General features: G+C 52.4%; 6 protein-coding genes across 24 annotated transcripts; 3 read left to right on the top strand and 3 right to left on the bottom strand.

The window, feature by feature from the left end:
* The first annotated feature begins 2,047 nt into the window (after positions 1 to 2,047).
* On the top strand, positions 2,048 to 21,941 carry UNC13D (unc-13 homolog D). Of its 9 annotated transcripts, none has more exons than XM_069032873.1 (32): positions 2,048 to 2,195; positions 9,115 to 9,147; positions 9,397 to 9,504; positions 10,193 to 10,252; positions 10,487 to 10,553; positions 10,637 to 10,814; positions 10,944 to 10,988; positions 11,404 to 11,472; positions 11,674 to 11,743; positions 12,055 to 12,159; positions 12,449 to 12,541; positions 12,777 to 12,883; positions 13,104 to 13,221; positions 13,780 to 13,904; positions 14,174 to 14,264; positions 14,545 to 14,601; positions 14,701 to 14,798; positions 15,032 to 15,083; positions 15,375 to 15,505; positions 15,782 to 15,902; positions 16,484 to 16,624; positions 16,783 to 16,881; positions 17,251 to 17,457; positions 17,630 to 17,698; positions 18,001 to 18,080; positions 18,299 to 18,404; positions 18,479 to 18,550; positions 18,673 to 18,756; positions 19,028 to 19,148; positions 19,746 to 19,869; positions 20,176 to 20,375; positions 20,468 to 21,940. In XM_069032873.1, the coding sequence occupies exons 1-32, from the start codon at positions 2,181 to 2,183 to the stop codon at positions 20,569 to 20,571; spliced, it is 3,150 nt and encodes a 1,049-aa protein (XP_068888974.1). In that variant the 5' UTR covers positions 2,048 to 2,180; the 3' UTR covers positions 20,572 to 21,940. The 9 variants fall into 9 exon arrangements, with proteins under 9 accessions (XP_068888974.1, XP_068888975.1, XP_068888976.1 ...); XM_069032874.1 differs by lacking the exon at positions 2,048 to 2,195 and adding an exon at positions 3,579 to 3,637; XM_069032875.1 differs by lacking the exon at positions 2,048 to 2,195 and adding an exon at positions 4,546 to 4,966.
* A 3,404-nt stretch (positions 21,942 to 25,345) lies between these two features.
* On the bottom strand, positions 25,346 to 68,161 carry UNK (unk zinc finger). Of its 5 annotated transcripts, none has more exons than XM_069032879.1 (17): positions 67,981 to 68,161; positions 49,568 to 49,777; positions 47,923 to 48,099; positions 47,363 to 47,493; positions 47,098 to 47,233; positions 44,894 to 45,011; positions 43,870 to 43,954; positions 41,945 to 42,087; positions 40,633 to 40,680; positions 39,593 to 39,757; positions 35,281 to 35,349; positions 34,429 to 34,603; positions 33,184 to 33,285; positions 31,492 to 31,680; positions 28,509 to 28,690; positions 27,742 to 27,999; positions 25,346 to 27,361 (listed from the first exon to the last, which is right to left on the bottom strand). In XM_069032879.1, the coding sequence occupies exons 1-17, from the start codon at positions 68,076 to 68,078 to the stop codon at positions 27,206 to 27,208; spliced, it is 2,442 nt and encodes an 813-aa protein (XP_068888980.1). In that variant the 5' UTR covers positions 68,079 to 68,161; the 3' UTR covers positions 25,346 to 27,205. The 5 variants fall into 5 exon arrangements, with proteins under 5 accessions (XP_068888980.1, XP_068888979.1, XP_068888982.1 ...); XM_069032878.1 differs by having other exon boundaries at positions 39,557 to 39,757; positions 67,981 to 68,160; XM_069032881.1 differs by having other exon boundaries at positions 28,509 to 28,606; positions 39,557 to 39,757; positions 67,981 to 68,160.
* Positions 68,162 to 71,702: 3,541 nt separating this feature from the next.
* H3-3B (H3.3 histone B) lies at positions 71,703 to 73,402 on the top strand. The gene is made up of 4 exons (XM_069032670.1): positions 71,703 to 71,822; positions 72,242 to 72,383; positions 72,460 to 72,613; positions 72,701 to 73,402. The coding sequence occupies exons 2-4, from the start codon at positions 72,256 to 72,258 to the stop codon at positions 72,827 to 72,829; spliced, it is 411 nt and encodes a 136-aa protein (XP_068888771.1). The 5' UTR covers positions 71,703 to 71,822; positions 72,242 to 72,255; the 3' UTR covers positions 72,830 to 73,402.
* Positions 73,403 to 74,096: 694 nt separating this feature from the next.
* LOC138120379 (uncharacterized) lies at positions 74,097 to 80,766 on the bottom strand. Of its 4 annotated transcripts, none has more exons than XM_069033007.1 (16): positions 80,364 to 80,762; positions 79,947 to 80,054; positions 79,791 to 79,863; positions 79,496 to 79,652; positions 79,368 to 79,413; positions 78,471 to 78,529; positions 78,329 to 78,364; positions 77,282 to 77,334; positions 76,886 to 77,018; positions 76,611 to 76,807; positions 76,342 to 76,387; positions 76,176 to 76,241; positions 75,603 to 75,662; positions 75,366 to 75,448; positions 75,114 to 75,208; positions 74,097 to 74,364 (listed from the first exon to the last, which is right to left on the bottom strand). In XM_069033007.1, the coding sequence occupies exons 1-16, from the start codon at positions 80,398 to 80,400 to the stop codon at positions 74,330 to 74,332; spliced, it is 1,284 nt and encodes a 427-aa protein (XP_068889108.1). In that variant the 5' UTR covers positions 80,401 to 80,762; the 3' UTR covers positions 74,097 to 74,329. The 4 variants fall into 4 exon arrangements, with proteins under 4 accessions (XP_068889108.1, XP_068889107.1, XP_068889109.1 ...); XM_069033006.1 differs by lacking the exon at positions 74,097 to 74,364 and adding an exon at positions 74,374 to 74,480 and having other exon boundaries at positions 80,364 to 80,766; XM_069033008.1 differs by lacking the exon at positions 74,097 to 74,364 and adding an exon at positions 74,374 to 74,480 and having other exon boundaries at positions 76,611 to 76,699; positions 80,364 to 80,766.
* A 591-nt stretch (positions 80,767 to 81,357) lies between these two features.
* Positions 81,358 to 85,833, top strand: GALK1 (galactokinase 1). Its single transcript, XM_069033010.1, has 8 exons — positions 81,358 to 81,552; positions 82,389 to 82,578; positions 82,890 to 83,009; positions 83,485 to 83,620; positions 84,024 to 84,205; positions 84,423 to 84,573; positions 84,768 to 84,930; positions 85,639 to 85,833. Exons 1-8 carry the CDS (start codon positions 81,388 to 81,390, stop codon positions 85,708 to 85,710), a joined length of 1,179 nt encoding a protein of 392 aa, XP_068889111.1. The 5' UTR covers positions 81,358 to 81,387; the 3' UTR covers positions 85,711 to 85,833.
* Positions 85,834 to 86,102: 269 nt separating this feature from the next.
* ITGB4 (integrin subunit beta 4) lies at positions 86,103 to 115,272 on the bottom strand. Of its 4 annotated transcripts, XM_069033005.1 has the most exons (41): positions 114,506 to 115,089; positions 110,148 to 110,239; positions 109,789 to 109,871; positions 109,211 to 109,312; positions 108,590 to 108,794; positions 107,972 to 108,068; positions 107,393 to 107,564; positions 106,492 to 106,755; positions 106,002 to 106,091; positions 105,718 to 105,840; positions 105,434 to 105,601; positions 105,089 to 105,165; positions 104,721 to 104,932; positions 104,330 to 104,433; positions 104,079 to 104,177; positions 103,195 to 103,321; positions 102,940 to 103,059; positions 102,348 to 102,454; positions 101,991 to 102,024; positions 101,366 to 101,554; positions 100,758 to 100,861; positions 100,356 to 100,414; positions 99,729 to 99,752; positions 99,421 to 99,569; positions 99,160 to 99,339; positions 98,465 to 98,613; positions 97,785 to 97,989; positions 97,150 to 97,310; positions 96,614 to 96,794; positions 96,306 to 96,443; positions 95,612 to 95,794; positions 95,271 to 95,402; positions 94,063 to 94,263; positions 92,999 to 93,172; positions 92,344 to 92,517; positions 91,297 to 91,446; positions 90,458 to 90,646; positions 90,043 to 90,198; positions 89,438 to 89,602; positions 88,898 to 89,014; positions 86,103 to 88,342 (listed from the first exon to the last, which is right to left on the bottom strand). In XM_069033005.1, exons 1-41 carry the CDS (start codon positions 114,508 to 114,510, stop codon positions 88,212 to 88,214), a joined length of 5,592 nt encoding a protein of 1,863 aa, XP_068889106.1. In that variant the 5' UTR covers positions 114,511 to 115,089; the 3' UTR covers positions 86,103 to 88,211. The 4 variants fall into 4 exon arrangements, with proteins under 4 accessions (XP_068889106.1, XP_068889104.1, XP_068889103.1 ...); XM_069033003.1 differs by lacking the exons at positions 94,063 to 94,263; positions 114,506 to 115,089 and adding an exon at positions 115,230 to 115,272; XM_069033002.1 differs by lacking the exon at positions 94,063 to 94,263 and having other exon boundaries at positions 114,506 to 115,070.
* Between the last annotated feature and the right edge of the window lie 317 nt (positions 115,273 to 115,589).

Here is a 115,589-nt window from a genome sequence, read left to right as displayed (position 1 = left end):
ATGAGGGTTTTTTAAAAGCCTTTCCTCAACTAAGTATGCTTGAGAGAGAATATTTCGATATCTGCTCCCATGGGAACTTGGCTCCATGGTTCGAGCTGAGTCACTTCCCTTAGAGTGGAGAAGTGGCAAGACCTGCAGAGACACCATGAGGTTTCTGTCTGGCAAAAGGGAAATACATTCAAAGGATGAGTCAGGCTGGAATAAATGAAATACTCCTTAGCACGGGTGTCAGAGGGCTAAATCTGGATTTGGAGCTGTGGGCTCTCCGCAGTGGTTTGAGGTTGAATGTTCCCATTCCCCCAGGCTGGAGCTGGGCATGGTCTGTGGGGAGGGGAGGAGGACGAAGCCAAAAAAAGAGATTGGGCGTGGTCTCGAGGTGTTTGGAGTGTGCTGATGGGGAGTGAAGCGCGTTTTGGGAATGCTGAAGCTGTGGGGCCAAAAGGCTGGGCAAGTCACACAGCCAGCAAGGGTCAGGCAGGTATTAGGCTGAGTGGAGCAGCACGAGTTGGGAATCCAGATTTTAGTGTGCTGGTGAGAATCCCTGCCAAAACTCCCAAATTTAGCCTTGGTACTCAGCACTCCCTGCCATCTTCCTGATGGAAACTGGGAGCTGTTCTTTGCTTGGGAAAGGGCTCAGGGAGGGTGGAAGGGTCACCAGTTCTGCAGCCCATGCAGAAGGTTTTAAATATTAAAGCAGGGAAGTGCAATTTGGAGTCTGCTGCTGCTCTGGAAGTGCGGTGGGAGTAGGGCAGGAGGAGACGTTGTGCATTAATAGGTTCCAGGTCTGGTCCCTGCTTCAATGATTAACTGGCTGTGCAGCAGGAGGCTGCCATGTGACAGCTGGATTGGTACCATTAAATTCCAGTATTTGGATGGTGTTCTACTACTGAAGGAAAAGAGGAGGCACAGGGAACAATTGGTGTTGGATCCTTCAGCAGAGGCAGATTTTTCCACCACCATCTGCAGTTCTGTCTCTTTGATGTGACTTGGGCTCTTCACTTGAGAAGTCTCTCCCTGCCCCTGCTGCTGGGAAACGTGGCTGTTTCCCTCCTTTGGGGAGTGTGGGGTAACTGGGTATTTCCAAAGTGCTTTGAGATCTTGTGCAAAGAGGTGTTGCTGCAGGAACCGCAGGTGCTGCTGACAGATTTCCTACTGTCAGCCCTGAAATCTTGGTGCTGTCCCTGGGGGCTGGGGAAGGTCTTTACCTTGGAAGGATTACCCCATCCTTAGGGATTAAGGATCCTTACCCTGGAAGGGTTGCCCCATCCTGTGTGTGCTTGCCCGGGGTTGCTTCCAGACAAAGGAAGAAACAGAGCCCTCCTCTTCCTCCACATCATTCTGCCCAGGTTTTACCTCAAGTGCTCCAGCTTCATGCGACCTATTCTCTAAAAACCATTATTTCTTTCTGGTTGGGGGGGATGCACTGAGCAGCCATAGGGACCAGGGTTAAGCCCACCTGGCCAGCACCTCCCTGTCCTCTGTGTGCCTTCTGCTGGAGATCATGAGGACTTCCCACCACTCTCAGAGCTGTAGATGGTCAAACTGTGCCTCTGCCACATGATGGACACTGTGATTTATCAGCTCTGCCTCACAGCACTGTCTCCCTTCGCAAGCACGGCTGGAGGTGGCAGGAGGCGTGGGGTGAAGTTTGGATCCAGCTGCTCCTGGAGCATCCAGGAGCAGAGCCAGCCCTCACTAGTGAGCAGCTCCTATCACATCACAGGCACCTCCAGCTGTAAAGAACTGCCAGGGGTGTGTTGGAGGTGAGTTTTGCCAAGGCAGGCTGTGATCAGGAGGAGTTTCAGGTTAGAGCTGCACAGAAAAGCCCAAGTGACAAATGTGAGGTTTGTGGGTGGGGAGGAAACCCTGGGATGTGCAGGGTGGGGATCTTTATTTCAGTCAAGGCTCTCTCAGCAGCCGTAGCAGCTGTTACTCACCTGGTCTGCTCTCTGGAGTGAGTCAGCTCCAAGAGACTGGAACCAGTATTTCAGTCCCCTCCTTGCTCAAGGGCTGGCAGGACATGAAGTGGCCCACGTCACGGGGAGCAGGAGCACGGACTTGTACCTGCTGCTGCTGGCTGCTGGATCTCCTACCTCAGGTCTGCAAACGGACCAGGATCCCTCCCTGCTGGCTCCTCCCAACCCACCTGCCATTTCCTACACAACTCCTATGGTTTCCAGATGCTGGAGCAAAAGGTATCAGCTTGGCTCCATTTAGGAGCTCAGCTCAGCAAATCCCATCTTTCTAAACTTTTCCTTTCCCTTGTTCAACTTGTGTCTCCTCCTCCTCCTCTTCCTCCTCCTCCTTTTCCATGTACTTTGCTCTGTGAGGGCTGGGCTCTGGCTAGGACACACTGGCTCTCCCCGTGGCCCAGCCTGACTGCAATAATATTCCATGTTTTGGCGTGTCCCTCTGGAATGTGGGGGCGGTGGGAGGGGTTGTCCTTCAGCCTCCTCCCATCATCCAAGCTTGTGGCTCTGTGGGCTCCTCAGGGGCTTTGGCAAGTGTGTGGGGAGAATTGTTGGTGGAAAAGCCATGGGGAGAATGCTTTGTGCTGAAGCTGGTCAGTAATTCGGTGTCTGCTCCGGAATAACCTGGTTCATGGGCACCATGGGGGCATGGAGGTACCTGGGTGTCAGCCCCAAGTTCTTCCACCTTCACAAGCATCCCCCTGGCCCCTCCTCAGCTCAGGCACATGCTGTAGGTCCTGCTTCTCTCAACTCAGCCCCCAAACAAGCAAATAAATTGGCTTTGAAATCTGTGTCCCCCATTCGCTGTCCTTGCAGTGAGGGGTTGATAAATCCAGTGTCTGAAATGGAATTATCTCACTGGGAGAGGGAAGTGGAAGAAATACTTGCTGCATACACAGCACATGACAGTGATGGTGGAAACATTTTAAAGTGGTCACAAGGTGCTGTGAGGCAAATGAGGGACATCCAGGTCTACACATGAAGTCTGTGACCTCCTCAGATTCATCCTTGCACATCCCTGCCATGGAGCTGGCAGCTCTTGTGCCAAACCCCTGCTCCTGCACAAGGCTCCCACGGGGAACAGAGCTTTCACAACTGCCCTGTCCTGTGTGGGTGGCTGGGAGTCCCCTTTGCTCTTCCCAGAAGGATGGAGTTTGCCTTGACATCCTTCTAAGGTGCCCCAAATGAGGTGGGAGGTGCTGTGTGTTCCCCACTTCCTTCCCAGGTACCACCATCTTTTGGGAGGTGCCCCCAAAGTGCTCGGGAGAGCCTGTGGCAGGAGAGATGTGGGGTCAGGGCAGGAGTAACTAGAAGGACCCACAGGAAACAGGGAGGAGGGATGACTGACATCCCTCCCAGGTAGGAATTGTTGGCCCCACAGCACCCAGTGGGTCTCAGGGGGATTCCCCACCTGGGCAGCCCCAAAGAGGATGAACAGGGATGTCCTTCTCATTTTGAAACCACCTTCCTCCCCCCTGCCTGGTGACTGCACTGTCCACTTTGCCAAAGCCTGGAAGGCACCACTGGGTTTTGCAGAGTCATTGGACCCGTGGTTAAAAGGAGAAGTGAGGGAGGGACATGTTGAAATCAGTTTTTTGACTATTTGCCCATTTCCATCCGAGAGATAAGGGTGAGGCCAGGCTGCGGCTTCAGGATCGAGACAAGAGGTAGGAGATAAACTGCTATTAATGCTTGGTGTAGAGTCCTTTCCTAACAGGTTTTCCTTTAAGGGGAAGATGATTCCCTATAAAGAAGGTGATGATGCTTGTTCTTTGGAGATCTGTTTTCTCAGCAGCCCCTACAACCCCACTCAGCAGCGACCTGTGGACTTTAGTTATACTGGGGACAGGGATAAAGGGTTTTCCTTTAGGATGACTTATTTTTAAAAGGAACATAAGGCTTCGGTCCATATTGTGCATAAATATGGTGGCTATTTTGAGAGGCAGACTGACAGTGTGGGAAGGGGGGGCTGTTGTGGGGAATGCCGACCCCCTCCCTCTGGAAAGTCCTGCCTTGGATGTCTGGGATGTTTTGCTAGTTGTCTGCCAGCGTGGGGAATGGAGTTTGTCAGGATTGTCTCTACTAACTAGAAATCCTTGCTCATTCTGGAGCTGCCTTTAGGGCTTCTCTTATTGTTTCCTGGACAAGGAGTAATTCGAGGTGCAAATACAGGAGCTTGGTGATTTTTGTCACCGGTATTTTGTGCAAGAGGTGGCTGCTGGTAAAACCCAGGGGGGAAAAAGGACCAAACAGCTCTCCCTTGGCACGAACAGAGGCTCAAATCCATGTGATCCCTGCACTGAGTCCTGCCTAAGGACCGTGCTGGCCTCTGATGGGAGCTGAGTGCTGCCCACCCTGCCGGGCTGTGCCTGGGCATTTCGGTGGGCATTGCAAACCAGGCAGTGGCCACCTGGGGAACTGCTGGGGAAAGAGCTTTTAAACGGACTCTCCCACAGTGCAGCTGAACTTTTCCTTTGTAAAGCCTGCACAACCCCAGCCCAGCCACCAGCTCCTGGCTGGAGAATCACTGTCTGATGTTTAGCAATAGTTATGACTGGATTTTATTTCTCCAGTGTTACAAGGAGGAAAGAAGTGGATTTGAGGACTGACTAAACTCATTCAGCTGTTCTCTGTGCTGGTTGAGGCAAGAGACATCCTGACTGCTGTTATCTTTTTGTTGGCAAGAAGCAGTGAAAAGTGTGAGCAGCTCAAGGATGCTGTGTCCATGTCCTGCCTTCACCTCTGGGGTTGCTCTTTGCTGGGCCAGATTTTGCTTTTGCAATCAAAGCTAAAAGCAGAGATGACAGCAATGGTTTCCAAAGGCCATTGTGCACTTTTCTCTACTTCCCACTGACAACATTTTGCAGGGGAGCAGAGCACTGATGTCCCAGATCAATAAACTGCATTTGTGTGTGTCATGGGGCAGGAATCGGCTTCTCCACCACGTCTCCCTCCATCAGCAAGGGAGGAGATGCTTTTAAAGCTGTTTGCCCAAGGTGAGCCAATGGGAAAAGGCTGGATAAAGCAAAGGCTGAGGCTGGCAGGGCTGGGTAAGCACCTCTGAGCATCTCTGACACCAAAGGGAACGGGTGTTCTCACCACGTGTGGGGTGAGGAGGGGACTCCAGTGCCAAACTGGGGAGTGCACAAGAAAGGGTTCTGAAGCCCAGTTCCTTGGGGCACCCAGTTCCTGGGGACAGTTACCAGAGCCCTCCTATCAGGGGAGACAGCAGAAGTGTAACAAGCAGCTTTTTTCAGACCTCAGGGGACAAGGTTGACAAATCACAGGAGTGGATTTCAGCTTTTTGGTGTCTCACTATATCTCTGGATTATTTTTCTGTAGATTATCTTGGCATCCCCCTGCCCTGGCAATTCACTGTGTTTATGTTGTGCAGCCCCTCTTGGCCCCAGTCCTGTACTGGCTGACCTGGATAAAGAAAATCTGCCCCCCACATCAACGCCCTGCCTGTGCTCTCAGCCCTTTGTCCATCTCCTGGTCCTGCAACCTCAGGGAACCCTTTTGCCATTATCACCTGCTCTTACAGGGTTCCAGGGCAAAGGGAAGGTGTGTCTCTCCTAAACTAACCTCCCTCAACTGAAGGACTGGATGAGTGCAAGGCTGGAAGGGCCTGGCTGCCTGCCCTCCTCCTCTCACTCTCACAGGGATGCTGCTGCCAGCATCCTCCTGCAGCCCTGCTTGGAGCCAGCGTGCTGTGGGTCTCTGTGCTGATGGACTCTGACTCCTTCCCTGCTAAGGAGACAAACTTTCCAGTGCAGTTTCCATGGTCATGGTTTCCTGTTTGGATTCAGCACAAATCCCTGAGTGCCTGCACAGTACCACTGATCCCAGTGTGGAGCCATTGCTGCCTGTGTTACATCTGAAGCGTCTTTTTAATGGCTTTTGGACCTTCCAGGGGACAGAAAGAGGCTGGGAACACAGCACAGAGCCTGTGGCTCCTCAGCAGCCCCGGCAGGGACACCAAACCCCAGCAGTGACACTGAGCATGGGCTGTCATCCTCGTCCTTCCCCGGGCTGTGGGTCCGGCTGCTGAGCAGCAAATGCTTGTGCAGCTCAAGAGCTCCTCCAAAGCCCAGGCTGCTCTCAGCTGTGTCTGTAGGCACAGCAGACAGCCAGGAGCAAGCTGGCTCTTCCCCTGGCCATCTCCTGATGCCCAGCCAGGCCTTCCCCCACCCAGTTTGTTATCAGTGAGAGCATCCTGATAGGGATCTGCGAGGGGAGGGCACGGCTGCCGGTCTGGGACAGGCAACTGCCTGGCAGGTTCCAATCAGATAAAGTGTTTACAAGAACGAAAGCTGACAGTAAAGAACAAATTTTCAACTTCATTTCTTGCTGCTTTTTTTTCTCAGTAGCTCTTTCTGGACAGCCCGTTTGGGGAAAAGGTCACAGGCCCTTTCTCAGTGCTGTTTTTGGCTCTTTACTGCATCTGTTCTCAGCCCAACCTTGTGCAACGCTCCTGGGTGTTGCAAGGACTTCTCACCCTGCAGCTTTTGCATGGGGTTTCAAATCCCCTCCATTCCCCGGGGCTGAAGACACCCCCTGCTTTCTGCAAGGTCCCTGTCTGTGCTCTCAAGGCGCTCTCAAGGCACGATGGATCTGAAAAACACCTCAGAGCCCAGATCCTTCTTGTTGCCTCCACCAATGCTCTCCATCTCCCCTTCCCCTGCTGGGCTTAGCCTTCTCAGGACTATTTCTCTCTGCTTACTCCCAATTCCAGGCTCATAGGCGATAGCAGGGACTGGATGTGACACCTTCCTTTTGCCCCCAGCCCATGTGTGCCACGCAGTCCCCATGCTGGGAAGCAGGGCCGGGGCGCCTGCGTCCCTGGGGTGCTCTGGAAGGAGCCCTGAGCACGTTTCCGCTTTGCTAAAATGGCCACGCTGTGATAAGGTCTGTGGTTTCCTCCTCTGAGCAAGCGAGGGAGGCCACAGTTTCAGGCAGAGCTGCAGCCCTGCCCCACGCTCAGCCTCCCCCCGAGATGGATCGTGCTGGTGGGAGCCCCCAGGGGACCCTCCCCAGGGAGGAGAACCCCGAGGTAGGTGGCTCTGAGCCCGGGGGGCTGGGGAGGGTGTTTGGGGTGCGATGGCACCAGGCAGGGTCAGGGTGGCTGTGCCCAGGGGACCTGGGGGGCAGCGCTGGGTGCTGAGGCTGTAAAAGGGGAATGAGAGAAAAGGGGCCAAGTCCTGGGTGTGATGCTTTGCCAGGGTCACCAAGGGATGGGGGTACCATACCCATGTAAATGTGCACCCCAAGATGAATACGGGGTCAGCTGCAGCTCTGTGCCCCCATTGAGGGTCCCCTCTTAGCTTGGCTTTGGCTTCCCAGCCCCCTCCCAGCCCCTCTGGGCTCTCTGCTGCTAGCAGCTCCCCCAAACCCTGCTCTGGGCCATCCCAACCTGACGCACTTCCTCTGTGTCCCTGTGTCTGTTCCCATGAGATGGGACCCACAGCTCTGCTGGGAGCACAAGGGCGCAGTCCCCCGTGCTGGGCTCCTGGGATGATCTGTCCTGGTGGACTTGTCCTCCCTCTCAAGCACCCCTGTCCCTGCAGCCCTCGCTGCTGCAGCTGCTGGGGTGGGCTGATGCCGGTGGCTGTATCCAGACCCGGATTTAAGCAACACTCCTGGATTTGAGCTGGGTTCTTGGCATGGGGATTAGCAGCAGTAAACATGTCCTGGTGGCTCAGCTCAGCTTTAGCTTAACCAGTCCCATGTGCACATGGGAGCATGGAGCAGATCCCGCAGCGTGTCTGGGGGCAGAAGGGAACAGCAGGGAGCTGCTCCCAAAACCAGCAGGGATTCCTCCCCCTGCCCTCCTGTGCTGCCCCATTGCTGGGCAAGGAGCAGATGCTCGTGTCTTGCTGATAAATAACAGCAGCAGAGAAATAAAGTCCTTTTTCTGTCCCCTCTGCACTTGCAACCTTGCCATGGGGCGGTGCTGACTGTGGGGATGCTGAAGGATTTGGGATGGGGCCATGTCCCCCGTGCCTTGGCACAGGCAGGACAGTGCCAGCAGCAGTAGAAGGTGGATGGTCCCTGGGCAGGGGCAGGCTGGGACCCTCCTGAGTGCAACAGGTTCCCCTTTCACAGGGGTGCTGCCTCCAGCACCCACCAGTGGGTACAAGAAGGGATGTAGAGGCAGGTGGGAGAGAAGCAGCTCAAGGGTTAAACTTGCCAGGGCCAGAAGGGTTGAATTCAGTCCAGATGGCCGGGGGATTATGCCAGCCCTAGATTTGCCATAAGCAAATGTTAATGTTCAAGCTCAGGGTTGGTTTATTTTTTTCTGTTAGGGGTATCCTAAGGTCACTTTGGGGCCTGGGCTGACCCACAGGTAGGACTTGTCCATCCATCCATCCATCCATCCATCCATCCATCCATCCATCCATCCATCCATCCATCCATCCATCCCCACCAGCCCTGGATGAGCAGGTGCTGGGACCATGCTCTGCAAATGCTCCTCAGCCCAGAAAAGCCCAAACTCATTTTAAAAATTTCTGTTACATTTTTTGGTGTCACCCCTTGTATTCCCAGTGGCTCCAGTGCCAGGACCAGTAGCAGATGGCACAGGGACACTGGTCCCCTTCCTCTGGTGGTGTCACCGCTTGGATTTAATTCTTATTTGGAAAGTCAGTGTTGTTGCTGGTTGTCCTTCACGTGGGGAATGAGCAGTGCACCTTTGCAGCTTTCAGAGATTTGCAGCAGTGCACCAAATCCTGTTGGCTTTTGGCATCTCCCTGCCCAGCCTGGAGCTCCTCACTGTGCTCTGGCCCCCTGACCTGTGCCTCAGTTGCTTTGCTCTCCAGCCTGGTGCTGCTGGAATGAGCAGCTCTAGGGGGTGAAAGGTGGGTGGTTGGCTTTTAAAGCCTCCTGGGGGTAACCCCAAGCTGCTGATGCCACCCTTGCAGCCCCCTCCTCAATTAATGGGGCTGGGGGGGAAGCCCCCCATGCTGCCCTGCTGGTGGGTGATTCCCCTCGGCTGTGGGGTGTCAGAGCATCCTTTGGGACATCCCACCCTCATGTGCTGTGGGTGAAGCCACCCCGTCCTGGCTGCCCTGCCTTGTCCGGCCACGATTTCCTCCTCAAACCACGCTCGTGATGGGAAACCTCTCTGCTTCCCTTCTCTCCCCAGATGGATCTGTCCCACCGGTTCTCCAAGGACGAGGTACGAGCGTGGCCCCACTGCGGTCTCAGTGGTGCTGGAGGGGGTGGCAGCGCTGCAGGGGCCTGGGGACATGGCTCAGCTCCTGGAGATGCTCCCCAGGGACAGCCGGTGTGGGCGGGCAGGGCTGGATGCAGGGGGTGCCAGGAGCTCAGGGAGCTGTGAGGAGGAAGTCTGCTGATCCTGGGGGATGCACGGAGCACGTCCCCGCCGGCTGTCCCCACACGAGGTGCCAGCACTGTCCCCCCACAGCTGGCCCTGCTCTACGAGGAGGTTCTCTACACCGTCCGGCACCGCCTGGGCAAGCCCGAGCAGCAGCACATCGGGGACTCCCAGGAGCTCTACTCCTACGTGCAGAAGGTGTGTCCCTCCTGACAGGGTCCTCAAAACCTGTCCCCTGACACATCCATCCTCCCAGCTACAGGGGATGGTGGGGGTCTGTTGTGCCCCAAGCTCACTCAGCGGGTTTTTAAATGGGCTTTGATTTACTCTGGTGGTTCACAAGAGACCACAAAATTCTCAGGAGGCTGAATAACAAACTTTCACTTGCAAACTTGAGAATATTAAAGTTGAATAAGGTTGTGCTTTCCATGTGCCAGGGGCTTGGGCTTGACCAGAGGCTCCAGGAGCCAGGATGTGGAAGTGCCCCATCCCACCTGCTCAGAACTTGCCCTAACTCCACACACACACTTTCTGGTTGCTTGGAGCCAATAATCATTCCTCTGGGCCCTACAGGGTCGCTCAGAGGGAGCTCTTAACAAGCACCATAAAAGATGCAGCAGCAGCATCCAGCTGGAGGGCTGGGAACAGCCTGTGGCTGGGAAATGTTAGCCCTGGGGAGAAGTGTTTATCTTAGGCTGGGGATGGTGGGAAGAAGGCTCTCCCTCAAGGGCTTTCAGCTGGTCCCCAGCCTTCCTGCTGGGCTCTTTGCTGCTCTCCTCTCCCCTCGGGCTGCAGCTGGCTCCCAGGGAGCAGCAGGAAGCCCCTGGCTGCTCTCCAGCCCCTGTTAATAGGGCAGCATCCATCAGCAGCCCCGATATCCTCACAGGCTTTTGGCATGGACGCAGAGGAGCACAGTGTCATCATGCAGAAGGTCATGGAGCTGGAGGTACAGTGTCCCCAGTATGCAGCTGGGGTGGTGCTGGGGGGCTGCAGTGCCTCTGAGCCCCTGTGATTGTGATTTGGGGTGCCCTGGGGTTGTCACTGCTTGGGTGGGGGCTGATGGTGTGGTCCTGCTCGAGCCCCATCCTTCCTTGCAGGGTTGTTCCTTCCTGGCAGGGTTGATCCTTCCTCACAGGGTTGGTGACCCCACACATTAACAGCTATTTCTTCATTTTTCCAGAGCCCCATTTACTGCCTGAAAGCCACTGTGAAGGAAGCCAAGGGGATTTTGGGTAAAGACGTCAGCGGTAAGTGGAGACGGGTGGGTGTCCCGTGGGAAGAGGGGCAGCTGCTGCTCCCGAGTGGAATTCCCACACCTCCGCCCTCGCAGGGCTCAGTGACCCCTACTGCCTGCTGGGCATCGAGGCCAGGAGCCAGGAACCAGCCCACCCTGACCACAAGAAGAGGATGAAGGCTGTGGTCAAAGACCTCATCCCCGAAGACCAAATCCATCGCACCCAAGTCATAAACCAGACCCTCAGCCCGGTGTGGAACGAGACGTTCATCCTGTAATCCAGCCCCACCCCTTGGCTCTGCTCTCCGGGGGGATGCAGGGGGAGGCTGGGGCTCTTGGGTGTGGATGGAGGGTTCACCACTGGTGTGTTACTCGAGTAACAGCATCCCCTGGTGCCTTGCAGGGAGTTTAAAGATGCAGAGACATCCAGCTTCCACCTGGACATGTGGTGAGTGACAGCATCCCAGTGACCCCGGGACCCTGCCCCGAGGGTGTTCTGCCTCCTGGGAGAATCCCTGGGGTGTTCCTTCAACCTGCACCCTTTTAAAGGCCCAGAAGGCAGCTAGGGACCCCTTTCCCCATCACTTGTGGAGCAGTGCTCAGTGCAGGATGTGACCTGTGCCAGCAGAGAAAGCCCAGGCTGGCTGTGCCCAGGCAGGGCTGGTCCTAAGCCCTGGTTTAATTTATGGAGAGAAGCCACGTGCTCGCAGATTTGGGCTGGGTTTTTGGGGTGGCCTCAATCCTGTCACTTCCCTGCTCCTGTACTTTCCCCTCTCCACTGTCATTGCAACTGCCTGCTCTGTTTTTCCAACATCTGGGTCTCCCCCTTTCCCCGCGGTGGGTTTTGCCTCCCGTCCTCGCAGGGATTCGGACGTGGTGGAGTCGATGCGGCACAAGCTGGGGGAGCTGACGGACCTCCACGGCCTCAAAAGGTTGGTGCCGGTGTGGCCCCAAGGCTGCTGAGGAAAGAGGGGGTGGGAAATGCTCATTTGCCTGCTGGATTTTAAAAATCGCCTTTGGAAGGAGGGAGGGGGGTGGGGTGGCAGGTCTGTGTCACCCTTCTCCATCCCGACCGCGGCCGGGTCACAGCTGCAGGGCACCTTCCCACCCCCTCCTTTGTCTGTGCCTTTCAGGATCTTCAAAGACGCTCGCAAAGACAAAGGGCAGGACGATTTCCTGGGGAACGTGGTGGTTCGCCTGAAGGTGAGCGCCCAGTGCATCCCCTCCTCCAAGGGGCTCCCCAGGCACCAGTTCAACCTCCCGGGATCCCAGGATCCCAGCCCTGTGGCAGCACCCAGCACAGCCCGGATCCCATCTCAGAGCCACGAAGTGATGTCAGGTCCCTCACTGTGCCACAGTCATTCCAACACGCTCAGTCACTGTCTATCCTGTATTTTTAATCCAATCTTCCTGTTCCATGAACGCAGTGGGATGAAGATCCCCCGGTCTTTGAATGAGATCCTTCTCCTGGGAAGGCTGCCCACGGCTTCCCCCTTGTCCCTCTGTGCCTGCAGGACCTGCACTGCTGGAATGACCATTGGTACCAGCTGGAGCCACGGACAGAGACTTATCCCGACCGGGGACACTGTCACCTGCAGTTCCTACTGACTCACAAGAAGGTGGGATGGAATGGGAAGAGGGGTTCTTTCCCATTGCCTGGGCAGGATGGGACAGCTGCCTGTCCCTTGGGGCTTGTCTGGGGCCTGCCCCAGGAGCAGAGGTGCCAGCACCAGGGTCTGCATGAGCTGGACCCTCCCCAGAGCTCTGTGCCAGCACGGGGACCCTGCTCCTGGGGCACCTGCAGCCCTTGGCTCTCCAGGCTCACTTTTTGGGTGCTGTGTCCCCACTGTGACAGCGTCCCTGTGTGTCCAGGCAGGTGATGGTTCTCTCTGCCTTGTCTCTTCCCAGAGGGCCACCACGAGCAGCCGGACACAGCCAAGCTACACCGTCCACCGCCACCTCCTGCAGCAGCTGGTGTCCTACGAGATCCTCCAGCACCAGGTACCACCAGTGCTGGTACCAGCACCAGAAGCAGCCCTCCAGCAGCTGGGCTGGGGGAGGGCTTCCTTTGCAGCCCACACCCCGACACTTGTGTGATGGGAATGAGGGTCAGGATGGTGCCAGGCATCCTTCTGGGGCTCCCACTCCTGCAAATACACCCCACTATGGTGCCTGTCCCCCTCCTCGCTCATCCTGTCTTGCTCCAGGACACATTCCCCTCCCCCTTTCCCCCCAGCAGGCCGGCAGCACCTCCTGGGACGGGGAGCTGAGCAGCCACGCCAGCACCGTGCTGTACCTGCACGCCACACAGAAGGACCTCTCCGACTTCCACCAGGACATGGCGTGAGTACCCCACGCCCAGGGACCCCCAGTACAGCACCTGGAGGGTCAAGGGCCCCAAAGCCTTCCCTGGGACCATCTGGCCATAGCTGGTGTGTCCCATGAGCTCAGGTGTTGCCCCCAGGACACCTGGGTGCTGTCCCTGTGATCCCAGCTGTGACTGTGGCTGGCCCCTGGTGCCCTCCAGCCCCAGGGGCTCAGCCAAGCCCTCCTTCCTCCCCAGGCAGTGGCTGGCCTACAGCAAACTCTACCAGAGCCTGGAGTTCAACAGCAGCTGCCTCCTCCACCAGATCACCAGCATCGAGTACCAGTGGGTGCGGGAGCGCCTGAGGCCAGAGCAGGTGAGGGGCCTCCAGCTCCACGTGCGGGGTCAGAGATCAGGGGAAGGTGCCCCAGGCACCCAACCCTGAGCCTCTCCTCCCAGGAGCTCCTGGGGCTGTCTCACTCCCAGCGTTCCAGGAAGGGCAGGAGATTGTGGGGTACCGGGGTGCCAGGGTGTCTGCAGGGCATTTCCCAGGGCTTTGTCCCCCCTCTCTGTGGAGAACCCCTTACCCTTTGCACTGACATCCCCTTCCTCCATCCCTGCCACCAGGTGAATCCCAACCCCCTGCAAAACTCAAATATGACCCAATTTCTGCTTCTCCCAGCCTGTTTTCCCAGAGCATCCCTGCACCCTGCTGAGACACTGAATTTTCCATGCATAGCAATGAGGTTTAAGCACAAAGCTCAGTTCAGCCCCTCCTGGGAGAAGCTACCAGAGACATCAGGGGTTTTCTCCCATTCCTGGAGCAGGCTGGAAAGGAACAGGAGCACCAGCTCCCTCCTCTGTGGTGCCGTGGTCCTGCCAGCATCTCCCTGTCACTGAAGAGGACAGTGCATGTTTCCTTTCTTCTCCTCAGAAAGCAGAGCTGGCCGAGTCCTTCCAGTCCTTGCTGACCTACGGGGTCTCCCTCATCCGTAGGTTCCGCATCATTTTCCCCCTCTCCGTGCCGAGGTCCACGGAGAGGCTCCAGTCCCTGCTGCGGTGAGTTGGGCACTGGTGCCAGCTGTGTGTGGGGTCCTGTGGCTTGGCCACAGTAATGGCCAAGCCCCTGAGCTTGAGCAAAACTCAGTGTGAGCCCTTCCTCCCCTGTCTAGGCTGCTGTGGCATTTGTCCTGTCCCATCCCTCAGCCTGGGCTCCCTGTGGGGAATGTCACTGGGAGGGGAAGTCTGTTTGGGCTGTCTCTCCAGGAGGAGAGGTGTTTGTTTCTGATGGCAGGTGCTGGGTTTCACTCGAGGTTCTCGCTTTGTAGGGTCCTGGTTCAGATGTGCAAAACAAAAGCTTTCCGTGAGCTCTGCACACCCAGCCCTGACCTTCCCCAGATGGTCTCCACAGCTCTGAAGGTACTGGGGGTCCCACCCACCCCAGCCCCAGCAGGGTGGGACCCTGTGGGTCTCTCTTCCCTTCCCTTCCATCCCCTGCCCAATGCCCACAGCTCAGCAAATCCACACAGATCACCATGGTGTGGGAAATACCAGCCCCTCTTCAACCTGGTGGCCCCAGCCTGTGGTTCCCACCACAGGTCCTCACCCCACCCAGGGGACAGGGAGAGTGAAGGGGGTGACAGAGCTGGCTTTGCTCCTCCTGCTTCCCTGCCATCCCACCAGGACTCCTCTCTTGCAGTCAGGCACCATGGAGTGGTTTCACATGCAGAAGCAGCACCTCAAGCCCATGGTGAAGGTCAGTTCCCACCTCTGTCTCTCCGACACGATAAAGTCACCTCAAAATGTCTGAGCATCCAGAAGCTGTTGCAACCTGAAGCTGTTCCTTCCTTTGCAGAGCATAGAGGAGAATAGCAAAGCCTTGTCCAAGCTCCTTCTGGAGGTGATAGAAGATCTCAAGCAGTGCCAAAAGATCTGGAATAAATTGTTCAGCACGTAGGTTTCAGTGCTTGATCTCGCCCCCATCCACCTTCCCTGGGGTCAAGAGTGACAGGGCACTTTAATGCCTCCTTCCTTGGCCTTTGGGCTCCACAGGTGGGATCTTTGGTCCCATCTCTGCCCCTTAGAGCTGTACTGTCCTCACCCAGGACGTGGCCCGGCAGGGTTTGCTGGGCTGCCTTTGCTGGGCTGGGGTTGGCAGGCTCCTGACTCCACGTTTCTCTCTGCAGCAACCTGAAGCTGAATATCTTCTCCATTGCCTACCTGGAGCTGGAGAGCCTGGTGAGCAAGCCTGGGCTGCTCTGCCCTCGGGGGACTAAGGTCTAAAGACAGGCTGAGGTTTTTGGCCACCCTTCAGGAGGCAACTGCTTGTTGCAAGCCTGGAAAGGGAGCAAGGGAAACTCCCTGTCTCTCCCTGTGCACCCACAGAGTGATGATGGTGACTATTTGACCCGACAGATCTTCTGAAATGCCACCCAAAAGGAATAGAAGTCCCCTGAGCTGACCCTCACTCCAGAAGGAGCCTTCCTGGCTGGACCTCACTGTGTCCCCCCTGCCCTTGCTCCCATTCAGGTTGCGGAGCATGTCCAGGAGCAGCTGCACAAGGTGGACAGCAGCATGTCCAGACCCACAGCTGAGAGCCTCTTTGATCTCTACAGGAAACTGCAGGAGCTCTATGAGATGAAGGACTCCCTCTCAAGGAGGTATCCAAGCCCGAGAGAGGAGAGGTGCCAAAGGGAGGGATCGAGCAGTTAACTGAGAGGATCTCCAGATCCTTCCCACTCACCTACCTCACTAATTGCACCCCAGGCAGAGCAGGCTGTTGGTGTCTGGTGTCAATGGGAGCATCACCAGGAGAGTTTTGGGCTCATCTCTGAGGGGGGTTGGTGTGAGAGCAGGAGGAGGGATGTGAGAGCAGGAGGGGTGACGGCCCCGTGCCGCTGCTGTGTGGTTGGAAAAGCCGGTGCCTTCATCCCTAGGGATGGACCTCTGGCTCTGAGCAATTTCCACCAGTGGTTCGAGGAAGCTTTGCCCCTGTGGCTGCAGAAGGCCTACACCACCACGCTGGAGAGGGCTCAGAAAGCCATCCAGATGGACCAGGTAACGTGGGGAGGAGAAGTCTCCCTCCTCCCTTTGGGGACACTCCAGCTGTCCTCCATGCCTCACTGCTGTGCCTGGCTCACAGCACTGAGACCACCACATAGGTGCCTCTGGCAGCCCAGGAGCTCCTGGTTCCTCTCCCAAATGACATGACAAAGTATGTGGTCCCCTGGGCCAGATGATCCCACTCACCCTGGCCCCACACAGTGTCCCTGTGTCCCTTCCTTTGCTGCTCCCTGGCAGCCCGTGTGGGCTGAGGACCCTGCATTTGGGCCGTGCTGTGAGAATCCCCTTTGCTTCCAACCTCTGGGAAGAGAGAAGAGAAGGCAGCCATGAGGCCACAGGCTCCTCTCCCTGCTCTTCAGTGGGGTCCAGCAAAGCTGGGTTGGTTATGGAGGGAAGCAGGGAGCTCATGCTGCTCCGTCCATCCTCATCTCCTCCACTCTCCAAAGTGGTTGTGTGGTGATGTTGGGATATAAGGAGCTGATGATGGGCCAGGGAGCCCCAAAGTAAAGAAGCAGCTCTGCTCCCTGGGATGGCATCTCTCCGTATGAGCTGTGTTTGCCTTCTCTGCCCCTCAGCTGAAGCCTTGCGGGTATCAAAAGCACAGCACATCCACTGTTGACCTGTCCACCTGCTACGCCCAGATCGTGACAACCTGGCAGCAGCTCAACTGGCCAGACCCTGACAAAGCCTTCATGATCATGGTCAATCTCCTGGAGGTTTGTACACCTGGGCACCAGCACCTGCAGTTTCCTCCTCCTCTTGGAGATGTGTCTCCTTGAAGGAGCCAGTCCCCCCCAGTGATGTGGTTCCCTGAGCCCACGGTGGTTCCTGTGTTGCCTGATTCAGTCCTGTTGGTTTCCTCTCTGTCCTGCAGGACATGTGCAAGATCTCCCTGATGTACTGCAAGCTCATCAAGGAGAGGGCTGAGGCTCTGTCGCTGAGCGAGCGGAATGAGGGCGAGTCGGCCAACAAGGTTGGTACTGCAACCTGTCCTGCTTTCTCCAGGAAAGGCAGGATTTGGCCCTGGTTCTGGGCAGAGAGGGAGCTGAGCTGCTGAGAACCCAGCTGACATCCCCAGTTTGGGTTCCACAGGGACCAGTTGGCCATCAAAAGCCATAATCCTGGAAAATCAGGAGGGAAACGGTGTGAGCAGGGGGAGCGGAATGGGGATGGGGACACAGGTGAGGATGAAAATGAGTATGGAGATAGTGATGGAGATGGACTGGGGATAAGGATGGGGATGGAGATAGGAATGGCAATAGTGGTGGCGATTGCACTGGGGATGGGGATGTGGGATGCTTCAGGGAGTGTGGACACCCTGAAACAGACTCACCTCCCCCAGCTCTGCATCGTGGTGAACAACATCGAGCAGCTCCGGCTGCTGATGCTGAAGCTGCCGTCACAGCTGGACTGGGCCCAGCTGGAGCAGCGCATGAGGGGCGTCATCGACCCGCAGCAGATCCAGAACGCTCTGCACAACCAGCTCAACAGCACCGTGGCCTGCCTGGACCATGAGGTCCGGGACGTGGTGCAAGCCCTGGCCACCAAGGTGACCACCTGCCACTGACCCCCCCCTTGGCTTTCACCTGGCGCAGAGCAGTTTCACCCAAGGTGTCCTGAAGCCCATAATGCTCCTGGGATGGGGACAAGGTGGAGCTGGGCATGGGGAGGCTGATGCAGAGGGCAAGGTCCAAGTCTCTTCCTGTGTTTCTCCCTGGCAGCTGGAAAAGGGCATCGCCAGGCACATCCAGGAGCTCTCATCTTCCAGTGACACCCAGAAGCCTGAGGATGTAAGTATCTGGTCCAGCCCCTCCTGGACCATCTTTTTTGGGCAGTCTTTTCTTGCTTGGTGGAGGCCTCTGTCACCCTCCATCGCTGCTCCCTGCCCACACCTGGGGCACAGGACACACCAGTGATGGGGCCCAGACCTCCACATGCTTCGCTTGATGCCTGTGTCAGCAGCAGGACCAGACCAGGCACAGCCTGCCCATGTTCTGTGGGAAGGAGCTCCTCTGGGATCCTCCCTAGCCTGCTGTGCCCTGCTGGACACAGCCCCCCTGCCCTCCCCAATGCCCCTCTCCTCTCGCTGCAGTCCATCATCCCACTCATGAAGTTCCTGGAGTCGGAGCTGCAGTACCTCAATGAGCATCTGGTCCAGGAGAACTTCAAAAGGTGACCAGGGCACTTGGGATGCACTGTGGCAGAGGCCACCAGTGTCACCATCCCTTGGGCAGGAGCATCCCCTCAGCTCCGTGCGGCTTGGGGCCATCCCACTTCGGGGCTGGCAGGATGAGGCACTTTCTGCTGGGGCTTTGCAAAGCCCTTCAGCTGAAGACCATCTCCCCAGCCCACCCCCTGGATCCTGCTCACAGCCTCCCTCTCCCCTGCAGCCTCCTCACTCTCCTGTGGCACCACACCCTGTCCGTGCTCTCAGCAGCAGGGGGGCTGCAGGTGCCCTCGGTCCAGCACTACCAGAGGCTGTTCTGTGCCCTGAAGGTACCAGGGGGAAGCAGGGGGTCCCTGGCAGGGACAGGGGTTTGGTTGGTGGCTGACAGCATCCTTGTCCCCAGAGCCTGGAGCTGTGCTTCCACGCCGAGGGCTGTGGGCTGCCGCTGGAGACCCTCCACACTGCAACCTTCCAGGTATGGAGATGGGGGTGGGGAGTCCCCATGGGTTCCTTTGGGAGGGAGGGTTGCCAGGGAGGACATCCCCAGGCTGTGGACTTGTCTGTGTGCTTGACCATCACCTCTCACCCTCCCCACAGACGCTGGAGACTCACCTGGCCCTCTGCTCCGCCAGCAGCCGCAAACTCATCCAGAAATATTTCAGCAACAGGATCCAGCAGCAGGTAGGAGTCCGGATGGTGCTCCCAACCTCTTCCCACATCCCACCCTTGCTCACAGGCTCTGCCTTGGAAATGTGGAATTTCCTCCCAGTCCTGGGGCTGTTGGGGCAGGTTTTGCCACAGTGTTGAGAGGAGTGAGCTCAGTTGCATCCCAGAGGATTCCAGCAAACCCTGGGTACTCCAAAATTCCTGCTCAGCCTCTGCCAGACTCTGTGTCTCCCCTCCACGATGAGGATGAAGGACAGCACCCTTATCCTTGTACCCCACTTTGCAGCTGGACACCAGCTCAGAGAAGTACGGGGCCGTGACCATCAAAGCTCTGTACCGGCCTTTGGAGCAGAAACTCCATGTGGAAGTGCTCAACGCCACCAACCTCATCCCGCTGGACTCCAACGGTGGGTGTGGGTGGGCAGGGGAGCCCCACTGTCCCAGGACCCCCCTGGGTGGGCAGGGGAGCCCCACTGCCCCGGGACCCCCTGTCCTTGGTCCCTGGTATGCCCCAGTCAGGAGAGGTGCTGGCAGTGCTTGGAGTCTCTCTCGATTTCTTTCTTTACCCAAGGAGGTGGATTTGGGGAAAATGGGGGGTTATTGCACTGGTCCGGGGTGGTCCAGTGGGATGTGGCAGGAAGGACCAGGCAGGACACAGTACCCACATCCCACAGGCCAGCAGCCAGGGCAGGCGGCTTTTCTTCATCGTGCAAAGCAGTCTCGGGTAAAAACCCCCATGAGCAGGGACCTGCTCGCGGTCCGGCTGTCGTTCGGGGAGATCTCCAGGAGAGGTCACTCCTCCTGCAGCCACCCGCGGCCCATCGCTGTGCGGGCAGGGTTAGCGGGGTTCCCGCACCCTCCAGGAGCCCGGGCCGGGCTGGGGGTCGTGGTGACAGTGCCCTGACCCCCTCCTGCAGCCACCCCAGTGTGTCCAAGCCTCCCCGGCTGGGTTCATCCCGGGGCAGAGGGGCATGGGGAAGGGGCTGATGTCTGCACCCCACCAGGCTCCAGCGACCCCTTCGTCCAGCTCACCCTGGAGCCCCGGCACGAGTTCCCCGAGGTGGTGGCCCGGACCACCCAGTGCAAGAAGAACGAGCTGCACCCCCTCTTCGATGAAGCCTTCGATTTGTATGTAGGGGCTGACACCCACCAGGGGCCCCCCAGTCCCCACAGCCCCCCAGGCATCAACAGAGCCTCTGCCATGGGGCTGCTGCTCCAGGAACTGCGCCCTGTCCAGGGATTTAACCCCCTGCACCCCAGTGGGGTCCCCCCAACACCGGGGAGGGTGCGGGGCTGTGCTGGGGCCCAGAGTTTGAGGGGTTTGGGTCAGTGGGGGGGGGGAGGGGAGGGTGGCTTCCCGTGGAGCATGGAAGGTTGAATTTTGGGAGCGAGGGGGTGGGATGTGATGATCCCCAGCCTGCCGTGCCCCTGCAGCTTGATCCCCCCCGAGAAGTGTCGGCAGGAGGGGGCCTGTCTGCTGCTGACCGTGTTTGACTACGACGTGCTGGGGGCCAACGACCTGGAGGGCGAAGCCTTCTTCCCCCTGTGCCACCTGCCCGGCCTCGACACCGAGGAGGCTGACATGGCACGGGTGCCCCAGACCCGGCTCCCCCTCACGCACCCCAAGCCCACGGGTACGTGGTGCCACAGCCGGGCTGAGGCCCTGCAGCGTGGGGAGGGGGCTGTGGGGAGCATCTCCCACCATCACTCCCCTCTTCTCCGGCAGATGAGATCCTGCAGCTGCTGGAGTCCAGGAAAAGGGACAAAGAGGCTCAGGCCTTCGCTAAGCTCCGCAAGCAGCGAGCCAAGCAGTCCAAGGAGAGGGAGTGAGGGAGGGGCAGGAAGATGGCCCTGAAAGGAGGGGTCCGGCCAGCGGGACCACGGGACTGCTGTGGTGTTGGAGCCAGAACTTCTGCAGGGAGTGTGGGGACAGAGGGGTCCCTGTGCCCGCCCCACCGCCCCCGTCTCACCCCCACCTTCGGGCAGCAACGCTCCCGTGAGCCGTGGAGGGGGGACAGCTGGATTTGAGGGGATTTCTTTGCCTGCCTGGATTAGTAACACTACACGAGGGATGTGGAAGTGTGGCTGTCCCTGTCCATCCCGCTGGAGCTTGTCACTGCCAGTGCCGCATCTCCTGGCCGTGTCCCCACCCTTCCTGTCTGCAACACGACTGATGCAGGCTGGGGACAGCCATTGGCCAAACCAGCCTTCATTTTTTTTTTTTTTTTCATTTTTAAATTTCTTTTTCCCCTCATTTACTTGTGGATAAGCCTCTTATTTTAAATGAAAAGCCACAAAGCTGATGCGTGGGCTTGAGTCTGTGCTTTGGGGCAGTGGCCCTGTGCTGGGAGCAGCAGCACAGTGGGGTGGGATACAGCATTTGAGGTGCTGAATTTCTCCTTTTTTAAAAATGTGGATCGCTTTTGTGTCTGTTTGGTTTGTTTATTTTTTTATTTTACCACCAATTTTATCGACCTGCTGGAAGCCTGGGATCCTGCTGGAGCCTGGGCAGTAATAAAGAGCATCACAGCCCTAGCAGCCAAAGCAGGAGATATTTTGGGCAGCTGACAGCCCAGACATGGGATGCAGATCCCTGGCATCACCCCCAGCCTGTGCCAGGGACCTGGGTCCCTCTGGAAGTGGTGAGAAGCTCTGCAGGGTGCATCCATGTGGGGTGACCCAGTGTGACAGCAAAAATGCCTGGCAGGGCAGGTGGTTTTAACAATTTGTTGTTTTTTTTGGAGCTTGTTTTCGCTGCAATTAGTACTAATTATACACCTGGAGCTCCCTCTACCCCCACCCTGCACGGGGGTGGCTGTGTTCGAGCTGCAGCAGGTCCCTGTGAGCTGCCAGGGACCAGGGAATTAAAAGCATCCCCCTCCCGGGTGCCTGAGCACCAGCTGTGCCCTCGGAGGGCAGAGCAGCCGCCGGGTCAGCTCAGGTCAAATCCTGGATGTGGGGGTGGGAAAAGAAAAAAGCTCCTTTGGTATCTGTGTGACAGAGCCCACAGCAGGAGGGATTAAGGCGCTGCTGGCTCCCAAGGAAGCCATTTGCTGGCTTAGGTTTCAGTGCAGAGAAATAATATCCTAAATCTGGGTCTGGGATTGTGGAGATGCTGTCCCAGGGTGTCATTTCAGCCAGGTCCAGCACCCTGTGCCTGCACCTTGCAGCTCATCTGGAGTTGGCCCCTGCTGGCAGCCCCCCCATTTTATTACAAGGTTTACTACACGAGGCTGGAGGTTTGAAGATGGTCTCAGCTCATTTTTAGCTGTTTGTTTAAAAACCACTGTGCTCTACCTTGCCCTGGGCTGCCAGCAGCCAGGTGTGTCCCAGGGAGGAGGTGGCACGGGCTGACCTCTCTTTTGAGGTTGTTTGCACTGTATTATTCAGGGTGTTTTAGCTTCATTTTTGCTCAGCTCCAGGCAGTTGCGTGGCTCTTTTCCCACCCTAAAAGAAATCCCACCCTTTACAGAGATGGACTAATAAACCTTAATCAATCAGAGCACAACTAACCCCACGGAGCAGAACAGCCCAAGCATTAAAAAATAAGGCCTGAAGCACACAGAACCAGCTGCTAGTAAATGCAAGACCAAGGAAGAGGAAGAAATCCCCATCATCCTCCTCATGCTGGTGAAGAACCCGACACAGGCAGATGGCTGGAACACAAGAGGGAAGGGGCTGGCACTTACACCTACTGATTTTATTGTGTTACCAATACTCTGCAATACAAATGGGCCCATTTAGATTATTGTTGTGATTGGACTAATGGGAAGTGGTTGATGCACCTTTGAAGCGTTAATTAGACCAAAATTAACAGGTAATTCTTGCATCCACAGGCCAGGTGTGCTCTTTTGGGTGCCAACACACAGACACTGTACCCACTGAGCTGGCACAGCTCACCTCTGCCCAACCTGGCTCTGCCAGGACATAAATCCACGTCCAGACCAAGAATTTGGGTGAGAAAGTTTTGGATTTGCCACTTCCAAAGGGGTCTCTGCCCCACCTTAACCACATTGCATCGATGTTCCCCCTCTTCCACCACACCTCCATCAGAAAAGTGAATTGCAACCTCCCAAAAAGGAAGGGGAGCTCAGAGAGAAATCATTTTTGGTTGTGTGAAAGGCAAAATTTGCCACAGATCTGTTGTTTCGAGGGCTCCACAGGCCAGATTTCTCCACCCTCCCCAAGCCCCAGAGCAGAGCCCGGGGCTGCACATCCACCCGGGCACGCATGCGCACACACACACGCACACACCGCTTCAGGTTGTATTTTTTTTTTTTCTTAGCAAAAAAATAAAAATTTATTGTCCTCTAAAAAAAAAAAAAAAAAAAAGAAAAAAAAATCCATCCTGCCCTTGGAAACTGTGACACAGATTGAGTTCTTTCTTTCCAGCCCCACATGCAAATTCACTCTGCCAAGAAAAGAGTCTAAACCAGGTTTCTGACAGCCAAAACACATATTTACAGAGTACGAGAGAACGACAGCTGAAATCACAGTTCTATACATGGAATCAACAACACGTTTTACACCACTGATCACCATTCTGCCAACTTCTACACGGACTAGGGGCGCCTCTGCCCAGTGCCCTTCCTCCTGGGGAAAGCAGGGAAGGGACTGGGCAAGAATTGCCACCAGAAATACTGCAGTGTGTATTATTATTATTTTTTTAAAACGTATACTGTATTTATTTTGTTTTAACATTGGAAGCTACGGAGTGGGGAAGCCCCAGAAATCTCTCCGATGCAGTCACTACTTTGCAGGAATACTTCACCTTTAAAATACTAGGTTTTACATCAGTAACATCTATTTTGCTGTTGGCCATCACTCCAAGGATTATAATAATTCTGGAGGAAAACACTGGTAATATTCTTCCTTCTCAGATAGGGGAAAAGGAGGAAGAGAGGAGGTTCGGAGGCTGGTGGAACAGCAAGGGATGACTGAGTCCATTCAGTGTTACGGGCTTCCTCCCAGGGTAAGGAATTCTCTTCATTGTCTCAGCTGCACAAGCCTTGCAAGTGGCTCAGGTTCAGCTTCAGAGATGTACAAAAGTGTAAAACCCTTCGGCAGGGGATCGGCTGCAGTGACCCCCAGGGGTGGGATCTGCTTAAGGAAATGCGCTCCAGCTCCGGCCCTTTCCCGGGTCCCTCCCGTGCCACAGCGAGCACATGGCTACGGCACCTCAAGCTGGAGAGGAGCTCAAAGTGGTCCTGTTAGCCCAAAATGCTAAAATCCTTCAGCTCCTGGCTCTCACCTACAGCTCTGGGCCTGCTTGTTGCTCTGGATCTACCCAGGGTAGTGCTGTCCCAAGCCATCTGCTTCTAGGCTGGTTTTCCGTAATAATGTAGAAGTTTATTGACCTTTAGGATGCTGTGGTTTCACAACACAACCACAACTCCCTTCCCCCAGCTCTCAGCTCCGAAGGGTCTGACCTGCCCAATTCGTCACTGAGGCCAGCGCTTCTGAAGCTCCCAAAAATCTGGGGAGGAAAATGTCATTATCCACTAAGGAGTCTGTGTGAGGAGGCAGGACCCAGACGTGGTCAGGGCTGTTCAGCTGGGCTGCTCCCCAAGGAACCTCGTGGACCCCACTTTTGTTTTGAAGCCCCCTCAGCTCTGCTGTGTTACTGTGTGTCCTGTAAAGGGAGTTCCTGCTTCAGAAGGAAGCCTGACAGTACATGACAGGGGCTGCACTTATTAGCACCAGGTTTATTTCAGCTCTTTTTACACCACACAAAAGCTGATCACAGACTCTTAAGCCTCAACTGCAGTGCTGTGATTATGGTTTGTCCTTCCTGCCCGGAGCAGGCAGCAACAACTGCTGGAGAGGGTCAGGAATGCTGCTCCTTCCCCCTGCTCCTACCTCATTTGGTTTGGAAATTGTCTTTAAGTGGCCCCCCAGAACATTCACGAAATATGCAAAGATGAAGTTCTCTTTTCCATCTGATGCTTAAGAAAATAAATTCACATTTCAATATTCCTCTCCTTTTTTTAAAAGCAGCAAACAAATTGATAGAAACCTAAATTTAGGAAGTGTTTCTTCAAGAACCAGAGGAAAGTGAGAAAGTCTATGTGCTTGTGCAAAGAGAGTGCTGAGAGAGGTTGGGTGGGGGCAAGGGACGGGTCTAGTGCTAATTCCTTCAGGCTGCTCTGCCATGAGTGCAGTGTGGCAATGGAAAGTTAAAATGTAAGGGCCACAAACAGGTGAAATTCTGAATTCTTTGGTCCTTCAGTATAAGTTTTAAAACAGAGAAACTGTTTTACTCAAAAGGGGAAAACACATTTTCTCTGGCCTGGAATTTTTCCTTGTACCCCATGGAAACTGGGGGCAAACAGCTCTTTCCCCTTAACCCCCCCAAGTCCTGCATCACCCCGTGACTGAAGTCCCATGGAGACAGCCCAGGCTGCCCTCAGGGGACAAGTTCCACGTGGAGGGATTCCCTGTTGGAATCACAGAGCCAGTGCTGGACAGATCTGGAAAAAGAGGGTTGGCAAAAGGCAGCATCACCCCTGAGCAGCCCCTGGGGAGGCAGAGGAGCAGAGAAACCCCCACGCTCATAAAAAGTGTTACAAACCATAGCCAAAAACGGGCTGATCAGCTCTGCTGCTTATAAATATTAAAGACCTGATTTAAGAGTTTATTTCCTATGATTTAAGTTAGTTACAAAAAAACTTTTTAGTAAATTTTTTTTATCTTAATTGGGCTTTTCCTCCTCCTCCCCCCCCCTTTTAATTTTTTTTTTATTTTTTATTTTTCCTAAAAAAAAAAAAAAGAGAAATGTTCACGTATTTTAATAAAAGGTCTTTCCTTAAGATCAGACCAAGGCAGATGTGCTGCCCCATGGCACAGACATTCAAAGGCTATAACCAAACAACATAGCCACAATAGTCACTCAACAGTGTCTCTCCATTAAAAAAAAAATAAAAAACCTGATGCTAGTTACAATAAAATACACATGGAAAAAAAGCATTTTTACCAAAAAACCCAAAAACAAGTTAATGGGAAAACATAAAAAAGAACTACACAGAGCTGCACTTAAGAGATCATCTGGGAATGCATATTAACCCCTTCCATGGAGAGGAAAGGTGGAATTATGGAAGCAAACCTAATTGTGTTTGTATTAAATATGAAGCTTTCTGAGAGGCTCTGGTAAAAATTCAGTTTTCCTACAATAGTGGGCTGCTGGAAGTTCCAGTGCTTTTCCAGGTCATGGAGGGGCAGCACAGGAGCATCCCTGTGCAAAATAAAAATGTTTAGTCAACCGAGTGGCCTTTTGGTTGAGATCCCAGCAGGTTACTGCAATCCACCTGATGTAAAAATCCAATGGACACGCTGGTAAGGAAAGTCACAGGAAAGCTCAGCTGCTGGACAGATCTGAGCTGGTGGCATTTCTCTGTCCTGCTGGACTATTTCTGTCACCACACATCTCCAGCATGAGGGTTTCTGGAGCCAGCAATCCACAAACCACCCTTGAGCTGCTGACACAGGCAACAAAAATGTCCTCAGCCTACCTGGAATTGTTTCATGCACTTCAGCAGTGACTACGAATCAGGTCCCTGTGGCTAAAACAAAACTAATCTCATCTGAAACAGTAAAATGTCTCTAGACAGACACCAGACAAAGGGGTGCCTGGAGAGAACTAACCTCTGCATCCAAATTTCCTTCATAAAGGGCTTTGGCTCACCCAAGGGCAATACTTCTAAGGCTGCTCAGACCTGGAACATGTTGGCTGCATCAGCAGTGAACATTGGTCACTGAATTTTGGGGCTTGGCTTGCTCTAGGTCCAATATAAATTTTTTTTTTTCCCTCTTTTCTTCTTTTCATACAAATATACAAAGAGTGTAAAAAAATTTAAAAAGTGAACTTTGCTGATTAAATGACAGACAAAGTTCCTGCACATTCAGAGATGGGCAGTGTGAGGCCCTCCAGGCAGGAGCCTGGCAGAGCTCCCATCAGGGGGGACGGCTTTAACCAAGCTGGGTCAGTGAAAGAGCAGGGGGACCGAAGGCATGAGCAAGTCATTTCAATCCACCTCGATCCTCCCTGTGATCTCAACTCTTCCTCTGGAAAGCACGTGGAAGCCCCTCTTGCCCACTCTAAGTCCTTCTGGAAATAGTCAAAAATTTGTTATCACCTAAATAGAAAAGAGGAGAAACACAGACTCTTTGCAAATGGCCCTTTGATCTGTATTAAAAACAGCTCTCAAAGTTCATCAAGAGTTAGAATTAGTGGGGCACGGGTGAGGGGCAGTTTAGATACGGGATGTAAAATATTAAAAAGTGCTCTGCAACTAATTTTCTGTTTTCATGTGTGCATGTGCGTGTGTGTGCACGTCCCTACACGTGCACAGCCACGCCCATCCACACACATATATACATATATATATATACACATACATATATATGTACGTATGTATAAAGTTAAAAAGTTCTCTAGGATATGATCAGAACGAGTGTCCTCGGAAGGTCACGACTGCAGAGAGTGGGGCCTGTTGGGGTGGCAGATGGGGCACTCGCCCTCCTCGGCGCACGTCTCGCACAGCACCGCGTGTTGGCACGGTAACACCACCCGGTTCTCCTCCTGACACTTAAGGCATTTCACTGACTGCATCTGAAATACCGCCTGCAAGAGAGGGGGGACAGGGCACAGCGTCAGCGGCACACGCACGGCAAAGGGCTGAGCGGTTTGGGGAAGGGCAGCGAGGACTTGCAGCTGTCCACCCTGTTCATGTCCTGAAGCAAAAGTGCAGCAGCACAGCGTGATGCCTTTCGGGACCTTTAGGATCAACAGAGCAGCTTTGATTTGATTTAAACTCTGTACTTTAGGCACAAAGAAGATGAAGTTATCTTCCTGTGAGCCAGCTAGAGCTCACTTTGGTTACATCTACCTGGAAGTGCTCTGTTAGCCTTCTGATTTCTGGCTCTATTGAGGAGAAGGGAAAAAGCTGTGACCTGTAGGAGCAGAGAGGGCAGAGCTCTGCCCTGCCAGGCCCTGGCACTCACCTTGTCCACTTTCTCCAGGTTTGCCCGCAGCTGTTTCTGCAGGGTGTAGAGCGACGAGAGCGAGAGCGTCTCCAGGTCAGAGAAGGAGCGCAGGAACTGCGGGTCCTGGCCGGTGTGGATCCTCTCCAGCTCCTCCTGCAGTTTCTTCACTTGCAGCTCCAAGGCTTCCCTCTGCTCCCGGGCCAGTTCACATTCCATGTTAGCTGTGTTGGCGCGATCATTTGCTTCCTCTGCCTCCTTTTTCCAAGCATCACAAGCCTGCAAGTTCCGACAAAGAGGGTAAAAGAAGCAGTCTGAAAACTTGGTCTGTCTCCAAAGAGAAACCCAGAAAAATTATCAATTTCCATACACTCCTCACGCCAGTTCTGGCCAATCTGGCCAAATTCTGTTCCCAAATTCTGAAACACGTTTGGAGCCTTGCTTCAAGGCACTGCTCATTCCAGATATCCCATCTGCTTGGGCTGTGGTTCTACACTTCTGGCTCACACTGTTCAGGGGATGAACTTTGCATACTGACAAATTATCATGGATCAAAGTCAGCTGGCAGCTCTGAGAGACTGTCAAACACTTCACAACACCTGGCCTTGAACTACCAGCACCTGAACACACCAGGCCCACTGATTTGGTGATTTCCAAGGGGGAGGAAAGAATGCTGAGAATCTGTAAAACCTACAGTTCTGTCCAGCACCTCCATGTCCAGGAGCCTGTTGAAAGGCTGACACCCCCTACTCCTTTACACTCCCTAATCCCAGGATTTGCCCAAGTACCTGCTTGGCTTGTTTCCAAGACTCTTCCCACTGCTTTATTGTGCCGTTGGCTTCATCCAGTTCTTGTCGTAGCCGTGCCAGCTCTGCAGCACCTGGACCTGACAGAAATGCAGGTGAGGTACTGGGCGAAAAACTCCCCGAAGCAAAGTGTTCCCATATGCTGCTGTTCATCCCATTTAAACCTGTTTCACAGGGAAATAGAGAGGGTTATGTCACAGGTGCTGGTAATTTCCCCATTTCCTCCCTAACCCTGTGAAATCCAGGATTCAAAAACGTGTAAACAGGATAAAAAGTTCCTCTCAAGAATCAGTTTCATCCCCATGACCCTGAAGTCCATCATAGAGGGACTTTATAGGGAAATTTCACACCATTAGGCCTCATCTTTAGTGATGCAGGGAGGACCCAGGAACTCCTGAATCAGACTGTTTTTAGAAGCATCACTTTTACAGCAGAGCTGACCATCAGCTTGAATCCCCCTTCTTTCAGGAGAACCCCTGACCTGCTTCTACCTCCCCACTTTTCCGTGCAGCACAGCCACCAGAGTTGGTTCACAGAGCCCAGGTGGTGCTTCGTCCCACAGTACACCCTGAGAAACTTCTGCTTTTGTCTCCTCAACGTGGGGCTTAGAAAAGGAGCCTCACTTCCAAACAGTGGCACAAAAAACGCTCCAAGTCATTACTGTTTCCATACACAAGGAACAGAACTGGAAAATCCTGTTTATAAACAAGTAGAGACAATAGTATCTGTATCTGCTTCACCCTCTGCAGAGTTCTAGCACTGAGCTAGTGAGCAGCACTAATTAGCCACTTCCCTATTTTAGCTTGTTCAAATAAACTCTCTTTCCAGGAAGAAATTCAAGGCTTAGGAGACAAAGGAGTAGAGTATCACTTGTAGACAAAACTGGCTATTTTTCCACAGAGTCCAGTGTTTGTACTCTTTCAATAACAAAAATGCTTTCACTTAAAATTCACTTTGCATTCCGGGGAAAACTAGTAGGAAAAGGTAATATTGAGACAGAGTGTGGACTCTTACCCAAACAGTTTGCTCCAGTTTGATATGGGAGTCATTTCCATGCCCACTGGCTGGGAACATTCCTAAATTGAGTTGCAACTGATAATTCTGATCTCACAAGCAGCTAAACTGTGCCTGCAAGTAAGCCCTGCAGTCAACAGCCTCTCACTGAGGTCTATCCCAGCACCACTGAGCTCCCAGTATTTGTCTTGTAGCCAAGACACAAATAGTTACAAAATATACAGCTGAAAAATAGTAACTTGTCTTCACCAGGGGCTTAGGCACATTAACAACTCACTCAGCAGAGCAGCAAGGGATCTTTGCTGGCTCGGGCCACTTACCACAGATCCATCTCAGCTGCTCTGAAGGGTGCTCAGTTGAAAGCAAGAAGTTTTAATGGAATCCCAACTCACATTTTGTTTTTTAAACTTCAGTTTTCTTGAATGGGAATCCAGCATTAAGCAGGACGCTGGCAAGCCACAAATTCTGCCACAAAGCTGACCAAGCTCTTCCTGTAATTTGTTTTAACCCCCTCTTTCCACCTGCTGCTCTCATTTCACATTGGAAGTATCAAGCCCCTTTGGTCAGGAATGCCTTCTCTGCACATTTTGCACCTAGCACAGTGGAAACCAGCCCAGAACTAGGCATTTTTAACTCAATTTCAATACAAATCAGTGATAACTACATACTTGACATGTTACGTGCATTCACCAAGTTACATGGAGCAGATGATTGCCAACTGCTAAGAAACTATTCAAATATCTTCTCAAAACCCCAGAAAAGGATTTGTTGTATTTACAGAAAATATCTTTTTTTTTTCTTATAAATAAATTATTTAAATGCATTTATGAATTTCCTGCAATTTTTGGCTTTTTATTTGTATAAATACACAGTCAAGATAAATAAAACTCATTTCTTCTGAAACAGCAATTTTTCTTTTTCTTACAAAAACTGGGGCAAACAGCCAGCCTCAACCTAATTAAGAGCAGAGATGGCCTCTGATGTCTCTTATTACAGTAATTGTAAAAGCTGTTAAAGCCAAACAAGCAGCAATGGCAAGCATGGAATCATGGGCTTGGGCTGTGCAAACAAGGGATGCAGTTACACAGATAAGTGCATGCAGAAACAGCTTACACAAGCATGTAATCATTTTATTAGGTTAAGCTGAATTTTAAAGATTAAAGTGTATCTCAGATTTGAAGAGGCATTTATGTCTAGCATCAATAGAGAGAATGAATATTTACTGTTACTAACAGAAATAAGCAGAACTGGTGTCACTGTAGCCTGGAGGCCAAACAGCTTTATTTCTCAAGGTAATCCTGTGTCTTGATAATAAAATAGATTTGTCTGCTAAATCTCCTGTTCTTCCTGATACAGCTGAAACTCCAAAGTAATTTCTCTTCCTTCACTCCCTCATACATGAAAGAGACCCTCAAGGAGGGGAAGGAGTGAGGGAGACAAAACTGAAACACTGACTTTTTACAAAGTCCACACTGCAAAACAGGCAGAGTGTCAAACAGGAGAAAAAGTTCTGATGGCCCAGGCCTGCTCTAGAGGTCCCAGAAGCTAATCTGACCCACAAGCAGTCCCAAGAGCAAACTGCAATCCCTACCTAAACTCAGCCAAGATGAGGACCCAGCTCTGAGTTTCATATGAAGTCTCAGCAAAGCACTGCTGGCTGGAAAAGGCAGAGCTCTTTTTCCTGAAAGGCATCATCAGAGCAAGGCAATTAACCTATCTGCCCCTTTTCCCTAGCCTAGAAACAATGGGAAGTAGAGGGAATTGCTCCCTTGTTCATGAGGTATTAGCTGACTTTGGTAAAGCAGCTTCTAGTCCCGTTGCTGTTCTCATGGGAAGAAGAGATCCATGGCAGCAGTGAAACAACACATTGAAATTAAAGCCAACTTAAAAGAAAATACTTACATGGCACAGACAGGCATGTACATGGGACACACACACACCATGCATTTACCTAATGATCCATGAGAAGCTGATGTCCCCAGGAATGTGTTTTCTGACTGGCTTAAGTGTCCCTGGGGCTGATGGAGGAAATGCGATGAGAGGCTGACCGGTGGAGAAGGAGAGGCGGAGTGAAAGGAGGCAGAGCTTCCAAGGGACCCGGGGATATTTACAGGAGCAGAACTTTGCAGCAAACTCCCACCTGGACAAAGAACACACAGAGAGGATGGCTATGTATGACCACGAGGCGTGGGCACAGGCAGGAGTTCAGAGCAGGAGGTGTTAGGTTCCCTTTCTCCTCCCTGAGCCCCTCGGGATTCCCTCCACTTCTCCTGAGGTTTCACTCCCCTCTCAGCCTTTAAGAGGAGCACTGAAGCTGCCATCCCATGACCCACATAGGTTAAGGCTCTCCACAACTCAGTGGATTGCTCTTTGAGTGGCCAAAGGAACAAAAGGTTTTCTGAGCAGAGCTCGGTCCCTGTCAGCCTAGAGAAGATGAATTTGGTATCTGGTGAAATACTTTGTCATGAAAAATTCACTTCTAAAACATGTGCCTCTGCCTTTAATACTTCCAAACAACCTGTAGTGAGAAGACTGTCATGCTGGGTGAGCTCATGATCTCAACCACTAAAAACCAGTGACTAGTTACAGATACCTAAGTGCCTGGATCTACCAGTAATAAAAAACCCCAAATAAACAAAAGCCTAACCACAAAAGACATCAACTTCCCTTACACCAGAGGTTGTTCTGCCTGCCACTCACAGATTTAGGGAGATCTCAGCCCCGCTCTCTCCTCATCTATCTCCCCCCTTAGAAAGTCACCAGGTAACACCCAGGCCTGATGTGAAGAGAGGGAGAGGGGCAGGATCCCTAAGGCACTGCAGGTGGGGAGCAGCAGCAGCAGGGCTGGCAGCAGACAGGGACAGTAAACCTCCAGCAGGCTCTAATCTTTGGCAGGGAAGTGGAAGTGATATTCTTTCCACAGGTCCCTTCCTACCTCGATACAGCTCCAGGCAGTGCAGTTCCCTTGGAAACCTTCAGACAACCAGAGTTAGCTCCTGTTCAAACACCTGCTTACACAGCAAGGGTAGCCAGAAACTACAACCACTTCCAAAAAAGTTACGAGACATTTCTTTTTTTCCCTGGACACCCATCAGAGACAGGTAGAAGAGGCCTTAGCCTACCTCCATGTATCAAAATGAGACAGACATTACAGGAACCAAATCAGCAGACCATGATGACACTCTGACAGATGGATGGCATTACCAGGTCAGTGAGTTTCCTGTTACAGCTAGGGAGAGTTTTCTGCTTAAGATGCGAATTGTTATACTTTGGCCTGATTTGAAATGCATCAGATGCCTTCTGGAGTCTACTTACACACTCAAAAAAAAAAAAAAAAAAAGGAAAAAAAAAGAAAAAAAAGAGAAAAAAAAAAAAAAAAGAAAAAAAATCAGGCAAGACCCATTCAGTCTCAAGAAACATCCCCAAGACACCTGGGCCCAATGGCAATAACTCAGCTCTGCTAGTCAGTAAGGGCAAGCTCTCACTTCAAAGATGCTCAGGGGTTGCCAGAGTTCGTTGTAATTGCTGTTTTAACCAATGTTTTTTGGGACTGGTTTTAGAGCTCGGTTGGGCTGGCTCCACTGAGGTGACTGGGCAACACTGCTTGGCAGAAGATAAAGAAAGCTCTGTTGCTTTCATGTACCTATCATGATGCCACTCGTGTGGGGCACTGTGCTGCTGTCAAATGTCTTCTCCAGGGCAGCCACTCCGAATTCATTCAGGTCCAGGTCATCCAAGGCAGACTCTGCCAGACACAGAGGTACCAATTATGTTATAAAGGACCAACAACTTCAAGAGATAGGATGGCCCAAAGAGCCTACATGCAGAGGAGCCTGTGCTCTCTACCTCTCAGGGCCCTACTCTCTCTCCATCCTGTTCTCAGATGGTTTGGCAGAAGTGTCATGGGCAGCTTTTCAGTTCAGGTTCTTTAACCTGACCTGTTTCCTTTTGTCTCAAAGTATTCCCAAATGGTTCATGGAAACAAAAATCCGAAGAATTAACAGCAGATCCCACAAGTCTTCCCCAAACTGCTCTTTTAAGTCTGTCCCTTAGACACAGGAACACTGGCTTGGCTTACGGCATATCTGGGTCTGGTTTGTGCTTTGTCCCTGCTTTCCTGAAGAGCCACTTGGAAAAGAAATACAAGGAGAAGGGAACACTTGAAAAACATCTCTGAGGTTCACATATAGGGTAAAATAAAGCTTATTAATGCCTGAATCTGTTCCATCTATTTGAACATGCCTCATCACTAATGATGATCAATATAATTCCATCCCACACATGCCCACTCATTTCTATTATTATTTTTAACAAATTAGTGAGATCACCTCAGAAACATTACATTTAATTAAAAAAAGGAAAAAAAGAAAAAAAAGGAAGAAGAAAAACAGGTGACCAAAAAGCCTGTGCCTATCTAAGAGTGACTCCACTCTCTGGACTCTCCTGTTTTCCTTTCTCTTACAGCCTCTGTCCTACACTCTACAAAGGGCAAAGTCCTTACAATCTACCTGGTGGTAGCTCTGGTTATAAAATTGTCATTTAGAACTAAGGGGTAGTAACTGTGGAAAATGCCCCTGTGATTTCCTGCCTAGTCCAAGACCTCTTTGTCAGTTTGACAAAGCTAAAACTAAGGCCCTTTTACGCCATGTGACATTCTGAGTGAATGGCTCAGAGGCCTTCAGTTGGTCCCGTGGGTGAATTTCATCCAAAATGACCTGCAGGAAACATCAGATGTGCCACAGTCACAGAACAAGCTTCAGGAATCTGCCAGCACTGACAGACACGGAAAACTGGAGGTCACTGGAACACCCATGTTATTCCAAGTCTCACATCTGGTGATCCATGGCTGAGGAAGCCCTATTTTCATAAGTGAAAAAGGCAAAGTTACCTATGACAGACTCAACGGTGTCACTGGTTGGGTAGAAGGGAAGGGCATTGGCATTCATGCCTGGAATGCTGCTGGTGCCGGCGGGGCTCGGGGGGGTTGCAGCCAGACTGGAGGTGATACTAGAGGAGATGCTGGATGTCAGTGGGCTCCCCACGGGGAGAATGCCCAGGATGTCCTGAAACAAGAGTGTGAAAAGGGAAAGAGGTAGGAAACAAAACATCTTTATAGAACAACCCCGTCAGAAACGTGCAGGAACGAGCCAAATGCCAGCAGCAAACCTGTTCCTGCCTGCTTCCAACCTGACAGATGGCTACTGCTTCCACTGGGCTGGGGGTGGGGAGAGATTAACAGCTTTTCTTTAATTTCTGTCAACTGTTCTCCATTCCATGTCCCCCCCCTCCCCTTCCCCAGTATTCTAAACATCTTTCAGGCTGCCCCAGAATTAACTCCTGTGACCCACAGGTTGCATGCAATCACAGCCATGGGCCACACAATCACTCACTCAGACTTAGTTCAGCACACGACTTAGAAACTGATATTAAATTCCTTTTGCCAAATCCTTGAACTTAGATGACTCCAGAGATCCATTCCAGCTCAATTTTCTGTAATTTGAAGACTCTCTCCAGCACAGTTCAGCCCTATGAATCTACCCTGAATTCACTCAGGTCTAACTACTCACAAATAACACCTCCAGCAAATCATCCCATCTTCATAAAGTAATCCCTCCAGCTGAGCATCCCTAATGGTGTCTGGACTGTTATTTACTCCCTGCAGAGCTGTCTGGATCCACAGATCCCTCTGTGGTGCTGGAAGCCCTGAGCTGGGTTTAGAGCCCTGCCAGCAGCTCCATACCTGTTTGGGCTGTAACAAAGGCTGCTCCTGGCTCCTGTGTTCCAGGGAGTGGGACTTCATTTTTGCTTGCTGCAGTAAAGAAACAAAAGAAAAGATAAGCAGAAGGATTATTTAGTAAAATCAAAAATGGCTGGCTGCTGGCTTTGGAGAGGCCATGGGAAACACAGTCCACTCCTCTCTTGGGCTGCTCAAGGCACTGGAGAATTTGGAGAGAGGGAAAGCTCAGCAAACTGAAAATGTCCCAAGTAATTTGCTTTCTGTATACCAAGACATCACCCCTAGAGTTATGCAAAGACTCGTCACAATGACATTTGCCTTTAATGCTGCTGTAAGACCCCTGCTAGCACAAAGCACATCCTAAGAACCAAGGTCAAAACCAAATTATTCTGCCTTGCTATAACTAACTCATCAGCCCTACTAGCATTTAACACCCAGAAAGGGCCAGAAATGGTGGGAGGCACACTGCATTGTTAAATTATGCAAATATTTTTTGGTTTGGGGAAAAGAGAAGTATGTAGGTTATGTTTCCCCTCAAACTTTTCCAGCTCCCAGCTACGACTGCAAAGTAAAACACAGTAATAAGTAACCAATTTTCAAAGCAACATCATCAAAACTGACTTTATAAAAAAATCCTCCCTTCATCCATGAACAAAAGAGCTCAAAGGTAGAAAACATAAGCATGGCCAAGGCTGTCTGGAATTGCAAAACTGCATGAATGCCAATACACATTCAGAATCCCACTATCCAGGCTAAAAATTCAGCTTAAGGTCCTTTCAGCATTATATCCTTAATGGATATCAACTCTCTTGCCTTGCAACATCAGTCAGTTCTGCTGGGGTTCAGTTGGGAAGTGGCCTCAGGAGCCTGTCAGTGGGTAACAGTCTGTCTGCAGGCCTTGCCCCCTTCCTCCCGTGCTGTGACACGGCACGGGGAGATCAATCCCACCCTCTGGGCACAGAGAGGCAGCAAAAAAGTGCTGGGAGTCAGCCCTGCTTGTTTTCTCACTCTCCAATACCCCCAGTGTGAAACACAGACATATTCCAGCCACCAAGTGTGCTCGATTTTCATCCCAAATCCAGGCAGGCACCACCCCTGCAGGAGACTGAGGCACGATGTACGTACAACAGCAGCACACAAGGCACCACCCTGAGCTGAAGTGATGCCCCTTGACTTCTTGGCCTGAACAGTCTCATGGCAAAGACAAATGACTGCTGGAGAGGGGTGATGTAACCAGACAGGCAAAAGAGCAGTGGAAGAATTCCTCTCTTGGTTTTACTTCATTAAATCATCTTCTCTGCTCAGCTCGAGGCACATGGGCAGATGGAGAGGTCAAAGCCTGGCAGACAGGCAGGTGGGAGATGGACACAAAGATCCTTCTGCAGTGAGGATCATTCTCTCCCACTTCCCTGAACACGTTCACAACACTGGAGCCCACAGTGGGCTCATTCCCCTCTGTGTGTGAGAGCTGCGTTCTGTGAGTGCCTCTGTGTGTGTCTGATAATGCTCCTGCTGCATTACCCAGCACAGCCCTGCCCCGTTTGACACTCATCTGAACACAAAATGTGCTATCTCACACGTCAGCAGCTGAGGGGAGGGCACACACGCAGCCATGCCCCCACTGAGAGGCTTCCTGCCAACATGGGGAGCTGGCTCTGCTGCAGTTAAGTCTTGCTGGAAGGGCTTTTTTTCTTTAAGGAGGAGAAAAGTGAACATATTTCCAAGTTAGCCCCAATTCCCACTGCCCAGAATTCACACAACACAAGGGAAAAATAGAGCAAACCAAATGTCACCACTAAGCCAGTCTCCTTTAGCTCTGAATAACATTAGAAAGGGCACACATCGAGACAGACATACAAATGACAGGCTGAAATTCTCCAGCTCGCTCTGCTGCAGTCAAGGAAGAGAACAAGGGACATAAATTATGAGTGAAACTAAATGTTTTCTGACCAGCATGGAAGAAACCTACTGTGCTGTGTGTCAAGACTCGGGAACACCTCCTGGTCGTGGCATTCAAGTCCTTCCAGTGCAGCCAGCATTTTTCCAGCTTGCTAAATCTTTTGGGACTGGGGAAAAGTATTTTTAGCTTTAACTGCTGGCTCAGCCTTACCACAAACTATGTGGAATCTATTAAGACAGAAGGTGCATTTTTCATTCTAGTAAGATAGAAACTATTTGTACCAATTCTACAGGGGAAAAATGACAAGCCCATTGCAGAGCTGAGCCAGACTTTCTCCTCTGACGTTTTCATACAGGAGTTGACAAAGTTAAATGCTTCATTATTGGTCTAATTTACAGGGTATATGAGAATCTCTGGTGCCCACTGCAGCCAGGGATTTACAGAAGTGAATTACAGAAGAATTTTTCAAGTAAGTAATTATAGATTAAAGTAAAATTAAATCAGGACACTTAGGAGACACCTAATTTTGACTGTAGAAGCCTAGGCATAAGGCAACTGTGATTACTTCTGTCTATATCTTAATAGCTATTTATTCCTACTTAACACAGGTTTTGCTTAATTAAAGCCACATAATTAAGCAGCTACGTGAATACAGTATCTTTGTAGCACAGATCTGACTTTGGATACAAATGCTCATCATCTGGCCCTCCTTTTAGAAGCCCTATTCATGCTCCATCCCCTTTCTCCTTGGCTTAGGCTTGCTGCCCGTTTTCTCCAAAGCAGGGCCTCCCTGGCACCCTGCCTCTGCTGGCAGCAGACAGGGGTTCTCTCAGTCCTTCAGCTCTGGGTTCACTCCTCCTTTGCAGCAGAGGCCACAGAGAATGAGGACATGTTTTTCCTTTTGTTTCTAAACAACTGTTACAAGCTGCTGTGCCTGCAAGAAGTGCCAGGATCACAGCATGCTCTGCTCTTTACCCCCAAAGACGTGTTGCATCAATTTGCAGTTTCCTAAGGCACATCCCCCTTAAGCCAAACAAAGGGAGCATTGATAAGAGAGCACACATGCATATAGCTTAATCTGGATTTGACACTGCATCATTTTAATTAGACTAAACAGTGCTCAAGACTGGCCCTACTGCAAAGCTTGGCCATATTTTCCCAAGGCCATAAAAATAAATAAAACAAAACCCGTGGAGTCTGCTTCTGAATTCAACTACTTTATGCAAGACCTTGTCTGGACAGGATATTTCTACAGTTTTCTCACAGCAGTACAGGCTCATTAAGATTGACTTCTTTAATGTCACAGACCAGAGTTAAAACATAGCCAGGCTGAAAGCAGTGCTTCTTGTCCTCTCTTTTCTCAGGCAACACAGACGTGGTATTCTTATCCCTTTTTTATACTTTTTTCCAAAAGAACTTGTAGGAGGTATTTTTGCAGGCACTTCCTCATACAAGTAGCTATTCCCCTCCCCCTAAATCAAGATCCAATTACAAACCCAGTGAGAAATAAAAAGTGAAATAAAAACCCAAGCTCTGGGTTGGGCTCAGGTTAGAAGGGATGGTGCAGAGAAACCATTAACTGTAACATCAAGAAAGGAAATTCACAGTAAGAAGCTGACTGTGGAAAAGCCCATGTGTGGCAAGAGATGGAAGAGACTGTTCCAGGCCTAGGGAGCAGCACTAATAAGGCACAACACCAAGAAGAAGAAGACTGAGAAAGCAGCGAGGCAAGACTGAGATATTCAAAAAGGATAAGAGGGAATGTCATTAAGAGATGTGGGTTGGGTAATATTCAGAGGGTTCTTCAAATAAGAATGAGGAATTCTAATTTAATACAGAAGCCACGGGAGAGAGTTAAGGATAAGAATGATACAGCCACAGAAGCAAGAGACAACTAACAAGACATTTTTAATACACCAGAGGAATGGTGAACGGAGGACAAACCAAGTCATGGAGATCAAGGTAAGAGCTTAGAGTGGCAAGACAGAAAGAAGGATGAGTTTCCATGAGACAATACAGCAAAAGACACAGCAACTCTTGGCAAGGACCTAAACATGGAAAAAGAAAGAGCAAGAAGTGATGTGGGAAGCTACCCAGAGTCAACACAAGACAGAAGCTGTGAGGGGTTAGGAAAACAAGCAGCAGCTCGACTTCTACAAACTGGGTGTGTGATGGCAGCAAGGGAGACAAGACCAGATGTGAAATGACAGAGGCTGGAAGGGAGGCTGAAAGCAACAGCAGAGATCCAGAAACTGCTCATGAGAACAGTGCTTTCCCACTTTTGTTCCATCAGAAAAAAAAAACGCATTCAAGCTAGACTGGGCAATGTCTCATTCTTCCTCATCCCCCCAATTCTTCCAACCAATATTCCCCACTAACCTGGCATTTGAAACTCTTCAAATACTCGGCCCCCACCTGATCTTCTCGCTCAAACCCCGGTGCTTTCTTGTAGCTGCCAGCTGCTGTGACTGAGTCTGGAGGAAAACCAATGGTCTCCAAGCTGTGGGGCTTCCCAATGGCACCGGGAGGAGACCCACATATATTAGATGGGCTTCCAAGACTGCTGTTCCTACAAAGAATCTAACACAGGGAACAAGTGTCAGGAAAGTACAGCCAGACAGCAGGAACCGCTCAAAGAGATGCATCCATGGAAGTGCTCAATCACGTCACTGTTTGTAGATTGATTACACTGACAGCCAACACAACCATACAAGCTTCCAGTAAACACTGATTAAAAAACCAGGAAAAAGCTCTGCTGGATTTTTACAGTCCCACAATTATGGTTTTATTGTTGTTGCTTTGGAGTGCAGTCTTGTAAAACCCAGCCTACAGCTCTAATGACATTTATTCTTTCTGAGGCCTCAGAGGTGACTGATCAGGTTCCCAACATGACCATAAGTCTCTTCTCCTTCCTTAGGCTACCGTGGGTCCTGTCTGACTCTGGGCAGTGGTGTGGAACCTGGAAAGGTGCTGTGGCAGTCACAACAATCAGGTGTATCTGAGCTATATGCAAACTGTATTTTTTGCTTTCCAGTTGGAAATCTCAAAGTTTTAATGCAGACACAAGTCAGGTATCAACAACTGCATTAAAAAAACCCAATGATTTCCAACACTTCCATTCTTTGGACTAATACCAGGGATCACAATCACATGCAACAAGGCTAGTTTTGCACTGTAGATGAAGCCACAGACAGCAGCAAAGGAAGTTGAGTTTTAGAGAATGTGTCCACCTGGATGAACGCAAATATCCCATTTCTCTGGGACAAGAAATTATTTGCCTCCACTGCCAAGCACGACTGTGCTTCAGACATCACAGATTCAAGCATGGCACAGTCTGGGCTGGCATTAGTGGGGAAAAAAAAAAAAAAAGGAGCAGCCTACAATGTTTTGATTTTATTTTTATACAGACATTCTGCTGTCCACGCTTCCCTACAGTCGCAAAGATAACTACTCACTGTGGTGGAGGTGGGGCTAGTTGGCAGAGTTCCTGATTTATTCCACACCTACAGTACAAATACAAAACAGAACAGGCCACGTGAGGCTGGCTGCTACAGGGACCTTTTTCTCTGATTAATTCATCATGTAAAATGATCACCAGCAAAGCCATATTTGTTTGCAAGCTACATGCAGATGCCCTGTGGATGATGAAGTCATAGACAGACATGTGTTGCCATTTGGCACATATCCAAGGATTAGGAAAGACTGTTTAAAAGACTTAAGAGCTTGAGATAGACAAGACCTAAACATTCTAAAAGTAGGAGATATCTTCAACTGCCCTGCAGTTTTCAGAGAATTTAAACAGTACCTTCATAAGATGGAGGGGTTTTGCTTTTTACTGCTTTCCACAGTGTTATTTAGTAAGAGACAACATTATGTCCAGACTTTTCAAGATCTGTCTGGAATTCTACCTGCAATCCAATTCAGAACAACTATGAACTGTTAGGTTGGCTCGAACACAGCTTCTCTTTTCAAAGAGAGGGAATCAAATAAAGCAGAGGTCCTAGATGAGTTCACCTCAGTCTGACCAGTTTCAAACGAGTTAAACTCATGTCATTGTACCTTCTCAAAATCTCAGCCAACAATTTGAAAAGGCTACACACCTTATCAAGTGCAGTGCAAACAGGAAAGACTTAAACAAAAAAGAAAAGCTAAGTAAAAATGCAGTCTAGCATTCCCTGAGTTTCTAATCTGACTCTGAGTATCTGTTCAGCATTTAGACATCTCCTTTCTTGTATGGACAACTAGCTATCAACAATCTGGGGCATTACTGAAACATATCCCAGAGTTTAGCTATCTCCAGAAGTACAAGAGGGAGGGAACTAAGGATATCCTATAATGCAATACAATATGCACAGGCTAAGGCTCTGAGATTACATATGTAAACAAACTCAATTGCAGTTATGTACTTTAGAGGTTGTTGGCTCACAGCCTTTAACTACAGGTCTTGGAAGCTAAGCCCAATATGTACCTCCAGACAGGAAGGAGTTGGACTTCATGTGCGGATGTATTCCACTTTCCTGAAAGTACATCAACAAACCCTGCACAGAAAGGAAGGCCTGGAATTTTTATAGGTGAGAGGACAACACTAAAGCCACTGAATGTATGTTCCAAAAAACCAGATCCCTCTAAAAAGCGAGGAGCTGAGAACTAAAAGAAAAATCTCATATCCTCTGGGCTTTTGGATACTTTTCTTGGGAGAAAGAACAGTGACTCAGAGAAACACAGATTTGCACAATATGGACAAGGCTTCTCCACAGGGCTACATACATTGCTAAGGTCTGGGGCATGTGGGCTGGAAGGGCTGACTGGAACAGAGTCCCCAGCTGCTGAGGGCATGTACATCACTGGTGCTGTCTGGGTGGGGCTGGACACGGCCGAGGATTGCTGTAAATCTTCGCTGAGCGCGGGCTCTGCAGGAGACAAAGCACAGGGAACACCACTCAAAGCTGGGCAATTGCCATGGAGCACGAGACATTTAGGAACAAGAACACCCAGATATTCCTGAGAGAAAACATACTCCACAAGCACTTACTTATAAATATAGAAGTAAGAGGAAACCTTATTTGGCTGATTTGCTTATCTAATATTCCTCACGTTTTTACTGTCATCACATACACACTGTGCTGCTCTTTAGCTCATTAATGCTGCTCCAAAATTATCTTCCCTGGATGAATTGCATGTTATTCATTCAGCTCTCTTGAACTAAGCAGAGTTTCCTTCTTTGCTAGGCACAAAGTTGATGGGTGCATTATAATTAGCTGAGCGAGTTAAGGTTTCCATCTGTGCTCAGTACAAACCATTACAAAAAAAAGTGGCACTGGTTTGGAAGGTAGAGATGCTTTAGATTTGTAGGATTTACATCTAACACTCAGCATCTTCACAAAAACTACAGAACTGACACTACATCCATATTTCAGTATCCTCAAAATGTTGGTTTCTTGCTATTAACCAGTAAAACTCAGGTTAAGAGCAGATATAATAAATGGACTCCTGTTATTTTAATTAGGCTGTCAGTGCTTCCTTGCCAAGGAAGGACTAAATCCATAAGACAGCACAAGAAATAACCAAGCTGGAATGGTGCAAGTGCCACAGAATGTTACTCTAAGTAACATAATATCAAGTGTAGTAATCTTATTAGGAATAAGGTATCCCTAATCAAAAATACTATGTTATACCCAAGGAAGTTTGCTAAACATTGGTCCTTTATCAAGATTTCATTTCCTAAAGCTTGCTGGATCCCACTGTGTAGTTGCACTGCTGTGTTTTGGGCCATTACAGCCCACAGCTCCAGCTATAATTACTTGCTTGTCAACAAGGCTTCCTATAAAAGGAACTGCATAACCTGTAGAGAATTTACTCTCCCCATTCCGTGTCAAAGGCAGCAATTACTAATTCCCTCATTTACAAAGGATAATCAAATAACAGAGAGATTTTCTCAAGGCCATGTAGTGAGTCAGTATCAGAACAAATCTAGTGAGTAACCTGCTCTAATTGTTGCAAATTCAGCAGTGAGATTGCAGTGCAGCAACTGAGGAGGAGCCCTAGGACAGGAACTAACCACTGTTTATGAATGCTAGGACTACCTGCACGTAGAAATTCCACAACCAAAACTGCATCACTAGCTCCTAGTTGATTAAAGTGAGGATTGAAATAATGCCCTATAAGTCAGGGAGCTATTGAGAAAAGAGGATTTGAGATAAAGCAGTAAAAAAAGAGCCGCATATTTTTCTTCTCCAACCTGACTAAAGACTTAAACTCTAAGTAAAACTTCATAAAGAGTAAAATAACATTTTTTTTAATAGATCAATAAATTATCTATAATCAGCAATTTTATCTTCAGCTTTTTAAGATATAACACTTGGCAATTTAGCTACAGCTCATCCACATACAGAAGAGAAGCAGCTTTCTCCACTTCCATCCTCCTGAACTGACACCCAGAGAACTGAGCACAGGTGAGAGGGAACAGAGGGAGGTCCTTCAAGAGACAGCACAGTAAGAGCTAAAGGCTGAGTCCTACAGACACCTACTGCCTCCAGCTCTGCCAACACCTCCCACACCAGCACAGTTCTATAGAAATCAAAGTTAACCCTTCACAGAAGCTCTAGTTTTGCAGCTCTACATTTAAACTCTCTTGGTCAGAAGCTTTCCATAGCTCAAATATCCAGGAAAGATGAGAGAAGTAGTGCACGTACGTTCTACGTGTGCAAAGGCACAGAAGGGTCCTCGGGGACAGCTGCCAGACTGCTGCATATCATTGCATTTGGTGGATTTGTAGATCTAAGGATGGGGAAAAAAAAAGAAACAAAAAAACCACCAAACAGAAATGAACAGAAAATAACAGTGACCAGCAGGTACAGAAGTACTATGAAGAAACTTGACAGCAAGGTAGGGACACAGATAAGAGATGCAAAAGCCAGCAGAGCTCAGGGTGACCATTTCAGTGCTTTGCTTCAAAGAAAGGAAAACCCACTATAGTTCTGGAAACACCAAAATATGCCCATGACAGCTAAAGCTCACCCAGAGACCAACCCACCACACACCAGCTCACCCAAAGGTCACCATCTGCCATGAAGTCCCTCAGTCTCATTGGAAGCTCCATGGACATTACAAATGGCAAAAGGTAGGAAACAGCTGACAGATGACAGCACAGAAAGTTGCAGCCACATGTTTGCAAGGAAAATAACAAACCATTGACAAGGACTGTAGCAAATGGATTATTCCCTTTCCCCCCAGTTTGACAGGCGGTGACAATGGTTACTGTGCAGATACGGGCCCCACAAAGCTTTTCAACACTGTAACATGAAGCAGACTACGAAAAGGTCTTAATTACACTTTCTGTAAGGATATTGGAATGCTCTGGGCATGCTCACAGCTAAGAGCCTGGTGGTGTTTAGCGCTATCAACATGAACCACAAACTCTTAAGTCAAGGAAACAGATGCTGTTTGCTCACATGCAGACCCACATGGTGCTTTCCAAAGGACCCCCACACGTGAGACTGCTCCTACACTTGAGCTTTCCCCCACTTTTCTTACCTCCTCCCATACAGTCTATTCTGTCAAGCAGCTGAATTGCAGCTTACTCCCAACATGCAGCTTCTCTGTATCCCAGGACCACACTAACAAGCAGCCCACATCCTCTCCCACCTGCCACAGTAATTTCCTTTGTAGGGCTGGAATGCTTTTGCTTTTCTAAACGGAGCGAGGAGGTTACTGTACCTCTGGATGGAACTGCTGTTCTGTGCGAGTGTGGCAGTACTGGCAGGAGTCTCCATTTTCACACTTGCTGGGATCTCCCCACTCGTCCCCGTGCTTCACACTGGGACACGGCGAAGATCTGTGGAAATAAGGCAGCAGGGGAATGTATCAGACTCCCAGACATGCTCTGAGCTTTGATTACTTTGAGCAGGTGGAGGGAGGTGATTCTCCCCCTCTGATCCACTCCTGGAGGACTGCATCCAGCTCTGGGTCCCCCAGCAACAGAAGGACATGGACCTGCTGGAGCAAGACCAGAGAAAGCCAAAAAGGTGCTCTGAGGGCCCCTCTGCTATGGAGCCAGGCTGGGAGCACTGGGGGTGTTCAGCCTGGAGAAGAGAAGGCTTCAGGGAGACCTTAAAGCCCCTTCCAGTGCCTAAAGGGGCTCCAAGAGAGCTGGAGGGGGACTTTGGACAAGGGCCTGGAATGCCAGGACAAGGGGGAATGGCTTTAAACGGAAAGAGAATAGGTTTAGATTAAATACCAAGGGAGAAATTCTTCCCTGAGAGGGTGGCGAATCCCTGGCACAGGGTGCCCAGAGAAGCTGTGGCTGCTCCATCCCTGGAATTGTTCAAAGCCAGCCTGGATGGGGCTTGAAGCAATAGGATAGTGGAAGGTGTCCCTGCCCATGGCAGGGGGTGGAACGAGATGAGCTTTAAGGTCCCTTCCAACCCAAAACAGTCTGTGATGTTACAATTCCTCCGACGGGGGCAGGTCTGGCTGCTCACCCTCAGCTGTACAATCTGCTTGGTTGCTGCTTCCCCAGCCCCCACCCAGCTGCTATTGCATCTTCTCCGCCTTCTTCCAATTTCCCAATGAAAAAACCATGGCTTAATTCTCCATTTGAAACCAAATACAACTTGAACCAGCATAACAATATTAGCAGCTGATGTGATTAGTGTCAGAGATGCTGGGTCTGGTTTCTGTTTTGGAACTGCACCTTCATAGAAAGCTAAGAAGTTAATTGGCTAATCCTAAAACACATAATACCCTTACAGCAGTATGTTTCCAGGTTTATAGTGTGGCCATGTGGAAAAGAGGCTGAGTCAGGTCACCGGGGAAAAGGCAAGTCCGTTTTCTTTCTCCCAGCCAGGAACAGTTCCTTTTCCCAGATCTGAATTTTTGCCGTGACCTACTTCCCCTGCTCTTTATGCTCTTAACCATTCCCTCAAACAACAGCAGAGGGAAGCAGATAGCAGCACCAACACAGCCACATCAGCTGGGGTGGGGAAAACACAGGAGCGAGTGGAGAGCAACAGAGAAGCTTTCACCTCTTCCCCTCCCAAAGGGCCCAGGGAGGGGCAAAAAGCACATAGCTGCTGCCTGAAGACTGACCTAGTGGTTCTATTTCTCCTTAAAGTGTTGAGATTAACATTCCTTTGATTGCTGTCCGTTTAATTTTTTTAAATAGAGAATTTCAGTGCCAATTCAAAAATTTCTGTGAATGTTGGGGGTGGGGAAGAGAAGCAAGAACATCCCTGGTATTTTCTTTCTGGTCAGCTCCTATGTTTTTCAAAAAGGAACTAAGGAAAAGCCCCACTGAGACCACAACAAAAGCTCTGTTGTGTTGGAGGAAATGAGGGCCTATAATTTGGATGAAATGCGTTCAGGGAGACACAGCACGCTGAAAAATCCAGCGACAGCTGAGTGACAGAACACCCCAGTGCCTCAAAAGCAGAGCCTTTAGCAGCTGGTTAGGAATGCATGTCCAGCTACAGTCCCTCCTCATGATCCCCATCAGCAGGCATACACAACAAGCAGCCTGATCATTCTGAATCCTTTACCATGAAAACACTGTTGTGTGAGATTGTTTCTAGATGGGGATTAAAACTTCCTTTTGTTTTCTTTTCCCTGCACTGCTTTCTAAAGCAGAGGTTTATGTGGTAAGGGAAAGCCAGACACAGGTTCTCTTTGCTATAAAATCAGAGTTGTAACACGACTTAACAATTCCTGTATTAGAATACTGGTTACTAAATACAGGAAAACTCCTTGTTTAGTTTGTTCTCTTTCTGGTAAGAAGAAATAACAGTCTCTAACATCTCTCAATACACGACTTGGAAATATACTAAAAACAACTATCTAGTGGTCAAAATCCTGCCTCCTTCACCCCAGATTTCCAATACACTGCACCACTCAGCTAGGAAGTACAATATCCAGGACCACAGTACCTGTATTTGTGTTTTCTTGGACTTCTTCTTCTGTCTTTGCTATTGTGGTAGTAGGGACAGGCATAACCCTGGCGACAGAGCCGGGGGGGTTTCTTACACTGCTCTGTCTTGTAATTTCCCAACACATATGTTGTATCTGCAAAAAAAACCCAGTGAGTCAAGAAAGATGACCACAATCCAAATTTACTACAGGAAAGTTTTGGACAGGAGCAGGCACTCCATGGAAACCAAACTCCCAGCCCCACAGACCCTCAGTGACACTCACCTTGCCACCTGGGCTCCTCACTGAGTATTTTCTCTATCATGGCATGGCTGGCAGCAACTGCAGACTGACCCTCGATGCCTCCTTCAGATGTTGTCTGACCATTCTGTAAAGCCTCCATCGCCTGAAGCTCTCTTCAGGGACAGAGTTAAATGAACAAACAGACTGAGCAGAGGAAGAGTCAGATAAATGTGTATAAAAACTGACATACTGGAGCATTTGCTAAGTGGGTGCATTTCAGCCCTGCATGTTTTGTCAGAACATCTTTAGCTGAACAGCAACTGCAATAAAAAAAAAAGCCTTCATTCCCTGGGAATTCCAGATGCACTGTTTTGACCCCCTTCATCAGATTCCAAAGTGTGATCCCTTCCCCCACTTTGAGAATCCTCCCTGGAGGTTTTTTACATTTGCCTTATTAGGAAGGGATATCTCGCCATCGCCTCATTTCAGGCTGAAGCAGTACCGTCCTTCAACCATCTCACTTTTCACTTGGGTACAGAAATTACCTTTTTCATTTGGGTACAGAAATTACCCTTCTCCTAGGAGCCCCAAGCTCTACTGACCTGATGTCGTACACGGGTGAGCGCAGGTCGTGGGGCCCGTGAGCAAAGGCGCAGTGGACTCCGTTCTTGGTGCAGTTTCCCTTGGAGTCTGTCTCATGGATGCAGATTCCAGTTTTGTAGTAACGCAAGTGATACCTCCTCTCTGTGTCTCCAGTAGTTCTATGCAAGAAGGGACACCTGAGGAAGGAAGGAGGGGAGGAACAGAGAAGGTTTAGTCACACAGGTGAGGGATTCAACTACCAGAAGACACTTTGCTGAGAGAAGATGCTGCAGTTGACACCATCTTTGCTAACTCTGCCCTTTCTCTTATGCTGTGCCTTCCAACACTTCAGAGAACCCCCAAACCTGTCACTACAAAGGATGCAAGAGTTTCCCTCCCTAAAGAAAACTGGATTATTAATCCAGCAGTACCTTATTATTCCAGGCAAGTGGCTGCCAGGGATCTGGTAAAGAGCAAGGACATTGGACAAGAAAGGAGAATTACAAAACTACCATTTTAACTTGTGTTTTGTTTCCCCTCTTAGGCAGAAAAACAATCTACACTGAGAAATAAAACAGAAATATAACAAGATGGAATGGGCAAAATTTAGATATTGCAGCATCAAGCTAAAAATACAAATGAGCAAAGGTTCCTAGATGACAATGGCTTTCATTCACTGAGTTTGAGCCAGGTATCAACCAGTGCTCTTGAAGCCAAAGCCCACAAACATCCCATTTCCAGTTCCTTCCAGATCTCTTCTAACAAGGAAGAAAGTATTGAAACTGAAGCCTTAGGCCTGAGGGACTATTCCATTCTGCTGTAGTCACAAAAACTTTACTTAATTGAGTTGAAAAAAACAGAAAGCAAGAAAGTTTTGCCAATAAATAGCATTTTTCTATGTTTATACTGGCACCACAAAAGGGAACTGAAATTCTATCTTTTTGCAGCATCTCTCTATAAAACACTCTCCATATTTGACCACAGTTTGGCTACACTATTTATCCCATATCTGTCATGTGGCTAAAGTTATATTAACCCCTTAGTTGCTGGGGTCTGCCACATGCACAGCAGAAAGATTTGCGGTTTTGCCCCCGTTAACTTACTGCAGACATGGGGAGAGAACACCCAAAAAACCCAAACTCTTCCTCATGCTGCCTTATTCTGGGTACCTCTCAGTTCTCTACTGGCTTCTTAAAAGTTAAGAAAGACAAAATAAACTTACATGAGTTAAAAAGCTGGAACAGAAACTCAGGGGGCAGACTGGAGGACAAAGTTCCTCATCTTTGTTCAGTCTGTGAAAAACTAAGCTACCCTGCTAGTGAGCAAGAGCTGAGAGTCAGGGACTTCAGAGAACAGAGTGTTCCTGAACTCATTTGTCACCGAGCTGTTTTTCCCACCTCAGCTTTGCTGAAGATGCCCAGGCTCACAAAGACAGTGAGTTCCCAAGAGCTGAACTCTCATTAAGTCACCCTCAGTATTGTCTCTGCAGCAGGCCTGGAGCACACGGGCTGCTAGTCCAGATTTTACATCTGGTCTCACGTTACGTATGTGACAAAGCTGCTTTACTGCTGACTTGCCTCATCTCTACAAGAACTGGCTGGAATCATCACCTGGCCTCATCCCAAAAGCCTAATGCCTGAAAAGCAGGGTGCAGCCTCTACTTACTCATCTCCTTCTGGGCAGATTCCCGTGGTCTCGTCATACTTGGTGCAGTAAATGTCAGGGCTGTAGTTGAAGGTCCCGTCGCGGCGGCGGATGGACCTGCGCCGGCGCTGGTTGACAAAGTGCCAGTGGAAGCAGGTGTAGGGCCGGTGCTGAGTGCACTTGTGCTGCACGAAGAGAGGGCACTGCTCCGTGCGGAACTCCTTCAGGTACCTGCGGGAACCGGGACGTGAGCACCGGGATGCTGGGCAGGGGCGAGATCCAGTCACCCTGCAGAGCCCCGAGCTGCGTCCATCACAGAGATGTCTGCTGTCCTTCCACACCCTCCCTGCTTCCCCTCCCAGGATGGAGGCTGGGAGCTGCTGGTGTTTGTAATGGCAAGATATCCATTACACACAGGAATGTAACGAGAGCTGAAATCACTTTCTGTCGGGATCGTTTTGAAGAGGCTTTTCATGAGCTTAGGAAAGAGTCTGTGAGGAAATAGAACTCTTAAGTACCTTTCTATCCATTTCTATATCTGTGACCATATCTGGACATATCCTTCCTATAGGTTTAAAAAAAAAAAAAACCACAGAAAAAAAACCCGAATAAAATACACTTCTTTGAGCCACATTTAAAGCTTCAAGTTACTGAGAAAGAAAGATTTTTAAAAGACTCTTTCATGCCTCGTCCTCCAGGTTTAGCTCTACTTTGTCAGTACATGGTCAATTACGAAATAAAAATTAATCAGTTTCTCTCTTGCAATCATAGGAATTCAGGGCTCAGTCTTGAAAAGTGAGATAACTATCCTCAAACTCCCACATGTTTATGTTGCTTTAATTTTAATATGTAATTCCCTTAAAGTACATGGCTTCTTTTATCCTGAGAACTAAAGAAGTCACAAGCTTTTATTTGTGACACTAATAACAGTCTCTAAACCCAGATTGTAGAGGATTACAAAATGGTTTAGATCAACATAATGATCTGACTGTGATCTGTGTGTAGGTGCTTACAAAATCCACGCTGCTGAAACCCACGGGCTGCCCTGTATTTACAGGGAACATCCAAACAGCTCCCACAGCTCAGACCCGAATCCCAGCAGGTTCGGTCTTGGAGACACACCCAGGAAAAAGGCAGAAAACCCAGAGCATTCTGGTCTCTTATGTTTAGAGGTCAGTGTAAGCAGTGAGGACCAAGATTTGTAGGTCAAAATAAAAATGCGAGTATTCTTCTGGAAGCAACAGGGTGATATAACAGCAGATTCGGACTAATTTTAAACTGCGCGTGTACTCCGAGGCAACAAAAAGGAGTGTAGGAATTTGTCTAACATTCATTCCCATGTCAGACAGTCTTTATCTCCTGCTTCTAAATAAATGGAAAGATGTCTGATGCCCAAAGATGTGTTTACAGATAATATCACAATGCTAGGCTCATTCTGAAAGCAACATCTGTAAATAAAGCCTCCTTTCCTCCTTACCCTGGCTGAGGAGAAAGCCTCAGGAAAATGCAGATTCAACTGAAGTGGTTTTATTTGTTTGCTGTGAAGAGGGAGTATCAGTGGCAAGAGCTTTCCTACATTGGATTTTGCAAGCATGAAAGGATAAAAGCTCTTCTCTTCTTCAGCCTCTAAATACGTGAGATTTGCAGGTTCCACTGCTTGGGATCTACGAACGCCCGGGGCTGGAAGCCTCTGGGCTGCAGTAAGCCCTTCTCTACCCAAGCCCATCTGTCCCCTGCAATCCAGAGTGGCTGGAACAGTATCTGCACTGGGGCCCAAGGCTTAACAGCAAAAAAACCAGAGCCAGCTGCAGAAACAGGTCTGCTTGGCGTAGGTGAGGGCTAACAACATCACTTTGCTCCTTTTCCCAATTCCAGCTCCACTCAAATGGAGATCCCTACTTCAGCCACACCAGCAATTCATCTGGAAGCTGAAAAGCTGCAGTAAATTCATCCATTCTTGAAAAGCCTTCTAAGTTGTTGGACCAAGTAGCTGTAGAAGGTGGAACGCCACAGATTATTTTATCTTATCAGCACACTAGGAAGACTTGGAACAAAAATGACTGCAACAACATTTTGGTTAGAAAGTGAATTAAGTAACCTTAAGCAGGACGATGCTGTCCACAGACAATACAATCACCAACTAGTCAATTCCACTCACACAGCTCCACGGACACCTCAGAGACACGAGGTTTGTGTTACTCCCATTTTACACATGGACAAACTGCAATGCAGCTGGCTACGAGCCCCAGCCAGTATCACACAGCAATCAGAATCCCAGACAGAAACCAAGAGCATTTTAACTCCTCCATCCTCACCCAGTGCCAGGCTTAAGTTCAAGAACAGCATCCTGAACCTCCTCAATGGTCTGGAAACTAAGGGGAGATACTAGGCTTACACAACCTGGGTTTGTGATAGGCCCAAATTAAACACTTAAAAATCCCAGAATTTAGTAACTCCACAATCAGCTGAGCTGAAGCTGCTCCCCTTTAGCAGGGAAGTTTAAAAATGTACACAGTGACTAGGGATTTCGGTCTCTAGTGTCTCAATTGTTGCTGAAGAGTATTTGAAAATTAATTGCATTTCATGATTGGCTAAACTCCCTGGAGAAACATTATAATAAATGTAAATGAGAGATAATTACATAAGTAAATGGTTCACCTGAAAAGTGTTTAACACCTAACTTGCTTCATCAGAAAGTCATCCTTTAATGCTCTCTAGTAAATAAATGATGTCTCACTCTTAATTTCAAAGGAAGTCCTGCAAACAGGTACCAGTGAGCTCCACAGACATTAACTGTGCACAGTCACCTCTGCAACAGACCCAACTGAGGAAAGGAGAGTTGTCACATTAACTCAGTCATTTCAAGCCTTTCAATCACTGCTTTGGGTTTTCCTTTTTTCCAAGCCACTACAATGTTTTAAATCACCCTCCTCCACAATAGCCTGAATGGTAAATTGCCTTACAGCCCTTTATTTTCTTGATCCATGAAGTGAGTTTTGGCTCCTCTGGGAGAACACAGACCACTCAACCAGCCACTTTGTATTAAAATATATAAAAGGCATGTAAACCACGTGTGTTTTGAGAACACAGAGAGGATACAGAGCCTGTACCACCGCAATGTGATGTCTCACAAAGCAGAAAGCCATTAATATTTCAGGAGCCTCTTTGCAAAGGCTCTAAACAAAACACAGAGAACACTGTCATGACAGATCCTTCTGGTGTCAATGGTCTCTCTAATTTTTTTTTTTTTCCAGAACAGCTGAAAAAAGGAATTTTGGAACGACCCTCAGAGCTGAAAACATGTTGAAAACTGGTACACATTTCACAGCATGTCAGCCAAACGCTGTGTCTGTACAGGAAGAGGAAATCCAGCAACGATAACTTGCATTTCTCAACTCCTCTCAGGAAACTCTACAGCCCTCACATGAGGGGCAGAAGAATTATTACCCCTATTTTATATTAGAGCTACCTCCATATTTATTTAGTTAAAAAAAAAAAAGTGAGTATATGTTGTATCTTCATACCCATGTAATTTTTAAAAAGTGGAATGCACATAGCACTGTCTTCTGATACAACATTAACATCAACAGCAACACCCAGATTCCTGGAGGAAGTGTTATCATTTATGAGCCCTAGTAAACAAAGACAAATGCAATTCTAAACAAATAGGACAAGACTGGCCAGAACAATGCAGATCAAAGTCCCCAGGCTGAGCTGAACTTGCTGTCAAACAGGATGGAAGCTACTGGAAATGAAAGTTTTTTTCCCTAGGAAGACAAGAGGAGAGGTTCTTGTAGTTTTAGGAACTCCCAGAGACCGACAGGAGCAGCAAAGCATTAAAAAAACCCCAATGTTACTTTGCTGAAATTCCACTTCCTCTGGGATAAGGGAAGGGGCAGTGATTATTCTGCAATAATTTACATTAGTGGGGAGCTGCTCACTGTCTTTAATTGCCAGCAGTAGCTCGACTCTCCAGGGCAGGGCAGCAAGTGTTTACCTCTGCAGCTTGGAATTGCAGGAGTTCCCCCTCTGCCCTGGAGGAACGGAACAGGAACCTGCTCTGGGAGCTGCAGGCACAAAGATGAGTGGAATGGGGGAAGAACAAAAAAATTCAAACTAGAAAGAAGGAGGGGAAAAAAAGCAAACAGAGAACCCAAGAAGAAATTCTAATCCAGAAGTTTCATTTTTATTCTCCACAATTGCAGCCATGTCCTGGTCCCCTCCTTGCCTGCTGGTGCAGAGATCTCTCATTTTTCTGCAGCTTTTCTGGTTCACACTGGTGTGCTCAAGCAGCTCAGTATGAGAGAATTCCTGCATCCATCCTGCTTCCAGGGCTGCAGCTTCCTGTCAAACTTGACCCAAGTCACACATGCAGTGGAGTGAGCTCAGTTCAGGAATGTGCTGGTAGTGCACAGCTGAGCTCCAAATTCCTCATAAAAGCCTTAACCCAAAGCTCCCAGAAATCACTGGAAGATGCACACTGATGCCAAGACAGTCTTGGCTTTGTAACAGTGGGATCAGGAAGACTGGGGAGAGAAACAATATCAAGGAGCAAGGAAATGAAAAGATTAAAACCAATTCCTCCAAACTCTTGTGGCTTCTGTGATGCAAAGCCAGGCTCTGCTTTGCTTCCAACACCCCTTGCACTGTTTGAAATCTTTACATAGGTCCCAAGACAAGCTCCTCTCCTTTGCAGCCCTTCTTGCTCTTCCAGGTCAACCCCCATTCTGCCAAAATTCCTCTTGGGCCCAAAGAGAGGCTCACAAACAGGACCTGAACCTCCTGCAGCAGAATGACACCAGGGAGAAAGCCATTAGATAATTGTCTGGCTAATCCAGACTAGGACACGGTCTGCAAATGTAGGGCAGTAGTGAGATCTAACACCACCACCATCTACATTCCACACACGGGTGGGGGTGTGTTTACACCCCTGAAACTGTGCTGTGGCACCTCAGGAAAGGCCTGTGCTGAGAGGTTGTAGCAGCACTGCTTGGCTGGTGCCACACCAGTGTAAACTATGAGCAGCTTTTACACCAGGTCCTCACTCAGGGCACAGCCACTGTCACTGGGGCTCCATCCCTGCAGCTGCTCCCAGGTCCCAACAAACCCACCCAGAGAAGACAGCCCAGGCCTGGGTCATTTCTGTAAAGTCCAGCCTGCTGTGGGCACTTCACTTTATTATTAGCATTAATATTAGAAATTACTAGTTCAGGGCTGTACAGAGATTCTCAGCCACTGTACAAAAGAGCCCACAGAGGGAAATCTAACAGCAAATCTACAAATTAATTTTTAGGCTGTGTGTTTTGTCTTGGGTTTTGGTCTGGAGTTTTTTTTCTGTTTTGCTCTGGTTTTTTTCTTCAAACCAAGTCTTATTTTCTGATAAGATTTCAGATATCAGGAAGAAAATGCTCTTCTGCCATTACCATTTATTTTAGTAGTGTCTGTCTTCTCTCAAAGTATCACACTGGCAAAAATGCCATTTCACTGGCACAAAAGTACATGGGAATGCTGGGGACATTTGCTAGCATTTTTATATCAATCATGTCCTGCTGTTTCATACAGGACTGCATGAGGCCATGGACCTCTCTGTAAAGTCTCAGGTGGTCCTAGTTCACATCCTTCCTGAAAAATGCAGTCTGACTGAGAGGTCACTGCTTGCAGCTGCTCATCAGCTTTCCTTCTCTGGAAGCTCTGAGTGGCACTGATCTGTCCAGACAGCAGGATGGAGAAAGTGTTCCTAATTCAGGTTAGGGGGAAAAAAAAAAAATATATATATATATGTATATATATGTGTGTATATATATATATATATCCCACCAGCTTAACTTAAAAATTTAAATTAGTGGTTTGAGCTAACACAGATAAAATTATCTGAAGCAAACCAGGGTGTGCTTATCCAACAGACTGTCTGCTCAGTAGACAGCACTGCAAAACCCAGGAGAAAATATCTAACTATAGATATTGATATTTCTAATTCAATAATGCTTATCTTTTGGAAATTATTTTCAAAACTGCTATTTTCTTCTTAAGCTCAAAGAGCTGCCCCAACACAAGAGGAAAAGAGCTGTCCATATTAAATCAGCTCTCTAAATTCATTTCACCCTCATAGAATTATATTGCAAAAGATGATATCAGACACACTTTAAGTAAGAAACCCATGACTCAATTATTTTCTTTTACTGAACTGTGGTATTCCAATTGAAATGAGTCAGTGGTGCATGACAGAATCTACTTATTCCAACAGGATACTCAATAAAAATCCTACTAATGTACCTTTCATTTAACATATTACTGATAGAGAAAACCCATGATATGCAGCTCTGACATTGCTCAGGAGTTTTTGCTCTTGGGGCAAGGGAGGTGTTTCAGAATAAGCAAGGAAAAAACAGAGAGTCAAAGAATAGGATTGTTCCAAAATAATTTGGAGAGTTTGATACCAGCACTCACACAATGTCTTAGAAAATGCTGGCATTTCAATCCAAAGCTTCCTGACAGGGAACAGAAGCTTCAACTCCCAAGATTTCTTGGAATTTGGGAGGGAAGATGTGAAACAATCTGACTTCATGGGAGTTGTAGTTCCTTGTTCAAGTGGAGCAAATCCCTGAACCACCAGCAGCCTGGTTTACAACGCTGCAATGCTTAGTGTCCTTCTAGTACGAGCAGAAGTCAAGGCAAGTCTGTTTCAATAAATATTTTTTACTGACTGGCAGATGTAATTTAATATTGAAACAGAGCCTCATATGAATCAATGTTGAATGTGAAACAATAACAAACACTTTTAGTACCAATCCTGAAAGCTTTAATCATAATTTCAGGGAAAATTCTGATCAAGTTCTACCAGAAATCCGTGTCAGGGCATGTTTTGGGTTGAAAGGGACATTAAAGACCATCTATTTCCAACCTCTTGCAGGGGTGCTCACCCACTAGATGAGGTCTCTCAGCTACTGTGGCTCACCAATATTGGCTATTTCCCCTTTTTCCACATTTAACAGTATTTAGAAAAATAACCTCATAGACCTGGCCAAGCCCTCACACTTCACACACCAAGCTTTTTGCACACACCATGCACCACCTTGGCACAAAAGGCAAACATCTCTCTCAGGACATCTCCACAACCATCAGTCCATCTGCCTTTCCATACCCTCAGCAGCCAGGTGCACTTCTGTAAACCTTGAAAAGATTAGAAAGCATTTAAATCTCAAAGAAAAATATATGGATCACTTTATAAAAACAAAAGGCTGACCGTGAATGTGGGGAAAGAGAAAAGGATGAGGAAAAAGTTTCAGTAAGCTCACATCTGTCAAGAAGATAGACTTCACATGCCTCAGTGTTTTCTTTATCACCTAAATAAATTGAACCATCAACTGGAAAAAGGTCACACAGCAGACAGCAGTGTGTGATTTTAAAGCTGTTAGATTTCCCCTCCTCCATTAGAGCTTGACAATAACGTCAGTCTAAGGGCAAATAAAGAAAGTGAGAGTTGGAGAGACTTATTACAGATGCATGGAGTTGGGTTTGTTTGGTTGTGGAGCTTTTTTGTTTTAAGACTTCATATAACTCATTGTGTACCTCAGTGGTCAAAATGACAACTGCTCACATCCATAACCATGGCTCCCCCAGTTTTTGTTGCAGAAATAGGTAGGGAGCACTCAAATCTTCCTTTTTCAAGGCATCTGAATGATTTAGCAAGCAAAGTTGAGCTGGATGCTTCCAAATAAATGGAAACGCAGAGCGTGTACTGCAGAAGGTAAACTACAAACTGCTAGGTTACAGAAAACTGGGGATAACACACCAAAATGCACAATAATCATATTCAACAGTAACCTGATCACTACTGGAGCTCCATTTCTGGATTTCAAAGGAGATCACAGGCTGGACAAGAACACAGCGAATTCATTTCAGCCACTACGAATGAATTCTGTACTACCAATACTTCACAGATAACTGAGTGACTGCAAAAGTTCAGGCTAAAAATAACACGTGTTGGCAACTATCAGAAACAATCAGGACGTTTTTCAATTAAAAGGAAAACGTCAGGCAAACAGTTGTGCCCTGTCTACACTGAAAAACTAAGGGAAAACAGAGAAGCACTACTGTGTAGTGCCAGCCCATCATAGGAAGACAGACTTACACCAGCTTCAGGCAAAACATTGTTTGGTTTCCACAGTTATAGCAAAAATGGCTTTGTTTGGAGAGAAATGCCACGCTGCAGCTAAGAAGCTCACCAGCACTGTCCTGATGAGGAACAAAAATCAAGGCTTTCAACCCGGAGTTAACTCAATAAAATGCACATTTCTCACATTTGTGAGCAGCCAAGACACGAGCTGCTCGAGTCACAACTGTGTTCCTGTCTGTGGGTGTCGGGGAAGAGGTGCTTGCTCAGACTTCCTGGGAGCTGTGCATCCCTTTGCTTGGCACCCCTCGAGTTGTGTCACTCAAAACCTGACAAATAAAGCAATTTGAGTCGTTTTTTGGCAGTGTGCTGTCTTTAAAAAGCAGGCACTTGTTGCGTCAGCAGACCGTGAAATGTATATAACCAAGTCATACCAATAAAATCCATTTCAAACACAAGTGTTTGTTTACACAGAGCTTTCACCTTTTTAATTAAAACAACCCAAGCACTGGCAAAGGCAAACACTTAATGGCACTACACTTCAGAGGCATTTCCTTAAAAGCCATTCACCAAGATCCAGAATTCTGCATAAAGCCTTGAGCTTACATTTACATTTCCTTGAGTGAGTTCTCCTTTTTTTCCCAAATTACTTGGCCATGAATATGTACTAGGCATGACCTCAAAATTAACTCAATATTTAGGCAGTTCATGCAATGTTTTAAACACACAGCCTATTTTTCCAAGTTTAAATGACATATTTGCAATTCGACACCGTTAGTTTATGTAAACTGTGCCTAAAGCACATTTCCTTGTTTTCAAACATGGATCACCCCAATTTAGACAACTCTCACCCCTCTCTGGGTTGGTTTTTGCTCCACAAACCATTTAGTTGTCATTAATCCTTCCCTACGACACCTGTGTAAGTGCTGAGTCTATGAAAACAGGATCATATGGAAATAATTATTTTTCAGTGACGTGAGTTGAGCCTGTTGCAGGGAAAACACTGGAGCTCACTGCATCCAGACAGCTGCACACTGATGATGGTCTGTACCTGCTTTAGCTGTCAGCACAATATATCAACATATGCTTAAATATGAGCAGTTAAATATTTTACTGCTAATTACATCACAAAAACATCCATTCCCAGGCTTATCTATTATGGTCATTTATTCAGCTTATAGGCAGATAAATTTTCTCTTATATTAACTCACATATTAATTTATATTATCCCATCTCTTATGGATGGGATAGACAATACCTCTTTATCTCAGTGTTAGCATTCGTAGCCTCAGAAAGGTAGAGCCAACAAATAAAAGTCTGAATAACACCCTGATGTCCTGTGCTGTAAAAATTAAAGTTCCAGTTTCCAGTAAAGCTTTTTTTCCACACTGTACTTCTCTCACCACCGATTCAAGCACTAACAAAGCCTACCCAGGGCTTACAACTGTAGAAACACCAGGGAAGGCTGGGAACAGGGCTGGGCTGTTTGAAAACTTGTGTTACTCACTCTGCTAGTTCCCTAAAACAAAACATCCCACATGCAAGAATTCATAATGGCCAATTCAGAAAAATATTATTTCCATACAAGCCATTCCACAGCTCAGGCTTTCAGCTGCAGATTGTTAGCATGCAAATGTTGAGCATTTCTAGCCAGCTAAGCCTCAACATCGTGTCTCACGAGAGGTGCTTTGGAAACACAGCACAGTAGCCTTCCCTCTCCTGGCCATGCCAAGACCCTCCTGATTTAACAGACAGCTCATAGATCAACTGCAGCCCCACACTTAGAACAGTTTTAAGACAGAACATGAGCTGTTTGAAAGGCTGTATTTACACAGGACCAAAACCAGACAACCAAAGCTCCACATGACATGACAGGTCTATAGTGCTCTCACCCGGCCCAATCTACATTGGAAATGAAACAGCATCTGCTTCTTCTCAGGTTAAACACCAACCAGATTTGCAGCAGCCTCTTTGGAAAGGCTTTCATTTGTGAACAGACATTTTCTGCTGTGAGTTTGAAACAAAACACGGTGATTATCTAACAAGCATGAACCTGCATCCATAACACATGTGCCAGCACAAAGATAAAAGCCAACCTTTACTGGTAGATTTTGAAGAATCAATGTCAACCATTCAATCGATTTTCTTTTCCGCTCAGCAGTCAAATCAGACTTCATCTGTGCCTGCTGTGGCCCAGTGGACTCTTTCAACACTCCACAAGGCAGGCACATGTCTGAATAAAAGTCCTGCACACTCTGGTGTCCAAAGAAGCACCACTGCAGGTTGATACCAGCTCTCCTCCAAGGGGAAAGCAGGCAAACCCCAGGCTATGTCACAGCTTCTCACTTCCCCCTTCCCACTTTGACCAATCAATACATGGATAAATCTGGTGGCACTCTCATGATATTTTAAATGTGCAAACAATATTTTTTTTGTTGCTGTAAAGCTGCACAGTTGTCCTCAGGCATCTGCTGTTTGTATTTCTGCTATGACAGTAGCAGTCAAGTGCCATCAATGAAAACTCACGGTCTATTGAAAACTTTAGAGGAGAAAAAAAATCACCTCTGTGCACACTGGGTGTGGACTGACAGCTTCTTTTTGAGCTCTGGTGACACTCTGAAGACAAAGGATAACAACTAATACTGACTTTAATTCTTTTTTTTTAAATTAAATTTTTGAATTTTAAAATCATAGAATGGCCTGAGTTGAAAACGACCTTAGAGATCATCCAGTACCAAATTCTAGTTCCAAGCTCATCCAGAATAGTTTCAAAAAACTAATTCCCTTTCCATATGGCAATGACTGCGTATTAATCAAAACAAATTCTAGGCATACAGTGATAAAAAGCCATCCCACCTTAATTTCTTAGCTTCACTTAACAGTGCCATCAGTCTAAGGAAGGCAGTATATGCTCACTGAAATGGATTTGCCATTTTGACCAACAGATAGTTAGAGATGGTATGAGACTTTTCTCGTCTGACCACAAATTCAGTGCAAGTTTCTTTTCTACCACTGTTCTAACAACTTAATTCATTTAAATGTCTCTGACTTCTAACAAGAGATAAGAAGCAGGCCAGTATTGAGCATTTCAGTGATCTGGCTCTTTTATTGCCATCATTGCACTTTAGCGTTTAGAATTGCTTAAAATATCTCTTTCAAATACGACCTAGAACTTTCCTTGTTGTAACAATCACCTCCTAAACTTGAATGAACACTACAGCAGGATGAGGGTCTGTGAGTCAGAAGCCAGCCTGCACCAGAGCTAAGGAGAGAAGGAATTGTTGGTATTCATTTCAAGGGAACATTCATTCCAACTGATATTTCAAATGTCAAGCTGGTATTAACTGCATCAAGCACTGATCAAAATACACAAGACAAGAGATTGCTGAGAAAATCATCACAAGCATCTAAATTGGCTGTCAGCACTAGGAGGAGTTTGGAAAGGTACAAGCCTTTAGCCTCCCTATGCATCCTTCTGCTCAGGCTGTGTATTTTTGATGCCCTGATATAAAAGACAAACTCTCTCTCAATAAATTAGAGGGAAAGAAGGTAGCTAAGAAACAGCACTTGCTCCACAGCCTGCTGACACGTGACCACCCATTAATTTAGGACACTGGGGGGGAACTGCTGGCTGGCTCTGTGCACACACAGCTTTCAGCAACAGCTCTGTACCTGATTTGCAAGTGATGTGCTGAACATTACAGAAAGTTTATAGAGTACATAAATTCTTTATAAGATAGAAGCTGCTGTGATTTACTCCCTCTTATAATTCACAATTTCATCAAAATCCAGTTTAAAGAAGAAACTGACATAGTATTAAAAGTCAATGACAATTAGACCAAAAAAAAAAAATCTTAGCTGAACTGATGTAGGCAACTCTTAAGCAAAGGGACCAGATAACTTCTCACCATCTTTTTCAGCCTATTTCTGCTGCTTTCAAAAAGATGTATGAAGTTTTTAAAAGCAGAAAGTTAATGAAAGGAACAAAACCTCTCCTCAGCATCCTCTGAAAGTGAACGTGGCTCCTCACGTCTGACAAGCAGGTTCTCACGAGCTTCGACACAGCAATTAAAGACATTATTGCCTCTTTATTTTGCTCCTCTCTTGGAAATTACAGCTCCTTTAACAGGGACCACAGAAGGGCCGTGCCCCTGCCCAGGCTCAGCCGGGTGCATTAACATAGTCCCCAGTGACAGCTCATGCTAATATGCCACACAGTAAGTGTGATTAACTGATGTCCTGACACATTCCCTCCTGCCACGCTGTCACAGGGGCAGAGACATCCAGCAAGCAGCCAGGCAGGGATGCTGGAACACACTGCAGGAAGGTTTTCCCAAGGACACTGGTCAGACCCCTTGGAAGAAAAAGGCTGAGTGTTTCAGCTGCTCCTAGAAGTTTGTAAAACTTTATTCTGGAAGAAGAATAGATCTAAAGACAATAAAATGTTAAATTCCAACAGAATTTTCCTTAAAATAAAGCCAGGCAATATAAAAAACACAGACAATACATAAACTTACAAAATGAGAAAAACTGGTATAACGGGAAACACTGAGCTCTGAGGTTCTCAGGATCATAGAATAAATGGAACCAGAAGGGACCCACAGAATCACCAAGTCCTAGATTTTCTAAAACAATGATTAACCTTAATTTTGCCTCCCATGCCACAAAAAACTATCCTATGTGCTAATGTAAGCAATATATAACCATCAACATAACACGTTTCATTACATTAAAAATTAAAAAAACATCTTCCACATTAGAACAATTCTGCACCATTGAACCCCTCTCCTCTTTCACAGAGTTTTGGATTTTTGGAACACCAAACCTTGCCAGACCAAAACTAATTCTGAAAACGTCACAGCAGTACACGAAGCTTTTTGCTCTGCAAAATATTGATATGACACCTCTAGAGCAGTTATCCATATGTGAATTCCCTGTCAGACTGATATCCAGAAGTAGTCAAGAAGTGGAAATGCAGCAAGCAAACCACAGGTCCAGCCCCACTTCAACACAAGGGAAAAACCCCTTTTTGCACTGACACATTTAGGGCACAGATTGGGCACAAACACCCCTCGCCAGCCCCTCTCTCAAGCTGCAGCTTTTCAGCACTTGGCCTTTGAAGAACCTAAAATCTGAAATGTCCTTTTCATCACATGTGTTCGGTGGTGAGAGCATACTGTGAAGGCAGCTCTTCCTGTTCACACTCCAGCACTTTATATTTCCAACTTCCTGTAACTATTCACACTTCCTAATAACAGCTGGCAGTGGACATGCATTCAGTGAAGTTCACACAGACTCAAAAAAACAGCAATAATCATAACAACCAGCTTATACTTCCCTGATAAGATGACATTTACAGGTAATGATGTAGTAGACCACTGGTAAGTCCCAGGTTTAGAAGTATTGACTCACTCTGTGCTTTCCTAAGGGTATTCCCTTACATTGTACACAATACAATAATAATATAATATATTATACATCTTCTGTGCTTTCTCCAAAGGTACTACCAAATCTGAAACCTAAAACCACCTGGGTTTCTTTTTGTTGTTTTTTGTTTCCTGGGTTATTTGGGCATTTTTTTTCTTTGTTTTGTTGAGGGTGGCTTTTTTTTTTGTTTAAACAACAGGCCTAGTTCCTACTTTTTGTATAAGTCCATATCAACTTATTGATCTAAGGGTTATCACCAGTAAAACCAAAGCAGAATTAGGGCAGTAGTTTGTTATTTCAAGAGTCCTGATGGCTTAAAAAGAACACAAAAGGCTTCTAAAAACAATATCCAAAGCTTCAACTCATCCAGAAGGGTGTGAAGACCACCTAACTCAAACACATCAAATGTATAATCTAACAGACTGTGCAGGCAAATGTTATGGGCCCTGGAAGAGCAAACAGCAATCTTGAAAAATTGCTAGATACACATCTGGTTTTTGGTTTTCTTCCCACAGACACTCAGTCTGCACCTTTGAGATCAGGCATGTCATGTTTGCTCTGCTCGTGGTAAGACACCATCCACTGATAAGAAGATAAGGATTACTCTCTGCTACCATGAATGCTCCGAGGTGAGTTTTTGAGTGCTGTTGGTTTTGAGTAAGAATTCACACGTAAGATTTTGAGATAAATAAGACTTTAAATAAGCACACCTATGGTCTTGGTAATTTTACTTCTTCTTCACCCATATTTCCATCGCTGTCCTAATCTGAGTTCCTATTTAAGGCCAAGAAACCACCTGACAAGGCACAATGCAGACACAAGAATGTCTTTGATTTCAGTTATAGCCAAAGTATTGCACTAGCTCCATTTCATTCCCATTTACAATGTCCTTCATTTGATTCCTCTGGTCCTTCCACGCCTAAATGGCACCAGAATGGTTGCAAGACAAAGCTTGGGTGAGCACAAGCCAGCAGTCACTACAGGACAGCCCAACCAGCCATATAGATGCAGCTCCAGCACAACTTACAGGGTACTAATCCTTCAGGAATTTCCCACAATTCCTCTCCTTGTGCAAAAGGAAAGACAAGTTTTCTGCCTTTTATGCTGCATAATCACAAAGCAAAAGAGGACAGGATGTGCTCCCAGGCATCTCACCCAGAACTCAAGTGAGGGTACAGCCGGTCAGGACACGGAATCCTGAAGGTCACTTCCAAGAGTGCTGCTCGTATTTAAGATGGGCACACTCAAGACAAATGTCTTGAGTAGCAATGACTTGGGTTATGCACAACAAATCTGTGTCCCGAAGAGTTTATCACCTAAATCAGAGTTATTTTCCAGGCCACTTCTGAGCGTGTGTACTCTGAATGCAGCAGACTGAAGGTACTCTTTGTTTTTTTATTAAATGGGTTAATTTATCTCCACCTGAACGTTTGCTTTCCTGCAGAGTTATTAAACTGACTTTCAGGTGAATGCACAGTGAACAGAGGGCCGCTCCACTTTCACTTATCTAAATTCTGACAGATCAATAAACACCCAAGCAGTGGAAACAATCTTTACAATTCACAATTAAAGCATCGAGTCTGACTGAAACCAACCACGCCAGCAGCAGCTGAACGGACGAACTGTACCAAAACAAAACTACCCCAGAGCACTCCGTACCTACAGCTCCAGTGACTGAGCACTTGCTTTCAGTTTCTTCCAACTCAAGCTCTACCCACATGTGTAGATACACATTAAAGGCAGAGGTACCTGCAGAAATAACGTGCAAGACAGAGCCGAGAAACGCTGCAAAGCCAACCCTCAGCTGAGGTTTGACAGAGCCTACCCCAAACCAAATCCACTTCCCATCCAGCTCCCACAGAGCACATGGCCCCAAGCTGATCACAGCCTCCAGGAACGAGCCTGTCTCACCCCTGTGTTCCCGGGAATACGCTGGTCTCATCCTGCTACGGGAGCTGCAGGATCACAGAAAGCAGCCCCATGCAGGAACAACATCTAATCCAGCCACCCGGGGAGAACACGGCAGCAGCCACGGAGTATTTTGTTACTCACTTGGGTTCTACAAATGGAATACCAGATCCCCAGACAAGGAGCACGCCATCCATAATTAAACAGCAAAGTTTGGCATCTACCAGTGACTTGTCTCCAGGAATATCCAGCTGCACGCTACAACTACTACCAAAGGACACAAATCATGGAAGTTTGGCCTCTTCTGCTAACAAACAGTGACAAAGGTGTGAGAGGGCATCACCAGCTTTATTTTTTCCCACATTTTCTTTTGCCGAACATCTAAAGTAAGTATAAAGGCTTCCTGACAGAAGAACTGAGGTCTAAAGTATCTAAAAAATCTCACGCAAGTAACACCAAGAGTTTAGAAATCCACACTAATACAGAAATTGGAACATTTCCTTACAAATACAACCAAAACTTTCCAAGAGATCCCCAGCACCAGATTGCCTGTCCCCAGGGAACAGCAAAGTATGCAGATAATTAAGCTTACTTGAGTTTACAACTTGTAACCTTTGTGTCATTTTATGGAAACAAACTGTATTTAAGGGGGAAAAAAAAGGAAGAAAATATTTACATTTTGACAACATACAACTTGTTCACATGAGCGACCACCAAATAATCTCCCATATGTTATCAGGAGGAGGTTTACAGTCTGATGTGACCCAATGTACACATCCTAGACTTCCGAAGGATGGCTCGCATCCCGCTGTCAGCACTCACCAGCCCCCAAACCCATCTTTCACTTATGGTTATTCAGCTCCTCTGCAACTGTTTTCACTGAAGTATTTTTAGCATCCATCTTCAAAACACAAGTTTTGCCCTCTGTAAAGAAGCTAACTGCACCACCAGGTTTGTTCCATGCTGTCCCATTTCCCTCCTTTATCCCAATATCCTCTTGCTTCTTGAAGTCTTTCCTCCTCTATTTTTCTTAATACTTGACATCCTTGTTTCCATGGTCATCCTTAGCCAAGTTATCACCTTCATCTTCCTTCATCCAGTGTCCTCACACTTTCTCAACCTCATCTCCTTTTTCTCCTTCTCGCTTTTGACTGATTCTTTCTCCATCACTGGAGAAAGTGAACTCCACCTCTATGGGCAGCTCCTCTTCCCTCTTTTTCCCTACAGCAACATTCCCAGTAGACTCTTCCATGCCCACTTCCCCCATAAAACTGTCAAAACTTGTAGAGTGCAGCAGAAACTATGCAACCTACAAGACTGTGGCTTGACAGTTCCCTAAAGATCACGACAGGATCTTCACGATGACAGTAAAACCTGGAAGCCCTCACTCTGCCACAGTATTCCAAACAACCTGAAGGAAAGGGGTGGCAGGCAGCCTGTGATCCCAGCAGCAGGCACACAGGTTGTATAGATCCATGCCTGTGAATTCCTCAAAGCTCTTCTTATTCCAGGTATCACAGTGTGGACGCAGGGAAGTCTACCACCAACTTTATGAAAATGGAAATTAAAAGCACACAGAGCACACGTCTCACTTTGGGTGGGGGCATCGACACAAGCCAGAGATACGGGTATTTCTAGGGTATTTGTAGGACAACACCCTAAAATGATAAGGGCAAACGGTTCAGCACACATATTTTGTTCACGAGGAACAGTCCCAAACTTTTCTCTTTTAAGGACAGGGAACACATGACCTATTTCCAGCCGTACCCATCCATTGCCAGCCCACCTCACAAAGATACTGCTCGCTCCCAATCCATTATCCCTATTGCACAAGGCAATGGGAATATCACCACCACAACCTCCAACTCCAACAGCTCATCACAGGCCAACTTCACACAGCTCCGACAGGTTGTGTTGCCTTGGGACAAGGCAGTGAAGTGGTCTACTTTGGTTAGGAAAGACACATTCCAGCAACAAGTGTTCCCTGAGGGAGTGTCTCCAGTAATGGAGGTGACACACACCAACGGTGTGCCCCACACAGCCCCACAGCACCCACAGCGTGTAAGGGAAAGAAGGAATGGGGCAAACGCTCATCGGGATTTCGGTGTAACGCTTCCAAGGGGGATATTCCACACACGTGTGTCATTCCCAAAGACACCTGCCCTGAAAGGGACCTGCTTGAACCCTCCACCACCAACCACTGAGGCTGCGACCCTGGGGACCTCCTGTCACCTCACCCTTCCCTCTACGGGTGCCGAGGAACCCCCAGGACCCTTCAGGGGATGGAGCACAGGGGTGACAGCCCTGGGGGGCAGCTCACCAAAACCTCAACCCTCCAAAGCACCACCACCACACAGGTGACACCCGGGGGAGCAGACCCCCAGCCTGGGCAGGGGTCAGAGCTGGGGATCCAGGAGTGCTCTCACATCCCGTGGGACAGACCCCAGCCTCGGGCGGGCTGTCACTCGAGGGTCCAGTCCCGTCACATCCCGGGGGAGGGACCCCCACCCCAGGCGGGGATGTCACCAGAGGGCCCCGCGGTCCACCGACACCACGGGGGAGGGGCCAGGGGTGTCACTCGCGAGTCCCCTCACCCCCCCGGGGAACGGATCGGGGGTGTCGCCCGGGGGTGCCCTCACATCCCGGGGGATGGACCCCCCCCACCCCAGGCGGGGGTGTCACCCGAGGGGGAGGGACCGGGGAGTGAGGGGCCGGGGGTGTCACCCGCGAGTCCGGGGGTCCCCTCACCCTCGGGGGGAGGCGCGGCGGCCCCGGTGCATCACGGGGGCTGCGGGGGGGGGGGGGTCGCTCATCCCCCGCCCCTCCCTTTCCCCCCGCCCCCCCCGGCCCGCGCCGGCCGAGGCCGGTTCCAGCCGGTGCCCGCGCGTCCCCCCGCGCGCCCCCGCGCGCGCCGCACGCTGACGTCAGGCGCGTGTTGGCGCGCGGGCGGGCGGGCGGCGGCGGGGAAGCTCCCGGCTCTACGTACGTGTAGTGCTGCGGCTTCTCGGGCTGCGCTTGCAGCGCGCTGGCGGCGCTCGCCGGCCCGGCCGCGGCGGGGCCACCCGCCACCGGGCCCTTGGACATGCCTCCCGCCTTCCGCCGCCGCCGCCGCCGAGGAGACCTTTATTATTCACTCTGCGCGGTCCGCACGGAGGGCGCCGCGCGCAGGCGCCGCCACCGCCATTGCCGCCCCGGTGGCGCGCGGGGCGGGGTGGGACTTGTAGTCCCGCCGCGCGCGCGCCGCCCGCCAGCCCGGGACGCGGCGGGCGGCGGCTTCCGGCCGGCGGGACTACAACTCCCAGAGGCGCCCCGCGGCGGCGCGGCCTCCGCGCTTCCTGTCGCGCGGGGCGCGACGGGAGGTGTAGTGCGCGGGGCGGGGGCGGTGCGCCGCGGCGCCCCCCGGTGGTGGGGCGGGAGTGGGGCCCGGGAAGCCCCGAGCCCAGCGACCGCGCCGACCCCCGGGGGGAAGCGAGCCCCTGAGGGCCACCGAGACCCTGGGGGTGAGGAGCGAGCCGCAGGGTTGCACTGAGCCCCTGGGGGTCAACGGAGCCCTGAGGGGACCCCCACCCCGGGGGGACCCCACCCCGGGGGCGGCACAGCCCGCTCGGCCCAGCCCTTCCAGGCAGCCTGGGACGGGAGCGGGGGAGGCCGGGCCGGTGAGGGGCCGGGAGTTATTTGTGTCAGGCGGCCTCACTTCCTTCCTCCCCCCCTCTTCCTCTGCCTCAGGGGCTGAGCGTGGACGCGGGAGCGCGGCCAGTGGGTTATTTTAGTGCTGGCATCGCTCATCGCTCCACGGCCCTCCCCACCCACGGGACAACGCCGTGCAGGAAGTGCCCGGGAATAGCAGCACTGCGGCCCGAGGAGGAGGAGGATGAGGAGGAGGAGGAAGGCCCAGCGAGCGCGTGGAAAACCTACCTCGGAGCAGGTGACACCAATGGCACCTGGCTGCTGGGACATCGGAGCACGGGCTCCCCGTCCTGCCCTAGGAGAAACCCCCCCCCGAAGGAGCCGTGTCCAAGGAATCGGCCGAATTCCCATGTGGAGCGCTTCCTCTGCCAATTAACTTCTCTCCCAAGGGAGGAAATGATACGAGTTTCTTTTAATAGGACTTTGATCTCTGGGGCTCCGCACAGAACCGCTCCTGGCGCTGGGATCTCCAGCGGTGTGGGAAAGGGTACACGGGATTTATCAGGCAAACACCTTTCTTACCTCTGCCAGCGCACGCAGGGTGAGCAACGTTAATGATAAACTTTAGGCCTGGTCTCTGCAGCTGGTTTGGGGAGGGAAATCACTTTTAGGATTCCTATTTACATTGATTTAGTATCTACTGCAGGCAGGCTTGTCCTGAGGTGATTTAGTAGCTTATTTCTAGGCATACGCAGGAATAAGTCACAGCATATCAATACCTCCTTATTCATCTAACCACCCTCCCTGGGAGTCTGGAGCACTGTAATTATGCAGCTCCTGGTCAAGCAGGGCTTTTCCTTAGTCGATGCGTGTGCAGGTGTTTCAGGGAATATCTCCACACACACCTGTACACCCAGCCCAGAGCCACGGTCAGCCATGAACCTGCTGGAAAACCCACTCAATTATTGAGGAATCACACCGAACACACCACCGACCTGCCCTCTGCCCAAAGGGATTTGGATGCCACAGGCTCCAATCCCTCGTGGCTGATGTTTACTCTACAACCTGGTGCTGACACCGTTTCCTCTTCCTGTTGTCTTTTGTTTCACACCTCGACACCTGCCCTGCCAAGCGATGGGGGGAACACTGAGGACTCTCCAGGTGATGTGCCCAGGGTGAATTTACTCCCACCTTTGCTAACATGTGCTGGTTTGCTCTCCTCGCTTTCTGTGTGTATACACCTGCCCCTCACCCTGCTCCACCCCAGAGGACACCTGGCTTTTCTCCAGGGTTTCAGAGACCAAAAAAATCTAAAGTATCTCTAAAACGAGAAGTGCAAGTAGCCATTGCTGGGGAAACATGGAGAGGGAAATAATTGAGGAGCCTCTGAGCTCCTGGTAACAAAGTTTCACCTGGTCTCCCGGCATTAGTGGCAGCGCAGCGAGCTCTCTAAAGTAACAAATTAAATGTATTAAACGCTGTTACCACCAGAACCGGTTCCTAGTTTTATTTTCCCAAAGCATGAACAACTCAGACGCAAAGGGAATTCTTCCCTTTCCATCTTCCAAACCAACGCAGTGAATGTTTACTTACACCTCCCAAGCCCCTCCGTGGATGCACAGCTTTTTGCCTCTGATAAATAATTAACATATTCCTTTAGAAGAGAGAAAATTAACCTGAAAATGAGGATCAGAGGCAGGGGAGATGCAGGGGAGACGACGTCCCTTGGGCAGCCATGGCCTGGGCACACGTGATGGCCCTGTCACACCACGGTGCCACGTTTGCTGGAGTGGCCGAGCGGACAGAGGAGCAGAACACCTCCCAACATGTTCCTGACATGCCAAGCTCCATCCTGGCTCTTCCCACCAGGCCAGCACTGATCCAGAGCGGAGGATGCAGAGCCTCACGCAGAGAGCGATTCCAGCTGCGCTTCGCTTTGGGAAGCTCACGGACGCCTTTGGGAGCGTCTGTTTGTGTTCCCTGCATATCCTACGTGCTACAGCTGCAGGGCATTTGGGACCTGTTCTTCTTGATCCTGGGAGCCTCCCCTTGGGGGCAGCGACCTGCCTCCACAGGCAGCGCAAATACAGTAAAATAGTGATATAAATCAAGGTATAACTTAAGGCAGCAGTTTTCCCCAAAAGACAAGTTTTTTTTACTGAATTGTTATTTATCTTAGGGAGCGAAAAGCTAAGATGGTACCAACAGGGAGCATGGATTCTGGATTTCTACTCGCAATGAAACTTTGTGATTCGCTTTGAGGATGAAGGTGACCCACAGAGTCAGAGTAATTTGGGGAATGGCAGCGCAGCGGGGCTGAGCCCCAACTCCTGAATGCTCCCTTCCCAGGGCCAAAGGTCAGGCTCTGACTCGGGGCACTCACATCCCAGCCCCGCTGCCCACTGCGAATCCAAGTCCCGTCACAACCCTTCCTTGCCATCTGGAATGATAAATCCAGGCAAGAAATGCCGGAGGCGCCGCCAGACCCCTTCCCCCCCCCGCTTCCCTTGCGAGGGCCTCCCCTCGCCCCCACGGACACCCCCGAGCGCGGGTGGCGAGCGGCCGCACACCGGCGGCTCCCGGGGGAGAGGGGGCGGAGGCGGGGGGGACCCCGCGGCCCGGCCCTCGCCTCTCGCAGCCCCCGCCGGCCGCCTCCGCTCGGCAGGCCGGGGCCGGGGCCGGCGCTCCGCGGCGGGGGCGGCCGGGGCCGGCCGGGGGTGCCCGGGGAATCCCGCGGCGCCGGCGCCGCTCGCCCCGCTCCTATTGACTTCCCATTGTGGAGCTTCGCAACAAAGGGTAGGATCCAAACCCTGCCCCGTTTCGGCCAATCAGCGCGCAGAGCGCCCACCCGCCACCGATTGGCCCCTTCTCTCCTCTCAACACCCAATCGGACGCCTACTTTAACAACCAATCAGCGCTCGGCCGCGCGCCCAATCAGCGCCGGGGAACCGGAGCACGGCCTTTGTGTGTGGTGACGCGACGGCGCCGGCGGAGGTCCCGGCCAATAGCGCGGCGCGTTGCTTGCAGGCATTGTGACGTCACCGCGCCGCGCGCGCGCCCCCACTATAAAATGCGTGTCCCCGCGGCGGGGAGGGCGCAGTGAGCGGCGCGGCGGCTGAGGAGTGGCTCGAGGTAGCACCACAGCGCAGAGGCTTCGGCGCGCAGCGCTACCGGCACCGGCGCTTCCTTCTCTTCTTACCGGTAAGTACCGGACAGCGGGTGCGTCCCGAAGCGGGCGGCGGTGCTGTGTGGCCGTTCGCGGCCTTGCGTCCTCCTGGAGCGCGGCGGACAGGCCGGGCCTTGCCTACGTGCCCTGAGTCACGGCCGGTTCCCATCCCCCTCCATTGCGCCTCCCCCCCCCCACCCCGGGGCGGCCCAGGAGGAAGGAGGAGGCGGCGTGACTCAGTCCGCTTCCCCCGGGGAAGGGAGCGGCTGGGCCGCGAGGCGGGGGCGGTGGGCTAACCGTGACTCCTCCTTCCCGTCCCGGGGGAGGCCGCTGGCCGCCTGCCCGCGGTGGGGGAGGGGGGCATTTGGAGCTTGAGGGGATTGGCTGGTGTTTCGTCGAGCTTGGGGGTGACCGGGAGAGCTGGGCCCCGTGTCACGCGTGCGTGTCTCTGTAGGTAAGTGAGGAAAAATGGCCCGTACAAAGCAGACCGCCCGCAAGTCCACTGGGGGGAAGGCGCCGCGCAAGCAGCTGGCCACGAAGGCGGCCCGGAAAAGCGCCCCCTCTACCGGCGGCGTCAAGAAGCCTCACCGCTACAGGTAAGGCCCGCGGCTCGGCCCCGGCTGCCGCAGCCCCTGCCCCGCCTCACCGCCCCCTCCTCCCTCTTCCATCCAGGCCGGGAACCGTCGCGCTCCGTGAGATCCGTCGTTATCAGAAATCCACGGAGCTGCTGATCCGCAAGCTGCCCTTCCAGCGGCTGGTCAGGGAAATCGCCCAGGATTTCAAAACAGATTTGAGGTTCCAGAGTGCAGCCATCGGTGCGCTGCAGGTACTGCTGAGGGCCGGCTGGGCCGCGGCGCTGGGGGAGCTGCGCTGAGGGTTTCTAACAACGTTTCTTCTTGTGCTCTTGAAACAGGAGGCCAGCGAGGCATATCTGGTGGGTCTGTTTGAAGACACAAACCTGTGTGCCATCCATGCCAAGAGAGTCACCATCATGCCCAAAGATATCCAGTTGGCTCGCAGGATACGGGGAGAGAGGGCTTAAGTGAAGGCTGTTTTTATGGTGTTTTGTAGTTAATTCTGTAAAATACTTTGGTTTTAATTTGTGACTTTTTTTGTAAGAAATTGTTTATAATATGTTGCATTTGTACTTAAGTCATTCCATCTTTCACTCAGGATGAATGCTAAAAGTGACTGTTCACATAAACCTCAGTGATGTTGAGCCTCGGGCTCGGGAGTGACAAGTTGCTAATATGCAGAAGGGATGGGTGTTCTTTCTTGCTTCTCATGCATGTTTCTGTATGTTAATGACTTGTTGGGTAGATAAACTTGTAAGGTACTAGAATTGATATAAATGTGTACAGGGTCCTTTTGCAATAAAACTGGTTATGACTTGATCCAAGTGTTTAACAATTGGGGCTGTTAGTCTGACCATGCATCACTGTGATCAAATGTGGACTTCCTTCAGAGGGTGAAACTACAAGTCTTAACCACAGTGTAACTTACAGTTTCCTAAAAACGTAAACCTGGCAGCTATAGAATACACTATGTGCATTTATAATAGCTATTTTATATATTGTAGTGTCAACATTTTTAAATTAAATGTTTTACATTCACATGTGAGGAGTCTTTGTCATTTGGTTTGAATGGGCTTGAAGATGCTTCTGCCTCCCCTCCTACAGCTTCCTGTAATCCTGGGCTGCTGCTGTGGCTACTTAACCTCGGCTGGCAACAGACTGGAGAACTTCTGGAATATTTTGGAGATTTTGATGATGCCCTGTAGGATCCAGGAGGACTGGCTGAGGCTGCAGCAGCTTTTGGGGGGGGCTTTTCTCTAATTAGGGCACAAACCCAGCTCTTAGTTCTTTCCTTTCCCTGCATCCAGTGGAAAGTTTATTTTGGAATTGGGACGGGTCTGGCTGAAGCAGAACCACCTGGCTGTTCCAAGCAGTGCCGGTGCTGAGGTGTGGGGGAGCATTCCCAGGGGCTGGGGCTGTGCCAGTGCTGCATGAGCTCAGTGGGCTGGTGTGCAAGGGCAACAGCTAATTATACACCCTGGGTGCTCCATGGGATTCATTTCCCACCCTGGCTTGTTTGGATGGAGTGGGATTACACTCCAACCTCCACTTCGGGCTTGGCTAAGGCTGGTCTGGGCTCCTCGGGGCCTGCTGGGCTCTGGTGGAGGGAAGTGCTCAGACCGCACCTGAACCGCGGGTAATTAACGCTGAAATTGGAGGGCACGGCTGCTCAGCCCTGCCGGAACAGGCTGCACGAGTAAGGCTGGAGTTGTCACAGAAAGCAGCACGGGGAAGTGGTTGAGCCAGCCTGGCTTGATTTATTGCAGTGAAAGTGCCGTGGTGCTCTGGGGAAAGAGCAGCAGCAGTTCCGACCAGACTCGGGGGTCAGTCGGGACTGGCTGTCCATGATGTCCCCCCAGGATGGTGGGGAAGGGACATGGAAACCTTCCCACCTCATCCCCTGGGAGTCAGGGCCTGCATCCCGCAGCTGCTGCTGGGGCCGTGGTGGCTCATCCGGCACTTCTCCCTCAGACAAACCACTCTGTGTGCTTAAATCCTGCAGCTGGAGGAACAGGCACTCCTTACCCTCGTTCTTACACACCCTCCTCCTCATCTCGCTGTCCTACCCTGCTCCAAGTGCACCCAGAGCAAACCCAGCCCTTGGCTCGCAGCAGTCCCCTGTGGAAATCCTGGTCTGAAATGATAGGTTTTAACCAAGCGTTTTCCTGTTCTCCTTGCTAAAGCTGTAGTGAAAGAGATCTCTTTGATACAAAGTGATTAAGTTCACAGATGCAAAGTTAAGCACCGCCTCCAACTTTAGGTGAGGCTTAGTGATCTCAGGTCAATCATCTGGGCAGTTCTTTCCAGGGACACTGCCTGGCAGGAATGTCCCCATGGGAAATCTGAGGATCCTCAGCAGTCCAGCTTGCATTTAGGCCAATAGAAAATAAAAAATCCCAAGTACTGGGATTTGTGAATGCTTGCTTTGGTGCTGAGCTGCAGTAGCAGCCTCAGCTCCTGCAAGAAAAGTATGTTTAAAATAACATCCCTTGAAAACAGTATTTCTTCCAAGTCCTTACTGGAAACAATGAAGCATCTGGGTATGCCTAGAAGCTGTTTCTTAAAATAAAATCATTGTCGAGTGGTCCTTAAAAAAAAAACCCACACCAGAAAAATATCTAAGTCTCTCTCCATCTTAGTAACCTCAACAAAAGGAATTAAGTCAGATCCTGCATGTACTGGACCAGAACAGAATTCCTGGTATTCCACGGTGTGACTGAAGGTAGCTGAACCCACAAACCCTTCCCTTACCGATTCTCCCGATGATTTCCTCGCATTCTTGCTCAGAACTGGATGCAAACACCAGGCAGTTGAACGTGCTCCCGTCAGGGCTCTCGGGGGAAGAGCTAAAAATGGAAACACGTCCATTATCCAGCAGAGCTCCGAGCCCAGCCCTGCCTTCAACCGCACCAGGGACCCTGCAGCTGCTCTGGACCTCGCTTGTTTATTTTCCCAGACCCACATCCCTCTATCCCCATCCCAGGGCCCACAGGCAGCGCTCACACCACACAGAAAGCGAAGATCCTGGGGCTCCACGTGCAGCGTCCCACGCAGGAGATGGAGGGGTAGGGATGGCGGCACAGCAGCTGCGCAGGGAACAGGAAGGGGCCACTGTTTGGGGCTGTGGTCAGTCCCTGTCAGCCCCATTCCTGGTTTCTACTGTCCCCAGGACCCCTCCAGCTGGGCTCCACCAGATTCCCAGCATCCTTGGGAGTCACCCCGACCTTGGATGTCACTCACCTTGGAAGAAGCCTTCTCCTGCACAAGGACTTCTGCCTCCTTCACATCAAATAAAACCTCCTGCAGGGGGGATGAGGGGGAAGAAGCCCCAGTCAGCACAGCCCTGAGCTCTGTTTTTAATCAGACGCTCGCCAGAGATTATCCAAATGCAGAGGTGATGAAGCACAGTCAACCTCAGCTTTTTCAAGTTTCCTCTGTGCTGCCCTTTTTTCCCCACTTTCCCCATTAAAATGCTTCCACACTTTAGTCTTTTCACAAACAACCCCCCAAAGGCTCAAACAACAGTGACCTGAGCCCTAAAGCAGCCCCAGAACCAGGCTCAGACTTCGCAGAGTTTTCCAAGTGCTTTCCTGCATGTGGTTGCATTTTTTTTTTCCTTAATGCCCTTTCCTATCCTGGCTGCAGAGATGCCTCTGACCTGAAAAAAACCCCACAGGGATGATGGGGTGGCAAATACTCAGCCAAGCCAAGTGAACCTGGAGCTGGCAGGAAAAAATATCCATGGCAGAGACCCTGTTTCCCTGCATTCTCTCACAGAGCCCTTCCCAGGATGTCCCCAGCCCCGGCGCTCACCCGCGCTGCCAAGTCCCTCTCCAGCACGGCAGGGATGGCCCCCTCTAGCACCTCTTTGCCACCAAACTGAAATGGAATGGGAAGGAGGGAATAACCCTTGGACACATGAAAAGAACTGCAGAAGAGACGATTCACCCCATGGCAGGTCTCTGCCCCACAGCCTCACCGTCCCAACGCTGGTCTGGCCCAGGTACCGCAGGCTGTAGAGCAGCCTGGGGAGAAAAGGGCTCGGGGGCATCAGAGGAAGGACCCCACACATCCCTCCTGCTGCTCTTTGCAGGGGAAGATGCTCCCAGCCCTCTCCTCCCCTCCAGGCCATGGGGGCAGCTTTGGCCCCACAGCCTTGAGCAGAGATCAGGGATAGTGCGGGCATGGGGCTACCCCAGTGCCAGGACTCTCAGCCCAGCCTGGGGGCTCCCCATGGCACAGACCCACCTGCCCCCCTGCAGCTGCCGCGGCTCCCCCTCACCCCGGTGCCGGGGGCTGTGCTGGAGCTGGAACTGGGGCTCCTTCTCCTTCAGGGCCTTCAGGTAGGGCAGCAGTGGCTCAAAGACGGCCCCGTTGTGCCACCGCCACCGGAGCAGGCGGAAGGAGAGCGGCTGTCCCTTCAGACTCTGCAGCACGGCCCCAGCCTGGAGGGAGGGAGGGGGGAGCAGAGGGGAGCAGGGGGGCAGAACAGGGGGACCCCCCAGCCCTCTGTCCCCACCCACCTGCCCGGGGCAGGCGTATCTCAGTGAGCAGCCGTTGATCTCGTCGAGGATGTCACCGGCCAGCACCACCTCATCCACCTCTGCCTGGCTCTCGGGGAGCACCTTGGTGACAAAGACTCGGCCATCCACGTACCTGGGGGTGCAGCTGAGCCTCAGCTCAGTGCCAGGGACCCTGCCTGGCTCCCCTTTTGTACCATGCATGACATTTCACCCATCCATGGAATGCAGGGAAAAGACACCTCACGGACAGCAGATACTGGCAAGGCTGAGCTGATAGGGAGAAAAGCACCCGAGACAGCCCCAATGCTCTCAACAGGGTATTTATTTCCCTTTTTGGGGCATTTTCAGTGCTGTGATGACCAGATCCCTCTGGAGAGGAGGAGCAAGGGTTCCTACCTGAGCACCATCCCCAGTGCTCGGCACGGGACTGTCTCGTAAGTACAGCACACCTGAAAGAGAGTGGCTAGCGACAGTGGCCTTGCCAGTGGCCGTGGGACACCCAAGGGACCCCATGCCCTGGATAATTTCTGGCACTGATGCTAAACCAGGGCTTTGGGAACCCAGGGAGAGACCAGTCCCCGGTGCCCCAGGCTGAACCAGGACCATCAGTGGCTGCTTGTCTCTGTCCTCTCTCGGGATTTGGCTGTGCCCAGACCCTGAAGGGACAAAGCTGCTCTATGGATGGGATGGCAAAGCAACAGCAAACCCTTAACTCATTGAAGAGCCCTCCTGCCTCACCCCACATGTCCTCACGCAGCCGGGGGATGCAGCTGCCCCTCCCCGAAGTCGCTGCTGTTTGCAGCAGCACTTACTGTCACATCGCATTAGCCGGGGACCCGAGACACGGCCAGCTCGGCTGGAGGCACTGGCTGTCAGAAATGCCCCAAAGCCAGCGGGATCCCAGGTTCTGCAGCAGCACCACGGCTCAGTGCATGCCTTGACCAGCCCCAAAGCTGCCTGGAGCTTTTTGGGGATTCTTTTCGGTTTAAAAGGCGGTGGAGGGATGCTCTTCATCGTTAAAAGACATGAAGGCATCCCCGCTGTTCTCAATAACACACTGATGTTCCACTGAGCAAACCAAGAACGAAACCAACTGATGCGTAATCTGTGTCAGCCCAGGGAAATGGGGATTTTTTTGGCAAGAAATCAGGGAAGGGAGCACAGGAAAACTTCACTTATATCAGCAATGTAGGCCTGGGTACTTCTCGCGCTTGGTTTTACTCCCAGGAATGCTGGGATCTGCTCCTGGTGATGGTGCAGGCACTCAGCAGTATCCAGCCTTGATAGCAGAGGCAGGTCTGCTCATCCTGGTGAACCTGAGCCAATTCACCCTGGGGTGCGTGGCAATCCCTCCCCACCAAACCATTCCTTATCTTCCTCATTTGACTTTTCAGGGAGGGCCAGGTGGCGGAAGGATGGCTCCCGGGAGCCATGGGCTCTTACCGGCAGCAGCCAGCTGTCGTCCAAGAAGCTGCAGTTCTGCAAACAAAGGAGTGTCAGCACCATCAGTCCCGGCGAGGAAGGGGCCAGGGCCCCACACTGGCAGCCCTGTGCTGAACACCACCCCACTGATTCACCACTGCACCTGCAGGTCCAGGGAGAAATCTATCTCTGTCAGCACCAGCAGCAGCGAGAGGAAGGGCTCTGCAGAGGGATGGGGATGGAGAGGCAGTGTCACCACCGGGCTCCTGGCAGCCAGCGCCTCACAGGGACACGGCAGAGGACAGAATAAAGCCATTTTCAGTGTAGCTAATGAGTCCTGGGAGCGAGGCCTTGAGACCACCCCAGCATCCAGGCTGCTGCTGGAGGCTCATCCCAGGCTCCCACTGCTGGCACAGGTGCAGCTTGGTACCTTTTTTCCCCGAATTCAGACCAAGGCTTGCAGCAGACGCTACTGACTCTGTTTCTCCCCTTAGAAGCACAGCAAAGCTGCCCAGCTCTCCTGCACAAGCCTTGTGGTCACACTGCCGGGTCTGCAATCTGCTCATGCACTGGCAGCACGGGTGATTTATAAACCATTGACGTACAGGTTTAACATGGGGTTATTTATCATAATCAAAAGATTAAAGGCTTCCTCCCTGGCCTGGCCCCCCAAAGAGCACGGCTGTGGATGGATGGAGTGCTGCAGCCTGTCAAGGCAATGCAGCCATTTAAACCCTCTGTGACACCCCTCAGCCCAGGCCCATCTGACATGGCCTCCCCTCAAAGCCAGTCTGGGTCTGCTTAAGCCAGAATCCTTGGTACAAAGGAATAACATGGAGGATACTTCAGAAAGAATTTCTCTATCCCATGCCATTAAAGCCAACCTTAGATGGATTCAAATACTGTCTAAATATTTACACCTTTTTTTCCCCCCCATCACTGCAGCAACGTATTTAGTTTCCAGCGCTAAGTTTGGATTAGAAAAATCACAGTGGACTCTTCCCCCTCCCCTGCAGCAGTGCAGTGCCATAACACAGGCTCGGGTGAGCCACCATCTTACCCCGGAGATCTTCACTGCCGAGGATGGAGCTCCCAGGATCATAAAACTGAAACACAGTGAAACGGCTCAGATTAGCCGCCGTTTCGCAGCCCATCGCCCGTGGGTAGCAGCTCCCCGGCGTGCCGCACCTCCAGGAGTCGGGGGGTCTGTGCCAGCTGCCTCACGGCCACCGCCAGCACCTTCCCTTGCAGGGCCAAGCGCAGAAAGTACCGCCCCCGGCCCTGCGCCGTCCGCGTCCGCTCGCAGCCCCCGGCTCTCCGGATGCTGATGGAGAGAGGGGTCGGCCTGTTTGGGGAGAGGGGAAGCAGCTTTGGCAGCACACGGGAGCGTCCTCCCTGCACCTGGGGTCTTTGGGGTGAGCATGTCGCGACAGACGCCGCCACAGCTCGGGTTTTCACCCCGGTCTGGCTCGGGGACTCTCACCGGCCGCTGGTCCCCGTGGGAAGCTGCTCCAGCCAGTGCCAGTAATCCCGTCTCCGGAAGCCCCAGGCCGGTTCTGCGGGAGAAACGGAGTGCGAGACCCCTCGCCGCGGGCCCGGGGACGCTGCCACCCCTGCCCGGGCACGAAGGGTCACTCACGTCGGAGCCCCTTGCGCAGGATGCTCTCCAGCAGCTGGCAGAGGGACACGAGGTGCGGCGAGGTGTCCGTGCAGGGCCCGCTGCCCTCCCGCAGCCGCAGCACCCCTCCTGCGGGGAGGAGAGAGAGCGGCGGCCCCCGTGGGTGCCCAGCCGGGGAAAGGGGAGGGGGCACCCAGGGGACAGCTCTGCACGGCCCCGCGGGGGGCTCCGACACCCCGGCACGACCCTCCCCTCCCCGGCTGCCGCCGCTGCGCTGGGCAGGAACTCGGCTAAACTTCCTCGAAGCCAAGGTCGGGCGGCGGGGCTGGCCCGGGGAGCCCCGGCACGGCCCCGCCGTCGGTCCGGTCAGACCGGTACCGGTGCGCGGCCGAGCGCTGCTGCAAGAAGCTCGCACAGGTGCCGGGGGCCCACGCTCACCTTTAAGGGCGCTCAGCAGCGGCTCCTTCCTGGCCATGGGCTCGTTGTCCCCCAGGGCCAGGCGGTCCCGCGACGGGAACCGGGAATCGGGAATGGGGAACGGGCCCCGCCCCAGGAGCGGAGCAGCCCGGCCCCACGGGCGGGGGAAACCTCACACACACACAGGTGTACGTGTACTTAAACTGAAAGCACGGCCACCGAGGTATATAGGTGTAACACACACGTATTGATCTGTACAGATACATCAATTGCATGCATTGTATCGGCAAAACCCGCGTATATGAGACACACGTGCAAAGAAGACACATATTTATCTCTACGTGTATGAGGACGGGCTTTGGGGTATGGATATACGTGTTACAAAGCCTCGGTGCCGGCCCCGCCGTAGGTACACACGGAGGGTGTGTGGGCGAGCGCTCGCCCTGTCCGTAGGAATGGCCACACACGAACGGCTGTTCCGAGGACCGTGGGAAGGGGCGGTGCGGGGCTCGGGGAAGGTGCGGGGCTCCCGGGAGCGGTGCGGAGCTCGGGCACTGTGCGGGGTGCTCGGAGGCTGTGCGGGGCGCTCGGGAGCGGTGCGGGGCGATCGGGGGCGGTGCGTGGCGCTCGGGGGCGGTGCGGGGCGCTCGGGGGCGGTGCGGGGCGCTCGGGGGCGGTGCGGAGCTGCCGGGGCGGTGCGGGGCTCCCGGGGGCGGTGCGGGGTGCCCGGGGGCGGTGCGGGGCGATCCGGGGAGGTGCGGGTCCCGGGGGCGGTGCGGGGTGCCCGGGGACGGTGCTGGGCGCTCGGGGGCGGTGCGCGGTGCCCGGGGGCGGTGCGGGGCGATCGGGGGCGGTGCGGAGCTGCCAGGGCGGTGCGGGGCTCCCGGGGGCGGTGCGGGGTGCCCGGGGGCGGTGCGGGGCGATCCGGGGGCGGTGCGGAGCGATCGGGGGAGGTGCGGGGTGCTCGGGGGCGGTGCGGGGCGCTCGGGGGCGGTGCGGGGCGCTCGGGGGCGGTGCGGGGCTGCCGGGGCGGTGCAGCTCGGCCATGGCGGAGCCGCTGGATCCCGGTTCGTCCCCGCTCCTGGCGGCCGCTCGCCGGGCGCACGAAGCGGCTTTCGGGGGTGCGGCGGTGCTGGCGGCGTGGGCCCCTGGCCGGGTCAACCTCATCGGAGAGCACACCGACTACAACGGCGGCTTCGTGCTGCCCATGGTAAGGGCCGCGCTCCGCCGCCCCAGCCCCGGGCTCTCGCCGTGTCACCCTTCCGGGTCCTCCTGGCAGCCGCTGGGGGTCCTCCACCACCGCCTTCCCACCCCCGTCCCAGGATGTCCCCTCCAGGATAACCCACCCAGGAGCTTGAGGGATCCTCCGGGATCCCGCTTTCACCATTCTCCCCGCGGGATCCCCTGCCCAGGACCATGGGGTTCAGAGCAAGACCTGCTGCAGCCCCCCCCCTGCATACCAACTCCTCACTCGCTTCACGGGGGATTGATTCCCTTCCCAACCACCTCTCCGAGAGGCTGAAGCCTTTTATCCGCAACCCCGTCAAACAACTTCCCGTTCCCAGAGAGCGATGTTTTGGTGGCAGAGATGGTTCAGCACAGCAGGAGCTTCCTGCTCCTTCCGAGCTCTTTTGGCTCAGCGAGGAAGTCCCCACTCAGTCCTAAATCAAACCTACAGCTAATTACTGTGAGGCCGAGGAGCGTGGGAGCAGGTCAGCTGAATTCCCTGGCAGGCAAGAAAACTTCCTGAAGCCTCTCCCATTCTTGACGTGGTTACCACGCCCTCGGAGCCCAACCAGCAGCACCTGGCACCGAGCTGGGGGGGCCAGGCACAACAGTCAGTGGGAAGACTGACCCTGGGTGTGGATAAATAGCCAGGAAGTTTAATTCTGTGCCAAGCTGAGCGTGCAGTGGAGGCTCTGGGGTGTTAAAGAGAACACTCGAGTGCTCCATCTGTGGGCTGAAGCAGCCGTGGCTGTCCCCTGCCACCCGTGGGGATGCTCCAAGGGATGCCGCGGGGTCTGAGCCCACTTTCCCCACCCCCAGGCCCTGCAGCTGGGGACGGTGCTGGTGGGATCCCCCACGCAGGACGGGACCATCTCCATCCTCACCACCTCGGCGGAGGCGGACGAGCCCCTCAGGGTGCAGTTCCCGGCTCCCCGTCCCGGCAGCTCCCTGAGCCCGGGGCTGCCTCGCTGGGCCAACTACGTCAAGGGCATCATCCAGCACTACCGGGGTAAGGTCGGGCTGAGGGGCGGTCAGAGCCCCCTTGCTCGGGACTGGTGTTCAGGCCCGGCTTTGGGAGCGCTCCAGGGGCTCTCCCAGCGCCGGTGCAATCCTGCAGCTCCGCCGGGACCAGGCTCCAGCAAAGTCCATCTCAGCTCCAAAGGTCCCTGTGCTTGGGGGGCTGCCGGGTCCCGCTCTGCTGTGGGTCAGCCTGTGTTCTGAAATGTTGGACAGGGGCTCCTTGTGTCATTCCCCGTGAGCTGTGGGGCACACGCAGCCCTGCAGGGGCTCATGGCCCCCTCCTCCCTTCTCTTCCCGCAGCTGGTCCCGTGCCGGGCTTCAGCGCCGTCATAGCCAGTGACATCCCCCTGGGCGGGGGTCTCTCCAGCTCGGCCGCTCTGGAAGTGGCTACGTACACTTTCCTCCAGCAGCTCTGCCCTGGTAAGGCAGCAGCCACTCCCAGGTGGGAGCTGGGATGAGGGGGGTGCACTTAGATCCCACCAGCCCTTGGGAAAATGCTGCTGTGAGTGGGTAACAACTCCCCAGCTGGCACTGCCCTGGCTGCGTGGCTCTACCAGCTCATCCAGCCTGACCTGCCCAGACCTCTAAAATCCATGGACCACTCCTGGGGCTGGCCAGGGGGATGAGAAGAAGCTCCCTTGGGAGCATTCTCTCCCTACCCTAATGCCCCCCAAAATCAAGAGACCCAAAACGCTGGTGTCAGTTATCACATCCAGCTGGATCTGGGGGCCCAGGCTGGCATGGATGCCATGCAGTGGTGCAGGAACAAGCACCTGCAGCTGCAAAACCTCATTCCATGGGAAAACAACCCTTTACCTCCATGTTTGCTCCCACTGCTCCCAGGCAAGAGACCAAGATCCTGGAGCTGCTAACCTGTGTGTCTGCTGTGGCACAGATGATGGGGATTTGGTAGCCAAGGCGCTGGCGTGCCAGAAAGCAGAGCACACGTTTGCTGGGATGCCCTGCGGGATCATGGACCAGTTCATATCCGTGATGGGCAGGGAAGGCCACGCGCTGCTCATCGACTGCAGGTCAGGGTCGAGCGCTGAGCTCACTGTGCTGTGCTCACCTCCTTGGGCAGCTGGGCATGAGCTGGCCCTGTGCCCATGAACTGAGGGTAGGGAGGGGTTAACCCTTGAACCCAGCCCAAAACCTCATCATGGGGACGGAGCAGCCTGCATTTAATTCCCCCTTGTCTTGATTCCTCCTCCTGCAGCCTTTCTGCTGCTTGCCTGGGCTGTCTTTCCCGCGGTCGTTAGGGTCTATTATGGAACTAATAATTGGGAGGGAGTGAAACGCTAGAGTGAAATCCTAAACCACCTGGACTTTGCCTCTTTAGTTCAGGATCTGCCTGCCACGTGGCTTCACTCAGGTGTCCGAGGGAGGGCCAGGGCGGGCAGGGGGGACGGGCACACGGCTGAGGGCTCCCTGCAGGTCCCTGGAGACCGTCCTTGTCCCGCTGACCGATGCCAGCCTGGCCGTGCTCATCACCAACTCCAACGTGCGGCACACGCTGACGGGCAGCGAGTACCCCACGCGCCGGCGGCAGTGCGAGCAGGCAGCAGCGGCTCTTGGCAAGGCCAGCCTGAGGGATGCCACCCTGGCCGAGCTGGAAGGTGGGGACAGTCCCTCCCTCATCTCTGGCCACTCCTTGGGGCGTCAAGGTGTTGGTGCTCCGTAGCCTGAGACCTGGGGCAGGCGGGTGGGCACACAGCCCGTGATGGGAGCTTGCTGCATGCAGAGAGGCTTTGGCACAGGATGGTTGCAGGATGCACCCCAGCAGCATCCTGCAGGCTGGGGGGCTTTGCTGCAGGGACACAAATGTCTCTGCAGAGGCCAGGAGCCGGCTGGGGGACGAGGTGTTCCGGAGGGCCAGGCACGTCATTGGTGAGATAGCACGGACAGCAGAGGCAGCACAGGCACTGCAGCACAGGGACTACAGCATGTTCGGGAGGCTGATGGTGGAGAGCCACAACTCCCTCAGGTGAGGATGACCAAGGATGCTCACAGCCTTCCTCACGTGTACCTGCACTTCCAGGCAGAGCTGGGTCAGGATTTGCGGATCCGGCATCGCTGCCACGGCAGTGGCTGCACCAGGACACAAGTTCCAGCTGTCCGTGGTGCAGTGGTTGTGCCCAGGGTGCAGGACAGGGCAGAGCACGGGTCTCCCCTTTCCAGGGATGACTATGAAGTGAGCTGCCCGGAGCTGGATGAGCTGGTGGCAGCAGCCCTGGAAGTCGATGGGGTTTATGGCAGTAGGATGACCGGGGGAGGCTTCGGAGGCTGCACGGTGACACTGCTGGAAGCTGGGGCTGCAGAGAGAGCCCAGCAGCACATCCAGGTATGTGGAGAAAAGCACCAGGAGATTGACTGAAAGATCCCGAGGGAACACTGAGGGGCCCAGCACAGGGACACTGTTGAAGTGTCACTCCTGAGCCATTTGGGGCTGGGGGGGGCCCATCCAGGGGTAGCCCTGAATCTGTTGATGCCACTAAGCTCTTGCAGTCAGTTCAGCACCTGTGCCAGTCACAGGGCCCTGCCCCAGGACCTCACTCCATCGAGAAAGGGAGTTGAAAAGGTGCTGGGGGAGCTTCAGGAAGGTCAAATCCATCTACAGAAAATTGGTCTGAGCTGAGCTTGGGCACTGCTGAGCTCAACAGTGGCAGTTACAGCCCAGGAACCATCTCAGTGCCATCACCAGCATTCCCTAAATCAGCACCTTGGCATGCACAGGAAGCTGGAAATGCCAGCAGAATGGGGTATCAGGACATGGGGCCTGTGAACAAGGCAGAGTATCATTTTGCTGCTCTATGAGATCATGGTGCACCCTGTAAATAGCTGAGGGCAGGGAAAGAAGGGGCAGAAGAAGGCCTGAAATGGGGAGAGACCAAAAGGACTTTGGCTTCTGCCAAAGGTGGGAGAGAGGGAACATGACCAGGACTTCCAGTCCAGTGAAGGGTGGAGGTAGAGTGAGCGTGGAACTGACCAGCAGGACCTTTCTCCCCAGCTCTGGCATTTCCCAGCCTCAACTGCTCCTCTTGTTTTTCAGGAGAAATACAGCGGCACAGCCACCTTCTACCTCACCAAGCCCTCGGGAGGGGCAAAGGCTCTGCCCCTGTAGAGGAGTGACCACCTCACCTGGGACCCTTGGGCTGGCATTGCCTCCCTCCCAGAGGCTTTCCCAAGGGGATCAGTTCGTCCATCTGCAGTATTTGCCTAATAAACGCAAAATATTTGCACAGTTGTTCTGTGCCCATGTGAGCCAAAATCACTGGGGCCTGTTCCTCAGAGGATACTGGTTTAAATCCAGTTTGCACTGGTGGAAGGAGCTGGTACCAGGGCTGCACAGGAGGGGATGGCAGTGGAGGAGCAGCAGGCACTGACACTTGGCAAAAGTTCCTGCTTGGGAATCTTCCTCTGGCACGTGCCCTGCAGCTGCTGCAGATGGAAGATAGTGAGGGGGGGGAGGGATTACTTAAAATTTGCTTCAAACAAACAAACAAAGAGGCAGAATATAGAGAAAATATTTATTGAGTGCAAGAGGAAGTCATCTGATCAAAGACCTGGTCTGGATCCAGCTTGGAAAGGCTGAAGCAGCACCAGCTCTAACAACCACATGAAATTAAAAAAGACAGGCCTGGGTTAGTGCATGTGCATGGGGAAGGTCTGGTTCCCTGGAGAGCAGCTGATGGGCCATGCTCTGAGCTTGGAGAACGGGATCATCTTTGGTTTAAATGCTTGGGAAACTCCCTTTTTAGGCAGTTCTCAGTGTTGTACCCTGGACCACAGAGCTCAGTGAAAGGGGCACAGAGTCCTTATGCAGGAGGAGAGAAAACTCCAACCCCAGGCGAGATGGGAGCAGGCAGGGAGGCAGGCTCAGGCCACTGGCCTGTGCTCAGGAGAAATAAGTGTTTCTTGAAGGCACAGTAAAACCTCAAGGTTGGTGAAAGATCCCTTGAGCCAAGTTAAAAACTGACCCAGCTCCATCTGCAGTAGTGGAGACTCCTGTGGACTTGATTCACCCACATCCATCTTTGCCTGAAAGATGTACAACCCTTCCCCCTAGTGAAATAAAAAGCCTGAAGAGGAGAGGGAACTGTCTGTGATGAGCTCTTCTTCAGAGTCCAAAAGAAAACAAAAAGGGAAATTAAAACACAATAAAAAAAGAAAACCAGAAAGAAAAAAAAAGCTAAGGTCCTTTGTCAGATCAAAGCAGGCTGGTGATGCTGCCAGGGGGCCCAGGCAGCTGCTGCTTTGGTTGGAAGCTCTAGCCCAGAGTAGTGGTAGCTGCTGCTCCAGGCAGGCTCTGGGCAGGCTCCTCGCCTGCTCCCAAGCGGCTGGAATGCGCCAGGGAAACCTTGCACTGCTCTGCAAGACAGGCAGCCTGCTTGTTCCCCCTGGGAGAATCCAGGGGTCCTGCCCAGTACTGGGAAATGAAGCCCAGCAGGGTCTCAGCTCAGCCCAGCCCTGTGTGAGTAGACCTGAAGCTGGGGCTGAAGGATCTCAGATGTGCTCAGGAGGGTGGGAGTGCCTGTTGTTCCTTCCCAGGCTTGCTCTTCCCTTTGTGTTTGCTGATGTTGCTGCCGAACAAAAAGTCTTTTTAAAAGATATCCAGCGTCCTCTGCCCTGAAATCTCACACTCTCCACAGCAGCTGTGTAAGGAATCCCAGCACAGTTCCCATCTCGGCTGCTGGAGCCATCCCCATCCCTCGCCTCTGGGCAGCTCCCAGCCCTTCTGTGTCCAAGTGCTCCAGCTGATGGATGCTCTGCAGCGAGTGGATCTGGCACCTTGCAGCCTTCTGCTGGAGTCTCTGGTGCTGGAGGATACAAGGTCCAAGGCAGAGCCCACCAGCTCATCACAGGGTCCAAGTGGTCTTTGGATCAAGCCCTTAACTCATTTCTTCCCGTTATTCATGTTTCCCAGCAGCCACAATCCCAATGTAGCCTCCACATTCAGGATAGATCTTATCCACCTCAATTTTTTTTATAAAATAATAAAATACATTTATATATATTTATATATATACTATGAAAACTGTACAATATTGTATGCCAAAAAAAAAAAAGCATCAGAGGCCATCAAGTAACGCAACACAAACAAAGGGTTATTCTTTGCTATCGTGGTACCAAATGCCAGCAGTGAAGGACAGACACAAATAGGTGCAGTAAGAAAGCACAGGTTACCCCAAAACCCTACCTTGCAGCTCTCATAAAAAACCCCAAACTGAACAAAACAACCATCTCCAGTGGACAGGCAAGTTGCCACAGAGCCTGGAGCAAAGATGGAAATGGTGACCCTCTATAAATCTGGATTTTGACTTCTGAGGTCCTCTCAAAACCGAGGAGCTGAGAAAAAAAATCATTCTGTTCCATTTACCTGGGGAGGCTGGAGCCATGGAGACACCCCAATTCCTGCCCTGAAGGACGAGCTTACACACCCACCTGTGCCAGAGCTCTGAGTGTGCTGGGCTCCAAAGAAGTCCAGAGGTTGGAGTGCCACAGACGGTCTGTGCCCGCAGGAGGAGCTGCCCAGGCACCGCCTGGATGAAGCACCCTTGGGTCATTCCATAAAATCCTGCCCTCTGATCCCAAGAGTCCCGCTGGTGCTCGGCCTGCCCTGGCTCAGGCCTCGTAGAACTGCCTCTCCACCTGCTGGGTGAGGGTCCCGCTGGCCATCACGGTGCGGCTCACGAACTCCTGGGTGAGAGTGCTGCTGGAGTTCTCCACGCGCTGGGTGGTCACCAGCATCCCGTCTGCAAGGGGAAGGCACCAAGTCTGGGGTCACAGGGAACAGGGTCTGCCCTGCCTCGTGATTCCAGGCAGTTTGTTTTCCATCATAGAAAGTGGTATTTAAGGGCCTCTCCACACCAAGGGATCCAGTGCTTTGCTGGGTCAGTCAAGAGGATGGATCTCCTAAAGCTCCCAAATTCTCCGTGTTGCAGCATGAACCCATGAGCTGAAGTGGGACAGCATGGGACAACTACATTGATGTGAATAAAGAGTTTGGTGCATTGCTCTGTTTTCACTGCTCTGAAGAGATCAAACCTTGCAGGAAGAGCTATGATTTGGTCCCCAGTGACAGTGCTGGAGGACTCTGGAATTCAGCATTCCCTCTGGGACTGGGCAGCACGTGTGGAAACGACTGCAACTGTCCCTGGGGCAAAGCAGGGACACAGTATAGGAAAATCCCACCTGATGGACCCTCCTTCCCTGCCTTTGGCACTTGAGGTAAAAGCAGCATCAGACCTTTGGCCAAGCAGAATTCCCCTTTGTTTTCTGAGGATTGCAAAGCAACAACGATCCCCTACCTGTGAAGTGGGGGTCCAGAGAGGAATGGCTGATGCTGGTTTTGGTGGTGTATTCAGTGGGGAATTTGTAAACTTCTTCTCTCATGTACTGCTGTCCTCCAAACTGGGAGAAAACACCTGGGAGAAGGAAAAGGGACAAATCAGTCAAGAAATAACATGGAGCTTCCAAGGCCTCAACCCTGCACATTGAGCACCAGCAGTCTCAGGAGTTTTTTCCTTGCTGATAGTGGTGCCGGGTTCAGGAGGAGCTGAGAGGACTGGGAAGGTCTCACACCTGGGCAGTAAGAAGCTGCCTCCAGGTATTTGTACAAACAGGCAGAAGTTTCACCATAAGTTAAACAGTGGCAGGTGCTCCCTCATTCAGTGCACCAGGACTGGGACAGTGCTCACCAGGCACAGCACTGCCTTCCTGGAAAACGCTGTCTCCATGTCTTTCATGGAGCACGGAGTCACCACCGGAACTGGCGAGTGACTGTGGGAGTTGTGTTGCCTGCTCTGAGAGGTTTCTCTTTGCACCTCCACAAAGACATGGTACTGTACCTCTGTCCTGAGATTCAATGGTGATGAGGCCTTCTCTCTCTGGCCCAAAGCCTTGGGTGGTGTTGGCTTGCACTTTGAACTTGTACGGGACGTTCTCACTCAGGTGGGGCACAGTCAGGGTGGTTTCCAGGTTGTCTCCTTCGACATAGATTGTCCTGGGCTCCCCTAATCCACACAGAGTGGTGAAGACAGACAAGAGTGATGGTCCCTCCAAACACACTCTCCCCACCTCTGCCGCCTTGGCTTTCCCTGAGCTTTATACACCCCATGGGCTGTAGGATTACACCCACTTTTACTAAGGGTTAAGACAACCCCATTTCACTACAGCAGGGAACCTCAACAACCAACTTCCACAGGGTTTTGGCTGCAATATTCAACAGGTCCTTCCTCTTCCCACATTAGACCAGACCATGCAATGGCACAAAGTGTCAGGAGCCAGCAGCTCCCAGGCCTGGAATCAGCCTCATGTCCTCACTTTGTCTGCACTGATGTAAGCAAACAACTCTTTTATTGGTCCCAGCAAAAATGCAGCAAGCTGCTGCCTTAGCTGGAGGTATCTTGTGCTCTACAGAAGGGAACTGGGCTGCCTCAGCCTGATACTGTACCTCCTCCATGCAGCATCTCACAGGTGATCCTGTAGCCCAGGATGGGCCCATTGGGCTCACGGGGTCTCTCCCAGCTGAGGTGCAGAGAGTCCGGGCTGAGGGCAGTGAAAACCAGTGGTCCAGGGGCACAGGGGGTGCTCAGGGTGAAGGGGGTTCCTGCAAGGGCACAGGGGACAGGTCAGAATCACAGCAGAGGGAGCCTGAGAGGAATGTGCACATAGCATTTATGGAATGAGCCGGAAGGGAAGAGCTCAGCTCTCTGGGCGAGTGCAAAGTGGGGAAGAAGGTCCTGTTCCAAAATGAGAGGAAGGAAAGGAGAGCTCAGGATGTGGCTAGAGGAGAGAAAACATCCAGGCCAGCACTGTAGACAGCAGCAGAGACATCAGTGCCACCCTTCTGTCCCCAGCCACCTCACCTGGCACAGGACTGAGCGGGCTCTGCGGGTCCACCTGGGACTCGATGGTGATGACTCCCTCCCTCTCGGGGCCCCAGCCCTCCTCGCTCTGCGCCTTCACCTTGAAGATGTAGGAGTGGTTGGGCAGCAGGTCCTCCACCACCACCGAGTTCTGGCTGGGGTTGGGGATGGTGATCCTGTGCACCTCTCCTGGGACACACAGGGAAGAGGAGGTCAACACCTCATTGCAGGCACAAAGACAGAGCCACAACTTTCACCTAAACTCTGTCTCAAACAAACTGCCTGCAAAAGACATCCAGGGGCCCTCCCCAACCACCCCCATCACACCTTGCCACCAGCAATGGTAGCGCAGGACAAGAGGTTTTTCCAAAAAAGCTTATTGAAAAACTCAAGTTTCAGACAAAAGAATTCTGTTTTCACTAACGCTGCCCTGAGATTCATGTAAAAATAAGATATTTTCACTTCAGTCCTTCTTCTAAGTCCCATGTGTTGAAAAAACATTCAGGTAAGATGCTTGGGCTGATGGAGAGAATCAGTCAAAGGGGAGTATTTTTGGAGGAGAGACGATTCTACAAGCAACCCCAGGAATTGTTCTCCCACTGAGAGAAACAGGGAATGAAAGCTGTGGGGTAGCTGCAACATTTCCTGCGCAAAAAAAAAAAAGGCTACACAAGAAGCAGAGTTAGGACCCTGAATCCCAGAATGATTGAGGTTGGAAGACACCTCTGGAGATCATCTGGTCCAACCCCCCTCTCTCCGAGCAGGGTCATCCAGAGCCAGAAGACCCAGAGCAGACTCTCCACCACATGAAACTCCAGCCAACCCCTCAGTTCACTGACCTCCATTGAGGAGCTGGTACTGCACGCTGTAGCCCTGCACCTCCTTCTCGCAGCGTGGCTCCTGCCAGCTCACCTTCAGGGACGTGGGGCCCAGGGCAGAGAACACCAGGCGGGTGGGGGTGTCAGGGATGCCCAGCGGCTTCCTGGAGTCTGAGGCAGAAAGGGAGCATCAGGCTGGAGATTTTGGGGACGGGGGCAAAGGGGACTGGGGGAGAGGAGGGGGTGACACACGCAAACATGGGATGGTCCTGATGGTTTGGGGAGGATATGGTGAGATGTCATCTCTGCAAGCTGACCTGTCATGAGTGGGGGGCTGGCTGGCTCTGCACAGCTACAGGGAAGTCTCACGGCCTCAGGGTGCCAGGCTTGGGTGGGACAAGTTAAGGTAAGCTTCATGCCCCTGTGGCAGAGAGCCCAGAGCAGGAGCCTGGTGGTGGCTGTGACCCTCCTCACTCAACCCTAAGCACCCCGTCCAGTCTGCTAGAAGCTTCATAGACTTCATCAGGTGTAGGCCAATTAAGACTGGCCCTAATGTACAGCTAAATCAGCCCAACACCTCCAGGCTCTGTTCATGTGGCCTGGAACCACATCTGGGTGCTCCTCAGCTTGTCCCATTGGGACACAAAGCTCATGGAGAGCACAGCAGCCCCCCAGGTGACACTCAGGGACTGAAACCCCTCACTGAGAAGGAGCTTGCAGAGGGACATCTCAGAAGGAGCACACGTTCTCCCCAAGAGTTCTCCAAAGGCCTGTGGAGTAAGACTGAGAACAAGAAGCTGATTAGGAGTGAAGAGGATGGGGACAATGAGGTGATGATCAGAGCACAGTGGCAGCAGTGGTGGTGAATGTTAATCATTCCAGGTGGGTTGAAACCTGCAATTCACCTGCAAACAGAAAGGTGATGTGATGGAGGAAGATCAGCACAGCACACAGCAAGCCATGGAGAGGAGGTTTGGGGTGAGCAGTGGATGGCAGCAGCTCATGGGTGGCTGGTGGCTGGGCTGTTATGGGATGTGTGGCTGGGAGGAGACACTGCACAAGCTGTACCTATGTACTTGCACATCCCTGCGGACCCATCAGTCATGATTATAGAGTCCCGACAGCCAATGCTGGGGTAGTAACCCTTCACCTTTGCCCTGCTCCTGAAACCCACGTCCCGGGGCCGGAGGAGTGTCCTCCCAGCATCTTCATGGATGGGAGGGAGGAGTGTCCCTGGGTAATCTACAGAAGCAGTGCAAGAAGAAAGAGAAAAACACCATTGGAGATCTCAGAGCAGGTTCAGCCCAGGCTCCTGCACAGGCAACTTTTTAAGGCTCAGGTTTGAAGAACCTTTGAACCACCTTCTGTCAGCACCAGCTGATTGACACACGTGGAGCTGAGAGGCAACCACGCTGCTGGATAGAGTGAGAAGAGACACGTGCTCTCCCTGGAGTGCTTTGTGGTGTGAGGATAAGGATGGAGCTCCCTTCCCTGAGCACCCTGCATGTGAGGGGTGCAAACCCTTTCCAAACTGGTCTGGAAGCAGAGAGGCCTTAGCAAAGCACCAAACATCAGTGGTGGGGACATGACCTTCCAAACCTGGGGTTCATAGGCCCCCGTAGCTGTGAGCACAGTCCTCACCCCACGAGGACTTTAGGGTGCAGGTCCAAAGGCAGTCATGGGGATGGAAGGGAAGGATGGGTCCCATCCCTGTGGTACTCACCATGCCCCATCAGCATCGTGGAGTAGTCTCTTGTCAGCGAGGAGCTCCCCATCACCCTGTGCTCCTGGTGCATGTGGGAGCTCAGCTGGTGGTAGCTGGTGTTGGCTGTCCTGGTCAGGGTGCCACTGCCGCTGCCAGGGAAGGAGAAGTCCACCCGGCCATTCAGCAAGTGCTCTGTGGAAGAGGGCACACTGTGAGGAACGTGGCTGTGGACAAAGCTGCTGCTCCAGTTTCTATGGAGAGGAAGCAGGAGGCATCGTGGTGCCCCCCCTGCCTTGGCTACATCCCAGGTTCAGCCACTCTGGAAGGTGGTTCTGGAACTCTACATCTAGAACAAGCCACAACACCCAACAAGAGACACAGAAACAAAGAGGTAAACAAAGACTTCTCCCTACACCCAGCACCAGACACACCCATGGTGCCCAAGGTAACTCCAGACCTCGGCCTTGCTGGGGCACTGCCTTGTGGTTCTCGCCACATTCTCTCACATCTCCCCTTAGATGCAAGCGCAGGTTTATAATTTCAGATTTTAAAAGAAGGTGGAAGAAGGAAAACAGCCCTTTATGGAGGTGGTTTCTCCAGATCTCATTCTGGATCCCATCTCAGCTGGATCTGAAAAGCAAACTCCGTTCCGTTGTTCTGGTCCTTGACAAACAAATCCCCATCCCCTCCCAGCAGGCCAGGAGAGATCAGCCACCTGTGAGAGAGTGATTTCTGTTTAACAGTCCAGCAGATCTGCCCCAGAAGCTTGGGGCACTTAATTAAGGTGGAGAGCTGCCCTTGGAGGTGGCACTTAGCTGGTATCATCTGAGTTTGCTCCTGCCTCGAAGGTCCAGCCTTTGGTAGAAGCAACTTGCTAGCAGGCTCCCAAGTCCGTGCCGAGATGGGGGTTACCTTGACACTCTCGTGAGCAGACACACCAGGACAAGGTTTTGAAGCAGATCCCACCAACACGAGGGTGGGCACACAAGGGGAGGCAGGGGACACAGAGCCCATCCGCCGGCCCCTCAGCTCAAAGCAGGACGAGACAGGACACTCAGTGCCGTAACGGAGCCGTCCTTCACCTGCTTGGGGCCGGGGCGTCCCGCTCCTCCTCACACTGCCAGGAGCCACAGCGCTGTCCTCCTCGTGGAGGAGCCCCTCGGTGTCCGAGGAGAGGCGGCTGCTGCCAGAGAGGCGGGGAATGGTTTCGGGGGGGAGCCTCCAGGTGATGCGGCGAAGGTCCAGGTCTTCTCCCAGCAACGGCACAAATTTCCACCTGGAGCCTTTTGGGACAACGCAAGCACTTGGTGTTGGCACGGTCTGCAGGGGTCAGGGTGGGCCACCCACCACCTCCGTGCTGCTTGCTGGGACAGGAAGGGACAAGCACCAGTGGGGACGCCGCCTGTTCACAGCCTGTGTTGCCAAGTGTGAGCTGAGGAGTTCAGGTGGTGCAACCATCTGGTAGGTGGAGAATGGTGGGAGCGTGACATGCAGGGGGTTCCTCAACCCCCGGACTGTTTTCCAGCCCTGTGTCCATCATGACAAAAGGTGAGAGTCGAAGTCCCACCAGACGCCTGTCCCTGCATGAAGAGTCTGCAACAATTGTCCTCTGCTCAGGAGAGGTTTCGTCACTCTTCGATGCACACTCGGGGTGGTCGGGCTCCTGCTGTTCCCGTCACCTTGCTCTCTGAAAGGACCAGGGACTCGCTCTTGGGTCCGAGGCCCTGGAGAACCCCCCCGGAGAAGATCCTACAGACACACCCCATCGCTTCACTTATGGTTCATCTCCCCTCCTTGTCCCAGCACAAGACCAGGGAGTCAGCCTCACTCAGAAAGCGAAGGGATAGAGGAAGAGAGGCCAGTGCCCTCCCAGCACTGCTGAGTTCCCTCCTGTTGGCTTAGCCTAGATCCCAAGCATCCAGGGGACTCAGAGCTCTGTGCCTTTGCCGGTGCTTGTTTGCTGATGTCAACTCTCATGGTTCAGTCAAATGGTAACACAAAGGGAAGATGAGCAGGGAGGGCCATGAAAAGCTCCTCTCCCACCCCATACTGAGGTTTCTCTTTGCCCCATGGCTACAACAAGGAGGCACTGGTCTTATTTACACTGTGAGAAGCCAAGTGTTCCTATGGATGCAACTACTGAGCTTTGGAAAGGCCGATCTCCACCATCTCCACAACTGGATCTCCCCATTTCTGAGAGATGGAAAGGAGCAGTGAAGCTCGTTGCTGAAAGCTGGTGTTAAGGAAAATGAACGTTAAAAATGACCTTTTCAAACTCAGAGACACGAACCTGAATCATCAGAGACACTGGGCCGCTTGCTGCCGGCTGGAGAGCGGAGCACGTCTGTGCTGTACATCAGGTAGCTGTCGTAGTCCTCACCTCCCTCTGCATCAATGATGGGGACATCAGGGATGATGGGGACTGCAGGAGAGGTGGAAAGTGCCATTAGACAAGCAGCAAAAAAAACACACAAGCAGCAAAAAACCACACCACGCTCAAGCTGGCCCTCAGCATTCCCAGGGTGGCTGGAGCAGCAGAGCAAACAGGAGGTGGGGAAGCAGCTGGGGTGATGGGGAGCTATCCCCAGCATGGCTCCTGCCCCTCTGCCCCCTGGCCAGGCTGGCACTCACTGGACATGGGGCGCTTGGGCTGCGTGGCGAGGTTGATGGTGGCTTCTCTCTCAGGCCCCCAGCCCGCGCCGTTCCTGGCCTTCACCATGTAGCGATAGGGCTGCGACTCCCGCAGGTTCTCGATCAGCACCATGCGCTTCTTGGGGTCTTCAACCAGCACCTTCTTCATGGGCCCAATGGGTACTGCAAGGCATGAGCATGCCTGTCACCCACCAGGCACAGAGGGCCCCACAACACCCTGCACTTTGGTGTCAGGATACAGCCTGGCTCTGGAAAAAGTGCAGCAGCTCTTTGGGCTGCTCACAACAGGCAGCATCATCTCAGGGTAATTCCCAAACTGAATGTTGAAGTCAAGCTACAGGAGAGGTCTTCTGTCTCACAAATAACGCCTTCCTGGCACCCCATCCCTTTATCTAGACCTGTGAACTAAGTTTTTGACATGAAAAACAACATAAAACACTATGGAAGTGAATGGGAACAGAGTTCTCTGGCATTTGCAGGTTTAAATCCTGACTGGTGATTTTTCTGTGCTCTTTCCATCAAGAAGTGACCCATCCAAATCCCAGTTCTCAAAAGAAACATGCCTGGAGCTGTTCTGGCTCTGCTGCTGCTGCTTGGGACCAGCCCAGCCTGCAGAAAGTGTCCTCTACTCCTCAGCCTGGCTGCACTGTCCCATCCAAAGATGAGCTCTTACCGTTGTCATCGTTAACAAGCCCATAACTGACTTCGTAGGCCGTGATCTCCCCGTTGGTTTCCGCAGGCTCAGCCCAGCTCAGCTGGGTCACGGTGGAAGACACGACGTTGAAAGCCAAGCGCCCGGGCTCGCTGGGCACTGGGAAGGAAAAGCAAAGGGTCCCCATCACTGCAAGCCAGGAACCAGTGGGTGCCCAGAGTTCCCCAGATCACGGGAGACACTCAGGGCTGGGGCCCTGACCCCAGTGCTGGGTGCAGAGGTACAGACTTGCTCCCACGTGGAGGGAAGGGAGGTGTGGGGTCACTCACCCTCCTCCAGCGTGCGGCAGCGGACGATGTCCGAGTAAGTCCCTTCTCCCATGGCGTTGTAGGCACAGACTTGCATCTCGTAGTCGCAGAAGGGGTAAAGGTTACTCAGCTGTGCTGATGGGGTTTTGACATCAATGAGATGGGCTTCTGACTCAGGGTCTCCCTGGATCCAGTATTTCACCTGGCAAAGCGAGAGCAAGCATGATTCCTTCAGATCCTCACATAATGGGTGACAAACTCCTTGTCTCTTACTAAATCTGTTCTGGGAATGGTGTTGTGCCATTCCTCTGAAATGGGACGCCAGGACAGCCTGGGCACTTCATGATAAGTGATGGAAAGGGAGATGGAGTGACCAGGAATCTTTCTTGCATATCCCTCATCCACCCAGCAGTGGTTCCTCAAGGATGGAGGGGACCAGAAGGGATGAACTTGCTCCCTTTTTGGGTGTGTACTTGGATCCTTTCGGTACAAATGTCTGTGTGAAACACCTGCAGGAGGGAACCCACACTCTTCCCTGGGATCCACTCACCCCTTACCTTGTACCCCAGGGGTTTTCCCGGTGGAGGAAACCAGTTGAAGCTGATTTCCCTGGAGCTGAGGGCACGGGCATCGGGATTCAGCGGCGCACTTAGGCAGCCTTTGGGGGACTGGGGGACCTGGCTCAGGCCAGACATCGAGGGAACACCATCCACCAGCTCTGCAGACAAGAAAAATCACATCAGCGCCGGTCCTCCCCCTTGGATGAAAGAAGGAAGCGTGCCTCTCTCAGCACTGCCCTGCCACGCTGTGATAAATCCATTATTTATGTTATTGACCCACTTGATGACAGTTTTCCTTGTCCAGCCACAGGAAGCACCACGCACCACTCATGGCAAGTCCTACCTCTCCCTTATTTTTATGGCTTTTCACTCAAATTCCCAAGGAAAAGGAATTAAGAATCCCTTCTAAAATCCTTTACCCGGGGAGACGATCCATCTTCTCCCCGCCCACTGATCATTCCCACTCGTGCCTCTAGAGGGGGACCCAAATCCGCCAGTCGGAGCTGGAGGAACCTCGCTGCGGCTTTTTGAGCGACGCTGGAACTCTGTGCACCACACCGGGGTGGGCTGGTGCGGGGAGGGGGTCCCACAGCCCCCGCAGCCACTGTCACCGCCTGCTTGCCAGCCCCTACCTGGGTCAGCGATGGTCACCGTGGTCTGGGGGTAGCGGCCGATCTTGGCGCCGTACTTGGGGTGGAGGAGGTCGACGGCAAATTGCTTGGGCTGGCAGTTGTTGAGGAGGGTGTCTATCTCTGTCAGCTCCAGCAAGGGCACCTGCACCTCCTTGCGGGTCTCCCCAGGCTGGAAGACCAGTTCACCCTCCGTGAAGATGTAGTCCTGGAGGAGAGGGAAGAGGTGTGTTCAAGGTGAGGCCTGATGGGGCTCTGAGCAACCTGATCTAGTGGAAGGTGTCCCTGCCCATGGCAGGGGCTTGGAACAAAGTGATCTGTAAGGTGCTTTCCAACCCAAAGCGTTCCATGATTCTATGGCTACAGCCTGCAGCATCCATGAGGAGACTCCCAAAGAGCTTTCCCCCATTCCCCAGCCAATCTCCACTTGCCTCCCAGTGCCCACAGCTCCAGGGGCAGCCAGTACCCTCTGCCTCAGGCACAGGCCTCCTCTCAGGTCCTCCCTCCCTGGGGGAGCAAGGGATGGTGGGGAATGTCTACCTTTGTGCTGACCTCAAGCCTTGGGTCCCCTCTCTCCCAGCCACATCCTGATAACCCCTCTTCTGCACCCCCAGGGCTGGCCTTTTCCCAGCCCTACATTCCCACTCCTGCCTGCCTGCCAAGGCCAGGAGCACCACCCTTACCCTGCCATTCTTGGCGGTGAGGTCCCGGGTCCTGTAGGTGACTTGGGATTTCCCGTTTTCTAGGATCTCCCTCAGGACAGGGATCTTGGCCAGCTTATCAAAGCGGCTGTGGGAATAGGCTGGCTGCAGGAAGGTGATGAGGCTGCTGGCTGGAAAGGGCAGGAGAGAAGGAATGTGTAGAGCAAGCACACAAAGAATCACAGCACAAACACTCAGGTGTCCTCCGTGAAGAGAGTTCCTGTCACCCACAGGTGTGAGCTGTGCAGGAAGCCCATTGCATGGGCTGGAGAATTCACCACTCCCCATTTGTGCTCCCTGCTGAGAACAGCCAGGTGGGAAGCAGAGGGAACGTGCTGGGGACGTTAGCACAATAACATCAAGGGGGTTTGGGTTCACTCCAGCACTGCATGAACTGGAGCAGCAGAGGAATGTGGTCAGCCCTTACTCGGCCATGGAATTGGTAGCATCTAAACTTGTGATGGTCAAATGTTTCTGCCAGCAGGGAAGATGCCCCTCCTTTGGATGCTTTAAAGGATGCTCCAGTTTAGACCCAGGTGACTCCAGAAAGCAGTCACCAAGCAAGTCTCTGCCCTGGGGGTGCCCAGGTACACAGACTGTGCCTCACAAACCACACCAGCCCGTCTGCACACGGGACACTCAAACATCGACCCCTTCAGAGAGTCACAGCCCCTCACCTTGTTCTTTGATGATGGTGATGTTGACAACCCTGCGCCCAATCTTTGCGATGCCGTTGGGGACCTCAATGGCCTCCACCTGCAGCTGCTTCTCATCATCATCATCCTCCCTGATAAAGAGTGGGACACGGACGTCCACCAGCTCCACGGCCTCTTGGAACTCCACCATTCCTTGAGCATCTGGGGGAAAGGGCAAGGGTGAGAGGTGGGAAATAACCCCCTGTACCCAGCCAGGAGGCAGCACTGGGCTCTGCTCCCTACCTTGGTCTGAGGTCACCGTGTAATAACCCGGTGCAACCTTCAGATCATTGAAAGCCTCGTGGGAAACGTGTTTTTCCACCACTTTGATGATGTCTGGCTTGGCAGAGTAAGGGGCGGTGAGCACCGTGTCCACAATGGTGTGATCCTGCCTGGGAGGGGGGGAGGGAAAGGCAGGTGAGAGCTGAGACCAGAGTAACTCATCTCATACAGCAGCTGGGGGCCAGTGAGTGCGCGGGGCACTCAGTCACCCCACACGTGTGTGTACAAAGAGGGAGAAGCTGCACCAGAGCGCTGCAAATTCCTCTTACCTTTTCCCAGAATTGGGCTGTAACCTGGGGGAATAAAAAAACCCAACCAAATCAGAGTGACTAACACCTTTGGAGAGACAAAGTGCTGTGTGAATCACAGCCCTGTGCAGGTCTGAGCTGCAGCACTGCCCCGCGGGTGCCAACCCATCCCGAAGAGCCCCAGCACATGCTCCCTCCTGCCCGGCTGCTCCCTCCCGCCCTGCGTTTCCCAATGCAGTGAGGGAACGTGCCCACAGGGGAGATCACATCTGCATCAGGCTGTAGGGAGGAGATACCACTCCCTGCTCAGCACTGTCATCCCCAAATTCCTCCCGGCCTGCACCAGGCTCTCCTAAGTTTGCATCAGGCTGAAACTTTTGAAGCCAGTGGGAATTCTCCCGTCGAGCACCATGCAACCAGGATTTGTTCCTGCTGCTCCAAAGCCAGACTCAGCTGAGATCGCCTCCACAGCCAGGTGGGCTCTGCTCTGCAGCCCTGGGTGGGTGAAGCACCACACCAGGCTTGTCTCACAGCCCATGCTCCCTCCCAGCATCGCAGATTTCACCCCCTAGCTCTCTGGTCCAGCCCATCATCAGCAGTGCCCTGGGGGAACCCTGCCCTGCAGGAGTCTCTCCTCCACTGACTCACCTGAACTTGGTCTGCTGGACCTTGTGGCAGCCAGGAATGTGCTTGAAAACATCGTTCAGCTGCATGGAGCAAGAGGGGCTTTCACAGTGCATCCCTCACTGAACAGGGATGTGCTCAGTGAGCAGATGCTGCTGCCACAAAACACAGGAGCCCTCTGACCCACCCCAGGCCCTCCCAGACCAGTTTTCTCCCCAGGACACGGCAAGAGGCTGCAAACTGGAGCCAAACAGGAGCTTCAGATCACGTGCCCCAAAGCAAACCCAAAATCTCAACGAGATGCTTTGCTAATTCTTACAATTGTGACCTTAAAAATTGTGCTTTCTCACAAAAGAAGAAAAACTGCTCCTGTGTGGCTGTCCCCAAGGCCACCCCGAGCCCCCCCCCTTGTGCCCAGGCTCCTACATTCTCCTCCACTTCCTTGCGCAGCTGCTCGCACTCCCGGGTGTCCGGTTTCACCAGGTTCTGTGTGAAAAGCCGGGCCAGCCTCAGAGACAGCCCGTAGGGAACTGGAAAGAGAAATTCCCCAATCAAACTCCTTCCTTCTTGGTCAGAGAAATAACCCACCCAGAGGCTGGGAGCACGGGGACACACGCCATGCTTCGTGTCCAGCTCCTGTGTCACCAACACCCCAACCCCACAGCAGCAGCAGGGAAAACCCTCTCTGGGAACTGGGGGGAGAACTGGGAAGCTCTCTGCGAGATCCAGAGAAGGAAACAGTGTCCAGTGGTGGCTCTGGACTGATGAGGCAACAAAATCAAGGCTGGGTCACTGAGCTCATGAGACTAAGACACAAGCAGGGCACATCAGGAGGTCGCCAAGGGCCCTGCCACAGAACAGGGCTGGACATGGGTCTGTGCTGCTCAGCTTCCCCCAGGATGGAAGCAGGCAAAGGAACAATCACCCTTGTAATTGGGCTGGGAAGTGACACTCTGGGGCCACCAGCAAGGCCCTGGGTCCTTTACAGCACCCACAACACCTCCCCTGCCCTCTCCCTCGCAGGTGACACTCACTGAGGTCCTTGGGGTTGGTGGCAGCAGGGGAGGTGACTCCCTGCTTGTGGACATTGTTGTGGATCTTCCAGCGGACCGTGTCCCGACCCTTGAGGGAGCCGCTGCGCACCAGGGGCGTGTCCAGGTGGTCGGAGGACATGAGGCTCTGGCGGAGCATGTAGTGGTCCTCCTTGAAGCCAACGGTGCGACCTGCAGAGCCAGGGGCGGGGTCAGAGCCTGGGCACACTGGGACAGCGACAGCCATCAGCTTCCCAACGCCAGACACTCTGTTCTGGGGGATATTTAGGGTTTCCACCATGCTAAGGGGGTTAGGATCTCGGGAGGGGAGTGAGATGAAGGGAGCAAGGGGTGGCCATGAGCAGGGAGAACACATCTCACCAGCTAAGCATTACAAGACCGGGAAGAGGCAGAAGTGGGATTCCCAGCAGGGCATCCCAAGGTGTGGGGCAGGGAAGAAAAGTGGACCAGCATCTCCAGGGCTCCTTGTCTCAGGCTCTCTGCTAGGAGCCTTCTCCCTGATCCACCTCTCCGGTTCACAGAGGAAGGATCCCTATCCCAGCACACCCCCAAACCCAGGGAGGCAGTGCATCCCCCAGACCCTTCCCCCAGGACCAAGGGCTGGTACCTCGTGCGCAGCAGGGGAGCAGGGCCAGGCAAGCCTAGAAAACAAACGGCCAGAGACACAATCACTTTGTGGCCAAGGACAAAACCCCTCCATGTCTCCATCGGGAGGATCCACATCAGCAGGGATGCATGGGCAGTGGGTACATGGGGCTCTCAAGCTGATTTTAGCCAGATGGGGGAAATCTGGCTAAAATTTCACCAGCGGCTCATGTCAGCAACAGCAGAGGTGCTGGATACCACAGGGACATCCCCAGCCAATCTGGCCATGCTGGAGGCTGGGTAGATTCTAGAAATGTGTCATGTTTTTGGCCATACCTGATTCTCTCCCTGGGCTGGGGCAGCCAGCTGAGACACTCACCTTGCAGCAGGCACAGAACTTCCAGCAGAGCAAGAGCAGCAGCCCCAGGAGCAGGATGAGGAAGATGAGCAGTGGGATGAGCCAGAGGAAGCTCCCAGGTGGGCACTCTGCAAGTGACAGCAACGTCACTCCCAGGCATCAGCCCCCACGTGGGGTGTGCAGGGAGGGAGCAGGGACAGAGGGGAACGGCTGGACCACAGCTCTCTGAGAGATGGAGCAGCCCAGTTAACCTTGGGAATTCCTCACGAGGAATGCTATTCAAGGAGGGCTACCACACCTCTGCTCACACCCAGCCATACCAAAGGGCTGTGCAGCACCTTGCAGCAATCCCTGCCCATGGCAGCAGGGGAAAGGCTCTGATCCCTAAAGGTCTGTCTGAGAGTGCCACACTCCACACCTTGCAGTTCACGTGACAGATAGTGTCACCCACCTGTGTCACACAGCAAGGTGGGCAGGAAGGTGCTGCCTGCAGCTGACCCCACCCAAGGGCACAGCAAAGGGACAAAGCAGGGATTGGAGGCACTGTGGAGTTGGTCACTCTGATCCAAACCCCAGGCTGGACATCCCCTGCTCCTCCCAGATCCCTGCTCACCTTTATTCTTCTGCACACGGACGGTGGTGTTGGGGAGGACGCTGGGGTCTCCCTCCAGGGTGTAATGGTAGGTGCAGTCATCATCCTCATCCTGGAAGGAGCAGTACTCGCCAGCCTCCTCTGCGGGGAGAGGGGACACAGTTGTGAAGTCACCAGGGCCAGGAATGACCTGGGGAGCACCCTACACAAACACAGGGAGCAGGGCACACAGGAGACACTGCACGTGTCTGCACCCAGCTCTGCTTCTCAAGTTACCTTTCTTCAGCTCCTCCACCATCTGGATCTGCAGCTGGCACGAGCTGCAGTTCCCCTTCAGGCTGCCCGTCCCCCAGGTCTGGCAGCGGACACAGTCCCGGATGCTCTCACACACAGCCTGGAAGCCCTGGGAGAGGTGGGGTGGGATGGTCAGGGACACCCACGGGAGCGAGGGAGGACACAGCCTCTGAAAGGCACAGCTGGAGACACAGCACTGCATCCTCACCCCAGAGACAGGGCAAGGTCCAGGTCAAAAAGAGGAGTCACTGAGAGCAAGCAGCTAATGAGGGATTTATAAGCCCAGCTGTCTCCAAGATCCCTTATACCAACAGCCTGCATTTGGGCAGCAATTAGATCTTCTCCAAGGGTTTCAGTGGCCTTTCTAAAACACGACCAAGCCAGCTTTCTCCATCCCTTCTGTGGGATTAGCCCATGTTTGTCAATGGGGAAATCAATTGTGTTCAAGGCCAGGTTGGGTAGGGCCCTGAGCAACCTGATCTGGTGGAAGGTGTCCCCGCCCATGGCAGGGGAGTTGGAATGAGTTCAGTTTTAAGGTCCCTTCCAATCCAAACCAGTCTGTGATCCTATGAAATGAGTTTCTTCCCAGTCTTGAGGCAAATCAGAACAAGCCACAAGCTGAGCCTCCAACCTCTGCCCATCACCAGGGTGCAGATAAACACAGACAGACTCCCAACAGTTGCTGCTGGTGAACAGGAGGGCAAAACCACCTGGTGGCTACAAAGCAGCTCCCATGCCAGCCCCTTCCTGGTCACAAGACAGGTAAGAAAAACCCTTGCTCAGGATTTTGCTCCTGAGATGTGCCTTCATCTCTGCTTCCCTGGAGGCTCTGCGTGGGAATAAGTGATAAACCCAGAGGGACTCACCAGGGAGTAGCTGATTTCACAGGTGGAGCTGGTGTACAGCGAAGCCATGTCACAGATGCACCTGCCACATTCACACCTGCCGTGGTTGTTGCAAATGCCCTGGGAGAGAAGGGGCGACAGTCGGTGTCTGAGAGCAATCGCAGACACGCAGTGGCTCTGGGACTCGGCAAGGTGCCCCAGCAGCCCAGAGGTTCCAACCCTGGGGATCTGCCTGGAGCAGCGGTCCCTGGGGAGGGCAGGGCAGCACCTACCCCTCGGCTGTCGATGCAGGTGTCGTTGCTCGTGGGACATTCACAGCCTGGGCCCTCCCAGCCGCTCTCGCACACACAGGCGCCCCTGGAGCAGCGGCCACGATCTGGGGGTGACAGGAGGGGTTACCTGGGCTCCAGCGCTGTGCCATTCCCCCAGCCCTGTCTGTGGCTCCCCCACTTTCTTCGGGGTGCACAGGGGCTTCTTCTTGGGGTGCAAAGGGGCTGCAAACAGACTCCACAGCATCCCCCCTGCCCGTCTGCAAGCGCAGAGTCCCTGCTGCCCATCACTGGTCACTCAACCCCCCGTGCCAGTGCCACCAGTCCAGGACACCCCGTCTGTGCCACCAGACCCAGCACATGCCCCAGCTGGGGGGCTCTGGGGTGCTCTCACCGTTGCAGAGGAAGCCGGAGGTGCGCGGGCACTGCAGCACGTCGAACTCGCAGAAGGCGCCGTCGAAGCGCAGGGTCTGGTCCTCGGAGTAGCACTGGCACTTCCCGCACAGGCACTCGCCCCGCCCCGAGCACGGCTCCGTGTCCCCCGGGCGGATGCAGGCTTTGTTGTTGAGGGATGAGGCCGGAGAGCAGTCGCACGTGTCCCCTCGCCTGGGGACAGAGATGGTGCTGAGAGAGGCAGGAGCAGAGCGCAGCACAGCGGGGTCCGGGGCAGGGTGCCCAGGGCATGAGCGTGCCTCACTGTGGGTCCCCGGACCCAGCAGGATCCCTGGGAGAGAGGCGTGTGGATTCGGACACAGCCCTTACCAGCCCGGGTGGCAGATGCACTGTCCGCAGACAAAGTTCCCATGGAAGCTGCACTTGGGTGAGTCCAACTCTTGTTGCTGGAAGAGAGAAGAGGCATTGCTGAATGGGCCCAGCTGCCCCCAAGGCCATTTCAGGAATCAGAAGGGCAGATCCAGGGGCAAAGTTTTGCCCTGAAGACCAAGCTCTGCCATAGGACACCACGCTCAGCTTGGAACAGGCAGTGGTGGAGATCTTGGCCAGGCTGAGCATCGCTGAGGGGTCAAGCAGGACCCACATGAACCAGGCCAACACATTCCCACCCCAGGCTGGGCAGGAGGAGGAGGGGACCTCTCTGCATCACCCCACCTGTTCACAGGGACACACGTCGCAGACGACAGCAGTTTTGATCGCGAGGCTGTCGCTCAGGGACGTGAGTTTCACGTGGATGACTCCGTCCCGCTCCTTCTCGGGGAGGCTGCAGACGTGCTGCCCACCGACGTACTCCAGAGCGTTCACATGCATGTGGAACTTGCCCTGAAGGAAAGGACACACTGCAGGGATGAGCCAGCTCTGCTGGACCACATCCCAGCTGGGCACGGGAGCTCATCCCCTCACACGTGCCGTCCCTCCGCTGCCATCCGAGGACTTACCACTTTTCCACGGATGATGTGGAAGGAGCCAGATTCTGTCTTTTCAAACATCGGGGAGGTGAACTCTGTCTTCAGGCCTTTGGGGGTGGCATCAGCCCGAATGTCCATCTTGGAGCGGATGCGCTGGGTGGCAGAGGATAAACACAACATTCATTGTCAGCAGGACCTGGGAGCACCCCATGGCCTGCTCCAGAGAGGCCACATCCTGCCTCCTGCCTGCTCAGGAGGTGCCCACCCTCTGCCCTCCCTGGGAGCCAGAGTGAAGCCCCAGAGAGCACCGTTACCTCAAAGGCTGTGTGGAGAAGCTCCACAATGTTGGAAGAGTCTTCCTGGAGCACCCCGATCTCAGAGATGGGGAAATACTTGTGCAGCTTCTGCAGAGAGACAGGAGCTCCCTGAGCCAAGGCCATGAGAACCCTCCTCTATCACCAGAGCGGGTTCTGCTTTGAGCAGGACTTGGATCAGAGACCTCCAAATTCCCCTTCCAACCTAAATTACTCTCCAACTCTGTGCCTCCACTGCTTTACAAGAAGCAGAAACCACCACAGGGAGAGCTCTAGAAGCTCAGATTCCTGCACCCAGTAATACACCCCGAGACCTCCCACAACCCAGAGCAGCCCCCCAGCACAGTGTGGCACCCTCCCAAATATCAAGGTGTTGGTTCAGCCCTTGGGGACAAGCGATGGCAGAACACTTTCTCCTCACAGCTGAGCTGAGGCAGAGGTCCTGGAGGAAAGGTAATGCCACGTGGCATCACTGCCGTGGTCTCCTCACCTCATAGTAGCTGTAGGAGTGGTTGGTGACAGCAAAGATGGGGATGATGTTGTGCTGGCCCAACAGGCGCACGAGCGTGGGCACTGAAGGATAGTCCTGCTTGGTGTCGTACACGTAGGTGCCGTGGCTGTCCAGGTGGCACTGCTCATCGTTCCTCGCCAGGATCCCTGCCAGGACGTTGGTACCATCAGCTTCATAGTGAAAGGCAGACTCGGTGGAGAACACGAGCAGGTGAGTGCTGTCATTTCTCCAGCCAATCTTATCCTGCAGCCAGGGAAGGGGAGAAGGAACCTTTATCTCTGTGCCTCCCAAACCCCTGCGCAGCATTTGCAGCCCTTGGCAAGCCAGCACTGACAGGAGCTGGGATACCCAAGGGACAAGGCACCACCTGCACCTGGCAGCAAACACAACCAGCCGTGTGCCCCCAGGAACCCCAGCACCCATTGGCACCCCCAAAGCAAGGGGTGTCTCCCACCCAGCAGCTCAGTGCCAGGCACATGTGTGTACAGGGGGCAAGCCCACGCTTCCCTGGACATGTCTGGAGCTGTGCTCGTCCCTCAGCCAAGCAGCCAAGCCCAAGTGGGCTCTTTTCCAGGGAGCAGAGTTTCATCACCGAGGGCACGGAGGGGACAGAGCAAAGAGCACACGTAGGGTGCCCAGCAAGCAGCTCCTGTGCTGGGCATCAAACACCAGGACACACACATGTTCTTAAGACTTAGGAAAAATTGGGAATGCAAAACAGCTTGGCTCTGGGAGTGTGTGGCTGGGAGGGCAGGAACCAACTGTAGCTGAACCTGGGCTCCGTGGCTGCCCTGTGGGCTGCCCAGTGTGTGGCTCTTCTGCTCATCAGTGGGCATCAGGAAGATCCACTCATTAAAAACACAGCCCTGGCCATCCTCACCTTGCAAACAGCTGTCTGCAGGATGGCATCAAAGCCACCCTCAGGGGCATCCAGGTTGCCGGAGATGCGCTCCTTGCTCAGCTCCTGGCTGAAGTCGTTGATGTTGCTGGTCAGGCGGATGACGTTCTTGAAGGAGAAGGGGGAGTCAGCGTTGGGCCAGGGCTCACGCAGCCTAGGAGAGATGGAACCAGGGGTCTTGTGTGGGGCAGGAGCAAAGGGATGCTGGGGTGCAAGGAGAGGAAGTGTGGGGAGAGTCCCTAAAGGGAAGTCATGGAGCTGAGCAGCTCAGCCACCAGCACTGACAGGGAGAAGGGATGAGGGCAGAGACAGAGGAGAAGACAAGCTGTGCAGTCTGTTGTGGCAGAGCAGGGAAGGTTTGAAAGCAGGGGATGACACTGCTGGCATTATCACAGTGCTGCAGCAAGCCCAGAGGGATGGGGAGACCAGGGAAGACACGGGCAGTGAAGGCAGAGAGATGGATGGAGGCTCTTGCACTGCAGGCACTGAGAGCCACAGAGAAGCAGACGGCACTTTCCACTCCCTCTACTCCCACCTCAGGAACCCAAGGGGCCCACTCACTTTTCGGGTCTCATGTCTGTCTGAGGGGATGAGACTTTGTCCACAAACTTGCCGAATCCGATGGTGTAATTGGAAGTCAGGTTTTGCAGGAAGCCCGCTGGGAGGAGAGGAAAGAAAGGGGGAGACTCATAAATAAACAGATGCCTGTGAGTTCCCTGCTCCAGGGAAAGAAGTCCTTTTGTGGGCATCTTCTCTGCTGGTCAGTTCTTAGATAAGATTCCCAAACTGTCATCTTTTAGGATCTCTGGGGTTTTATAGGGCAGAAACCTACACCCCCTTTGGCAGCTCCAAAACTGGAGCTCCTGCAAGAGCACCCAGCCGGTTCAAGATGCCAAAGGCCCTGTACAGATCAGCTCTGAGAGGCACCAGCCCCACGCTGGGCTGGCAGGGGAGAGCATATGTGAGGATCCCTGCAGGACCAGAGAGACATCCCCACACGGGGCTGCACAGAGCAGTGATAATGAGAAGCTCTAATTAAAACAGACACCTCTCAGCCCACTGCCAGCTGCTTTCCCCTCTCTGGTGCTGGCAGAGGACTCACAGCCGCAGGCAGGAGCAAGCTGCCTGCCTTCATCAGCACAGAAGCAGGCTCCCCTCTTCTCCCAGCTCTGCTCTCACCTAGCTGATGCCCCATGCTTTTGAGGTTGTCCAGATCATCAGACATAGAGTAGGAGAAGTCCATGAGGATGTAGAGATCCACAGGGCTCTCCTTGGGCTGGAAGACGTCCATGACAAAGCTCATCTCCTCCCCAGCCCGCAGCCGCAGGGACATGGCCTGGGGGGACACCTGGGTCCTCTGCAGGGACGTGTTGATACTGGCATTCTGTGAAGAAGAGTGACGTGAAGGGGATGGACTTCATCTCCAGCGTGGGTGCAACGAGGAGGAGGAGGAGGAGGCAAGGAGCAGGGAGATGTGTGGGGAGTGCAAAGGCAGGGATGAGCACGCTCCCCTCCCTCATGTACTGCCCAACAGCCTCCCCCAGGTCCACACGTGTCCAGCCAGGCACCTCCTCCAGAGGGATGTGAGCATTTTGCTTACACCTGCTTTGTCTGCAAAGTCACCCCAGCCTGGATCAGGACCAGTGGCCCACAGGTCCACCAGCCAGGGAAGGCATTGCTTTTGAGTAGACCTTCAATAAACAGTATCTGGGCCTTCTTGCTGAAGACTTTAGAGGAGGATGGAGGACATGAAGGACCCCTCAGGAGAGGCTGAGCACGGGCTGTGTCCCCAGCACGCACCTTCAGTGTCCTCATCTCTCCCTGGGTGTACACGATGTTGGCCTCGCCGCAGCCAGAGCGCAGCAGGTTCTCCCGCAGGTCACAGCGTGGCTCCTCAAAGCTCTGCCAGGGAGCAAGAACAGCCTCAGAGCCACAGACAGCACCAGATCCACTGTGAAAGGGGGAAATACACAGGGCAGGAAGCAGGGTCCTGTGCCAAGAGCATTATGAGCTTTTGGGAGCAGGAGATGGGCAGAGAGATGGGGACGAGCCTCGCACAGAACCAGCAGCTGAAATGTGACCACCAGTGAGTTACTGAGCTGTGTGGGATAAAACTCTCCCTCCACCCCTTGCACACCATGTTTCTGGCACAGTGACATTTTCTGATAAACCCCTGTATTGCTGCAATTCTTCCCTGGACTCCCCTCCCTCCCCATTTTCCACACCAAAAGGAAATCCACATTTCAGTGCTTCCCATCCAGATGAGAAGCTGGATCCAGAAGCTGCCTCTGCTTGTGTCCCTCTCCCACTGAGGGTGGTGGGATCCCTCCATCAGCAGGCTGGGAAGGGGAGCCCCAGGCTGCCCTGCAAGGTCTCACCTCGTCGGTGCAGAAGGAGCAGTCCTTATCCACACGGATGCACTCAGTGCAGCTCTTTGCCCGGGACAGCACACAGCGGTTATCTGCCAGGAAAGATCAGGGCATCAGGGATGGGGAAAACAAAGTGAGCTGTGGGAGGGTGTGAGAAAGGCTGATCCCATGGAGAGATGGAGGTTGTGCCTGGTTAGTGAAAACTGGCTGCAAAACAGCAGCGGGGTAGCAAGAAACGGGCCCCAAAACAGCAGGAAAAGCACCCAGCAGGTGTTATCCACACGAGGACTGGTGTTTCTGGAGCCCAGGACAGGTACACACAGTGTCCAAGGGGAGGTGGCAGACAGAGCCAGCACGGCTCCACTCACTTTTGCTCCATTGGCAGAGGCCGGTGGCGCAGAGCAGGGACAGGAGGAGCAGCCTGGCACACGCCCGTGGCAGCACATTCATCCTCTTCCTCCTGAAACAAAGGGATCACTACATTGCAGAGAGTCAAGAAATGGAAATGGACCTGGATATGACCAGGGCAGCTCCCACAGAGCCCCTTCCCAGCCCTGCTGGGGTGGAACAGCCCTCACATCCCAGGGAAGCTGAGGCTGGAAGCAATTGCTGAGCTCTGCAGGGCAGGGCACGAAAGCAAAGCCAGGGATGGTTTGTCCTCTGCTCAGGCATCTGAAAAAGGTTCAAAATTCCCAACAATGCCGCCCCTGTGCCTGGAGTCGGGGTTCCCAGCTCGACAGCAGCAGGAGAGTGCAGGCAGCTGGAGCACAGGAGGCTCCTGGCCGGAGCCCAGCACCATCCACACGTGTGAGCACTGCCCAGGCCAAGACATTGCTTTTCCTGGCAGGTTAGGGAAAAAAAAAAAACGAGGAAAACAAAGCGACTGTCCACATCTCTCCCCAAAAGCAACACTGACCCCTCCCTTCAGCTATTTCCTATCACACTAAGAGTTTCCAGGATGGTCAAGCCAACAACAAAAAGAAGGTGAGGCCTTGGGAAATGCCAGTTCTGGAGTTGTTGAATGAATTTGTGGTTTTGAGAGCCTGGCAGCTCCCCTTTGTCCTGTCCAGGGCAGCAGGACTCCTTGATGGACACAGAGGCCAAATCCTAAACAGAGTGAACCATTCTCCCTGCACCACACGTGACTGAGAAAACAAGAACCTGCCACCCAGAAGTCAGCATCTGGATATGGTAAACAAAAGGGACAAAGCTGGAACTCGAGTTCTGCAGCTGCTGTGCCAGAGGTTCATTCTGGCACCCAGCAGGGCAAGTGAGAGCAGTCAAGGAAAAAACAACAGTGTAAAGATACCATTAAAGCATCTCCTTTCTGGAAGATGCAATTATGAAATATAAAATGTGAATGAATTGTCTTGTAGCTTCTTGCTGTGTAGCCCTGACTGTAAAATGAAAAGAATGTGAAAACCACTTAAAACAGAGAAAGGAAACGGGAATAGTTGTTGTGTGCAGTAACAGTGCCCAAGTTCCCTGAGGGACATCCAGCACACACAGCAGTCACCTGGAGACTCAGCTACTCACAGCCTGGCCTGGGCTGCAGGGAAACCCCTGGAAAGACCCAGCCTGGTCTCAGCAGCACCAGATCACACTTGGCCTCTGCCTCCTGCATTGGCCACTGCAGCCAGTGGAGTGCACTGAATGCAGCAAGTGCTGTGACACAGGGCTCAACCAGCCCAGCATGGACACCACAGGACATCTCCCTTGGTTCCCTGTGGCAGTCACTGGATACACAGGCAGCAGGTGACAGGACATCGGTGTCTCATTCATCCTGTCAGCCGTGCCCAGAGGGATTTATCACAGTCATTAATGCCCAGTGGCTCAAACATGAGGAACACGGGAGCCTCAGGGCAGCATCTTTGCAGGGAAACCCCGGGAAGCTCTGCTGTTCCTCAGGACCCGTAGCCAATATGCTGTTTTGCCAATGGGCTGCTTTTCTGATGGGTGGAAGGGACCAGTTGACCAAGGGAACTCCTCTGCTTCCCTTCCTGCCACACTGACTGTCCCCAGCTGGGCCCTTTGCAGGTTTGGCTTCGGGTGGTCCCTGTGCCCCCAGGCCAAGTCACAGTGCTGGCTCTGAGGCCAACATTCCTCACCCTGGATATGCCTGTGACCTCCTTCAGTGACAGTCCTCACACCAGCACTCACTGGCAAACGTTGTGTCCCTTGCTACCAGCACAGGCAGATTTTGAAGCCAGGAAAATCCCTTTTTCCCTTATTCTGCCCCAGCCTAGGGCAGTGCTACGGAGGTGTGGGGAGGTGCCAGTTAGAGGTGGGATGAAAGGGTAGGGAGGAAATCCTTAAGAGTCCGTGGAAGGAAAACAGTCAAAAACATCACCTGGGCACTCAGCAAATCCCATCTCCCACCATGGCATGAGCCATAAGGAAAGGACTGAGTACAAGACCAGACTGCTCAGCTCCCAAGGACCTAATTCCTCATCCTTTAATCACCAGCTAGGAAAAAGTCACCAAGAAACGGACAGACACACCCTGGGCCTCAGGCACATAAATTGTCATCTCTTTTCAAGTGCTGAGATAAAAGGCCATAAAATCCTGCTCAGTATTAACGTCCTGTTGCCCTGTGAGCCTTCAGCCTTCAAGGATTCTGCTGGGCAGATGCCAGCAGGCCGGGTGCTGGTGGCACAGAGCATTGCCACTGCAGGATTGCAGCCTGCAACATTTGTGCAAAAATATGGGAGCAGCCACCCCTCACTTTCAGAAGTGTCCTATGGAAGGGAAAACACCACTTTCACTTCAGGAAAGCTGCAGGATTTGGTTGGGTTTTCATGACAGCAGCAACAACAACAAAATCTCTTCAGTAGTGCAAAAACAAGGAGAAAGGCAGAACAGCTCCTGGCTGCACACAAACTTCCTACCACTTCCCAGACCTGCTCCAGCATTTCCTCCTGGTCTCCTCTTGCTCCCCCAGCCTTTGCACTGCTCCTCTGCACAGCCAACAAACCTGCCCCAGGAATATGCCAATAACCCCTCAGTCTGGAGAAGGTGGGGCTGGCTACCTCATCCCCAGAAATCCAGGCAATGCTCCAAACAAACCCCTGGTGCAAGGGGACAGAGGACAGGGCTGGAGTGGCAGACTCCGGGGGGAGAGGGAACAAGGAGGAGGTTGTGATGAGCCACAAAGCAACAGCAGGAGCCTGGTCCCAGCTGCCACGTGGGGGACATCCAGCAGGTTGGGACACGGGAGCAGGAAATCGAGGAGTTCCCAAGCACAGCCTTTCCTCCCTTGGGTGGAATTGCCCTTTCCATGGCTGCAGCCATGGGGGCTGTGTTGGGGACTGACCCTGGTGCACGGCATCAAGGACCATCCACGCATCCGTGTGTGCTGGGGATGGGCACTGCAGCCACAGCCCAGGGGATCGGGGACACAGCTCGTGTTCTCTCTCTCCCCTGCACCTGTGGTGCCACAGAACTGCTGGGACCGTGCTCCAAACCTTGGAAATTATCAAGCCAGACGCCCAAAAAACTCCCAAAAACTCGACCCACAAATCAAATCATCATTTACACAGAAAATCATACCGGTCTGGTTTTGTTTGCCCTCCCTATCCATTTCCCCTCCTTCCCCAGGTGTGCTCCTGCAGTTGGGACACTCCATGCACGTGTCTCCATTTGTTATTTTCAGCTCCCAGGTTGAGCTCCAGACCCCAGACACGGCCCCCAGCATCCCCCAGCCAGGGACAAAACACAGCAGGACCCAGCCCGGGGACCCACCTGGAGCTGCTGGGAGCTCTGTGTGTGCTGTGAAGGGCTGGTGGCTGTGGTACCACCTCCTCCCTCTGCCCACCGGGTTCGGGCAGGGAGGAACCCCAAAGAGCAGAGAAGGAAGGGCAGGACCCTGCCTGGGGACTGCCCAAATGCCCGCACAGCCCCGGGACCCTCCCGTTCCCTCCATGTGCTCTTCCTGCCACTTTCTCTGCTCCTTTGGCCCCACAAGACACTTTTTGCCTCCTTCCCCTTTGCTCTTCATCCCCCTTTTCCCCCACCTAACCCATGCCTGTCAGCCCCCCTCACACCAGTCCTCCTGTCCTTTTTCCTATTCCCTGTCCGTTTCAGATCCACCAATTTGCAAATACCCCAACACCTGCAGGTCAGCCAAGCCCACCCTGAATCCCCCACTTCCTCCTGGCCTTTTCCTCCGGGAACCCCCCTTCCCTTGCTCTGCCCTTGCATGGGCAGCCATCAGCTCTAGAAAACAACCCCGGTGGGCTCCGCGGGTCGAAGACACCCACAGCCCCGCTGACCTCGCACACTTTCACCCGTGAAAGCTTTCCCTGGGTGCCAGCTCGGAGGCACAACAGCCTTTCCCGCTGGAACTGGGCTGAGGGACAGGGCAACCCCCGAAACCTCCAGCAGCCTGTCCCCGAAGGGCTCGGCTCTGCCGTCGCACCCACGGCACCCCCGCCACCGCTCCCTGACCCCCACCCAAATACCTGCGGAGACAAACCCCGACCCGTGCAGCCCCCAGAGCCCTGCCCGGCCACGAGCGTTGCCTTTCCCAGCCAGCCCAGAGGCACGGGACAGTGTCCGACAGCCAAAAACCAGGGGGAAAACAGAGGGAACAGGCGGGCAGGGGCTGAGCCCCGCGCTCCGTGTCCTGCCCACCTGCCCGCGCATTAATTCACTGCCCGCTTCATCAACGCAGCAAAGTTCAAGCGAACTGGACACTGCAGAGCACAGCTGAATTAACTCCACAAACCTCATTAGCGCTGGGTCTGACTCAGAGTCCAAATCCTCTGCCGCAGCCCGAATAACAGGCACCCACACACCAAGCCAAGAAATTCTTCCGAAGGCAGAGGGGGAACGTGCTGCTTCGCTGCTGCAACTTGATTTCCAGCTTTGGGCTCTTTTTTTTCCCCCTTTTTTTTTTTTTTTCCCCTCCCTCCTCTCTATTTTGTGTCCCTTTTCTCTTTCCGGTTAAACGTCAACTCCTGGTCCGGCAGGGAGTGCAGCCAGCCCGCGATCCCACATAACTCCCTGCGGGTTCCTGTACCCTCCAGTCAAATATCCACTTTGTTCTCACTCCCCTCGCTGCCGCCTCGCCCTCCCGAAGGGCTGGCAGGGAGGAAAAGTGGGAGCTGCGATAAATGAGATTGGATGCCAGGTGAGGAGAAGTTTTATCCCAGCCGGGAGGGAGGAGGGGGTGCCCGTGACGCAGGGCTGGCACTCACTGCTCCCTCTCACACCTGGCCGGGCAGGAACAGCTCTCTGGACCCTCCCTCCGCACAAGCACCATCCCACAGGAAAAGGGCCGAGCGGGACGTGGGAAGGCGTGGAGGGACTGCTCGGCTTCACCTGCCCGCTCAGGACAGAGCTGAGGGAGCTCCCCGACCTCCCGTGCCAGGGGTTTCTCCTCCGAATTTCCCCCTGGCACGACGGGGAGGTGTCACCCTCAGTGCCCACGTAACTCCTTGCTGAAATACCAGGTAAATTCCTGCCCCGACAACCCGCAGATGGCGAGCTCAGCCTCGGTGCTTTGCTTGCAGAGAGGATGGATCTGCATCCTGCTTTATCCAGGGCATGGGCACGGCAGACCACTCCTCACCTGCAGTAAATCTGCCTCAAGAGTCAGTGCAACCCCTTGCAGCACCTGCATCCCACCGTGGTCCAAAGCTGCAACGAGCAGCAATCCCACAACTGATTCCAGTCCTTCTCCTGAGCTGGATCTAAAACCCTTTCCCCAGTCCAAGGAACAGCAAAAGAGGGTTTGGAGTTCAGGTGAGGTTGTTTTTCTGTCCACAACACCCGTTTGCTTTAGAATCTGGGGTTTGTCGTGGCTCAGA

Source organism: Aphelocoma coerulescens, chromosome 18, assembly GCF_041296385.1.
Source record: "Aphelocoma coerulescens isolate FSJ_1873_10779 chromosome 18, UR_Acoe_1.0, whole genome shotgun sequence".
Lineage (NCBI taxonomy): Eukaryota > Metazoa > Chordata > Aves > Passeriformes > Corvidae > Aphelocoma > Aphelocoma coerulescens.
Note: the sequence above shows the minus strand (reverse complement) of the source record. Positions and strands in the feature narration are given on the sequence as shown.

What these genes read in the sequence shown, in the direction of transcription:
- H3-3B (XM_069032670.1), top strand. Translation starts at nt 72,256, where the DNA reads ATGGCCCGTACAAAGCAGACCGCCCGCAAGTCCACTGGGGGGAAGGCG. An exon ending in AAGAAGCCTCACCGCTACAG is followed by an intron (nt 72,384 to 72,459) that starts GTAAGGCCCGCG and finishes TCTTCCATCCAG; the next exon opens with GCCGGGAACCGTCGCGCTCC. An exon ending in CAGCCATCGGTGCGCTGCAG is followed by an intron (nt 72,614 to 72,700) that starts GTACTGCTGAGG and finishes CTCTTGAAACAG; the next exon opens with GAGGCCAGCGAGGCATATCT.
- UNC13D (XM_069032869.1), top strand. Translation starts at nt 9,276, where the DNA reads ATGCAGGGGGTGCCAGGAGCTCAGGGAGCTGTGAGGAGGAAGTCTGCT. An exon ending in GGCTGTTCTGTGCCCTGAAG is followed by an intron (nt 18,405 to 18,478) that starts GTACCAGGGGGA and finishes CCTTGTCCCCAG; the next exon opens with AGCCTGGAGCTGTGCTTCCA. An exon ending in CATCCCGCTGGACTCCAACG is followed by an intron (nt 19,149 to 19,745) that starts GTGGGTGTGGGT and finishes GCACCCCACCAG; the next exon opens with GCTCCAGCGACCCCTTCGTC.
- LOC138120379 (XM_069033006.1), bottom strand. Translation starts at nt 80,400, where the DNA reads ATGGCCAGGAAGGAGCCGCTGCTGAGCGCCCTTAAAG. An exon ending in AGACCCCCCGACTCCTGGAG is followed by an intron (nt 79,414 to 79,495) that starts GTGCGGCACGCC and finishes ACTGTGTTTCAG; the next exon opens with TTTTATGATCCTGGGAGCTC. An exon ending in GGAAATCATCGGGAGAATCG is followed by an intron (nt 74,481 to 75,113) that starts GTAAGGGAAGGG and finishes GGATTTCCACAG; the next exon opens with GGGACTGCTGCGAGCCAAGG.
- GALK1 (XM_069033010.1), top strand. Translation starts at nt 81,388, where the DNA reads ATGGCGGAGCCGCTGGATCCCGGTTCGTCCCCGCTCCTGGCGGCCGCT. An exon ending in GCGGCTTCGTGCTGCCCATG is followed by an intron (nt 81,553 to 82,388) that starts GTAAGGGCCGCG and finishes CCCCACCCCCAG; the next exon opens with GCCCTGCAGCTGGGGACGGT. An exon ending in CACCCTGGCCGAGCTGGAAG is followed by an intron (nt 84,206 to 84,422) that starts GTGGGGACAGTC and finishes ATGTCTCTGCAG; the next exon opens with AGGCCAGGAGCCGGCTGGGG.
- UNK (XM_069032878.1), bottom strand. Translation starts at nt 68,078, where the DNA reads ATGTCCAAGGGCCCGGTGGCGGGTGGCCCCGCCGCGGCCGGGCCGGCG. An exon ending in CTAGCCCCACCTCCACCACA is followed by an intron (nt 39,758 to 40,632) that starts GTGAGTAGTTAT and finishes TCCCTGTGTTAG; the next exon opens with ATTCTTTGTAGGAACAGCAG. An exon ending in CTTTGTTACAGCCCAAACAG is followed by an intron (nt 34,604 to 35,280) that starts GTATGGAGCTGC and finishes CTCTTGTTTCAG; the next exon opens with GACATCCTGGGCATTCTCCC.
- ITGB4 (XM_069033005.1), bottom strand. An exon ending in AAGCATGGGGCATCAGCTAG is followed by an intron (nt 108,069 to 108,589) that starts GTGAGAGCAGAG and finishes CTCTCCTCCCAG; the next exon opens with CGGGCTTCCTGCAAAACCTG. An exon ending in GCAAGGAAGTGGAGGAGAAT is followed by an intron (nt 100,415 to 100,757) that starts GTAGGAGCCTGG and finishes TGCTCCATGCAG; the next exon opens with CTGAACGATGTTTTCAAGCA.